This window comes from Megalops cyprinoides, chromosome 23 (assembly GCF_013368585.1).
Source record: "Megalops cyprinoides isolate fMegCyp1 chromosome 23, fMegCyp1.pri, whole genome shotgun sequence".
Lineage (NCBI taxonomy): Eukaryota > Metazoa > Chordata > Actinopteri > Elopiformes > Megalopidae > Megalops > Megalops cyprinoides.
The window spans coordinates 9,213,600-9,357,778 of NC_050605.1; the positions used below are offsets into that span (position 1 = coordinate 9,213,600).

General features: G+C 40.2%; 8 protein-coding genes, 1 long non-coding RNA gene, 1 pseudogene and 3 gene segments (V, D, J or C); 11 read left to right on the plus strand and 2 right to left on the minus strand.

The window, feature by feature from the left end:
* Positions 1-10,856: 10,856 nt before the first annotated feature.
* On the minus strand, positions 10,857-24,552 carry LOC118770664 (sodium- and chloride-dependent betaine transporter-like). The gene is made up of 14 exons (XM_036518425.1): positions 24,435-24,552; positions 23,224-23,358; positions 22,219-22,359; positions 21,402-21,480; positions 19,156-19,294; positions 18,363-18,497; positions 15,755-15,858; positions 15,110-15,234; positions 14,308-14,423; positions 13,363-13,500; positions 12,678-12,780; positions 12,270-12,370; positions 11,691-11,828; positions 10,857-11,059 (listed from the first exon to the last, which is right to left on the minus strand). Exons 1-14 carry the CDS (start codon positions 24,550-24,552, stop codon positions 10,898-10,900), a joined length of 1,734 nt encoding a protein of 577 aa, XP_036374318.1. The 3' UTR covers positions 10,857-10,897.
* Positions 24,553-27,723: 3,171 nt separating this feature from the next.
* Positions 27,724-31,498, plus strand: LOC118770628 (protein mono-ADP-ribosyltransferase PARP11-like). Of its 2 annotated transcripts, none has more exons than XM_036518392.1 (8): positions 27,724-27,823; positions 28,175-28,295; positions 28,592-28,712; positions 29,228-29,303; positions 29,497-29,569; positions 30,033-30,163; positions 30,326-30,474; positions 30,898-31,498. In XM_036518392.1, exons 1-8 carry the CDS (start codon positions 27,750-27,752, stop codon positions 31,167-31,169), a joined length of 1,017 nt encoding a protein of 338 aa, XP_036374285.1. In that variant the 5' UTR covers positions 27,724-27,749; the 3' UTR covers positions 31,170-31,498. The 2 variants fall into 2 exon arrangements, with proteins under 2 accessions (XP_036374285.1, XP_036374286.1); XM_036518393.1 differs by having other exon boundaries at positions 27,780-27,829.
* Positions 31,499-34,444: 2,946 nt separating this feature from the next.
* LOC118770665 (protein mono-ADP-ribosyltransferase PARP11-like) lies at positions 34,445-36,484 on the plus strand. The gene is made up of 6 exons (XM_036518426.1): positions 34,445-34,615; positions 34,801-34,919; positions 35,211-35,331; positions 35,697-35,772; positions 36,077-36,149; positions 36,470-36,484. The coding sequence occupies exons 2-6, from the start codon at positions 34,809-34,811 to the stop codon at positions 36,482-36,484; spliced, it is 396 nt and encodes a 131-aa protein (XP_036374319.1). The 5' UTR covers positions 34,445-34,615; positions 34,801-34,808.
* Positions 36,485-36,893: 409 nt separating this feature from the next.
* LOC118770666 (protein mono-ADP-ribosyltransferase PARP11-like) lies at positions 36,894-37,779 on the plus strand. The gene is made up of 2 exons (XM_036518427.1): positions 36,894-37,111; positions 37,418-37,779. Exons 1-2 carry the CDS (start codon positions 36,922-36,924, stop codon positions 37,687-37,689), a joined length of 462 nt encoding a protein of 153 aa, XP_036374320.1. The 5' UTR covers positions 36,894-36,921; the 3' UTR covers positions 37,690-37,779.
* A 5,144-nt stretch (positions 37,780-42,923) lies between these two features.
* Positions 42,924-45,851, plus strand: LOC118770667 (protein mono-ADP-ribosyltransferase PARP11-like). Its single transcript, XM_036518428.1, has 4 exons — positions 42,924-42,971; positions 44,313-44,443; positions 44,869-45,017; positions 45,580-45,851. The coding sequence occupies exons 1-4, from the start codon at positions 42,924-42,926 to the stop codon at positions 45,849-45,851; spliced, it is 600 nt and encodes a 199-aa protein (XP_036374321.1).
* A 4,062-nt stretch (positions 45,852-49,913) lies between these two features.
* On the plus strand, positions 49,914-50,222 carry LOC118770669. The segment is given in 1 exon segment: positions 49,914-50,222. A coding segment is annotated over 1 exon segment (309 nt).
* A 2,004-nt stretch (positions 50,223-52,226) lies between these two features.
* Positions 52,227-56,263, plus strand: LOC118770148. The segment is given in 3 exon segments: positions 52,227-52,354; positions 54,806-54,843; positions 55,947-56,263. Coding segments are annotated over 3 exon segments (423 nt in total).
* Positions 56,264-62,907: 6,644 nt separating this feature from the next.
* On the plus strand, positions 62,908-79,728 carry LOC118770671 (stonustoxin subunit beta). Its single transcript, XM_036518433.1, has 4 exons — positions 62,908-63,007; positions 68,276-69,771; positions 70,393-71,797; positions 79,628-79,728. Exons 1-4 carry the CDS (start codon positions 62,908-62,910, stop codon positions 79,726-79,728), a joined length of 3,102 nt encoding a protein of 1,033 aa, XP_036374326.1.
* Positions 79,729-83,247: 3,519 nt separating this feature from the next.
* On the plus strand, positions 83,248-92,687 carry LOC118770672. The segment is given in 5 exon segments: positions 83,248-83,296; positions 83,487-83,769; positions 87,926-87,947; positions 91,235-91,268; positions 92,371-92,687. Coding segments are annotated over 5 exon segments (705 nt in total).
* A 6,699-nt stretch (positions 92,688-99,386) lies between these two features.
* Positions 99,387-106,514, plus strand: LOC118770673 (stonustoxin subunit alpha-like). Its single transcript, XM_036518434.1, has 3 exons — positions 99,387-99,486; positions 104,753-106,041; positions 106,497-106,514. The coding sequence occupies exons 1-3, from the start codon at positions 99,387-99,389 to the stop codon at positions 106,512-106,514; spliced, it is 1,407 nt and encodes a 468-aa protein (XP_036374327.1).
* Positions 106,515-106,806: 292 nt separating this feature from the next.
* si:ch73-170d6.2 lies at positions 106,807-108,489 on the plus strand. Its single transcript, XM_036518436.1, has one exon. It carries the CDS (start codon positions 106,807-106,809, stop codon positions 108,487-108,489), a length of 1,683 nt encoding a protein of 560 aa, XP_036374329.1.
* Positions 108,490-117,905: 9,416 nt separating this feature from the next.
* Positions 117,906-121,461, minus strand: LOC118770676 (annotated as a pseudogene).
* A 6,171-nt stretch (positions 121,462-127,632) lies between these two features.
* Positions 127,633-135,699, plus strand: LOC118770169. Its single transcript, XR_005004547.1, has 3 exons — positions 127,633-127,701; positions 127,802-127,923; positions 135,556-135,699. It is a non-coding gene; the product is annotated as an uncharacterized LOC118770169 (long non-coding RNA).
* The last annotated feature ends 8,480 nt before the right edge of the window (positions 135,700-144,179 follow it).

Genomic DNA, 144,179 nt, shown 5'->3' on the forward strand with positions numbered 1-144,179 from the left:
CCCTCATATTTGACCGTTCGCTGTAAGAAGCTCACACTCGCTGTACAGAACAACAATTTCTTTCCCCTCTGAAATCCCTTGTCGTACAGGAGATGTTTCACACTGTCTGAAAGAAAGTATAGAAGTATACGGTTAACAAGTGAGAAGTTGGGGGAAAAAAAAGAAATAAAGTACTTTTTCCAACAGTGGGACTCCAGTGCGGTGTGTTTGTGCTGATGTGATTTCTTCTTACTGGAAGTAAAGGCCATGATGAGTCATATCACATATAAGGTCTGACACTGTCAGCACTGCTCAGAGAGGGAAGGATGACAAACCGATGAGCGCTCAGCATTCACCAACAGGACATATAGATGCTAAGAAAGATCTGATGTGAAGTTGCAGGCTGTTCAGCGTCACAAGGTCTGGGGAAACTGAAACGTAAGGCAGAAAACTAGGCCTAGCAAGAAGAATGTACAAGACATTATTGGCATTTAGCAGATGCTCTTATCCAGAACAACATAATTCACAATCACAATTTTTTCACGGTGGAAATCCACAATCCATTTGGACTGGAAGCGAATGCATTTCCCTCTGAATAGCATTGACTCCAACCCACCTTTGACCTCACTGGACCCACATTGGACTTCCTGCATAGCTATTAGTTAGGCTAGTTAGGCTATCGCTTGAATGTTAAATTGCAACAAGTATTATTATCTAAACAATGTTCATTTGGAATTTCACACTCACCCATGCTAATCAGTTTTGAAGTGGAAAGTCTGTTCCTACAGCCCTGGAAGCAGGCCATATAAGGACAGTAACCACTTACATAAGTGAAATGGCTCAACATAAATGGCATTGTCCATGAGTCCAACCTTGGGTCTTCGTATGACCGTCAATCTTCAATTAAATGCCGCACATGGCATTGATATAATTTAGGGAAACCAGAGGGACACTGAAAGGAGATGCACACGTGGTGCTCATGAGGCTGAAGTTTTTAGCTCCCAGCCTGCTCCTTTGTAATTTGTTGCTTTAACCCTAACAGCAGCTTCAGCTGATGTGCAGGAAGGGGCATAGGTCGATATTGGTTTCTGTTTTTTCATTCATGTAGACACCGCCACCTAGTGGATGCTATGAGAGGCTCCCCATAATTATTTGAAGCAAGGGTCACCCTATGTAACCAATGCCATAATGTGGAATTAAACCGTCCAGATAAGACCCTCGACACCAGATAATTAAAGTAATTGCTCAATTTAGGCAGGATACAGAAAGTTTCTATATCAAATAACTGACTTTGAGTTTTCTCTACTTTTGGCCAAAGCGAAGTGTGATAATATATTAACATTACTGATCTACAGTTTGCCCTTAAATGGGACAATTAAAATCAAGCAATTGTTAAGCAAAACTGCGTAGTTTATTACAACAAAGTTGCATTCGTGAAATCGGGATGTCAATCTTAATGACAAAACATGGACAAAACTGTCAAAATACCAATTAACAAAAACAAAGCACAAATGGCTTGTTTGATATTCAGGGTGCTGACAGAACTGCAGACCACACTGGTATATACTTCATGTTCAGTGCAGTATCCTAATCCTCATGGTAAAATGAAAAACATTAGTACAGGGGAACTTTGTTTTTTTTTGTCTTAACACAGATCATAAGTAGGAAGTAAACAGGTAATACAGGGTTCATTTTGGTCAAATTCCACGGTCAAAAGGTATGTGAAGGGTAAACAGTAATGTGATTTGAGAAGTATGCAGCATTTCCCCAAGATAAAGAACAATTGAAAAGTAATTTTTTCACTTTTTGCTACCTGCTTCCCCTATATTGAATGCGATACTGAAACAAATAGGTTTTAATATATCTATTCATAAGCCTTTGAAATAAATTCTGACGGAAAGAAGACCATGGACATAGGTGGCAGGTTAAGGATGCCCTCCTTTAATAAGCTGTGAGCAATGAGGGTATAATGGGTCCTCATTTGCACTAAGAATTATTGGAAGCAGAGTTGTGATTTTCATTATTTGGCTTGGCAAATATCTCAGAAAAATCTGATCTATTTAAATATGTACACTTCACTTCAGAAAATGAGAGGGTCACTGGCTGGCCAAAGCATCATCCATGAATCCAACAGAAACCCAGGAGGCTGAACTGCAGCCAACAACTAGTTAACTGCAGGCTCACACACACCTGTATTTAAACGCATACAATTCAATTAGACAGGTGTCTCTCATTAGCCTTTTACCCACACACATTCCTCACATGCACACAATGCCAAGAACAAAATTGGAGATGAAGCTAGTGGAATAAAAAACTGTTATTTATTAAGGTAGTAAATGGAAGTGAAGGATTTTCAGAGTATAATTTAAAACATTACTCACACTCACTCAAAGTGAGATACAATTAGTACATGTCAATGACAGTTGTAAACGTTTGCAAAGTCATTACCCAGTGAGGTGAAAGCTCTTCCTTTACAGGTATGTTTAGTCACACACCTGTGGCTAGTATTTTGCATACCCTCCTCCAGTGTGGATCGCACTGCCAAGACGCTTTCCAGCAGAACTCAGTGTTCTGGATTTCGTTTGGTATTCATTTGCAAACTGCTCTCTTGAATTAAACTGAAGGCTACAGACTGAGATGGCCATTCATAAAATGGAACATTTATTGTGTGCTCAGTTAGACACGCATACATATGTGCATATACATGCATAAATATGTGTATATGCCTGAAATATTCCATCTCTAATATTTTGATAATGTCCTATTGTTAACTACCTTGAGCCTTTTGAGCTCTCTGGACACTTGGTGTATGACTAATACAGGCCATCTTCATTGCCTGTATTTTGTATACCCTTACTTAAACATCCTCCTTGGTTTTAAATTGAAAATGTTTAACATTTTTTTAATATAGGGAGCTTTTCTGAAGAGTTTTAGTTCTCTTGTTTTTACATTGTTTCGACATTTTCTCATGTTGCACTAAGGAATTCAGTGGAAGACAAAGATGTAATGAATATTTATGCTGCTCATAATTTTATTGCAAAGCAATGAAACAACTGGGAAGCTTGCCAAAGAAACAAACTTGCATGTTGATTTGAGGGGAACGGCAAAATCAAACCATCAGTAGAAATGCTTGAACATAATGTGCTTGCAAATCAGTGCAATGTCCGCTTACACCTGGGGGGAGGGGAGGCGCTATAGTCAATGGAAAATTCTACAGAACAGGTTAATTCATTGTCCTTAAATTTGTGTGACACAAATCACATGCAGTGATACCCATTTGCTCCTTTTATCAGCTTCCTATTGTCTCTAGAGTTTGCTTGAGCACCCTTTTATTGCCTCCTGCCATGGCGACTGACCCTTTCTTTAATCTTGAAGTACCGATTTCTTCCAGCACTCCAACTTGCCCCCTGTGACCAGATTTTACAGTTGGAATCTCATCCATATTTCATCCACTCCATATGCACTCCTTCGGCAAAAATGGAGTTTATTCAACTGACAACAGCTGACAACCTTTTCCAAATGGTTATGCAGATGCCCTGCTAATCTCCTTGGTTGATGTGAGATATTTAAGCATCTTAGCATGGATCAGGTGGGTAGAGCCTTAGCATATGAATATTCATAATACGGAACAGAGATAATGCATTTTAACCTTCTCACTATGGTTCAAGACTGCTATCAAAATCTGCAAAGCAGAGATTATAAGAATGCCAAGGTGGTTCAAATGGTTAGATTTGCACATCCTAACAAACATGTTATTCAATCAAATACGCAGACAATTTTTTGACCCAGCATTTGACTGGCAGTCTCAGTGTCTTACAACAGGAAGTCAGACTTGCCCATCGTGATGCCTTGCTCATGGATGACCTCCTTGACTCCTGCAAGAGGTGCAAAGGTTAAGGACCTCAAACTGGTCAGCCACCATGTTCTGTCCAGCCTTCCCCATGGGAGCACAGAACCCAACAGAACCAACTCAGCACTCTCTCTGATTGGGCCCTCTGGTCTTCTGGTCCAAATTTTTGGCTGCAGACCCACTGAGAGAAAGCTGCCAGCCGCTCTAAAAGAAGGAAACATCTAAACACTCATGACCAGCATATAGAACCAGTGGCACTTCACTCCAGATTCATTCCAGATTCACACAATCCATTGTGACAACCTTTGTTATATTTTTGAGGCATCAGTAGTGAATGTAAATTCATACTGTGCAAGGCTTTATGCAAGTATAATTTGCCTTGCCATTGCCATTGTGGAACATATTGAAAAAAAGGATATTATTTCCTCAAAAGAGGCAAAACTTCACTGTGGAGATGCTTTCTTCCTTGAAGGTAATTTTGTTAGAAATGATTGGTCTTTTCAGATGGCAAAAAAAACCTTTCAGGATAAATAATCGATTTCATTGGGCAGACGTATTTTCAATGTCATAATTACGCCCCGATTTTTATTAACAATGCACTGTAGTGAGTTGCAGCATCATTTCAGAACAATGCTGTTCTGCTCGCTTGTTTGTTTGCAGACAAATATCAGGCTGGTCAAAGCTGTCTGCATCGGCTGGAACATTTGTCAAATGATTTGGTGATGAAAAAAAACATTCTGCCATGAATAAAAAACACCATTACCCCTTTCCATATCGTACTGCTGACAGGTATGTCTAGTTCTACTGAACTAGCTAATCTACTGAGAGTTACCTAAATGCAGGCGTTCAAACTCTCTTTAATTTTGCAAGGTATACAAAAGGCAATTATTTAATTTAATCATTTGATTATTTAATAATAATTATTTGCTTTAATAATAATTACTGTGCATGACATTTGCCTACATCATAAACACACACACATATATGTTTAAACACACACACACACACACACACACACAAATATGTATACACATACATACACTCAATCATGAGGAGGTGTTTCGAAAGATTGTGATGTCTGTATTTCATAACTGTATGATGATGCATTTCATAACTGCATTCCTGTAAAAATTAACAATTTGAAATGTACATCAATTGATACCATTCCTATTACCAAAGCAGCTAATCTAAACATTAATTTATGAGAGATAAATAGCCTTTTTGGTGCATGACTGTGGAACACTCAAGACAAGCTTGGGTGCCCACCAGCAGTGGATAAGATACAGGAAGTGCATCAGGCGGGTTATATTTGAGGATTTAACAGTGCACCCCTGGCTGAGCCCTCTGTTTAAAGAACAGAAAAAAACAGTCACATGTCTAAATGGGGGAATTTTTACTGGATAGAGTGAACAGCTGAGTCAGCCTTCTGTCTGTGCAGCAAGATGAGAACTGCTGTCCAGGAGGTTAGTGAAAGAATCTCTGTCAAAATCTCTGCCACAAAGTTACCTTTTTTCCTATGCTGGAAAGAAGGGTGATATGCTGGGGTGATACTGAGTGACTGAAAATAAACTTTGAGTTGTTCTCTGTTCAGACCTCATTTGAGTGTTTGGGGAAGGGGAGGGGGTGGCAAAATGGAGATTTTATTGGCTGGTCAGGGCAGAGTGACGACACAAGGATTTATTATCTGGAGCAATGCACTGGGTCCCCACCACAGGGAGAGAAATGGAGACAAAACCAGAAAATTATCCCTCTGCACTTGCGCTTTGAATGCTTGCTGCCAGCAACCAGCTGGGGTATGACAAAAGATTCATTGATTTGTGAAGAGCCTTTGCTATTGGAATCCCCAACAGAGAATGACGTCCAGTGTTTTTAAGGCCACCGAGGTTTTGAAGAGAAGAGAAACATTGTTTGCATTTGAGGAAGACACTAAGTGGCAAACCAACAGCATTGTCGTGCAATCATGAGAAGTCACATTTGAACATATCAGACTGTTCCCCCACTCACATTGATGGTGGCAGAATTGGAAAAAGTATCTGGAAAGTGAAATGCAGACTTCTTAAAAAAGCCAGCTGAATGATCACGACAGATGTGATGATTGTTTGCAATATCGAGTCAGGATCATTGATTTGTACTACCAAATGCAACAAACACACAATATGTAATGTAAACAAGAGTGTGGATGGACACAGTGTGAATTGAAGAATAGGGACAGGCGTTTCCCGGAAACTACTAAATGAAATGCAACAAAAATCCAGTGACAAGACTGTGCAAATACTACAAACAAGGCCACAGTGAGATTTAACTGCCAAATAAAAGAGTTTGTGACGTTACATATTTGAAGGAGCTTGAGATGCCAATGAGCACAGAGGAATCTGGGCAAAAGGGATCAAGGCCTCCCCGCAATGGGAAAGCAGACTCAGAGCTGCTCCAACTGCCTAACTAAAGCTACAACACATCAAACAAAACATGGCAACTTACTGCCACACCGATGAGCTAAAAAAGACAGCAAACTTTTAAATTGTGTGAAACATGGGCTGTGTGGAATGTGGTGAGAAGCAGAGGGGAGAGTCTCTCCGTGACTCTGTCTGGCTGTCTTCCACTCTTTTTAGGCAGAACCCCAGTACACAGATACCCCTGCTGAACATCTGACCAGAAGAAGGAAACACCTCTTCCCCAAAAGGGCAGGTCATCAGGCACCAGTACAAGCACATAAGTGGAATAGGAAATGTTGCCTGCCATGAATATGCTAAACTGAGAATGGTGAATCAGCAAATAGTAATATGACCCCAAGTGCTATACACTTTAATCAAAAGGCTGCAAAAAGCAGGCACTATATTTTAACTGCTGGGGGAAAAAATCCCATCAGAAATTTACCGCTGCACAGGGGAGTGTGTAATTGGTGCTAATTTGTAAAATGACTTTTGATTTACAGCCTCCACATCCTCGCATCTGGAAAAAAAGTGCAAATGACGCAATAAAGTTTCCTAAAGTATCAATTCATTGTAATTAGTGCCGATACTTGCCCTGATCATCCTTTCAGCAAAACACATTGGAACACATTTTAATCATTTGAAATGACTATTGACTTTTGGGGTATGAGCTCTAGGAATCAGTTCATTCATGGATTGGTAGAAAGTAGTTAGTATTTGTGGCTCAAAATTGATTATCGATCAGGACTGTTCAGTAACCCCAAAATATTACAAAATAGTTTAAGCGGGCAATACAGCATGTCGACATACATTGGAATCTGTTTTTCCAAAATTTTTTTAAGTCCAATCTTGTATGTCAGGAGTGTAAAACCCTAAGACAGAAACAAGTGATTTTTGGTTAATCCAGCGAGTGCATGAATCCATCTCTCATTGTACTCCTGTTGACATGATGGACAAGAAATAGCAAAGCTTCAGAAATTGATTCTGGCTCCTGGCTGATTGGCATGAACTGATAGCAGCTAATATGGCTCAATGTTCAGTCTGTTTAGGCCAAGACGCAGGCATGAATTTGCCATTGTAATGGATGTAGCTGCCAGGATGCTTAAACAGAGCTGGGACAGGGCTCACAGTGATATATGGATCACTTGGGATTTTAGGCAACAGGCCACTTTAGCAATATCCCTTGGGAGACATTGTCAGGACTCCACCAGTGGAATATCAATGGCCTCTCTTCTAAAACAGACGTAATATACCAAGTTGTGGTTTTGCCTTTTCAGCTGTATTTCCTCCCAGACCGCGCTCTGTAAAACATAATCAATGTATTGTCTTTTTTTGGCACGTGGACCATGAAGGGTCAGAATGAACAGCAGATGTAAAACGGCATCCAAATCACCCGCATCCTGCCGTTTCTGGAGGATTTGCCTGCATCTGTCGTGATGTTTCCTTTTTCTGTTTCCTAGGTGTATTTCTAATAGAAACAGAAAGGCAAATGAGAATGCCTCCATCAGGCTTGAGAGGTTTAATCCAACCCCTCTGTACTGTTTCTATGAATTTGAGTAACTAATTGAAGAAGGTGTTCATCCTCAATACTTAAACAATGATCATCGCTAATAAAGTGTTGGAAAAAAAGCCATTTAACAGCTCGTTTTTTGTCACTCAGAGTGAAAGACAAAGCCCAACGCAGTCAGACTGAAAAGAGGCCTCAGACAATGTGTACTGAATCCTCCAGCCATATCTCACCAGCCATATGCGACCTCTACTGTCAATCACCGGGTCCCGTCCCGTAGTCCCTTACCTCAAGCTCTCCCCCCTGTAATTGCTTTGCTCTCAGAGTAATGGGCACCTGAGGCGATCTGTCAGTGTTTGACTCGCGATGAGCGAAGAGCCAGGGCTCACCTCCGCGCTGAGAGCAACGCGCTCGTCACGAGTGCCGGCGAATCAGCCTGGGGCCTCGGAGCCGATGCTCAGCTGTGGCACATCACATGCGCGTGAGCTGACATTCGCTGCGGGACGGCCGGCAGAGGATATTATCAACCTGAAATCTGATCCCCTGTTACTTTGCAGTCACTGTGGCCTTCACCTCTCAGCTTATAGCGCATAACTTGCAGGTGCCCACTGAATGTACATTACACTGTTGGCATTTAGCAGATGCTCTCATCCAGAGCGACTTACATAGGTTACATTTTTTTTACCTCTTGCCCATTTATACAACGGGATATTTACTGAGGTTAAGTACCTTGCCCCAGGGTACAAGAGCAATGCCCCAGCGGGGCATCCAACCTGCTCCTTACCACTATGCATACTGCTGCCTCAGCAATATGTAGAGGCAATAGTTTTACTGTACAGAACTAAATACATTTAAACAGTCTGAAGTGCTTTGAATCAGTATCATCAATGCCACGATGACACAGGATGGCAGTGTATAACATTTAACAGCTTATAAGATGCTTATAACATGATAACAACATATAAGCAGTACATTAGGTCACTGAAAATGGCAGTACAGCTTTGTGGTCTGAAAGCTTTCATTTTGATTTATTACAATCCTGTGGGAGACACAAAGAAGATTGCCTGGGACATTATGTTTACCAGAGTTTTCCATTGTGGTAAGTTTGAAAAAGTCTGTGTGCTGCACAATAGCATTTTCAGTGATGCTTCACAGCTGGAAAATGTCTGTTTTTATCTAAAAAAAGAATATGGCAATAAGATGGGACTCAGAGAGAAACAGGCTTAACAAATCTAAGCCACTGCTTGTGTGTTCAAGGCAAGAGAATATGTTTTGCAGGAAAATCCAGGCACCCTACATCAAAAACTGTCCCCCCAAAAAACTGAGCGTATGCACTAAATCAGTTGGTAAAGATCCCACAACAAAAGATCACCATATCCAACGCTGAAAACTAAAGCTGTAGATTTCCCTCTTATTGTTCTTTGCAAAAGGGGAGCACTGGGCCTAGCAATCTTCCATTAGTGGCTCGGAGGCTAGGGAGAACACAGCCTCCACAGCATCACAACCTCAGAGGCTTGGCCTGCCTGTCAGAGTGTGAGTAAACTGATAGCCACAGCCTGGTTTCATGAAGGGGTCAAAGAATGAAAATACAGCACAATTTGTGCATGGTATAAAACATGCTTTTAATTACAAGGAAAATATTACTTGCATTCAAACACTTTTAATACTGAGTAGTACTCCCTGTCATCAGTTCAAAAATGCTTTTGTTATCAAACAGTTAAAAACCCACTACAATGCAGGATGCCCCAGTGCTGCTGTCTGTACCATTCTCAGTAGGGCACCCACCAGTTACCATTTAAATGTTTGGCTGACGGGACCTGCAAATTAATTTTAAGACTTTTAAGATTTATTTATTTAGATTAATGACTTGAAATGGGTTTAGCTGTGTGTATCAAGCACAGACTGAATTAACTGCAACTGCAAGCAGGTTTACACAAGAGTGGTATGACCAACCAATCACTAACATCTATTTTCTCACAGGACCATCCCTGGTGCTCAGAGGCAATGCACCTAGTCATACCATTAGACAGCACTTTGAGGACAGCTGGCTGGGTGCTATATTTGCCCCAAGACATGCAGAATACTTCAGGCACTCAGTTGTAATATGCAGAGGAAAATCAAACTATAAGATATCATATCTGAATCTTTTGATCCTGTTGATAAATATTTATCATGCAGAGGCTGTTGAAAAAATGTGTTTACATTTCATGTGAAATTCACTGCAAGTAATGAATGGTTATTTTCAAGTATAATAACAATAATTTGAACATTTTAGGAGTTAACTCTTCTGGTCATAGGATGGTTACAAAATGTTAATAGGACTTAAGGCAGTCTGATATATGCATGAAGTAATGACAATAGAAAAGTACAGTACATAGACGGCGCAAATTTGTACAATGTAACTTCATTGATAACTCATGGCCAGTGTGGATCATCTCCCATACAGCACATGGACGTATATTTGTGTAAATTTTATACTGATGTACAAATATAATAATGACTTGCAACAACTTTACTCTCAAAGTAAATCTATTTAGTACTGCAAAAAGATATGCTGTACACACACAGCGAATTTTTCCTGTTAAATAACAGAGGGTCTGTAGAATGTGTATGTGAAGTTTTGACATCTATAAATTGAATCTCAAAGGCTTCTGTTGAATGAGTTTTCATTAGCACACCGGGTGGCTTTTGTTCCACTGGCTTACATTCATGACAAACTGAGACTTAATTTCATGTATGTGACAGCAGGCTCTCACATAAACAGAGGAATTGGTTGACAAGGTGAATGTCAACTCTGTTACTGTAGCAGATTTATCTTCCTTTCATTAAAGCTCCTTGTTTAGTCTTGAGCAGATGGTACAGACATCACTCAATTGTGTTGAAGAACATTAGGCTGCTAAAATATAAGGATGTAAGGTTCAACGATAAACTGAGATCTTTGGTGTAGCTTCAGTGATGCATTGATGAATATAACAATAAAGCGCTGGTCACCCAGACACCACTGTCATTGATAATCACTGTCTTTCTTCGGTCAGCTCACGTCAGCGTTGTGTTAGTGGCAGAGAAGACGACCGTCAGCCATGGGCTGGCATGCTGAGGGTTGAGGATCTATGACATCATCAAAAGTTCCCTTCAGACAGCGCCGGCAGGCTCCATGGCAAGTTTCTCCTCCTTCGCCTTGCCGTGGGCTGGCTTTTGTCCCGCAATGATGACACGCCCACAGAGAGCGAGTCGAGGTCTGGACGGACAGGCCTGTCGCAGGTCTCTGGAGGGTGTTATGATACCGTCTGGTTTCTGAGACATACAGACAGCAAGGTGCCCAGAACAGACAAAGCAGACATAAACTACTGACCAAATAACCATTTCCTTTACATATCATTTACATCCATACATACACAAACTAATGACAGAATTCAATAATTAGGGCTTTAAATCCAGACAATACCCAACTGGTTATTCCATAATATTTATTTCTGAGAAATCAACATAGCTGGACACTGTAAGGTGATATTCATTAATGAATATTTGACCAACATCACACTGACATTTCTGAAGTTCTAAGATACATGTGTCATCTTATTCTGGTTCTATGGCTAATCCATTATTAGTCTCCATACCACTCAGCTCATTATTGGCAAATAACTGTAAATATTAGCCTAATTATCATTAACTACCCAGGTGACAGGTCTTAGAAGGTACTGTTATACAACTGTTACCGTTCAAAGTTGGTATTATTTACTGAAGGAAAAGATTGTTCACTTCGTTAAACGATGACACCAACAAAAAAGGTTTCTTTGCATGTTAAGACGAAACAGCTTGGCCCATGCAACCCAAACAATGTCAAATGAGCACCTGTGCCACTCGGCAGGAGAGGCTGCGCAGATCGAAACTGTGCACCAACAGAAAGGCAGATGCAGCAACCTACCTCGCAAAGGGCAACCAAGGCAAACACGATGATGCACACTACAGGCCCCAGTGCCAGCAGGCCGGCGAAAGCGTGGCCCAACAGCGTGAACAAGCCCATGTACATCCAAATGTCAACCAGGCCATATGCCAAAATGAGCTGGGAAAACAGGGGTCAGGGAGGACAAACTACATTGTAACACTTTTATGACAACCCCCCAATATCACCTTGAATCATAGCACCCGAGGTCAAGACATGTCAATCTTTGTGAGCAGCTGTAATGTGTTGGCCACATACAGTACCAGTGAAAAAATTTGGACTCATCTGATTAAGACAATGGGAACCATGCACTCAAAGACAAAATACCCTGATTTTTATTAACCCTTATCTCCCTATATGTGAATGGCAAGATCCTTGACAAATAATGTGACACAATAACTATTTTGCAGCCGTGATCAACACATTGCTGACAGTAGGAAAGTGCTGGACCAATAAGTCAAGCATTATTTTGACCTTCACTGTTTTGTCAGAAAGCCTCTGATCAAATGCTCAGACAGAGAAAGAGAAACAGAGAGGGGGAGAAAGAGAGTGAGCACTCACAGCGCAAATAATGGGAGTTAGGAACAGCCAGCAGTACTTTATCACAGGGAATGGCCGGTATCCAATCATGTCCTCAATGTTGTCATAGAAACGGTCCGCACCTGCAAAGCCAAAACATTTTCTTTTGTCGATCAGTCAAAAAGTGATTCTCATTTTAATGTAAGAATTGTTAAAATGCATTTTCTTTTAGACAGCTGAAACAGTGAATGGGATACAGTGGACAGCATTTGTAGGCAATATCCAATCATCAGCCCAAACTGCAATGCTGGTATTAAAATGTATCTCTCATTACAGCAGTATTAAATGTACTGTATGTTCATATTAAATGTACATTTATAGTTGTGGTAAGCCAAAAATTACTTTTTTATAACCAGTGCCCAAGACAAGAAGAGAAGTGACACCACTCACCATAGACCCACCCAATGATGACAGTTTCTAAACAAGCAATAAACAACAGATTCGTTCCACTTGCACCGAACACTTCAATCAAAAAGAAAATCTCACCTCCTGCCTGAAAGAAACAAGCAGGCAAACACACAATAAATTTGTGCCATAATAATGGCTTCAAATTAACCCCTGAGAGTAGCTCTTGGTTCATCTAAAACACAGAGCTATTTTTTTTGTAAAATAGGAAAATAAGAGGTTTTTCCGTGCCAGTACTGCCAGGCTTTCTCTTATGGAGACTTTGACGAAATTGCGGTCTCTTCTCTGTTGTCATATCTTGCACCATATGTGTGTAAAACATGCTTGATTTGGATTGGATTTGGTTTAGATTTCTCGACCTTTACATTACATTTTCTGAGCTGACAACTGACATGGAAAATAATTTGTACGAGTTAGCCATTCATATAGACAGATATTCATCGAGGCATTTCAGGATAAGTACTCAAGCCCAAGGATACAACAGCAGCTGCCCAAATGGGAATTATACTGGCAACTTTTGGGTTGTCACCTGCTCATGAGCACCACACTGCTGCCCTGAACACACACAAAAAAATGAGTACCGGAGGTATATGGTTGTTATACAGCTTATCTGGTTTGAGCTTTTTCCTCTTCCCACAATCCTCCTTCCCTCTCTGCCTGCTAGGCTCACCTCTGTGACCAGGGGCAGGGCCAACAGGAAGCAGGCCACGCCTGTGATGAGGACTAGGATCTCGTGGCGCCCCCGTCTCCGCAGCATGTGGGGAAACACATCTGTGATGGCAGTGACCAGGCTTTCCATGCAAAGGAACTGATACACACACACACACACACACACACACACACACACACACATACGTGCACACACACACACACGCAGACACACACACATATGCACGCAGACACAGACACACATATAATCACACACGCACGCACACACACACACACACACACACACACACACACACACACACACATGCAGACATACACACATATGCACGCAGACACAGACACACATATAATCACACACGCACGCAGACACACGCACATACACACGCACCCACACACCAGTGGAGGTTCATCAGTTTGACATAGGGGAGACTAAACATTAAAAAGTGTTACTTTTTGTTACATTTACAACCTTGCATTTCATGTGAAAATTTTAATTACAACAAAATGTAGCACAACCTCTTTTATGTCAATAGTTAATATAAAATATTAACATTGACAACGGGACCACACAAACTCCCTGTCTGTATTGTACATGTACCCATGCTGATTATAAAGATGATATACTATTTACACATGTTGCTCATAGTATCTGGACAACAAATTTATTCCAAAGAATGGCCACTAAGCCTTGGTCCTGGAGGGCTGCCGTGTCTGCAAGTTTTCATCCCACCCAGACGAGACCACCCAATTCAACAAATCACTGTCACTGTCTCACTGAATTCCTTAAATTCTGAGGGTGCCAGTATTTTGACAGAGGGCAGAAAAACCTGCAAGACACAGGACACCCTAAGACCAGATGTCAGTAGCCTTACTGGTGAAGTCACAAAATACCACATGGTTTCCCCTAGGTCCTGCACTGTCCTCAGTTTTAGCAGATCCAACATACCTGGGTGCCAAGACCTAAGAAAAACATCATGATTAAGAAGAGTAGAGTCCAGAAGCGAGCTCCAGGCAGCAGGGAAACTGCTCTCAGGTAAATGACGAAGGCCTGACCAGTCCAACCTGGTAGAGAATAATGCCCATCAGCCATCACAGACTCACATATGACCTCAATGGGATTCCAAAAATGACTGTTTAGAGCAGTTCACAAAGAACATGTAATTACATATGTAGACATAAGGAAACTCCGCACATGTCAACGTGTGGTCAGACAGAGGTCGGAGAGATGTGTAGATTCCCAGTTCACACGTTCAATTCTTATGATTGTGCTACAGTGAAGTAGCACTGTAGCAGTGTGATGTTAAACTGCATTTTCTGTGATTATATGAAGACTGCAGAATTCCATTGGCTTCCTTCCAGACAGCATAGTTTGGGCTGTTTTGCCCTCTTGTGGTAGGAAGTTGTTATATAGATTTTGAAATGGTACAGTTTTGACAAATACCTGGAAGAATAAAATGTATATGCTAAAAAAAGAAAATTTTTTGCACCAACATGTTTGATTATAATTTGGGAATCGTTTACAACTTACTGTACATTTTACGAGAAACCATGATTTTGGACATTTACAAACTCGTATATTTGCATATATTTGGTTAGATGTCCTCTGATGTTCTCAATCTGGGTGTCTGGGTGATTGATGTGTCATCAATCTGGCTTGATGGCTCTTATATGGCTAACAGTATTCTGAGATATAAAGTGAAGTACAATGGACTGAATGATCTGATGACACCTGAGTGCTTGCAACTCACCGGACACGGAGATCTCGTCAACCGGCATGTTCTGCTCATGGGCGAGAAACCCCAGCACTGAGAACACAACGAAACCGGCAAATACGCAGGTCACTGCATTCAGAATGCACAGCAACAGGCAGTCTCTGCAAGAAGAACCACGGCCGGTTAACAACTGGATTTCACTGCTGGATCCCATATCAGTTTATCAATCAGACTGGCTCAAAGCCAAAGCCAGTGATTGCTTTGGCTGGAACTGCTGAAATAAGTACTGATTTTCAACACCTTATCTCCTTAAATCACAAAGCAACGGCAGAAGTGTTTAACTGAAAAAACGACATGAAAAGGCCCAACTTTAACATAAAAATGACCCTTTGAAAGTATAGTTGCTCATAAATAAATTAGGGCCTTTTTTACTATTAGGCGTAATAGGGCCATTCACATAACAATGGTTCATTGTCAAAAAAATATTGGCTTTTTTCTCTCAGACATCTTAAAATCACTTTCAATCTCGACATAAACATATATGTTACATTTGTTACATATTTGTTCACTGATCATTCAGCCCTGGTGTCCTTTGAAAGCAAGTAAAACTAAGCTGCTACATTGCTATCACTATTCTGTATTTGTCAGTAACACTGGAGAAAATTCAGGCGAGCCACTGACTTGTAGCAGTTGTTGCTGTATCGGTTGTAGCTCCCGATGGCAGTGAGTACTCCTCGACACAAGCCGTGGGAGAACAAGACCTGAGTTGCAGCGTCAAACCACACCTTGAAAGAGGACAAGTTCTTTATTCAAAGAGCCACACACCGTAAAAGGACTATCCTTTTTTTATAAGCAAAATACAACACACACATGATGAAACTCTTATTTGTTACACTCTTAACTACTTTACAAACAAGTTAACTACTTGTTTGCTTCTGCAGTTTTTCTTAATTACATTTTACCAATCATTTTAATGGAATCAGACCTGAAATCCTTTATTTAACAAAAACCTACCCAACTGGAAATTCATCTGGACATCGGTTTCACCATCATGTAGATATACTCCCAGTGGCTATAATTCCTAGAGCGTGATTCATCACTTTCCAGCAAAAAAAAATCACATTCAGTCACATAGGGCTTTTTATCACATTCGGCCCTAAAACTACAGGTGTCACATTTGGCTGCGATCTTTACAAATGTGACTGTGATACAATCGTTCCAGCAATTTATGATGAGCACTATTTGCATGTTAACGCGATAAATTTGTGCATGACAAGGAGACCCCGCCAAAGGGCTTTAACAACAGCATATGGTTGATATTACCAGGGCCATCCCTGTTGCAATCGTGAGCCTTCGCAAGTAGTATCCAAGTCTGATTGCTTTCCTCTGTGTAAACATGGGCGACTGCCAAAAGCTCAGGCTCCCTCCCAGGAACCTTTGTGCCGCAGCTCTGCACGCTACACTCCCATTTCGCCATCCTCTCCCCGAGCTCTGTGCGTGTTAGAGGGCTTCTTTTTGGTGCGGTTTCTCCGTCTCTGTTTATTTTCCAGTTCTCACAGCTTCTTAACATTATACAGCTCCTTAACAGGCATGAGAAACACTGCCACCCAGGACTCAAGCCTGCAATCCCCTCGTCTGAGATCCAGTTTCTTAATGGCTGCGCTGCCAATCAAACTTGCTCAACAGAGAAGAAACAAGTCCAGTGGGCTTAAAGTAAGGATTCCCACATTAGCAGAGCGTAAATGGTCATTATCTTATTCACTCTGATTCCCTGGCTGTTCTGAGCCCTTGAAAACGCATGGGCAGTTTTCCTGCTTCTCACAAGATAACAGCCTTCCTCATGATCTCGTGACAGAGGGTTGAGTCACGCAGCTCATCATAAATCGTGTGTGAAGTGCATTGAACTTACTCATATAAGCAAGTATGTTTTGACGAATGAACAGGACCTGTAGACAATAACTTTGTGGCTGTGGTACAGCCTAATCAATTCACTGTGAGCACTGAGACTCTGCAAAGCCCTGCTTATCCACTTTATATACTACTGGATGGCTGGCGAGCTTTGTGCCCATCAAGGAGAACAGAAATGAGAAGCTCTTTTGATTCTGTGCTTTTACCATTGTTATATTTCCATGCAGGTTTCCCATAAGAATGTGGAGGATTACAGAAATGCGGCGCTGAAATTAAAATCTCCTTCTGCATATCAGTGGAGTTTCCGACATGTCTGCTGTGCTCCGGGTCGAAACATAAAAAAACAAACACTTCACCAAAGCATGGAATGTTGTTTGTGTGCACAAGGGGGCCTGACCAACAGAATCACTCATATGTTAATTTTCAATTCGTCCCATCATGGAATTAACAGCTATTTTTGGCACAGTTCGGAACAGCAGTAAATCCTGTGAAAACAGCATTCAGAGACAGAAAGGGGACAGTGCACAGAGAGTGGGTTTGATCTCTTGTCGGGCAGCGCCCTTTTACCCCTGCAACCAGGAAGAGGAGTTATGATTAGGTTAAAGTTCACGTTCACTCAAGCAGTGTTTTTGTTAGTCACAAAGGCAGTGGCCTGGACTTAACTGCGCATTTCTACTTCGTCTGTGAAATGTTCGACTCCTCTCTCTGTACTGTCTCTGGGGAGCTCTCTGTTAAAAGAAGGATGTTTTTGTTCACACAGGCTGTGCTAAGACCAGGTCGAGAGGCCCTGAGGGGGCCATAGATAAACTCCTGACACTGCATCCATCTGTCACCGGGCACTCTGCTCCCTGTGGGAGAGCCAGAGAGGGGAATGGTGGATGACAGGGGGACCAATGAGCAATACCTGATCAATGCAACCAAGGGATCACAAAACACGTCTCCGAACTACATCTCAAAGCACAGAACCCTTCTCTCTTGCGCACAGAAATCAAAATATGCCAGGGTGTCAGTCTCTGACGGACATATTACCTCCTTGTTATAGCCAGAGCCAGTGTGAGATTCAACAAAACTGCAAGCTCATCCAAAGTAGTTTAAGCAACTTGCAAAGTAATTCCAACCACACAGTCTCTGTTCTATACAACAGGCTTCTCCCACTCCTGCAAGCATTTGATCACTTCTGTTCATTAGTAGACTGATAAAAGTCACTATGTCTACTCGATATTCAGCACTCATACTGCACAGAGCCACAGATGAGAGGACACTGCCTACATCCTCTTACCCTTAGACAGTTATGGACATAACTAAATAGCCACAGATTGGCAATGGGTCCTCTAAGCATTCTTGGCAAGTGCCATTACTCCACAAAATCACATAGCCTTACGTGAAGGTAGGCAATTTTGGAGAAGTCCGGATAGAGGTAGTACTTGACCCCCTCCCAGGCACCAGGCAGCGACAGTCCTCGGACGAAGAGGATGAAGAGGAGGAGGAAGGGGAAAGTCGTAGTGAAGTAGACCACCTGGGACACACAGACACTTGTTACAGTTACACATTTGGTTACTGCCCCCAATATATTTAGATGCTAACTTCTGTACCTAACATGACATCATTTGTGGAGTCTAGGCATTGTAGTCATCCTATTTCTATGTACAGCCAGAATACAGAAAACAGTGACTCTATACTAACAAAGCCATCCCATGTTCAGGCAAATAAAAAAAGCAAACTGTCTCCAGCATCACACTGAAAAAGCTGCATTACTATTCTTTTTTATGTTCCCTTCAAAAATACTCATACTTTGAGCAGTTAGATAAATAGTATATTATATAAATATCTATGTTGTTCATTTGCCAGAGACTGTCCAGCTACATAGTGTTTGATCCTGATGATGTGAATGCCGATGAGTGCTATTACATTTTTCTGCCTCTGACATTCTGCAGGAATGATTTTCTTGCCAAAGAACAATCCACCCCCTGACCCCCGCACCCCCCAAATCATTCTGGTGCTGTGCCCACTCTTAGAAAAGGGTGCATACTCCAAACTAACCTCATCTTCATAGTGGGCCCCCTGTAGATTTGCCCCCCAGCCCTTCCCACTCCCTTTGGCCATGGATTTTACCCTTCCTCCCCTCTCCACTCACTTTCGCTATAGCTTTGATCCCTCTCCCCCCATTCACTAACCTTGCCTATATATTTGACCCCTTTCCAGACGCAGAAGTAGCAGACCACCCCGGCCAGCAGCAGACACATGGCCAGTTCCCACTGCATGTTGCCCAGGTACAAGGACACATCTTTGCCCGACCATATCAACACCCGGTTGCTAGGGGATAGTGAAGACATCCACTCATACATAATGTACATGTTAACACAGGCACTTGCAGGTCGATGTGCACAAACCCAGAAACATACAAGGACATGCTCAAGAGCCTGTGTAGATTCTTGTAATTTGCATGCACATAATAATAATAATGGATTACATTTATATAGGTTCACAAAGTGCTCTACAGTGAAGGGGGGTGACCCACCTCAACAGCACAGCAGCCATTTTGCGCCAGAATATTCACCACACATCAGGTGAGGTGGAAACAAAGGGAGTTATTTAGCCAATTACATTATGGGATTTTTAGATACGCCAGAGTATTGCCACATCAAAAGAACCAGGAATCTTGGATGACCAGAGAGAGACCTCAGGCCCCTACTGGCCCACCAGCACTACTAACAGCAGCAACCTAGTTTTCCCCAGATGGTCTCCTATCCAAGTATTAACTAAGCCCAGCCCCACTTAGCTTCAGTTACTGTATCAGGCAGAAGACAGTTGAAGGGTGGTACGGCTACTCGCATGCACATACATGCACATACATATGCAGGAGACATACGCAGCAGAGTGGACTTTGCACACTTGGGAGATTATCATGTTCTCTTTCAAAGATACTATGAAGAATTTAGAAGTGTGGCCTAAATTTGCCAGGCTGAAAATTTTCCATTGGAGTTTATTTTCAAACATGCATTTACTTTTTTCAAGAAAACTGAAAACTGATATCAAGAACGAATCAAGGCATACAATTTAAATTATAATTAAGAAGTAAGATAATAAAACACATGCAGAGAAAAGCCATTTTAACGCTCCACAATGCGCTGTGTGTGTGAGGTGGACTGTGGAAACACCAACTGTTGCTGAACCCTTATGACAGCAGTCACATGCAGATACGTAAATGAGCAGGCAGAAAGACTCTGCTTGAAACTTACTTCCAAAACTCCTCCTCTGGTGATCTGCTTGACCCGCGCCATGTAAGATTGCTGAAAAACAAACAGAAAAGTTATGGTTTACTGCATTCGAATCTACATTTGCAGCATATATCTGGCTGACTGGAGACTTGGGGGAGACATAGAGAATGAATGTCTATTGAAGTAATCTAGAAAATCTAATGTGATTATTTGTGAATCAGCAGGGTTTTAATGATGCTGTGTTGAAATGTTTTGGGCCTCATCCAGACAGTGGGCTATCTGCGTTTGAGATGCTTTACACAAACTATTATAGGTCTCAATGAGGCACACCTCACATTTGATAATGCCTTATACACTCAGAAGAACCACTGGAGAAGCTGACAGTGTGAAGCCCAGCCAGGAATATGGAGAAAAATGAAAAATGAATGGTGACTACATACCTGAAAAAAGCTGCACCTCCACATCTTTTATCATTTATAATACAACGCACCAACACATACACTCCTCTCCCCCCTGCTCACCATATAAGTTCAGGACGTACATGGAGAACATTTTGTCAGCAATACAATATTTATATATATTTTGACATGGATGATATCTATGGGGGGTGCCAAGGTGAAAAGTGCAACAATGAGGGGATATTGGAGCTGGAATGTTGCTGGAACAAATGGCCCGAAATCAGAGGAGATTAGCTGTATGTTGAAAAATGGTGTGTGAACAGCTACGTTTCTGGAAGACCATCTGGGTGAGGCTGTAAACATTTCGATCCACCCTCATATCAACTGCCAGATCCATGCATCTATAAAAGGAAAAGGCTGGAGAAGAGTCTGGGAATATAGGAATGCTTTCCCATCCTTCCCACACAACTCCATTTCAGCACTGAATACAGCTGGTCATTTAGTTAGCTTAAAGTATTACTCACAAACCAGCCTGAGGAAATCTGAAGATCATCTGCCATATTTCCAGTAAGAGTACTATTTTGGTAGCTACATTGCATGTTACTCATTTACATTACAAGTAGTTATGTACCTGTAAATGCTGTATATCTATGTCATTCTGCCAATAATGTTTGTCTCTTGAACTGGATCGGTGGATATGTATTTGTAGCCTTGGGGTCCCATCTTCAGGCGGTGAACGTATGGAGGACTGGATAGACTGTTTTAAACATGACCGTGGTGGACTGAGTTGAGTTTGCACCATACCTGTCCATGTCGTCATAGTCTGTGTTATTGAACAAGAAGGACCAATCAGCACGGCCACTGGTCTGGTTATGACACACATCTGCAGCGGGCCAGAAACAGAAGCTCGCAGTTAATACAGGCCTTCAGGCAAGAACAGCAAGTTCAGAGAAAGAGTACAGTTAATCACAGGCAGACTAGGGCTTCTATTCTGTCTAACTGCAACATGCCTCATTCTTAACTTAAACTAACTAAACTTAACCAGTTTTTTATGCTTGAACCCTTCACACTGCAAGAAATTAAAACAAGTAAAATTTCTAGAATTATCTGCTCAAATTCGAATGACAGGGAGCATTCTTTTTAGACTAAAAAAAGTGCTAAGGCTACACTTACCACACTGCAACATGTAAATTCAGTTGTTGTAAAAAGAGAAATATAGAAAAAACAAGACACGCGCTGAAAAATTGTTATGGCCATGCAGTGTGGTAGGACTGATTACGAATTTTCTCATATATTCAATGTCTCTAGTGTGGAACATTGAAGGAAGCAATAAATTCTGGAATGTGGGTGTCCGGTTTCAGTGGATTATGAAATGGTCAGTTTGACATTAATTCAGGTCAAACTGGAAGGATGGCTGTCACATATTAAAACACTGAGACTCTTCCCAGCATCGTCAAAATTGCCTGCTGTGACAAGTTTAACCCCAAAGACACCATCAACATGAAGCATCTCCCCAAAACAAAAAAAGCGTCCTCCCAAATGCAACACACACGCCTTTCCTATATGTCTCTCAGTTGATAGGGTTGGGGACATATTCTTGAAAATAAGCCAGCAATCATACCTGTGTTCCAGTTGTTGTGGCAGCTGGACCAGGGGAATGGACGTGTGAAGCAGTTCCACAGATAGAAGAGGGGCCATGCTAAGACCACGATGGAGTAGACATTCAGATACACGACTCTAATTTGCCAGGCAACACCGATGCCTACAGAGTGATAAGAAAATGAACTGGATTTAAACACTGGGTAATGTTAACACAATGCCTTTCACCACCAAACACAGCATCCAGCAAGGGGCTGTCAGTCCAGTATGCCTGCACAAGAGACTGCCTAGAGTCTTACTAGCTTACCAGAGAGCTTCCTACTGTCTGCAAAAGAGTGTCTCTGATTTACTTCTAGGAATAGATTGGTGGAATCTAAAACCATGCATTCCTCGTATGGACACGTCAATACAAACTGATTCTTCCAAGCAGTTGATTCTTCATGAGCAATACTTTCAGTGCAAATGTTGATCATTGTGACTCATGTTGTTGTGAAACATTAGGAACATTAAGTCAACCAATCAAAGCCTCCTTAGCTGTTTTTAATTTGTTTCTTGTATTTTTCCCACTGTTTGTTGAACTGCCTGTTCCGCTAATTTTATGATTAATTTATTTTCTGAAATAAACGGCAGTAGCAGTTAGCCTATTAGTGCTAATTCATTTCTAATAAGGCAAACTTCTGAAATGATTTATTAAAAATAAATGCTTTGAAACAGTTGGAGTGTGAGTTAGTTCAATTATTGGGGTAAAAGTAATAATAATTATTGTTATGACTTGCAAGACCTGAGAAAAAAATCACCAATAATATCAAGAACTGTAGTATTTTGGGCCTCAGTATCATGGCACCAAAATTTTGGAGCTGCTACAAGCTTCCTAATCATCCAGTTTCATAAATGTATGTATAGAGTGTGAGCCATGTAAGTCATCCTAAATACAGGCACCGACTAAGCAAATTAACTATGTAAAATGTCCAGCACATTGAAGTATTTTTTGTCTCATTGCAAGAGTGTGTGTTAGGAAGCATTTTACCCTCAAACAGGGGGCAGATCTTCCTCCAGGCAGTGACTCCACCCTCACAGGTGTACTGTCCAAGTGCCATCTCCATAAAAAACAGAGGAATCCCGCAGGAGAAAAGGAACACAAAGTACGGGATGAAGAAGGCACCTGCAGAAAAAAAAAACAGCTGCACCGGTCACCTGCAAACCTACTGCGAGTCATCTGTGGTGATGAAGGATGTGCAGTCTAGATTTACTCATTTATAACCAGAGGATTGTGGGTTAAAACCATTCATAAAGTGCTGTTGTTTTACCCTTGAACAAGAAACATGAATTGGATTGTGGATAATATCTCAAATGTGAGCTATATAAGCCACTCTGGATAATGCTCATCTGCTCCGCAAATAAATAGTGATGGTAATGATAGGACAGGATTCAGCAAGATTAAGATCAGGAGACTACAGGATGAAAAGACTGGAGAAAAAATAAACAATAATCCAAATGATTCTGGAGGAGTATTTTGTTTCCACTGTGGAGCCACTGTAATGCTACACTAGTCAACAGAAATAAAAAACTGAAGGTCTTCCACTGAAGGTCTAACAAAGGCAGTCACAAACATGTTTCTGTGTACTTCTGTTGGTGGGGACTGACACTAATTGCATAAATGAAGCTTGTTGTATTTGGAGATGTGTATGCGGACGCGTGTGCTTTGACACATCAGCTTTACATTTTTCAATTCATTTTTTGTAATTTTGCCAGAGTGATTAGGTATGATACCTTGTATTACTCGAGGTTTCTGCGGGTACTTGTGTGTGCTTGCGTGTGTACATGCTTCAGTGCATGCGCGTGTGTGCATGCGTCTGTGTGTGTGTGTGTGTGCGTGTGTGTGTCTGTGCAGGGGACTAAGTGTGTGAGTATGAATGGGCTCTACTGTCCATTTCTCGGAATTGTGAAAGGACATCCAGCAACCGAGAAAGTTTCGCTTCCAATTAAAGCACCACTTGTGCTGACTGTGAATGACTGGGAGGCAATTTGCACTCTGTTCGGATGACCCCCACTGAATGAATACAATGAGCATAATCATTTATTTCAGCCATGGAAATCTGAATGTCACTGCTTTGTTTTAGTTTATCTTTAAATCTTTAAATGACTTTGGCCCCTCTTTTTTAATGTGGGGCATCTATGACTTTAATTGCCTAAGCCAGCTCTCCTACAGTTTCTGAGCTCTCTCTCTCTCGTGCTCACCTCCACCATTCTTGAAGCAAAGGTTGGGGAAGCCCCATATGTTGCCCATCCCAATCATCTGTCCAGCCATAGCCAGCAGAAACTCGGTCTTATTAGTCCACTTCCCCCTCTCTTTCATCCCGTCGGGGCGCCCTCCAATGGTCCCTGCATGCTCCGGCCCGTTAGGAAAGGGATCCGCCTCTTCTGGGTCCATAGCCTCTTTCTGAATGCTGAGGAGACCGGGGCAGTTCGTGTATGCAACTATGGACACAGAGCGACCTCTTGGATACAGTGAAACCAATTAAAGGGGATTAAAGTCTTTGTTTTGGTTGCACGCCTTGTTCCAAGTTCTGGAGAGCATTACCCTGGAGCTGCATGCTTTTTGGCACAACTGCGAAATTTCGTGCATTATTATTACCGCGGGATAGCTACATTTTCAAACTGACATCTCTCAGTCATCGGTGCAGGGTATGGATTTTAAACCGTTGCAGTATATGCTGGTTATTTTCCCCAAATTCACACAAATCAAAAAGGTTTATTCGTAAAAAGTCAAACAACGTATCTGCGTGTGCAATAAGGGAATTTAATGTGACACGTTGTATTCAGCTATCCCTGTGTATTTGAAACATAAACTTAAGTTACTGGATCATTTTATTTCATTTTATCATAAAAGGAAATGTCAAATGCATGCAAGATTGCAGCAAGTATTACACTCATTCTAATATTTATGCATTTCCATTGTTTCCGCGGAGATTTATCCCAGATTTCTAAAGACAAAGGGTAGTTTTGTGTAAATAAGTAATATCGTATCTATTATTTTTTCTAACGTGACCACATTGCCGAGACCCGAGCGGAATGGTTTCATAACCATCACAGTTTTATTTCCACACGTTAAGTAACTCTTAAGATCAAAAGTGACAACAATCATACAGGTGGTACTCACATAGTTTACCGCGACGAACTCCTCTTACGCACTGCAGGAGGACAGATGTTCAACACTAATCGTCTGGACGGTCTGGGAAACGAATTTTGCAGGAGGGAGGGAGCGGTAGCAACACACGTGACTCCGCTTGGGAATCGATAAACCGTTGGCAAATCAGGGAATATCGGGTGGGACGGGCTGTCCTGGCTCAGCGCAATATCATTTGTTAGCAATCACTGCATTCTAACTTTTGTAACTTTGGAACTTAAAATTTATGTAATCTTCTTATAGGATATGCACAAGAAGTTAAGCACGACCTCTCCGATTATTAAAAGTACAGCAGCGGACACGACTGCGAGTTGCGTACAGTTAAATTAATCTTCTAATGGTTAGGGTATTATTGCAATTGAACAGTAAAAGACAGTATTTAATCTCAAAATAATCTTAGATAGCCTAATTTTAGCCAACTCGATTGATTTCACGGCCAGCAAAGGATTACAACGCATCGAAACAGAATAGAAATACATAATACTTTAAAAGTAATTATTTGACAATTTGATTGAGTCGAGGTAACATTTATCATAAAGGTGGGGCAAATTACGACCGCCATACATGAAGATGTTGGTCACGTGAAAAATCAGAATATGCGATATGAGCTATTATTGCACAAATGGCTTGCTAGAGAGAACAACTGATGCATGTGTAACGACAGAAATGTCTCTAATGTCTATAGGCCTACTTTTGTACCACAGTTCACAAAAGCAGAGAATGCAGAACATATGGGCTTGCTCATGTTCCATGAAGTTTTTCGATGTCCATTGTCCATCCTGCGGACACACCTAAATGTATGTTGTCTGTGTACTGTATATCCGATTTGTTGCATTTCGCAACAAATCGGAACCACGGACAGACACAAATATTGTGTCTTGGTTCTGGATGTGTTAAAAAAAAGTCGGGAGAGGGAGGTGTTCCTGAGGCAACAGAAAGATATGATGGTGTTGCACCAACAGATGTTTTCATTTTGAGCCGCTCCCTCCCTCTGAAAACATTTCCAGCGTTGCAAGGTGCCGGGCTTATAGGAAAGAAGCTTGCGTTGCTTCTTCATTTAAGGATTTATAAATAAATAAAATAAAGACTCGCGTGTCCTCTGATGTACTCTGTGATCCTGCCATTGCATGTACATGCATTAATAAGTAATAATTAATGATAATTTGATGACTATGGTCATGAATGGATCGTAATTATGACTGTGATTACGATTATGATTGAAATCATGAGAATGAATTTTCATTGATTGATGTTAACTGTTGTTGTCATTCTGAGGAAACAGTGGTTGTTGTACACTACTACAACTATTAATATTATTCTTTCCAGTATTAGTAGATTAGTTGTAACTTAGAAATGTCAATATTCAGATTTCAATTGTGTACAAGCAAATTATTAAAACCAGATTTTTGAGTGAAGAAACAAAGGTACGTTGTCAGAAATGTCAATACTGCTCTCTCTGTGACATTCCAAAATCACCATTAAAACAGTCAATGTAGAGGTTCATGTCGCACAGACAGTCTAATGTCTATTCATTATTGGCCTTGATAAAGCTGTTTCCAAAGAGGGTCTGGACGGGGCCAATGATTGGAATTCTGCTGCGTTGCCAAGTTTTGTGTAAATCAAAATTGTATTCATATAAACAAATGTAGGGCCTGTGTTTCTGTATTATATTTCCTTGCTGTTGTTACCTGTTTCTTCATGTGAACATGCAACCTGCATCATCCGTTATACGAAGAGGAATGTGAAGATGAAAGAAATCACAGTCAGGGCCCTGAGATTTTTGACAGAATTTTTTAAAATCCAAATACTGAAATGATGCTCTGTAATATGTATTATGTGATATTATTTTAATTGTAAACGTCGAATTAGTCTGTCACATTCTCTTGTTTGACGGATGTTTTGGGATTTGTGTGCAATCTGATCAGGCCATCCAAATGTGGCTGTCTCCCATACAGCGCCACCGTCTCTCAGATTTCTCAACAGCGCAACTTGAAATATCAGGCCTATAGAAGAGCAATTAAGTGTTTAATGGCGTTAACATACATTCATTCATTGACGTATTTGGCCTTCATATAAGCCATTTCATATAAGCTGACAGTCGTCAAATAAATAGTTATCAAGCTGCATATAAGACATTTACATTTATTTATTTAGCAGACGCTTTTATCCAAAGCGACGTACAAAAGTGCATACAGACACCATAGTGATACCGCTACTTGCAAGCGAGTGTTTATTTCCACATAATACCTGTCACCAAGGAGAGATTCAATTAAAGGAAAGGTATGCATATGACGTACACGGAAGCGAAGAATCGGAACGTCAATGCGGGTAAACTGAAAGTTAAGAATGGGAAGAGGCAGGTTTCTATGAAACTCTTCCTACTGTATTTAAATCTTTCGATACAAAGATGTTTGCAGAAACGGACACCGACACACAGCAGGTAAAGGTAATCTACTGCGGTGACAGAACTCAACTATTTTACTTGGATTTAACGGTTAAATTTCACCTTTTAGGACGTACAGTTAGAGGCTAAGACACAATTAACATGTGTAGTACAAAGATGTTTTTATTCAGCTTGCTCAAACGATTTTAGATTTTAAAATGGAAAAAGTTTGAGCATTGCAGTTTATTGTGTAACCAGGCAATTGACTGCGGTTTTATTAGGTAAATTGCAGTCTTACCTCTGTAGATACTAACTAAAATGTCTGTGGTTCAGTCGTTCAAATAAATAAACGCATACTTGGGCATATGTGCTTTTTAAACCCTCCAACTCCGTATCTGATCTGGACAGGTTCACATTTGTCGCGTGGACGGCGCAGGGCACCTTTTACAACCCAAAAGACACGGACATGTCGCAGGCACGTTGGCGTTGGTTTTACCTGGCTGAGTGCGGAATGTGGCATATGTTTCAGGTAACTGTTGTTTGTGTCTGTGTCCCTCTGACCGTCCGACAGTGTTTCTCATCGTATTTTTCTTTTGTCTTATCTCTAAAGGAATGCTTCATCACAAAACAAAGAGTAATTGAAAATGCATAGATACGTGAAAAGGCGTTTCTTTAATAATAATAATAATAATAATAATAATAATAGTAACAGTGATGATAATAATAATAATAATAATAATCTGTTCTGTTATTCTGTGTATATGTGTATTTTCTATTTGTTTATATGTACATTTACTGTATCATCCCATTTCTGGACTATTGTAGGTCAATCCAAGTAAAGAGTGCTCTCTGACCAGTGATTGCATTGAACGGAAGTATGTTCGTAATCAGCAGGGTATTGCGGAATACTCCATTGCAGGATACATATACCTATTTGATTTCTTAGGTAATTAACAACTCTGTTTCTTCTATTCCATATAAATAGCTATAGTACACTGAGGCTCAGGTTCAAATTATAGTTGGAACACAACTGCTGTCACTGACTCCTAGTGTAAACTGAATTGAATCTGTGCTGCTGGTTATTATATAAATTATCAATACCGTGTGCAACATATCAGTGAAGCAAATCTTTATATACGTTGAAAGTAATAACATGATATTTAGAGATTCTCAACTTCAAATTTCTGAGCAAGGTATGTTATACATAAATGCACATTGCATATAAATTGTATAGTGGGTTTACTAATATTGTTTTTGATGGACTTGCTTGCAATAACCTACAAACCAGCAGTGATTTTTGGGGCACACCTCATTTTCATACTGGATTGGATTAAAGCATTGGATTTCTAATGTTTTTATTATTTCATTTCTACAATCTATATTGTATATATGAATGTATTGCCCGGCTCCAATTTGTCTTGTGTTTGTTGGCTTATGTTTTGCCTGCTTGGCCACACCCAGATATGAAACAGATCAACATGACAACAGGAAAAGACCGACCAATCAAACGGGTCCTACATTCAGACACTGGCTTCAGGTGAGCCTGATCTTCTGTAAGACTGATTGTGTGTGTTTCAATGAATGAATGAATTCAATGTAATAATGAATGTAACCAAACACCAGAATGGTGTAACTCCGCCTTACTTACTTTTACTTAGTTTTTTTATATTATAAACTTAATTCATGCATCATAATATTGTAGTTTTTTATTGTGTTATTGTCTTTTATAGATGCATCTGCAATACCATCGCCCTGCCTAGCCCTGCACATCAGGAAAAAATTACTCCAGATGAACCTTACCAGGTAAACAGAACAAGAGATGTTTAAGGTGAAAAGGTGCTGCTTCATTCAAAAATTATGTCAGTTACTGCCCCGGAGTTTCCCCCCTCTTTCTCTCTGTATATTGAAATGAAAAACGACTTGCACTCTTTCAGGGGTCAGCCCTGTACTGTGTATCTGTGTAGTCTTTCAAGGCATTCCAGTGTCTCATGGCTCATGCAGTAATCATATGCAACACGTGGTCTTATCGTTGCTCTCAGGGGGCTGCTGTTCACATGGTTCACTGTGAATAGCTGAGTCTGAAGCTCATGGCTACCCCCCTCCCACTTACTCCATTTTAAACTTGATCTGTCAGCTTGTTGACTTGATTTTCTGTAGTTTCAGTGGATTTACTGCTTCCTCACAGAATCAGTCAAACCATATAACTGAGACAAACAGTGTGGGTTTATATTTTTATTGATCTGCATTTGTATTCCTTTCTTTCCAGATCATCCCTCTTGACAGAGATACAAGGGAATTTAAAAGCGTGAAGAAACTTTTTGCGGAGACAATGCCTGATGCAGACATATATTCAATTCAGAGAATACAGAACTCACACCTCTGGGAATGCTTTCGCAGGTAGGCAGTGTTTTACGTGTGACACAGTATATATTAATCATGCTGACCAATTATTAATTTATTTTAAACAAGATATGATTATAACCTCAGTGATCATTATATGTTTAGTGTACGTGCGTATAATGATGTATTTACCTTGTTTTTTATTCATGTCTTCAAAAGGAAGAGAGAACAGCTGAGCACGACAAAGAAAACAACCCTTGATGAGAAGAAGTTGTTTCACGGCACAGATCGTAGAAACATTAAATCCATATGTGCTTATAATTTTGACTTGAGATTTTCAGGAAGCAATGGTAATCTCTTAGGCAATGGTAAGTTGTTGTCATGATCTGGAGTTACATAACTATTCAGTTAACGCTAGATAGTGTTTCTCTTTTCTGCAGTAAATTGCAAATTGTGTTCAGCGATAATTGAAGTCAACAGCTTTGTATTATTTTATAAACAATAACACAGATTAAATTTGTTGCTTGACATTAATGGGGTCTTTGCAGACTGGAGACTCACCTGTTCAGACTGTATCCTGGTACACCTCTCTGAACATAACTCACCTTCCCCTTAAATGTGTATTAGGGGCTGATGCAACTTCATTAGATTAATTTTGTTATCTTTCTTTGCAAGTCACTCTGAATAAGAGCATTTGATAAATGACAAAATGTAAATGTAAATTAATACAGGAATATGCATTATTGTGAATGACAGTTTGTAATTGAGGAAAATATTCTTTTTTCTCTCAGGAGTTTATTTTGCAAAACATGCCAGTTATGCGAATCATTTCTGTCGAAATGAGAAGCATAATGGCACACCAAGCCTGAAGGCCATGATTTTGGCCAGAGTGCTGGTTGGGGAGTTCACGCTGGGTGAAAAAGGGATCTGTCGGGTCCCCACCAAAAACTGGACCAAGAGAGAATTCTATGACAGCTGCGTAGATGAATTTGCCCACCCAAAAGTCTTTGTGGTCTTTGACAGCAATCAGGTATACCCGGAATATGTGATTGAGTTCTATTAGTAATCATTCAGCTGGATATTGTCCTCTGTTCAAATGAGCATCAAGCAGTGTAATGTGTCCTTAACCTTGAATAATGAATGTAAGAAAAATAAGACATCCCACTTCTTTAAATCTGTTACTCAATAATCACACTATCTAACATCTGTGACTCAAGAGTTAAGGACAAAGCATGTTTTTTTTATTTCAAGAAAGCATCCTCTCTGTCCAGAAGAAGTTTAGAATGTTAGACTAAGTGAAAGATTAGTGAAAGAAACACTAGATGGAATAGGCAGGGATGAGGGCAAGAGTAGTGGGCACAGCTTTTCTTTGTTTGATTTAGTCCTGACATTTCCAAGTGCCTAGGAAAATAGGAAAGTGAAAATACTAATTTAAGCAAAAAAAGGTGCACATTTCAATAAGAGGAACCTTCGTTATTTCCCTGATCTATCACCTTTTGTGTATACACCATATTGACTTTTGATGTATTTAATGCTTCCTTTTTTTTTTTTTTTACTTGAAAGAGGCCCGTGTCATTATGACCGAAATCAATGGCAGTCTCTACTTTAGAGTTTACATTAGGTAAGTGCGTTCAAGATATATTTAACTGGTATCAAATCACTTAAAGTTGAAGTCTGAGTCATTTCATGCTTTAATTAGGGTTAGGGTAAGAGTTTTTACTGATTCTGCAGCTAACTTTCTAATGTCTGTGTCAGACTCTTGTACATGTTACTCCTAATTACATTGATGCTGGATGTGTCTCTTGATTGTCAATTGTAGTCTTTTGTTTTAATCTCTTGGTGTCTATGTATGATTTTTTTTTTTTTTTACTTTGTTTTAAACTTTGTTGTTCTGGACCTGTTGGCCAGACTGTTATTGTAAATGAAATTGGTTAAATAAGAGAAAAAGTATTTGTTACGATAGAGGAATACATGAGTTTACATCTCCAGAACTGCTGACACTGGAGTGACTAGTTTAAAAACAACAGTAAGTGTCTCTAGCCATGTTGTGCCCCATTGTCATGCTAGAGTGCTCATCTGAATTTGACTTGATTTGCAAAGAAGAAGGGGCTTTGCATACCTGCCCTGTCTCACTGTGACACATGAAGTAGAGAGCTTGGCTGCACTGGGACTCCTCCTCTGGATGCCGGCACTCTATGTTTACAGTGAGGGTCTCTGTCCATTTCATCACTGGATTCACTTTCCATTCACAGAATATCCATATTTTGCTCCTTATTGATTTGTGTTCCTGTTGAGTGATTTGCACCCTAACCCTGACTGTTCTTCTTATAGTTTCTGTCAGGGTTGATGGGTTGATGTTGTATGTTTCAATCCCAGGCTCCAACGCTAACATCAACATGCGCACAGACAATTACAAGGACAAACAGGTACACACTTTATTAGCAATTAACAGACTTGGATGCAATCGATGAAATGTGATCCACTATTGGTAGGTTTGAATTGGATTGGAGACAAAGGGCCCTTGAATATTTATCATTTAAACAATTAACACAGACTAAAAATTAACAACATTCACAGTTCATTCCTTCACGGTAGACAAATACATTTACGTAACATGTAAATGCTATTTCAGATGATTTCCACACTGCACTTTTCAAATGTACTGTGGAAAACATGGTGGATGCCAAATCACAGAGAAAGCAGTCTGTTAGGAAATTAATTATGTTGTATTGATTTTCCTTTTATAATATGTTAACAATATTATGGTTACAAAGAGAAGATGTAAACTGTCTGATGTAAAGTCTGCTGGTTGTAATTCACTGCCGCTGTGAATATAAAAAAAAAATCTGGTATTTCTGGGGGTGGCATTATATTGGCTAAACTCTTGAACTCTGCAGAGTACTTCCATTCAATCCTCTTCATCATCAGAGCACCACAAATATACATATAGTCAACCACACAGTGAGATCTCCATTACAGTATTTCAATATCAGTGTTACGGCACATTCCTTTCTCACATATCTACACCAATCAAAAAAAAAAAAAAAAAGAATACAGAACCTATCACACCCATGGTCATATCTAATGATTATGACAGTGTTGTTAAAAATTGGGATACCTATACCTACCTTTACCTATACAGCACTGAGTTAGGCCCTTATTGGGGTTTCCTACAGAAATAACCATAATAACCCTGAGATTTAACTCGTTACAAGCATGTACAGCTAACCTCTTTCAAAGACACAGAATTAGGATGCAATATCGTACAGCCACAAAATAAATGCCCAGACTTGAAGTATTTGCTCTGTCTTCCAAATATTCCTCCACTTCTCCATAACTGGTGTCTGTATCACATTATTGCCAATGCTACTGCACTCCCAATCATTATTCTCACAACTGGTCTCTCCTCATATTGCACCAGTAGCAACATTGGTTCATTGTATCCCAATGCAAATCACTTCCTTGTCTTGGCAGAAATTACTATCAATGACAACCATTTTGGTTGTGCACGAAAGCTAGTTAGCCAGGTAACTTATTACCTGATTGATTTTGAGTGATTTTTAAATTTTATTTTAGTGTCATGATGCCTAGTCCTTAAGGGCTTCTAAGACAGTATTAAACAGGAGAACATTCAGTAGGACTTTACAATTGGTAAATGTATATGTATATTGTGATACCAGACATTACATAATACCCTTGTTGACTTGAAAATGATAAGGAAGGCATAATATTGTACTAGCCTAATGATAGCAGACATTATATTGCAGTACTATTATATACATATACTGCACTGCACTGCAATATAATAATATAATATCATTATTATGCCTTCCTTATCATTTTCAGGCCAACAAGGGTATTATGTAATTAAATATAAGTAGCAATTGGTTAATAGTGGTAATGTTAATTCATTCCTTGCTGCAATTAGTCATAGTCATTATTAGTGTAGCTAATTCTTTCTGCTCAAAGTAGTTATTGCATGCATGATATAGGCTACTAATATGTTCTATTAACAACAAATCGGTGTTGCAAGTGGAGTTTACAAATCTACGTAACGCTGGTTACCTGGATAGAATTCAAAATAAAGGCGTGTATTTGACGTACGCTGAAACAAACAATCACTACGTCAGTGAGGAGAAACTGAAACTGATGAGGGTCCGATGAAACTGTACTTCTTAATACGTGAACGTCGTTCCCGAGCAAACATGCACTCAGAAGACAACACAGTGGGACAGCTGGCTGTTTTACAAAATATAAAGCGGAATAAGCTGTCGCTAAGACTTGACAGGTTAGCCGGATAGCTGATTTAACGGGTATTCTGCTGCTAGCGATCTTCACCACAACGGTTTAATTTAGGCTAGATGTATACTTTTATTTTGCTGTGCACGTAGTGATTGGGATGACGTTAAAATGAGTGCTACAAGGTAACGAGTGCTAACGAATTTCGTCACGGAACGCTGCTGAAAAATTCCGAAAAGTTTGATGATTTAAATACTGTCACAGATATAGGTGAGTGATGCTTATCGTTACACCGAGGATCTGACTGAGATGATCTTGGATCCAATTGTTTCTTGTCTGCTAGTATGTACACCGTGGCCCTGTAAGGAAATAACAAACGCATGCTTAAATACACATCGAAATCGATGTAATTTCGCCCTTCTCTCTGTAACACACCTGCTCTGTATCTAATATAGACAGGACCATGTTTGGCGCCTGGGCAGCGGAGGACTCCTCTGACGAAGTGGAGGACATGGACACGTCAGAGTGGTGTTGGTTATATTTGTCCAACTGCGGAGATTGGCACATCTTTAAGGTAACGACTTAACATATTACGTCTGTCTTTCTGATCACCCGACGGTGTATAGTATACCTCTTACTCTACTTTATTTATGTTTTCGAGGAGTCAAGGAGGTCAAATTAGAAGTGTGGTTAATTGAAAAGAATGGAGTAAAAACCTCAACTGCATATAAACTAATGGAATGTAAGAATTTAGTGCATATTATTTTAAATGTCTGTCTGTCTGACTACAAACCTGTCTAAATGAACTAATACTAAAATATTTCATGTTTGTATGTGTACCCATTCCATTTCAATGTTTCTGCAGTTCAGTCCGAACGATGTGTGCTCCCTGACCAGTGACGAAATTGATCAGAATTACAATAGGAATAGGACTGGAAATATGGAATACCAAATAGCAGGATGCACCTACCGATTTGATTTTTCGGGTATTGAACAAATCATCATTTCTATGATTCTTCTATGAATTATGGTTGCTTTTAAGCAATCCCAGACAATGGCATGTGCTAAGCAAGTAAATGAATGGAATGACAGTTATAACTGAAAGACTCAACTTCACCTTCACCTTCACTTTTTGAAGACAAATGTAGTTTGCTTTGCTTTGGGTTTTCATATATCCTGCAAAATAAAAAAAAATAATAGACTCATGCTATCTTATGTGTGAACTTGGGCTGTCAGGTTGATAAGTAGTGAGACAACTCATTTTAATTTTTTTTGTCTGTCTCAGTTATGTAACTCTTTTCTTCCCTGCTCAAATTTCTCTCCTGCTTTTCACTCTTCCGGCCACACACAGAGATGAAACAGATCAACATCAGGACTGGAGAGGAGAGACCAATCAAACGGGCCCTACGTACAGAGACTAGCTCTAGGTGAGCCTGAGCCACTCAGTTATTGAGATTGTGACTGGTGTGTTTCGGTGCACTCAGTGTTACTAAAAACCAAAACAGGTAATTCTGCCCCAGCCCTGCAGGCATTATGTGGCTTTAGTGTCTTTCATACAGTTTCGGTACAGTTCCACTTTCACTTCTAGTTAAAACATCTTTCCTTATGAAAGCACCTAGCTCCATTATGTAAGGACTACAAACACTTCTACTGACCTTTTCGTATTATAAACTTTATCATGCATCATAAAAGTTTCTTTGGGTGTATTATTGTTGTTATTGTCTGTTATAGGTGTATCTGCGATAATTTTCCCCTGCGTGCTCCCTCACACTGGGAAATGTTTACTCCAGATGAACCTTACCAGGTAAACAGAATAAGACATTTTCAGGGTCAAAGGGAGCTGTGTCATTCAAGACTTGTCATTTGTGACTATCTCTGTAGGCTTTATATGTAATACACTACTTGAACCCTTTCATAGATCAGCCTTGGGTATCCTTCCAAGGAATTCTAGAGTATTTGCTGTCCACGTGATACACAGTAAATAGAGGAGTTTCTGGAGGAAGCTTAAGTTTGGGGAAAGATTAAGTGATACCCAGAAAAATATAATCAAGCTTATGGTTACCGTCCTCCCACTTACCGCATTTTAAACTTGTTCTGTCAGCTTGTCAAATTGATTTTCTGTAGCTCCAGTGGATTTAGAGAATACAGTTCAGAGAATACAGAACTTACACCTCTGGCAATTCTATTGTTGGTAGGAAGCGTTTTATGAATGACACTGTGTAGATAATAATCACAATGACAAATGTCATCCGCTCCTTTTTATCATTAAATAAATATTACTTCACTGATTGTTATGGATTTACTTAATGTTTACAGCTTAATGCTTGGCTCAGATTTTGAGTAGAACTGGGTATAGAAGTCCAAGAAACTGTTGGAAAAATGTTATACATATAATTGAAAGTAAGTTTTGCTTAAAAGCATCACTCAGACTTGAATGTATTGCATTTAAATGGAATGATGTTATTACACCGAAATTAGTGTAGTATTGCATTCTTTAATCCTGTCACTTTAGGTTCACTCTTCAAAACTACAAAATGTGGTGCTTTTATATTTACTGCAGCTGTGCACAATGAAAGATGTATTTACCTTGTGTTTTATTCCTCTATGTCTTCAAAAGGAAGAGAGCACACCTGAGCGTCACAAAAAAAAAGATCCTTGATGAGCGAATGTTGTTTCACGGCACAGATCGTAGAAACATTAAATCGATATGTTCCTATAATTTTGATTTGAGATTAGCGGGAAGGAATGGTGGTTCCTATGGCAAAGGTGAGTCATCATGATAAGGAGATTCGTAACAGGTCTCTATTCAGATTATGCTAATAATGTTTCTTCTTTTCTGCACTAAATTGTATGAGTTCATTGGTGATTGAAATCAACAAATGTATATTATTTGATACAGTAAATAATGCCCTTATTTGTCTTATTGTAGGGTATCTTGTATTGCTGGATTACACTTGGATAAGAGCGTCTGTTAAATGACAAAATGCAACTGCAAATGAAAATGGGCATATGCATTGTTGTAGAGTATATCAGAGAATGACACTGTCTGATTGAAGAATTTTTTTTTCTCAGGGATTTATTTTGCAAAACATGCAAGTTTTGCAAATTTATACTGTCCAGTGGAGATACATAATGGCACAATTACCCTCAAGACCATGATTCTGGCCAGAGTGCTGGTTGCGGAGTTCACACAGGGTGACCCATGGATGTATCGGGTCCCCTCTAAAGAACAGACCACGACAGAATTCTATGACAGCTGTGTAAACATGGTAACATACCCAAACATCTTTGTGGTCTTTGACAGCAGCCAGATATACCCAGAATACTTGATTGAGTTCCATTAGCGGTCACTCAGTTGCATGTTGGCCTCTGTTCAGCCCAGTAACAAATAGCGGAATTTGTCTTTAATGTAGAATAAGGAATTTATGAAAAAGCAAACATCACACTTGCTTAAATATTTTACTCAAATTTAAGGACAAACTTTTTTTTTTATTTCAAGAGAAATCCCCCTCAGGAATTGACTTCTGCTCTACAGGAGGTGTTTTGAATATTAGAAGAAGTGAAAGAAACACCAGGGCTGGTAAATATCAAGCATTAGTTACCCTTGTGAATGTGACTGACATCTCATTGAAATCAAGGTTAGCCTCTGCTTCTGAGTTTGCTTTAGGGACTTGGCCTTTATCTGATCACATCCCATGATAGCCTAAAATGGTTGTTGTATCATTATACTTATCACTTTCCTTTTTTACAATGGCACTGCTAATTTTCAGTTATTTCAAGATTACAGCAAGGCATCTACTAAATATAAATTTATGCAGGGAATTCATTTTTAGGTCTTAATTTAGATTACAGTTGCTGTTTACATATCATATTTCAGTTATCAAGGATGAGCATAAAGCTGCTTATACACTGTCAGAGAACAGCCCTGGGCACCACTCCAACAAGTCTGAAAAAAATAACTTGAATTAAGTAATTGTTTCAATGAACTATGCAGGCATTAGTAATTGTTCTGATGACCAACCAGTGGGTGTATATATTTTTTTCCAGAGTAATACCCTCATCACTCTTTAAATAAAATCTTGTGACAACACCATGTTCAGTTATTTACATGGTAACAGGGTGTGAATAATGTTTTTGACTTCTTGATGGAGAAAATCCTTAAATTATGTCCATTAACAGTAAATTAGATATATTGAAATTATTTTTTGTAATTTGTCAGATTTTTGTAGTCATGATTGCAAAGGTTTGAGAAAAAAATGTTTCTTTTTAAAAGAATGGTTTAAAAAATAAACAATATTATCAAATAAAGCACATGATCCTCTTTAATATACAGAAATGCACAGTAATACAAAACATCAAAAGTATGATCAAACTTCCCAGTGTGTGAATGTAGTGAGTTTTTTCATGTGGTAGGTGGTAGTTCAGAGGAGGGCAGAACACTGCAAGAAAAGCTTTCCAGACAGCAGAGACTGTGCCTGCAGTTCTCCTGTTCAAAAAGTAAAGGTAAACTCATTTCCAGAGGAAGACATCTTGTACTGTAGCTGGACTAATGTAAACCCTGCGAGAAAAGGAAAATTCATGCTAGTTGTAAATTAAATTCATGGGAAAAACGTAATTCTGTTTGTGTATGCACACAGATGCGATCATTTTGGCAATTTGAGTATTTAAACAGGTCCTTCAAAAATTTAACTGTATTGCCATTTTTGGTTGCATCAGTCAGCTGCAAAAAAAATGTTGGATCAGCCAGCTACAGAGTCTGTTGATGTACTCTCCTATAAGACTTACAGTCACTGAAACTCAACACAGGGCAGTTCTGTGGTACAGTGGTTAAAGAGCAGGTGAATTTCAGCTTTTTAAATTTAAACATAAATGTAAACTGTTTTAGATGATCTGGATAAAGGCATCTGCTAAGAAAAAAATGAATGTAAAATAATCCATTTAGAGCCATATTACACCCTTATTACACAAATAAAATCAGGATCTCTATAAATACCTGTATGTACTTACAATCATTACCCATCATCTGAATAGTTTGGTTCAAATATCAAACAGCTGTGAAGATGACAGACATTTTCAAAATCTTGAATATGCAATGCTGTTAGCTGGCAAAAAGGTGATATGCCAAATGAAGTGGAAAACATATTTCAATATTACACAGTGTTGGTATGGATTGTTGAAGTGACAGGTAGGTTTTGTTTGGTAGTGAGAGATTTTTGCATTTGTTTCAGTTGATAGTCTTCAACTGGTGGCATCAGGTACAGTGTTTTCTGAAGCGGCACATCATTTTAACTCAGTAATTTGACTTTATCAGGTCAAATGAAAAATGCGGGGGTTAAATTCCCCTGTGTTCATTACTATATACATGACAGAAGAAAGAAGGTGTGTTTGTTCACAAAGAGGAATAAATGTGTGTAATCTCCAGCATTTAAGTCACTGGTTTGAAAACAGTAGGGCGTAGTAAGTGTTTCTAGCCACATTGTGCCATCTTTACCAACAATGTAGCCTGGTATCTGAAGATACCTGAAGAAACTCATGAACTGTGGTTCACCTATGTGGATAGCCAAGGGCACTGGTGGGAATTTTGGGCCCCCTGAAAGGTTAATGCACTGGGCCCCTATATATATATGTAACAAAAATATATAAAATATATGGTAGAACCTTTGAGGGCCCCTGTCTGCTTGGGGACCTTAGAATCATCCCAGCCCCCCCCTTACGGCGCCTCTGAGGATAGCGGACTGAAAATCAGTGGGGTACAGGTAGAAGTGCTATGAGCGTCCACTTAGACAGTAATACTCTGGATTTTCATATATACAGTATAAAGCACTGACAGTTAGGCCCTTTTTGTGGTTTCCTACAGAACATCCATAATAATCCTAATAGTTGACTCATTACAAATATTTATCTCTGAGCCTTGACTCTTTATAAACATGAACATGTCAAACATGTACATTCAAAGCCTGTGCTTTGAATTTTAATGCAGAATTTTAATGCAGTATCAGACAACCACACAACAACTGCCCAGACGTGGACCATTTGTTGTCTTTCTTATCTACTTCTGTTTCTCCATATCCGTTTTCTTGCATTACATCACCACAGTATTCCTAATCACACTTCTCACAGCTGGTCTCTACTCATATTCGGCCAATGGCCACATTTCTTCATTCAATCACGTTCAAAATACCTCTTTCCCTTAGCAGACAATATACCACCATCCTATACAGACCATCATCTTTGGTTGTGTATGAAATCTGCTTAGCTAGGTAATTAAGTTTATAACCAAAAGGCAGAGTAGTAATATGGGCCTACTGTCCGCTATTAACAGGCTGCTAACATCTTTTAGATGCCTTCCCTATCATTTCCACTTTAACAACATCATTATATTTGTCATTTATTATTCGTCAGTAATCGTTTGTTTGCGCAGGCTCGGCGCCAGGAGAAAATACAGAGGGATACAATTGCAATCCAAGAGGGTGCACAAAAAGTCATAAATACTATGAAGGTATCGGGATATAAGAAGATAACTGGGAGTGCACAGAGGTCCATCTGGGGGTGCACCCCTAAGTGTAGCCGGGTCAATTTGTACTCTGCGATGTGTTTTAAAGACGGAGACCCATGATGACGTAGCTGCATTCGTATTTATTGCCAGTCTTCTGCATAAGAGTGCATGTAAAAGAAAAGAAGATGATTAGCTTGTAGCTTGTCAATCATTTAGCATGTCATGTCGGTATACGGTCGAATGTAATACAAATAATAAGTAAAAAGCGAAATTTACATTCAATAGATGATAAAAACATACAGAACCTATGTGAGACAGAGGATTATACATGTTGATTGTGGATGGATGTTATCAACTTTTATAATGAAGTTGTACATGGAGCACATGTCACACTGACCTCGATCATCAGACCGTACAGTATAGGCGGAGAAAATACGGATGCGTAGGAGACTTAACCCTTTGTTAGCCACACCCCCTTTTTAAGTGACTTCCCATGAATCACTAAAATCCCAAAATGCCTCAACACAGGAAGAACATCGAAACAATTCAACAAAATAAAAGCAGATAGGCGACCACAGAGAAATGAATAACTGAAAAATAGCTAATCCCAGCAACATGGATATGAAATACTAGTGAAATAATAATGTCAATATTAATCCTGCTACATAAGCACCCCCATAGCGCCGGGCCTTTGCAGTAATGTTAATTCATTGGTTCGTACATTTAACCATCGTCATTATAACTGTAGCCAGCTTTCACAATAAAGGCATATGTGTTTGAAGTACACGGAAGCAAACAATCAGGACGTCAATGTGGAGAAACTGAAACTTGAAAATCGTAGAGTCAGATGACACTCCTGGATATATTTACGTCTCTCCTGGCCGAACATGCACTTAGAGTATAAGACAGTGGGACAGCTGGCCGTTTCACAAAATGTAACGCGGAGTAAACTATCGCTTACACTTGACAGGTTAGCCGGATAGCGGGTTTAACAGGAATTCTGCTGCTAGCGGCGTGTAGCCTACATGCAGTAGGACACAGTTAAACGTGCGCTGCAAGGTGACGTTTAATGAATTTCGTCACGGAATGCTGTGTTTGGAAAGTTCCATTAAATTTGAATATTCTTACACATACTAATGAGTGATTTTTTTTTCCTGTGACAAGGATCTAAGATTTTGTGAGATCCAGTCGTCTCGTGTCTGTTAATAAGTGCATAACTGACCAGTCCTTGGCTCTTCAAGAAACAACCAAACATGCTTAAATACAGTACACATCGAAACGGATGTAATTTCGAATTCTAATCCCCGCCTCTGTATGGAACGGTAACAGGATTATGTCTGGCGCCTGGGCAGCACTCTTCTGACCACATGGAGGAAATGGACACGTCAGAGGCGCACTGGTGTTGGTTGTACTTTGCTGACTGCGGGGAATGGCATATGTTTAAGGTAGCTATATAACATTTTATGTCTGTTTGACCTCCAGACGATGTGCCTAGTATCCTTCTTATGTTTTCCTTTATTTTTCCAATCTGTCAAGGAGGTTAAATTAGTAATAACTATTAAATAATGGGGTAAATAAAAGCATCATTTGTAAGAAGCGCGTAGAATATAACAATTTAGTGCATATCATTTAAAATATCTAACTAATAAACCTCAATAAATGAATTAATACTAACGTGTTTCATATTTGTTCTGTATCAATCTATTTAAATGATTTTACAGGTGAATCCAAGTGATGTTTGTTGCCTGACCAATGATGAAATTGAGCGGAATTACAATAGGAATAGGACTGGCATTATGGAATACCATATAGCAGGGTACACCTACAGATTTGATTTTTCAGGTACCGAACAAGTCATTATTTCTTTGATTCTCCTATGAATAACGGTTGTACTGTGTTCCTTGGTGGAACACAGCTGTTTCACCACTGATTGCTGTTGAAATATCTCTCTCTGTCTGCATAAATTGATAATATGTAAACTGAAACAAGTTTAAGCCATCTCAGATAATGACATGTACTAAGCATTTAAATGAATGGAACTGTTTGTTGGTCTGCTTTTTGCTCCTGTGGCCACACCCAGAGATGAAACAGATCAACATCACGACTGGAAAGCAGCGACCAATCAAACGGGTCCCACATACAAGCACTAGCTGTAGGTAAGTCTGAGCTGCCTAAGTATCGAGCGTGTGATGAGTGTGTTTCAGTGTGCTCAGTGTTTCTGAAAACCGAAACGGGTAACTCCGCCCCGGGGCTGCGTGAGATCTCTCATGGCGCGGCTTTCGTTTCTGTGATACGGTTTCCGTACAGTTTCAGTTTCAGTTCTGATTAATATGTCATTTCTGAATGAAAGGGCTTGTGTTTGTTGTTAGCTTTTACTCTGTAGTATGTGTACTTCACATCTACTTTCAAATATTTTATAATTGTGTTTTTTTTTCTTTTACAGATTTCTGTGTGATGCTTTTGCCATATCTGTTCCTTCACACTGGGAAACAGCCTTACCCTATCAGGTAAAAGGGAAGAGGGCAACATTGGCCCAAAGGGAAAGTGTCTTTCATCAATAATGTCCTTTAATGTGTCAGGACTAGATTTAGTAATGTGATTAGTGTAGCACAAAAATATGTGGGTACATTGCAGTCACAGTCAGAGTAACATTAACAGACAATGCAGCAAGAGTTATGAAAGTAAATTATGCAGAAGTTTGAAGAAACTTGAAGGAAACTGCAACAGCAGTGCCATACTTTTAGGTGGAGCTTTGTTGAGCTTGGGGCTCAATTTGCAGCCATATGCTGTTGCAAAAAAGAGTTGGCATTTTCTATTCAAATGTAGTAATTCATCCATGCAAGTATGAGGTTTACACATAAGGCTAACTTCAGTAGAATACTTAATAGACTGTTTTCAAATTTCCTTCCAATTTTAGTGCATTTATCCTAGTTGTCCATATAAAGAACTGCATATGTATATAAGACCAATGTGCACAGAGTCTTAATTACAAGTAACAGGTCTTAATTGCAAATTTCACTTGTTATGACATTAGCACATCCCATGCATGTTATTTTGCCTGTACCACTCACAAACTGCATGCATTTTTAAGTAAATCTTTTCCCTTTCACAGTCTATCTTTGTCATCTTCTCATTTCTGTCTTCTAAAATGTAATAATTACTGTCAAAGGGTTGTTGTCCTTGCAGATTTTGCTTGCAAAGTGGGTTGCTTGGCTCCCAAAGAAACATTATCAAGCTCAGGGTTGGTCTAGGCCTGTTCACCCCATGGGTCTTTGTTCATAATTGGCTTCTGCATTGAATAGATATGCTGTGACACCATTAGTCAGCTGGTTCCTGAAGGTTTCTGTTGGATTTAGAGAGGAAGAGTCTGGGACAACAACAAAAGTGAAATTAGAAAAAATGACTGAATGTTAGCTACATCACATAACAAATTGTTGTTTGAAAAAAGTGATAATCATTCTTTTGTTCCAGCTCAACCCTCTAAGAAGAGATACCAAAGAGTGTGAAGACATAATGAAACGCTTTATGGAGACAATGCCTGATTTCCCCATCAAGTCAATTCAGAGAATACAGAACTTACACCTCTGGGAGTTATTTTGTAGGTAGGTGGTATTGGGTTGGTATCTGTTAACAGTGGTGGGGAACCCCATTTATTGTAATTAATTTTGATCATGACATGACCATTACTTGAGTGATTATCATGGCTTTAAAGAAATCTTACTTCAGTAAAAATATTCTTAATTATCAGTAATACTATTAAACAGGAGATACGTAAGCTGAATTTTCTTATGCAGTATTGTGAATTTGAAATGAAGCAAAACTGTTTGCAGTGCAATGCAAAAATGTAACAGTTGCTTAGATTTGTTACTCTTATCTACAAAATGCATTTTGGTTAGGGCAGGCCATACAGTTCTTCAGCATGGGTTTTTGGATTTATTCTCCAAAAACACAAAGCTTTGTCATTCGTAATACGTTCCGCGTATTAAAAGATGCTTTTCCCTGTGTTTCGTTGCTCTGTCTTGTAAAGGAGGCGGGAACAACTGGGGAGGCTAAAACAAATGAATCTTGAAGAGAGAATGTTGTTTCACGGCACAGACTTCGGAAATGTTCGGTCCATATGTAGTTCGAATTTTGACTTGAAGTTAGCCGGACGCCACGGTTCTGTCTATGGCAAAGGTGAGTTTTACTCCTTATGTGGAGGTGTGAGTCTTCACTGGGTTTGCTCTAATTTATTAGCTGCTTCTTGTTTGACACACAACATCACAAGTTCACCAGCCACTGAAATAAAAAAAATTCTATGGGTGTGTAACGACCTCACCTCCTCCCACTCTGGCTTCAACCATTCAGCGCTCAGCGTTGCAGATCTCCCTTGCAAAGTCTACTCTTGCGAAAGTGTATGCTACGCCTGGTTCATCAGATTCCTGTTACGAATCCGACCTGTTCTTCAGTTCAGCCTGTTCTTCAGTTTCTGTTTTGGATCCTGTTCGATTCCTGCCTGTCTTCCGTCTGATTGTCTGTTCATGCCCTGTCTGTATCCTACCCCATTCCAAAATAAAGTCTTGTGTTTCCGCACTTGCATCCAGCTCTCTTTGCAGTGTGTGACGGTACAAATCAGAAAAAAATGCACTTACACTTGCTTGAATTTGTTACTCTTAGCTATGTATGTAAAATATATATTACTGGCTATGAGAGGGGAACAATGCACCACTGATTGAGGAAATGTTCTCTTCTTTCACAGGGATTTATTTTGCACGAAATGCCAGTTTTGCACATAAATACTGCAAGTCCACGGACAGCTGGAAAGGCATGCAGCCGCTCAAGGCCATGTTTCTAGCCCGAGTGTTAGTCGGGGAGTTCACACTCGGAGAAGGCAGGTTTTGCAGCCCTCCCTCCAAAGACAAGACCAGGACAAGCTTCTATGACAGCTGTGTTGACGAATTTTTCCACCCAAACATTTTTGTAGTGTTTGACAGCAGCCAGATATACCCAGAGTATTTGATTGAGTTTTAGTAATGGCCACTTAGCTGGAAGTTGGCTTCTGTTCATTTCAACTGCATCAGCCTTATTCTTAACTTGCAGTAATGTATTTATGGAAAAATGCTCAAGTATGTCTGTGACAGAGTGCTGTCTCTACGTTTGAGTATGTGCTCTGACTGCCATACCAATGAGCCAGGCTCTTTGGCGTTGCGGTCAAGCTACAGGTTTAGCACCCTCTAGACCAGGGTTCAAAGCTGGCTGGGGTGACTGCTTTTGCCCTTTGCTACAATATCAATCAAGTCCTTGAAAATCAAATCACAGACAATACAACTTTCCATGAAGTCATTTTTTTCAAGAAATTATCCACTTGGTGATCACCTTCCACTGCTGTCCAAAAGGGATTTTGAATACTGGAGTAAGTGAATGAAACACCAGCTTGAATTGGTTGCGGGTGAAGGTCACAACAGTAGACAACACTCTTCTGTGTTTGATTCAGTCATCACAGTTCAGATTTCAGAAAGTGCCTTTGTCAAAGAAAGAGAACCACCAGGAATGAGAAAATATATGGTGTGGATTTCAGGACAGAAAGTATGCATTTTTGTGAGAACAACCTTTGCACTTGCACTGATTGGTTTTGTATATACAACCTTTACTGTACATTGACAATTTATATTATGTATTTGCTACTTATTTTTTAAGATTCACAGAGAACCTCATAAGTGACTCACTGAATACTGAGTCAGGTGTTTTTACATTGGTTGTATTGCCCTTAGGACTCAATACTAATGCTATGAGTTAGTGCTTTGGGGAAGTGGTTTTCAATTTGTCTTCTGTTATTCAAATAGGGTGCTTCATGAAGACCATTTGCCTTGAACGCGTGAGTGTCAGGGAAGCAAAAGAATCAAATTCATTATCTCCAGCACAAAGGTATTTCATCTTATCTCTTAATTTTGCCCTTCCATGCCTGGAAGCTAAAAGGTATAGTATTGACTTCCAGATGACTAATTTGTGCGCTCAAAATAACTGATTTCTGCTATATGAAGAATAATGGCTCAATAATATAGTTTGCTATCCTGTTGGCATTGCGTGAACCAGCTTCCAGTCAAAATGAATGAAATTCATTGCCTTTTTCTATGGCTTAGGGTTCTCATTGGTTCTCAGTTTTGAAATTGTTTTTTTATTTTATTTTTATTTCCTGTGTCCAGATGTGAGATAATACTTCTCTATTTCCATCTCATTGGTAAATGATAAATACAGAGGAACCATATGAGGTAATGGAAAAACTTTTTTTTAAGAGACAGATAAGTAAACACTTCCTGATTTCTTCCATTGGTGGTTTCTGATTATCATTTGCTTCTTTTGAAGTCCTTCTTTGTGTACCAGGATATTTCCTAGTCCCATTAATTGTCATCATCTTTTCATGACCCATGGGAAGGTGCCTCAGCAGCGATTGATGGAACATGTGTGCACAATAGTCTTAAGTGTTTAGCATATCATTCATTGTTTTGCTCTGGCATTTGTCATATTTCAATTTCAGCTACATCAGCAAGACACCACCTAAAAATGAATATCTGTTGGGAATGCATTATTAATTCTAAATTAAGCTTACAATTGCCATTTACAGTACAGAAAAGACACCTCACAAACGGCATGCACCCATCTTGCAGCAATTAAGGATAATATAGAAATTATCCTTAACATATCATGTTCCTAAAAAAACAAGAATGCATAGCAATATAAAATATTTGAAGTATAATTGAACTGCATAGTCAATAAATGCAGTGATTATTCATGTTAGGCCACAAGAGGGCAGAACACTGCAAGAAAAGTATTTCAGGCAGCACTTGATTTTGTCTGAATTGTAATACTCTGATAAAACGGTGGACTCATTTCCTACTAAGGAAAATTATCCAACATTTTTAAAGCTGTGGTACTGAAGCTGTAGCCCTGCAGGATGTGTAAGCAGATGTTAATAGTGAATTATGGGACAAGAACATGTAATATGGGATAAGAACATGTAATTGTGTTTTTCTATGCACACAGATGCACTTTATGTGTCACACCCTCATGTTTTGGACAAGAAGAGCCTTTAAACAAGTCCCTCAACCAGCCACTGCACTGCATCAGCATGTTTGGTGGCACCAATCAATAAAAGTTGGATCAGCTGGCTACACATTTTGTTGGTGTGATTTATTGTATGTAAAATGAAATTAGAGTTAGAGCCATTTGTATGCAGTTATTGTCTTCACCACACACAAACACACACACACGCACACACGCACACACATACACATACACATAAGTGTATATACAATATGTACTGTTTCAGTTTCTATTGCAAATGATGTATCTGATATCAGAAATGAATGGAGTATAAGACATCCACAGTTAGTATTTAAATATAGCACAGATTGTAGAGTGATTGAGGGTTTTGTTTGGTTTGGTAGCTGTTGTACTGTTGTCAGCTGATGTTGTCAGGTGTAGTGTTACCTGCAAAGGCAGGTGGCAGTGTGGCAAGAGTGGATTAGGTATTTGGCCTAAGACTAGAGGGCTTTAGATGCTAAGGTTACTTTGTGTGTCTGATCAGAGACACAGAGGAGTATTGAATGCACTTTTCCCATTCAGGAGCTCTGAGGTCTGATCTAGCACCAAAGCAGCAGAGAACAGCAGTCATTTATGGTGAAGCCCTACTTCACTCAGTGTTCAGCCAGTTAGTCCAGCACTCACTCCAGATATCACATAAACAGTAGGTACATACACTGACTATGGAGAAGAGTCAGAGCATCACATTTTAAGGTCCTTTCTCTCAAACATGCCATGCTGCCACCATGCCCACATTTGCCCCTTCAGACTGATCCATATGACTGTAGAGCAATGTATGGTGTAACTGGAACAGTAGTTTTCTGTTAATCATATCATCTAAAGTCTAAACCAACTAGTGTTTATGGTAAAACTACTATTTACATCTTTTATGCATTATTATTGATTTCTCACATTTTAAATCCAGTAAGCATGTCTCAGAAACTTTCCAAATGAATAGGTTAACCTCTACTAACCTTTAGTTAGTATGTACACCTCATATATTTGCTTCAATAAGGTCTGTAACAGTACGTTATCAACATTAGTCACGTACAATTCATGTCTGGAATGTGGAAAACAAAGTGATAGTTGCTCACAAACCTGCTCCTCTAATCATTACCCACTAGATGGCAGTCATGAAACATCTAAACCCATTATTTTCAGACAGATAGCCTGGTACCCAACACTGTCTTTCACTTCGCAGAAAAATGGGAAATGGGAAAAAGAAGTAGTTTGGATTTAATATGGTGTCTTCTTAAGGTAAATACTTCCTCCTGCTATGGTCCTTCATATGTCGTTTACTTCCCCTATACATTGTAAATAACATTTTTTTTTCAACAACTCCTGAAAACGTGACATCCCATGAGCTGAAAAGACTGCGAGTTGGTTTTGCGTGCGTTAATACAATTAACTGTACATTAATTAATTTGTATAAGTTCAGTAACTCAGAGTTCCGAAATTGTTTCGTGAGTGGAGCAACTGCAGTTGTAGTCCATCTGCTGGATAGTGATATAAACCCTAAGTCATGGCACTAAAGTTAAGGTTATGAATGTGTTTTTTTTTAAATTGTATTTTTTATTGTATTGTATTATGTAATTCTACGTGTTGATCCAGACATTCGAATAACAAACTACTCACTGCGAAAAAAAAAAAAAAAGAATTTTGGCTCAGACTCAGAACTCTTCTGAGGTTGACCTGATTTGCACAGAGGAAGATTGTTTGCATATCTGCCCTGCTTCACCATTTGACACTTAAGTTATAATAACCACACTGCTCTCTTATTGACTTAAACCTTGAAACAGTTGAGTTGTTTCTCAGGCTCTGATGCATAGAGAACAAATTATGGCTGCACTGGGACTTACACTCTGGATACTAGCACTCTCTGTTCATGGTAAGAGACTCTGGCCACATTATCACTGAGAATCACTTTACCGTCCTTTTATTCTCATTATAGCTGGTGTTGTTGCTGCTGTAAGGGCTGTTGGGCTGATATTGTGTGTTTTATTCCCAGGCTCCATGGCTGACATCATCCTGACTCAGAGTCCTACAGTGGAGTCCGTCTCTGTAGGAGGGAGTGTCACTCTCAACTGCAGGGCCAGCAGCACAAGTGTAGGAGACTCTATAGTCTGGTATCTGAAGAGACCTGGAGAAACTCACAAACTCCTGTTCAGCTATGTGGGTAACAGAGCATCAGGGATTCCAGCTCGATTCACCGATGGCAAAGATGGAGCCAACTACATGCTGAAAATCAGTGGGCTGCAGGCAGAAGATACAGGAGATTATTACTGTCAGCAGCACTACGGGTCTCCATTAACACAACGATAGAGACCCGTACAAAAACCTCCCTCAGCCAAAGGAACTGCTCTGCCTGTTAGAGACTATACTGAGGTATCGACGAGTGAGGTTGTTTACAGAGTCACTTTAATACATACAGAAACATACAGTGTTTCAGAAAGTCTTTGTAAATTTCTGAATTTCAAATTATGCAGAATACTTATTCAGATAAATAAGGGGATCACAACAATCCTTGTACATAAACACGTTTGATTTGAACAAAGTCCAGTTGAAAATGGGCTCCATATGTAAACATTGTTGTAAAATAATGTTCAGACTCAATTTTTATTAAACCTGTTCTCTGACATGTAAAGAGTATTTTAAATGTACTCTGCACTGCTCTTAAAAATGGTTTTTGGAAAATGTGTCAGATAGCTGAATGTGAAACTAATTATGTTGTTTTGATTTTCATTCTGCAATATGTTAACTGTGGTGTGGTGTCATGACTGCGGCGTCTTAGCCGGTTGTTTTCTTTTCCCTGTCCATGTGCTTTTGTTTTCCTTGTGTTCTAGCCCTGCCCTGCTCTCCGCCCTGTCTCCGCCCACCTGATTGTCTCCACCTGCCTGCCAGCACACCTGCTTCCCATCACCTCATTAGCCTAGCCCTATATCTACCTGCTTGTCTCTGTCTTGTTTCCCAGTTTGTCTCAGTTTGCTGTTTTGCTACTCGCCGTCTGTTCTGGTTTGCCTGGTGGTTCCTTTTGCTTTGCCTGTTTATTCTTGACTACGATTTCTGGTCCTGATTTGTGGAATGTTTGCTGTGTTTTTCTGGTTTTGGACTTTGCCTGTTTTTCCTGACGTCGTTCCTCATTCTTGCCTTGTGGTTTTGGTTGCCGTGTCTGCCCGGTTTTTGACTCTGCCTGCCCTGACTTCGTTTTGTGGATTACCCGTTTGGATTATTAAACCTGTTTTTGGCATCCATCTCCTCTGTCTGCGCTTGAGTCCCTGCCTGAGTTCTGACATGTGGTTACAAAGAGAAAATGTCGACTGCACTAAGTTCTGTACATTATTCATTGCTGCTCTGATTTATACCAATTTATACCAAACCTCTTTCAAAGACACAAATTTGGATCCAATATCATACGAACATGCAAAAAGCACCTGAACTTGAACCATTTGCTCTTTCTTCCTCACCTTCTGCCTCTCCACATACACGTCATTGCATTACAACATTGAAAATTCTCCAGCACTTCCAATAATTCCTGTCAATCTCCCCTCCTATTCAGCCAAAAGCCAAACCTGGTAATTGAATCCCATTCTGAATCACTCCTTGCTCTTAGCAGACAATTGATGACAACCATCTTGGTTATGCATGGAAGCTCATATAACTATTGATGATAATATGGCACTAAAATCTTAAACTGCAAAATGATTTCTCAAATGCTAAAAAACAGGATCACATTGTTTTTCAGATCATAACAGATATATATATATCCAAGTGTTGTTCATGCATTTGTGTGGAGGAAGATGTTTTGCATAACTGCCCTGCCTCACTCTTTTGTGTTTCAGTTATAAACACACTGCTGTATTACTGAGGAACATAAAGCTGTAAACAGTTGTGCTGTTTCTCAGTCTCTGACACACAGTAGAGAGCATGGCTGCACTGGGACTCCTCCTCTCCATGCTGGCACTCTGTATCCATGGTAAGAGTCTCTGGCCACTTTATCACTGAAAATCACTCTCACTCCAGAATATCCATATTCTGCTCCTTTTTGATTTGTGTTCCTGTATAGTGATTTACACTCTAATCTTGGCTCTTGTTGTTCCCATTATAGCTGGTGTTGTTGGTGCTGTAAGGGCTGTTGGGCTGATATTGTGTGTTTTATTCCCAGGCTCCAGGGCTGACATCATCCTGACTCAGAGTCCTACAGTGGAGTCCGTCTCTGTAGGAGGGAGTGTCACTCTCAACTGCAGGGCCAGCACAAGCGTAAGCAGTGAACTAGCCTGGTATCTGCAGAAACCTGGAGAAACTCCTAAACTCCTGTTCAGCTCTGTGGGTAGCAGAGTGTCAGGGACTCCAGCTCGATTCACTGATGGCAGGGATGGAACCAACTACATGCTGAAAATCAGTGGGGTGCAGGCAGAAGATGCAGGAGATTATTACTGTCAGCAGCACTACGGGTCTCCATTAACACAACGATAGAGACCCGTACAAAAACCTCCCTCAGCTAAAGAGGAAATACACTGGCTTACTCATGCTATATCGAGGAATGAAACATATGAGTGAGTTTGCTTAATCATTTTAAAACTTTGTTGAGGATATTAATATTAACATATTTCTAAAGTTTACAATTATGTATTGTATTTTACCTCATTTACTGTACATCTGAAAATTCATGGGAAGGCATTTGAACATTTATCCATTAGTTATTTCTTTTCCCAATTCATCTTTAATAAACAGTTCTTTAGCATATGCAAACAAAATAAAATCTAAAGTGTAGATGTCAAAACACATGACAGATAAGAACGCGTGGAAGGTATAAAACATTCAGTAACCCAGTGTCCCTTTCCGTAAAGCAAAATAACATCAATAGGCTGCTACAATATTTTTTAATTCCTTCCCTATCATTTTAAGATTAACAACAGCATTATTATAATAATAATAAGTATTTCAATATTTCAAAGTCATTTTCGAAGGACTGTATTCACACCTACTGTACATGAGAATCCCATTCTTTGTGAAATAAATACATCTGCATTGATGCAGAATTTGAAACTACAAACTCAGATTCTAATAATCATACAACTCATTGAGTATTAACACAATTCTTGATTGACATGATACAGAACAGCTTCATCGACAGCTCTGATAATTGAAGGCTCTGATTGGTGGAAAACAGTTCGCCACAGCGTCTCAGCATTCTCCACTCCCAGTCCTCACAGCTCATCTAATGGTCTCCAGCAGGATTTGTATAGATGTCTTGCCTTGCTGTTGCACAAAGTAATATTTCCAATAATAATAAAGGATTAGGAAGTGATTATATAATGCCACTGATAGACACAGTACTACCATGTCTGGTTCTACCTTTGAATGAGGTACCGGCCAGAAAAGAATATTTAAAATATATTCAAACCCAGGAAACCGTTAGAGGCGATTAGGTGAAGCTGGAGACTGCAGGCATGAAAGCTCCACATATCTCTACTACAGAACCGAGAGACTGACCAAAGTAACTGACTGTTCCTCAGAGATGTGGGGCCAACCTAAGCCAGCCTAAACAAGTCCCTTCCTGTCTTCCACCATTTTTGGGCAAATCTCCCAGACTGAGAATTTTATTGTCGGTAGAATCCTGGATGTAAACCCTTTATCATCGTGAAGCACCAAACTGACTGTTAAACAGGTTTATTACAGCTCCTTATGGAACTGTAAGATGCAATATTTTTGTATTAATTAGTTTTCTACAAAGTGCTTTGGAAATTCCACAGCATGCAAACCCCACTTGCCCACCCTCTCTACAGGCATCACCAATCCTTGTCTTGTGCTTTGTTTTAGTTCTGTCGTAATTTTACCTTTAAACTTATTTTAACCGAATGCAGGTTTGCCTCGTCATTTCATTTTCCACAAATGGTTTGGCTTCAGTGACCTGGTGTTCACACTTTCAGCAGTTCATCACTCCTATGTTTTCAGTGTCTGTGAACAAGTGACAGTTTGTTACTGTTTTTTGGTTGCAATTATAGTTGGAACAAAAACCAGCATACACAGGGGGTTCTCAGCACTGAGTTTGAGAACCTCTGACTTAAGATAAGTATGATTTACATGGTCCCCAGAAAACCATACTGTGCAGGGAGCATTTTTTTTAACAGATATTAGTATATGCACATATTTGGCATCATTATACCTTCAACTAGTTTGCTTTTGAGCTCTTCAGTTGCATGAATAATAATTATCTGTCCATTAGGGACATTGTTTTGAAGATTGAGAAAAAAAATACACAACTGCCCTCGTTCCTCAAATCCTTAATGCAACCCTTTCTAGCTGAGCTTACTATTGCTGTCATGTACACATATTTGTTTCCTAGCTAATATTTATACTGCTATCTCACTAATTATACTAATTACAACCATAACACAGAATTTACACAGCACTTTTCCCGCATTTAAAGTATCGTATTCAGTACAGTATGAATTATACCGTGTATTAATCGGTATCATGTACTCCCTTGGCTAGGATGTTGTATATGTGCATTTAATGTAATTATGTTACAGTGAACTATATACGCATGCAATTGTCGTATCATAGCTGCTGGCATCGCGACACAGAAACAAAATAAAAATTAAACAGAATCAATGTTCAAGGTTTATAAAATGTCTTTTAACGCCACTGGTGAGGTTCTCCGTCGTTTTCATTCTCGGATAACATTTCACGTTAGACCAAATGAATGGATATATCGCACGTTATCCAAAACGCACAAATTTTAATAAATGTCCTTTTGCGCTGTTATTTTTGTGTGACTTCGACGATGAAGCCAGTTCACTAAAGAGCAAATCCATTTATTAGCTGAGAAAGGCTGACGTATTCTCTGTTTGTTGCGCAGGAGAGGTTTTTGTACGGGGACTAATAGGAATTGAATCACTGTGATACACTTTTGGCGGCGGCACCAGACTGGACATTGGAAGTAAGTGTCTTACCTTTTCAAAATCACATCCATGGATTGTAATGATTTACGCATGCATATTGTTTTTTTCCCTTTTCCAAAGCTAATTTCTTTCAATCCATCCGATGATGCTTAAATAGTGTATTTACATGCGTAGCGAGGAATATCGGCGAAGAAAATGTGCAAAATTGTACATTCGGTTTTCCATTCCATTTCCACTGTGTATTCAGACTTGCAAAAAAAAGTGTGTTGAAATGTTAACATATGTTAGATCGGACGCTTTGTCAACGTCGAATTATATGTTACAGGTGTAAACTGATAGACCTGAGTCCGTCCTGCAAGTTATGTGTAGAGGATTCAGCGCTGGTAAACCCGTTTTGGAGAGACTATCCGCAGTAAAACGATTACCCGATGGTATAAGGAGCCGATTGGGTATAGACTTAGAGATAGGTTAGAAATAGGCTAGATTTTTTTCCACTTCTTATGTTTAAATATTGTTGTTGTCCAAAATAATGTACAAGTTTGGAGAAAAAAAGCTAAACGAACCCCGTTGTCACAGAAAAGTTAGAATGTTGCGAAATTCAAAACGGAGCAATTCGCCTTGTCAGTTCTGTTATGTTGTTGTTTTTTCTTTATTTTTCCATAATTTTTATCATGACCTGAACTTCATTATGCAAGTTTTTTTTCCACAGTAATGATGTATTTTGAACACATCATTTTATGAATGCATTTGTCTGCTTTTAGTTCCGGAAGGCTCTCTACAAAAGTGTTTAATAAATAATTTAAAAACTGTGAGTGAAGAGACTCTCTTGCTCTGACCTACAAAAATGTGTACTTTCCTATAGTCATGTAGCCTGTACGTGGAAATACTTATTTTCTGTTTATTTACCACTTACCATTCCATTTGAATATATTCTATAGTCAGATTGTGTTCATTGTGTAATTTATGTATTTCTCTCTTTAATTAATAAGATTGTGTTCATTGTGTAATTTATATATTTGTCTCTTTAGTTAGTAAGTTCAGACCAAGTGAGTCTCTTCATCATGTGCTGTAGTCCTGTGCAGAGAAAGATCCAGTTTTTCTTTACCTCTCCCTGACCCCGAACCTCTGCTGTTTCTCCCAGGCAACACCCGCCCAACGGTCACGGTCCTCCCCCCCTCTAGCGCAGAGCTGTCCACTCATAAGAAGGCCACGCTGATGTGCCTGGCCAACAAGGGCTTCCCCTCAGACTGGAAGCTGCGCTGGAAGGTGGACGGTAGCAGCAAGAGCTCGGAGGAGAGCGGCGGGGTCCTGGAGAAGGACGGCCTGTACAGCTGGAGCAGCACCCTGACTCTCACGGCAGACGAGTGGGCCAGGGCAGGGTCACTGACCTGCGAGGCCACCCAGGGCTCCCAGACAACAGTTACTCAGACGCTGCAGAGATCCGATTGCTCTGGGTAGACCACTTCAGACACTCCTGTGCAGAATGGCTAATTACTGCTTGTACTCAGCTTTTCCCTGTCTTACTGGTTGATTCCTTGCAGACTTTTAAGTGTGCTTTAAATTCAAGTTTTAAAACCATCTCCAGACTGAGGTTTAATTAGTGTAATAATTGGTGTGCTCTGTTTCTGTTCAGTAGATTTTTTTTACCCATTCCTGCTTTAATCCTCGATTGCTCATAATTATAATTTGACAGCAATAAAGATTTTCTTCTTAAATCATTAAAAACTGTTGTTCTTTTCTTTACTGAGACAAATATACCCTGTTAAAGCGGTTTAAACTAAGTGCAATCCTCTTTAATGTCAGTCTCACTGTGGGTTATATGATGATGAAATAAACAGTGTTTTAGTGAAATTACTGTTATATTGAAGTGACATACACCTCACCTCGCCATGACATTCATCATAAACTTTCAGCCTTCACAAGCAGTACATTTTGTATGTATATAACAATTATATGATAATAAAAAGAACAATACTATAAATAAAGTATAAATACATAACATATACTAATATTGTATAATAATCAATACTAATATAAATAAAAAGTCATAATAAAATGTACTATAGTGGTAACAATATAATCCTCACTTGAAAGATTTTTTTTGAAATTCCCCTGAGCATTAGTGCATGGAAACACCTGCTGGTACAACGCACCACTGCACCCCAGCAACTTAGGGCTATGTGATATAAGCCTGGGACTTTTCAGCACAGCTGGACAGTCAGTGCTGCAGCGCTTCATCCCTGTGCAATGTCTGGATGGGGACCCAGGACAGATTTCCAGAGCAGCATCAGCGCTTACTGGATGCTCAGGAGACGGCAATGGCAGCCTCACATGGGCAGGATTACGGTCGGGGTGAGAAGAGGGCAGAGACGAATTCCAGCTATGTGTGGTACTGGGAATTTAGCTGAACACTGAACGGGTATGGAAGACATTCGATTTGACTTAAAACACTGGGGAATAGTTCGTTTGTGTATATGCAGTTTGGACAGACTGTTCATGTTGTTTATGCGTTCTTCATAGTCCTAGTGCCAACTGCGACACATGGACCTAAACTGTAACAGTCTGATTTAAGATACCATGCGTAGGCTGTACAGATCACAAGACTAGACTTGCAAGGAATCATAATTAATGTGGTAAATGGTCAATTTAAGAGGCTTATAGAGATTTGAGCAGTTCAGCCTGGTGCTTCTTGATGCACTCTGTACTGTCAGCTCACACTAACCCCCTGGGGAATGGGGGAACATCTGGTGACAGTGCTGCTCTATTCTGGGAACAGAGGAACTGTGCTGTCCTGCCTATGCAAATATGAGTTTCACCCCCAACAGCACACAGTTTCACTGCATAGAAATCCCCTGGCCTAGGCCAGGTGTGTGGGTGTGGACTGGTTTCACTACTCTAAAGGGGGGAGAGGATTTTTTTATTTGACAAAATTGCAGCTTATTAATTAATTTCTACATGCACACATGTATCTTGAACAGGACTGTGAGTCCAGCTGTCATGCACTCCAGCTTATGCCACCAGGTGCTTCTCCAACCTTCAGATTTGAGTTTTAGCTCAGTAATCCTGTCATAATGTGTCAGAAATTAGCATGAAATTGAAATGTGATGGACGTAGCTTCCTTAAAAATGTGTAAAAAAAAAAAAAACTTCTATATTGACAAGAATGTGCATAAGAGGGAGGTGCTGAATAACTGCTCTGAGGAAACTCATTGTGGAAACTCAATATCCACCAGCTGCTTCATGTTCAAGAGTTAAATTTATTTGTGAAAATGCATAACTCCAGTAAACATTACATACATACAAGTACCAGCAGACAAAATTAATTCTATTAAGTCCTATAATATAACAAATAAATAGAATTACACACTGAAAACTAATTCTGAGGCAGAACCTAAGAGGAAAATGAACCAAAGTACCAAATCTTTGAGACTTAATAAAAACACATGCAGGGAAAACACATCCATATAATCACTTTCAGATTCAATGGAAGCGCATCTGAAGAAGCTCAGTCTTCCCTAAAAGTTGAAGTTAAGTTAAATGCCTGCAGCATTTGAGGAGGAGTGAGGACTGAGGAGTGAATGAACACTACTGCTATACTACTTCTGTAACACTCTTGGGCCTCTTTATAAAACATATCAATAAAGGTCCTGGGAATATCTGTACAAAACACATCCATAACACCAGAAACTATACACGTACATTTGTCAAGAGTCAAGAGTCAAGAGAGATTTTATTGTCAGCCCATCCATATACAAGTATACAGTAGGGTTGAAATAACGTTTCCTTGGGACCCATGGTGCTACATTCAGTCAATGAATAAATACACAAAACAATAAATAGACAAAATAACAAGACAATAAATAGACAAAATAACAAGACATTAAATGGAAAAAGTGTGGGTCTGTTCTTGTACAGGCGCAGGAGGGGAGGAGGGGGCAGCAAGGAGTTGAGGAGCCTGATTGCCTGAGGGAAAAAGCTGCTGCAGTGTCTGGCAGTGACAGTACGGATGCTCCGGTACCTTCTACGAGATAGCAGGGGGGTGAACAGTCCATGGGACGGGTGGGAGGGGTCTGTGGCAATGCAGGTTGCACGCCAGATGAAGTGTTTATTGAAGAGTTCATCCATGGCTGGGAGAGGGACCCCGAAGATCCACTCAGCTGTCCTCACTATCCACTATTTGTGGTTATACAAAGACACACAAGGTGACTTTTATGTCCAATATCATGTTCTTCACATGTTAATCCAGCAGTGAGTGACCTGCTCATGTTGAGGGAGGCTGAGGCTTACTGTCCAGTTCCAAAATTTTAATCACATATACATCCCTTATCACCAATATGTATTGCTTTACACCTTCGGGGGATTCCTTTTAATTACAGAAGTCAGGTCAATCAAGTTCCTGTTTCAGAAGCAGAGCCAGGAAATGAGTCAATGTGTTTCCTTTTACAACTAAAACTGAGATTAATGTCTAGTTTCCATTTGAACCATCAATCATGTGTCTTCCTCACATTATTAACTGCTGTTCTCATTGTAGTTTTTGTGTTTGTTGCAATTGCTGCCATTCTATGATTTTAATGAATATAGTTGGGTCTAATTCTATAAATACTAAGTTTATTTATTTGAATTTATTTTTGCTTTTTTGGTTATAATAATTGTTAAATTTATCAACACAATAAACACTGAAAAATGAACACAACTATGCACATTACAATGATAAATGGAATGTCATTCATGTATTGCCCTTTATGTGTGTATATATATCTACTTATTTATCTGTATATATGTAGTTGTTGTATGTTTAAACAATTTATACAATAGTGAATAAAACTGTTATGATGATGAATGATGATTTGTGTCCTGAATGGAGGAGAAAAATCAAAAGCCTGATCATCCATTTTATTAAGCAGCAATGCAAATCACTATTACGTTATGACCTTTTCCAACATGTGATTACCCTGCTCAAGAACAGGCACATGCAATTGAACAGAAAACATACAAATCCATCTGAACGTAAAGCAAAGCATCTGGCAAAGTCTGACGCATCATGTGCTAACTGCACCTTGTAAGTGACTTTATTTGTGCTTTAAGAGCCTACTGTAAAGTAGATTACTTTTTATAATGATGGCAAATGATAAGAAAATGGAATACTTGTTACAGTAAATGAGTGCATTAGCTGTGGTACAAACTGACATAAATTAAGATGCCTCAACTACCCATGGACTCAAAAGACTTTGTGTGACAAATAAGTAAAACACAGAGCTTAGTTCCTGAAAAATGATTATTAATATATGTAATAATTGTCTGGATCCCATCACCACTACACTTTCTTGGGACATTTTGCATATTTTCCATGCCATTCATCTTTAAAATTAATATAGATTTTTCTCTGAATCATTAGAATTCTTCCCTCAGAAAAAAAAAATGAGAAGACATCCTTTTGGAAGCGACAGAACAGAAAGAAGCTCTGGGTGTATTTGCTTGTCCCAGTATAAAGACCTGTAAATGAAAAGACAGGAGGAACTGACAATGATACAACACAGCAGCTGAACCAAATACAACAACAAATTCAAGAAATTCACGAAAATGTTGAAAAGAAAGAAAAGAATGGTTATTATATTATAACTTCAAAAAGTGTTGATTTGTCACAGTTTAGCTCTCAACTGTGTAAACACCAAAGGGTTCTAAAGTGTTAAAGACACCTTTTAACACCAAGACAAACAAAAAAAAACTCCATTATATTCCAAGATGCTGCCAAAGAAAAACAATTAGTTAGGGACAGGCCCAGGGCATATGCCATATATGCTCTCATTTAGGGCACCGCCCATCACCAGACATGCCATGTGTCAAGTTTTAATAGGTTTTATTTTCATTGTGTTTCTCAATCCTACTCCTGGCGGCCCACTGTCCTGCAGATGTTCTGTCTATCCTTGCTCTACCTACCTGACTGAACTCATCAGTGGCACTTTTGATTAGCTGAGCACACCTGATTTAATCAAGCAGCAAGGACAGATAGAAGATATGCAGGTCAGTGGGAGGTTTGAGAAACGCTGCAGCCTAACCATTGTTCTAGGAATTGGCTCAGAAAACTAAAAGGATGCACACCATAGATGCCCCAGATAACAGGACACGAATAAACAGCGGCACTAATCAATCACCAGGTAATGAAAAAAAACTATCGGAGCCCTTTACATTGCCTCATCTCACGTGCTGATCAACTGTTTGATGTTCGGGTATATAGAGGGGAAAGATGTTGCACTCGGGAGCACCGTCAGCACGGACTCCTGCGCACCAAGCCTACAGCCACGTGACTCCGTATAGGTATGTGTATTTATCGTCATTTGCACTATAGCATACTGCTTGCTGTAATTTTGGAGTTTCTAACTGATTGGGATAATTTTGATTTATAAAAGTATTAGTCTTAATCTCTGTGATTTCTCATTAGTTTAAAGACGCACGTAGCAGGATTTGAGGTTTTTCCGTAGTTCCTGCCTACCGCTCAAACACCGTTGATACTTATGCTCGGTCAGTCTTAAGTTTTGCACTATTCTGACGAGTCTGTAGTCCCTAGATCAGGGGTGTCAAACTCAATTTCATCCCGGGCCACATCAGCATTATGGTTGCCCTCAATGGGCCGGTTGTAGCCGTAAGAATATATAAATGTATCTAGCCTACTCTTTCTCATATTACATAATAGTCTCTGCATTCTATTACTATTAGTTTTAGAAATAACTTCGACCGAATGATGTTTACTTTGTGGTCATTAGGTTAGACCAACTAACATTATATTTCACAATAACGCCACTCTAAATTAATTCAATCAATTTTCTGTGCGACGACCGCAGCCCGTAGAGAGTGTAGCGTTAATTTAGCTGACGTTACCCGTTTCACCATGTTAGGCTAGGCAGCTGCATTAGGTTAGATTAGATTCAAACTTTGTCATTGTGCAATTCTGGGTTATGTCCCTTCCCTTACGGTACACCTGCAGTGCGCCAGTGTGAAATCGAACCTTTCAGTTAGGGGTCCTCCTGCTTAGTACTACGCTACACTGCCGTTCTGTGAACATCGGTTAGTAGGAAATTGAGTGTTTCATAAATCAGAAGAGCACTTTGCCAAGAGCAAAAAAACATCTTGATTGACATTTCTAAATTGAATTACAATATGACTACTAATGAAATGATCAAACCATAAAGAATTATATTTATTCTGCATTTAAACTCGTGTTTTTTTAATTGCTTTGAAAAGAAAGTATCTAAAGTAAATGGACATATGTATAAAATAAATCCATAATCCAACTCTAACCTGCAATACGTTATTGTACGTGAAATTAAGATCAAAAGCATATCTTTAAATTAGTCAGCATTGAAATTTTTTGGCAGGGCAGACTACATAATAGCCTGCAAGCGGCAGGGACCCACAGATCTTCAAAGCAGCTTCCAACATACCCATACCTCCAAGCCAATTGTCTGTACATAAGGTAAAACATAAACCATTCATTCATGTCAGTATTATGTTGAGTCTGGTATGGTGGATACGGTGAAATGTATGGTGTAGTTAATCTTAATCTCAGTAAAATGTGACCATAAGTATGAAATTATAATGATTTGCTGTTCATATTTTGATAATTGGATATAGATCATGTGACATCCTCCTTAAGAAGCAGCATGGTGTTTTCCCCTTCATAAAACATCATCAAATTTTGACACCGTACTAACAGGTGCTTAAAAACAGTATATTCACTAAAACTCATAAAGACATAGCGTACTGAAAACTTTTACAGTAGTAGTCAAAAGTTCAGACACACCTGATTAAGATAATGGGGAACATGCATTCAAAGACATTTTGATCTAAAGACTTAAGCGTAGATGCTTGGAATTTGTTACAAGTTTTGACTGGTACAGCATATGTGTCACAAGTATGTAAAATATAAACTAGCATAAACTATATGGAAGTTATTCAACTGAATAAACAAACATGTATATGAAACTTGGAAAAATGCCTAAATACTCCATAACCCTAGCAAAAATAACAATAAAATAACAAAATTAATGACAATAAATGACAAAAGATTCTCATTGAACACATCTGTATTGCTCAGAAATCCCAATCATGGAACCCGGATCCAAGAACGTACTGCAGGTTGCAGCACTTGGACGACCCTTCCAGCTGGGGATGCTGTATGACTGTCGGAGTGATTGTCTCATTCCAGGTATGTCTGTAATAATTCTGTTCATCACTTAATGACCCTGGTTTTCAGTAAGACTCTGGTTTTCAGTAATGTCATCAGTAAGACTGCATATTGAATGTCACAGATAATAGAAATGTGCAACACGTCTGTGATAATATGCAGGGAACAACAGAGACAGGGCAATAAAAATAGGCTTGATTTTCATTGCTGTGAAGGGTAATGAGGCACCCTGTTGGTTTATAATGAATAGATTAGTCGATGAAATTTACTGTATTTATCTACAAAGGAGCAAGCTTACGGTAAATTGTGCTTAGGGCAAAAATACATTCGGTGCTCGCAAGAAGCAAAGTAACAAGCACTACTGCTGTGTGCAACCTTGCCATTTTTGGCAGGACAAAGTCCATACAGTAATTCTTCTTCTAGAAGTGTGTCAAAACCAATTGCTGATTTTTAATTTTTAAAGTCTGGAGAGCATTTGATTTGACCATACATTGTTACGAACTGACTTCACCCTGTCAGTGTTTTTTTTTTTTTTTTTAAACAAAATTTTTACTAAAGGTTACTAGCCAAAGTATAAAAATTGCAACTGTGGCCAAGTATCTTCAACTCTTTCAAAAAATAGGGTTTTGTATATACAACAAGGTCTGGAAGAGAGGGTGTTCCAAGTTTTTAATGTGTATGTACATCAAAAGTGCACCTTTCTTCATGCAGCTATGAAGAAGGCATCTGCCATAAACTGTCTTTGTTCATAAGTATTTTCACTGAGGTTGCCATAACGTTTTGGTAATATTTTGTGTGATGGAAGATAAGGATGCATCAAACAACAACAAAAACTACATTGTTTAAGATTGATCATCTGGCCCTTCAAAAATGAAAAACTGAACTCCATACCAAAGTTCAGAAAAAGTGAGTAGAAGTGTTTTCTTTTCAGGAATCTTATGAAATGTTTATGTATGTTCATGTATGAGCATATGGCTTGCATTTTCTGGTCTTAACTAATGACAGAAGGAAACAACCATACCAGTTTTACCATACCATTGCTGGGATTCGGGTTTTATACTATTGGACAAGGTACTTCACCCAGAATAGCTTTGGTAAATATCCAGCTGTAAGAACCTTAACCTTAACCTATCTAACCTACAGTAATATATGCTCTGGATAAGTGTCTGCTAAGCAACTAAATGTAGATATTCAGATTTATAGAGATTAAAATGGATATTGAAAAACCTTCTCTCTTACCTCATATTGACTTGACTGAAAGGAAGTTAAAGTTCAACCAATGATGTGCTACCTGGGCACAGCTAGGTCAAAGATGTTCAGTTGGTACTTTTACTTCATATGGGTTCTTGTCTGTGTAGGTTGATTTTTCTCTTTTTTAGTTAGTGATGAGAACATAGGAAATCTTTGATCATGTTAGTAACTGCACACTTTGTGACACTGTACTCTAAAATGTAAAACTTTGTAGTCATTTGTTTGTTAACCAGTTTGGTTAACATTGTTGTTTATATACACTCCCTCCCTGGATAACTGGCTAAGTACAGTTTTTGGCTAGGAAGAACATTATTCCACATTTGACACACTTCATGCTCCCCTCAGAATTTATTTCTCATATTTAATTTAATATGCAAAACTCATGAGCTCTTTTCTTTCTTATACATTTGCTTATATTTTGTTGTAGAACTGCCAGTGAACATTGGAATCACTTTTTTAGATGATAAAAATGCAATAACTATCAGTAAACATCAAAAACTCCCTTGATAATCCATAAAGTGTTTATCATGTGTATATATGTTTCATTTCAATTGGGGATGTCATCGAGGCACATTTCCTACCATCAATTAGCTAATGACAGAAAAACAATTATTCATTAATCGTTGTTATTGGAGAATGAGATATGTTAATGGTAACGAGAGTTTTTCACCTTTTGATAGGATTTTATTGAAAGAAATGTATCAATCACTTAAATAAACACAGATTCTGAGATACAAAAACAAAAAAACAGATATGACTGTAGCCTGTTTGATATATTTTCTGTCAAAACTATCATTTTAGGCATCTTTGTTCGCTTTGCAGGTGCACGTAAATTCTGTCATCATGCTTCATCATAGCAAGCTCCTGTAGAATAAGCCTACATCATTCATGTGGAATAAGCCTAACTGGTCTGAAAAGACTGTTAGGTTCTACTTCGTGGAACAGACGAATCAGATGAATGAAATGAGACTGGTCTTGCAGAGACAAGGTTTATTCCCCAGGAGCCAAAGTTACTCACGCAAACAGCGCCCGAACTTAGACTGCCTAGGCTCAAATGAGCACTTGCATAAATACCCAGGTGTGATTAGGCCACACCTCAACAGTTGTTGATTGCACTTAATCAGACTGGCATGACAGTGAACTACAAGCATTGATATGGTGATGACCCTTTCTTCGCAGACAGTTCCTGTGGACCATTTGGTGTGGTCCACATTGATATGGTAACGGCTCTTTGTTAGAAGACATTTCTTGTAGACAGTGTGATTCTGCATTGACGTGGTGATAACGCTGCTCTAGGACTGTTAATGTGGGCAGCTGGGTGTGATCTAGATAGATCGTCTAGCCCTGATTAAATTTGACATGATTTGGGCGAGTAGATAAATGAGCAATACAATGTAGATCCTAACAAGGCTCACAATAAAACTGTACTTGCATAACAAAATAGGATGTTTATTTTTGCAAATGCATACTAATATTAACATTAGGTTTATACTGGTTATACTCATAGCTGACTTGCTGAACATGATATGAATGCTGGAGAATCAGGTGTTCTGTGAAAAATATAATATTTCTTCACAGCAAACTCAATTAAACGGCAAGCTAGCCAACATTAACTTGGCTACATTTTAGTCAACCAAGCTAGTAGTTTAGCTGTCTCAGTGTGACAGCATAAGAGCCACCAGTGAACTTGTGTAGCTACAATTGCAAGCTAATCTAATATTACTACTGACAGCTAGTTCTTATGCAAAAAAAGTTTAGATTAACTTTAAAGGGACATTATGTTAAACAACCTACCATCACAACAACATATTAAAGTAATTAAATGAAAATGTTTCATATATTATATAGAATTGAATCATATAACAGCAAAGCTTGAATTTGTTTTGGTCAAAGCATTCATACAGTATCTCTGTAATCAAATGCAGTTGCATATGAAATACAGTTCCACACAGTACCCCTGTGCAAGCTAGCTATCTCTTCAAATGAAAAGCTTGTAATGGGAGAGAAAGTCCCACTTCTCCTAAAGTATCATCCAATATCACCTAATAATGGTTAGAGGTCCTCTTTTATTTAAAAGAGTTCAGTTTAAAATAAAATTACATTACAGATTACATTTTACTGTGGGTATGTGCACTCTTTTCTGACAGACAACAGCCGACAGATTGATTACATCCATAATTATGGATAATGCATTATTACCCCATGCTGCTTAATCATAAATTCATTGATAGATTTTTTTTTTTTGCAAAGCCCAAGATAGCCCAGCACTCACCTGTAACTTCCCCCTGCCTGAAGCCATGTGGGGCTCAGAATAGCATTTGGATGGGAGGCATCCAGAAATCAGGCTACTGCCAGAAGTGGTATTTGTAAGCCATTAGGGGACAGTCTTCTCTCTTCACAAACTGAAGTCTAATCTATTACCATAGCAGCCAAAATTTTTATAATTAGCATTTAATAGTGGTTGTGGAAAGTGCTGGTGTGAAATCAATGCTCACACATTGTAATGCCTGTTGGAGAACATATGCACTGTCAATAATCATGTATGTTATGTTCTTCTTACCACTGTAGTAATGCAATGAAAAATGTCATCAATTATGTGCCATTATCAACTAAGGCTTATTAGAGAAGTACATAATCAAGTATCAGGGAATGTCGACATGAATGACACATTCAGGAAAAGTCTGGTAAGATAACATTGCAATATATTTTCCCACAAGTATCTACTGTATCTGTTTTATTCATATATTTAATTATTTTATATAATTTTAGATTTTTATTTGGACCAACGCACCCCTGTACTTTCCCTGGTTCTGTCTCTCCCTGTGGCTCTACCCATCCAGTGAAATTTTAACCCATATCATACCCATGTACTATATTTGTAACTGTGGAACGATAGTTTGTTTAGCTAAGTATGGTAAGCGTCTAATATTGCACACGGAAATACAATTCCAACAAAGACTTATTATTTCTTCAGTGGGAGCTGCTTTTCACTGACTTTTCCTTCAGTTTTGTTTTGTTAAGACACCAAATCATTCAGCATGTTCAGTGATTTCCTACCCTCGTTATGTTAAGTGGTTAAGTGGTTCATCACAGTGCACATATCACTTAAAATTAGTGGACATTCACCCTCAACAGAAGTGAACCGTATTTGATGCATGATAGGTGATATATTTTAGAGACAGGTTGCTGTTTCTTTTTTTCAATCTTTTACAGTCCTGAGTGCTCATTTTTCACTTATCCACATTTTTAACCAAAATGTCGCTGAAGAGTTTGTCTGATAAGGGGCATGAAATTAGCTAGGTGCTGGCTTTCTAGCTATATGTCAAATACCATGTGTTCTATACTGAGCTTTGTCTTCCATATGAAACTAAGCAGCCTGCGCTAGCCTGCATTGGTGTGTACCAGTGACTACTGTACTAGTGCACAGCTGTCTGTGAGGCTGCTCATTAAACATAAACCACATTAGTCACATTAGTCACTAAAATGACAAAACGGCAAGCTAACATTAGCTTCTTTGTGAGCTAGATACATTCTTGGAAATGGGCACTGAGGGATCAGTCAAAAAAATTCCCATGGATGGGCACCAGTTAGCGGACTGGGGGTGGAGAAACGCTGCTATACCTTATTTTTTTTGGGATACTCTAAGTACCATGTATACAGGAATATTAGCAGCGGTCGGTGCTCTGGTTAAATTCCTTATCAGACTCTTTCAATCTGGCCATCTATTAATCCCCTTAAGTAATTGGCTAAATAACTCCCTCCCTGTCCAACTTGGCTCATGCATATTGAGTGTCTTGGTGCAGAATGACTGCTGTTCATCAACCCCGTGGGTATTACACATTATTGGTGGTTGAGGTGATTTCACCACCATCACTACAAAGGGCTTTGAGAACCTTGACAGACTAAAAGGTTCTATATAAATTTAATGCATTATTATTATTAGGATTAAATTGATTCAACAATCTGATGCACTAATGACTGGCAGAATACAATTGTAGAGAGAATGCAGTTAATTGATGGCATTTTTTCTAACTGCAGGCATGACGTTATGGGATCGTGAAGCACTCAAAAAGGACACTGATGAGAAGTCTCAGCGCAACACAGAATTTAAGATCATTGCATCTGATTCCATTGAAGATAAATCTTCTGCTTTGAATGTTGAAGCTTCACTTAAAGCAAGTTTCTTGGGGGGGCTGATTGAGGTGGGAGGGTCTGCAAAATACCTAAAGGACACAAAGGTTTCAAAGAAGCAGGCACGTGTCACACTGCAGTACAAAACTACCACTAAATTCATGCAAATGACCATGAATCAACTTGGACGAGGCAATGTTAAATACCCTTACGTATTTGAGCAGGGAGAAGCCACTCATGTAGTCACAGGTATACTTTATGGCGCACAGGCATTCTTTGTATTTGATCGAGAAGTATCAAAGAATGAAGACCGTCAAGACATTGAGGGAAACTTGCAGGTGATGATCAAGAAGATTCCTATGCTTGCGATTGAGGGACAGGGCTCACTACAAATGACAGATAGTGACAGTGCTAGCGTTGAGAAGTTTTCTTGTAAATTCTATGGAGATTTTGCCCTCGAAAACAGCCCTGTTTCTTTTCAAGATGCCATGAAGGTATACACAATGCTGCCAAAGCTGCTGGGAGAGCAAGGGGAACATGCTGTGCCAATGCAGGTGTGGTTGTACCCCTTACAAAATTTAGACTCAGCTGCTGCCCGCATAGTTCGGCAGATCCGCGTTGGATTAGTTAATCAAGCACAGAGCGTGCTGGAAGATTTTTCTGACCTTGAAATACGATGTAATGACATGAAGAAACACAAAGTCATTACTTACTTTCCAGAGATCGGCAAAAAGATAAAGTCATTCAAAGACATGTGCCAGGAGTACAAATTAGTCTTTCAGAAGTCTTTGGCAGAAATGCTTCCTTCCATCCGAGGAGGAGGAAAAGAGGAAGGTGAGCTTGCAGACCTCTTGAGAGGTAAGAAAGCATCTCCTTTCAACAGGAATTCACTGAAGTCATGGCTCGACTGCAAACGGAGAGAAATCACAGTACTCCAAATGTACACAAACATGCTAAAAGGCACAAAAATTGTGTCTTCAAATGGTGAGCTTGACAAAGAGGTTACCTTGAATACAGAGGTTAAACATGTGGTGTGTTTTGCTTTCACATCAGTGCAGAGTGAGGAGCCATACCTGACAGCTTTATCAGAACAGCTAAGCATTCAGCCCAAGTCCCAGATGGCTCTTACTGCTAATGCTAAAAGACCAGATGTAGAGAGGGGACAGTGGCAATTGTCTGAGGATCTGTCAAACAAAGTAAGAGAAAAACTGAGGCTTTTTCTGGAATTTTCTGAAGCAAACAAAAACAGTGGGAATACCCGTTTCATATCAGCTTCTATACACAATCAGAACCATCCCGGAGCCAGTATTTACCTTTATGAAAGAGGGTTCAAACAGAATGAACAATTTGAACCTCCATCCAAGCCAAAAAAACCAGCAGCCAGAGAGATAACTCACAGCAGTGTGACATTAGAGTTATGTCCTCCCAAGTATGGATCAATGGAAGTCACCCACTACATGGTTGAATTCTTTATCACAGACTCAGATAGATGGCAGTCTATGAAGGCACCCAAAGCACACCATGTAGTTACAGTATCTGACCTACATCCACATACTGAGTACAAGTTCAGGTGCAAAGCAGTATGTCCAGCGGGAGTCAGCCTGGACAGCAACATAAGCTCCTTTAAAACTCTGCCCACAAATCCTCCCAGTGGACTGTTAATGGATGACCGTGACTCCACTGAATTTACAATTACCTGGCAAAAACCAACTGAAATTGGACATGAGGTCAGCATTCAGCACTATGTTGTTGAATATAGAAAGGTCTGTGGAATCAGAGAACATGAAGATGAGTGGACAGAGAAGACTTGTAAAGAAAAAAAATGCCAAATCACTGGGCTGCAGCCAGAGTCACAGTACGAAGTGAGAGTCAGAAGCAATTGTGGTGAAGCTGGGAGAAGCAAAGAAAGTACCATACTCAGCGTTTCAACTCTACCAATTGTAACACGTCTTGCTGAAAAAATGCAACTGAAGAGTGAACGTTTGCATTCTGGATCACCCTCTGTTTACAAAATCCCATTGCAGGAGGTAGATATAGATTTACAAGACTGCAAGAAGTATGTCTTTGGCAAAGACAACAAGAGAGACAATCGAACCATCATGGTCCTTGGGGCAACAGGAGCAGGAAAGTCAACCCTGATTAACGGGATGGTCAACTACATCTTGGGTGTGAAATGGGAAGATGGGTTCCGCTTCAAATTAATTGATGAAGGGAAATCAAAATCCCAGGCAGAGAGCCAGACGTCCCTTGTGACTGCCTACGAGATCAATTATCAAGATGGATTTGAGATCAGCTACTCTGTCACCATCATTGATACCCCAGGTTTTGGTGACACTCGAGGGATAGACAGAGACAGACAGATCACTGACCAGATTCGAACATTTTTTACCTCCTGCAAGGGCATCAGTGAGATTGACGCAGTGTGTTTTGTAACTCAGGCTTCTCTTGCTCGATTAACACATGCACAGAAATATGTGTTTGACGCTGTTCTCTCTATTTTTGGAAAAGATATAGCAGACAACATTCAGATGCTGGTGACATTTGCAGATGGACAGCGTCCCCCTGTCCTTGAAGCGATCAATGTTTCTGGGGTGCCGTGCCCCAAAAAAAATGGAATTCCCGTTCACTTTAAGTTCAACAATTCTGCTCTGTTTGCAGAAAATGACATTTGTGCTAACACCAATGAGGATGAAGCTGATGATGACTGTGATGATAACTTCGATAAAATGTTCTGGCGCATGGGCATGAAGAGCATGAAGCACTTCTTTACTGCCCTAACTAAGATGGACACCAAGAGTTTAATGTTAACAAGAGAAGTGCTCAAAGAGCGCAAACAGCTCGAAACAGCAATTGTAGGCCTGCAGCCACAGGTACGAGCGGGTTTGGCAAAATTGGATGAAATAAAGAGGACTCAGCAAATCATTCAGGAGCATGAAGCGGAGATAAGCACTAATGAGAAGTTTGAGTTTGAGGTTGAGGTGGTGAAGCCAGTTCAGATTTCCATTCAAGGCACAGGAAATTACATAACCAACTGTCAGCAGTGTTTTATTACCTGCCACTATCCCTGTGGCATACCAAATGATAATGGTAAAAGAGGATGTATTGCAATAGGATGGGATGGCCAGTGCAAAGTTTGTTCTGGAAAATGTCACTGGAGTGTGCACTTCAACCAAAAGTACAGATGGGAGTACGAAAAAGTGAAAGAGAAAAGAACATCTGCAGAGCTCAAGGCAAAGTACGAGAAAGCGTATGGCGCCAAATTGTCCGCACAAGAAATAATCGAAAAACAAGGAGAGGAAATTCTGCAGCTTCAGAAAGCAGTACTAGAGCTGTTGGATACCTCCTCTCAATGTTTAGCACGGCTAAAGGAAATTGCCTTAAAGCCCAACCCACTCTCTACACCAGAATACATCAACCTCCTCATTGAAGGTGAAAAAGCAGAAGCCAAAGAGGGGTATTTGCTTCGTATTAAATCTCTAGAAGCTATGAAAGATCAAGCAGTGATTATATCAAAGGTCGCCAAGAAAAAAATACCCTTGCCAGATGACACAGAGGTGTCTAATGAACAAATGGAGGGTGGAACCATGAAATGGAAAAAACCCAAAACTACATTCGAGAAATTTAAATCTTTTTTCTTTGATTAGTCATCAGGGGAACATTTAAAACGTTAAAAGCAATGCCAATGGCTGTATTAAATAGAGCAGGATCAGTACTGTTGAAGACTTGATCATATATGATGACATGAAGTCAACCCAATGCAAGTAGTCAAGCTAATTATCAAAAAGTTTCATCGGGAAATAAATCCAGAAAGTGAATTACATTCCTTAATCAAATGCTGTTGTTTCCTTTTCTTAAATGATATAGCATTTATAGGTAATAAGTAATGTCAGTAATTTTCATTTGTTTATGATTATGATTTGATTGTTATGGAGACGTGTTCTTAATGTTTCAGTCTATAATTTTATTGAGTGACATTTAAATGATATGTGTGACATTTAGATAATATGTACGTAACTGTAGGCTGTCTTAATATTGGTGATATCAAGCCCACACTCAACCACTCCTCTGAAGTTGCAATACATTTTGGTTTTATTTGCTGAAAGAGTGAAGTTTCTATTTACTGACATCATTAACAATTAACGCCATGTACGTATGTCTCATATTGCTCACACTAGAGATTTCAAACTTTTATTTTGAAGAAATTACTTGGTTGTCATAGAAAGTGACTTTGCAATTAGTGATGTGTAAGAGAAATTGAATTTCGATCATAAAGCAGCTTTGTTTCATAGATGGATGGATGGATAAGAAATGCGCTCTGCTCTCACTGCTGATATGATTTAATCATGTTGTTGTCATTTATGTTCTGTCATATTTACTGAGATTAAATTGTGTGTGAATGTGTGGTGCAGCTGTGGAGCATGTGAAGGCTTTTCCCCCACATATCTGAGAGAGGAACTTTGGATGTTTAGGAACATGCTTGTTAAATATATATGGGGCAGGACATTTAGGGTAGATATATGAATAATGGACGAACCACACTGAAAATGCCTAGTGTGTAAAATACCCTTCTGAAGAAGTAATGGCTTTGGATCTTTTAAGTTCAAAATTTCAATGCTCATGTTTCCTTGATTTCATCCATTTTGTATATGTCCTATTATTTTACTTTGAGCAATGTTTAAAGGCTATGTATAAGTTGTACTTTCTATAATCTCTTATCTCTTATACATGGATATGAAGTTGGAACTTTGCAAATGATCTCTGGTGTAAATTTGATGGGAATGCATTGATATAGAATCCAAAAGTGATTGTGCATTTCATTGTTTAAAACACAATAAAAGTCTGGAATTAGTGACTTTGACACTGCTGGCTGAAGTTAATGTCTGTCTAATTGTTTTTGTTTTTAATTACAGGATATAGTACAGTTTTATTTTAAATGTATATGTAAGTAGAGCCTACTGTGATTCCACGAGGTGTAACTGCTATTCCAATGATCAATACCTGCTATACTGTACCTTCATACCACTTTATACTGCTGTCCTACAATACTACTTCATACCTACCCTACTGTGTTTACATACATACCCTGCTATACCTTCCCTCTACCTAATCGCTATCTTACTGTATTTACATATACACCCTGCAATACCTTCCTACTTCTCCATTCCTTTTCTGTTATTTTTATGTATCTCCCCTGTTTTCCCTTCATTCTACTCCATACCTAGCATGTAATGCAATAATGACAGACACCCCTATTAAAAGGTATAGTGGAGTCCAAGAGGGCAAAATAGCAGTAAATGAGAGTGTATTTATGGTAACAGCTTGTTAAGAGCTTCCTATTTACAGTTCAACAAGGACATGGTCTCCCTCTACATGAAAAACAATTTAAAATGTAGTTTGATTTTCTGAGTGTTGCAACTGAAGTGCATTACTGGAATAATTACATAAATATTTTGCAAGTCTTAATATGTTATTCTAACAGTAGCTGTCTGAGGTGCTGGCAATACAAAAAAAACAACAAGCAGAGAGGTTTGATGGCAACATGGGAAATGAGATAAAACTAAATGTTTCAGACTTTCAGATTGTGAAACAGGGCCATTCTGTGAAAGAGACACAGAATGTGCCCCCGCGCTCACGGAGGAGATGAGAGTGGAGAGGAAAGTGAGCCTGAGACAGCAAGAATCACATGCCGCCCTCTGGTGTTAGCATCCAATTACTGCACTTTATTCAGGCAGACTAGCTTACACACAAGGACATGCTGAAGCACATCTGGAGGGCTCACGCTGCACAGATGGAGTGTGTAACAAACTGGAAACAAGGCGGTTAGATTCAGTAGAGTTTCTGTGCTTTTTAATTGTGTCTCAAGAGGAAATATTTACTGTAACACTGTAATTTACTGAAATATATTTACTGTATCTCACTATATGAAGTAACAGGAGATCTGCGCTCACCAATCACCGTGGCATATAAGGTAAATAAGGCGTGGAAGAAGGAATAGGAAGATGCCTATTCTTACTCTTGCAGAACAGCACTGCGTTTTGAGGTGACGCAAGGAAATAGAAATATCGTTTTTGAGGACTGAGCGTGCAAACTGATTGATGACCTGTGATTACAGTCGTAAGATCCTTTCTCCTTCATTCATGTGTACTTCCTCTCATGCACAGAACTAGCAAACCAATGCAATATTTTAATCTCATGAGTGTGCAGATGGACTGCTGAAATAAGCAGTGATAGAAATCTGTGGGTCACTGAGACGCAGCAGGGTGAGGCAGCAGATTCTGTTTGGAACAGTCTTCTTTGGGGGTTTTGCAGATTCGCTTCACTACTGCCTGCCACCTCTCACTCCCTGATAAGAGCAGATGCTGGGCTTAGCTATGAGCCTTTGTGCTCCAGTCTGTATCACTGACAGGACAGAGGCAGATCCTTCGACAGTATTAGTGCATCCCTGGTGTGCTGTGCATGAGAGCTCCACCCTGCTCCTGCCGGTGAAGTCTGACTAGAAGAAAAGGAACAGCATCCAGAAGTGACTGAGGTTCTATACAAAATGTTTCCAGTTTCCAGATGACACACCTCTCTAAAGAGTGCAGTTTTGTCCTACAGTGATTTGATTAGATTTTCTACCTGATGTTCTCTTACACGTTTAAAGGTTTTGCAGCCATTTGGTTCTATGCATTAATATCATGTAGAGATGGAAGAATCATTTCTGCTCTGGGTATGGTAGTTGGCTTGTCCCTTTTCCTTCCCCCACGGTTTCCCCTGTGCAACATGCAGATATTGAGCATAACATGACACATGAATTCAGTGGCAGCTACTGCAGCAGGCAGCTCTCATTTCATGCTTGAAGAACCTTTGTAATTAGCTCCTCAATTAAATTTCAGTTTTTGCAAAGAGTCAATCAGCCTGCATGACACTGCTCCTGTGCTGCTGTGTGTATTTCAGATGTCATGGCTAATTTTACAGGTTGCTGACACAGCATAGGAATATTTTGGATTGCAAGTGAGTGGAGGAATGTTGAAGAAAAACAAGATATCCTTCCATCTCTTCATGAATGTATCCATTAATCCGTCCATACAATCATTGATTCCTCCTTCCATCTTACCATCTGTCCATTGATTCATTCATTCCACCACTTGTGCATGCATTCATCACTGAATGTTGACATTTCAAGGCATTTTGCATGAACATATTTTGATGAATCTATACTGTATTTACAATGTTGGTACTGCCATTAGTCCAGGGCCAGCATTAGTGTATGGAAGATCAGGGCAGAAAGACAGGAATACCCCCACACAGGAGCACCTCTCCCTGTGACTGGCAGAGGGACCACTCCTGTTTTCTGTGGACAGGATGGTATCCCCCTAGTGGATGTTTATATGTTTGCTGCCACCACCCTTCTTATATACAATGTAAGCATGAGTTTCTCAGGGTGCTGTCCATCACACTGTGACTGTTACCACAGCAGCATCACACAGAGGCCTGTCAGGGCTGCCTGTTATACTATGTCTATAGCTACTGTATGTTTAACTCACGCTGTTTATGAGACAATGGTGAGGGCATAGTCCCCACATGAGTCCTGCTCTGGTATTTATCTGTTTATCATTTCTCACCCCTGGTGTTTCAGCAGGCTGCCTTGTCTTTATTCTCTCCATTATGTAATGATGAAAGATCGAGACTGGAAAGTGTTTGAAATCATGGTGGATTTGTCCCATACCCACATGCTACATTGCTTATGTAACATCTCCCTTTACCCTGTAGTACATTTTTTTAAAAAACGGGACATTATATACAGTAACATGTTTGCTTTAGAATCAAGATATCATATAACAGTGACACACCGTACACATATATTGCTGTACACCTAAAGATGGAATGCTACAACAGCCAATCCCTCTGTGTTCTAACCTACTGCAATTCCTCTATGACAAAGCTGTTGTGAATGAAGCCATTACATCCTGGCAGACTCCAATACTTATGTGCCACATAATCCAATGTAATACATGCAGTGCCTGCCTAATAATGTAGCTTCTAAGAGGATTTAACACATCATAGATATCAGTGTGTTTATTTAGGTATGGCTGTTTGAAGAAAAGAAACAATACATTTTTGTCATGTAGCCACATCGGTGGGACTTCTACACACACAAACCTATCATACACATCCATGTCCAAATTATATAGCCAGGAGATATATCCAAAATAATTTCGGTAATACCTTTTATCCCAAAGCATGAGATCTGAACACAGAAATGCAAGTAAAACCGATTGCTTTTTTACCCTGCCTATGAAAGTGTAACAAAAAAACATATCTTCTGGAAAGAGTGAAACATGCCTTTGAATGTAAAGAATCTCTCACTCCTGGAACAGGTACATTATATCTGTAGAGTCAACTTATTGAGTAATCAGACAACACATTTAATCAACATAGATAACAATTATTAGCATGACATCTACAAAATATAATGTAAGCTGTACTTTGGTGTCAAGTGTTAAAGATAAAGAGAAGGATTTACAGACATTGAGAATCTTTCAGATTGAACTGTTGTACTCAGCCTTTGTTAGGCTACCTCCTTGGCTGGGCACAGCTGGTAGTTGTGAGGCTTGCCTTTCTTTGTGTGCTGAGTAGAGCTGGTTTGCTGGCTTGTGTCTTGTGTGGACCAGAGCAGGACATAGCTGGAGCTCTTGCTCTTTGTCCACCTTTAAAAGGGAGTCTGGGTTCTACTATAATAGATGTTTGTTCTCCTTCTTGGTTAGACTCAGAGGCAGAGCTCTGGGTTTGGATAAGCCTTTTCTCTCGAGGTTCCTTAAAAGTCTCTCTAACTTAGTTTCTCACCAAAGCCAGAATGCTGGACAGAGTTTAGCAGGATTGTTTTTTTTAGTGTTAATGCTCATCATCCTGTCTCCCCAGACAGTCACGCCCCACAGTAACAGAATATGCCAATGAATTGTGCTACCCTGGAAGGCCGAATGGCTAAATTGCCTTAGAAGATGACATGATGATGCCAAGGACCATGGGAAATCTATGGAAGTCATAGAGAGTGGGAGAAAAGCCTTTCGTGCAGTCATGAAGAGAAATTTATGGACCCATGGAGCCATAATGTCAGTACGGCGGCTTCTTTGCCGGCTTTGTTTTCGCTCTCCATGTGCTCTTGTTTACTGTTCTCCCCTGTGTTCCAGCCCTGCCCTGTTCTCCGCCCTGTCTCCGCCCACCCGTGCCTGATCACTTGCCTGCCTGCACACCTGCATCTCATCCCCTCATCAGACTCACCATATATATGCCCTGTTTGTTGTGTGATCTTTGCTAGTTCGTCTCAGTCCTCCTGTTTTGCTACCAGCTGTTCTTTGTTCTGTTTAGCCTGCCTATTTTGCGACCCTGCTTGTTCTTGTTTACCTCGATTTTTGTATTCTGTTTTCGGATTTGTTCTCTGTGATTTCCCTGGTTTTTGACTGTGCCTGTTCTGACCTCGTTTTTGGATTTCGATTTGGATTCAGTAAACACGTTTTTCATCGTGCTTTCTTGTCTGCGCCTGAGTCCTTGCTTGAGCTCCGTGACACATAATGAGGAGGAATGGGTATGAGCCATGTGTGGCAAACTCCTTCTTTAACGTTCTTGCCAAAGTTAACATTCGCCATGTGTTGAGGGCTGAGTCTCCTGGTAGACCCAAGATCAGGAGTAGTAGTGTTCACAAAAACCTTTCCAATCTCCAGAAAGGTTGTAAAATAAGTTCACCACAGATCCAATGCCAACCAATCACCAGGTCCTTCTTTAATGTTCTTGCTCAATCTTATTTTCTCACTCAATCCAGAGCACAGGCAAATGATCAGTTAAAACAGGATGACCTTTCTGATCTTTATGTTGTGCTTATATTTTTTCTCATTTGCTCTCCATTATAGTTAATCTCATTCATTGCTGATTACCCTCAACCAGAGGTTTTGGCATTTGCCTGGGTACATCTTGCGTCTTCATGTTAAGGGGTTGGGTTGTAGTAACACTGTTCTACCACAGGACGCTGATGATGAATCCATGGGAACCACAATCAACTCTTAAGCTTTTAAAAATGTGGATTCAGAGAAATTTTGCATAACTCTGTAGAAACAAAAATTACATTTACCCTCCCCGCTATCCTCCATGAAGTAAAAATGAAATTGATATGGCAGTGCCCTTTCTGGTTATGTTTAACAAGTGTAGAAGCATGCGAGCTGGTGGGTGGCACTTTGCCCGCCTACGTTTTGTGGTTAACGCATACTGCTGAAAAGTCAAATTGAGCATATCCACAAAGTACATGCATGTACATGATGTTGCTTTCATCTGTGACTATTTTGTAGGTCTTCGCAGCACACAAGTCTTTCGATGACCTTATTTGGTTCGGGAGACATGTAGGCCTACGCTGTCAGAGGAAGAGCTCAATGCCCCCCCCCCCCAATGCCAATGTAGCACTGTAGTATTGTTTTGTTGCGCAGTTAAACTTTACTGACCCCACAGAATCTTTTAGAAATCACACATCAATGGGTCATTAGGATACAATGGCATTATACTAACACCCTTTGGGTTAGGAACGGTACACTTTACCACTACACCACCAGAGTATTTACTGTTTAGAATTGGTGCAAGCCCCCGTCAATTTTGCAATGTATACAATGACTTAATTTAATTTAGATAACTTTAATTCGTCTAAATTGCGAACGTGTTCTAAATGTTTTCAGGTTCCTTGGTTCGCTCAGTGTGAACAATGATGGCAGCTCACGGAAAAGTCATTACCAAAGGGCCCAGTAAAAATACCATCACAGGAAGAAGGTCACCAGCTTCACCTGAAATGAGACAAATTAAATTGGTGCATCATAAGTATGTAGTTTAAATCATTTAGGCAACCAAAAAGAATGTTTGTATTCAATCTACCACCTTAACGGAGCATTGATCGCTGCTGTTGATCATCGCGCTCAGTTGGGAACAAGGTAGGTCTGACGGGGTCTTGTGTGGAAGAAAAACATACCATGTTCTGACGATGTTCTGCTGTTTCAGAATGTGTACAGACCATATCTGCACCCGTTATTCTGGCTATGTGGTTTGTTTCTTTGTCACTGACGTAGGTACTCTTAAGGTGTCCGGTCTGTCAGAAGCGAAACTGAAAGGGAAGTGTTCCACATTCTACAAGTGCAGGTTTGTGAAAAATATCAATGCTAGTGTATGCTAATATATATTTTATATATGTAAAGAAATTATTGCAGTGTTATATTATATAATGCCACAACTGCACCCCCTTTTTAGGCACTCCTGCTTACAACCGAAAGCTATTCGACAAACATCAGTGCCGCAAGCTGTCTAATCCATTTTTCAACAGAAGGTGCGAGAGGAACCAGAGCCTCTAACGGTCACATCCGGAGTCTGACATTCTACAAGTGCAGGTTTGTGAAAAATCTCAATGCTTTAGTGTATATTAATATATACTTTAAGGAAATTGTTGCAATGTCCACAGGGTATTGTCTACAAATGCTTCAGCTGATTCGCTTTCCTTGACGTAAATCAATCCAACACATGGGCATTTGGAAAATCAGCCATTGCACAGAAAAGATCATCATCATTACATGACACGATAATCAATAAAATGTTTGCGAACAAACACATAATCGTGACAATAGACAATGAGGGCTGTTAAAACTCGAGACAGGACCGTGAACGTCAACTTTAATTAACAACAAAAAGAATTTTACTAGTGAAGACTGCCACCTGTAAGAAAGCAAACGTCACTAGTGAAAACTGAATTGCCACTACGACCACAGTAAGAGATGAAGTAGTTTTACTAGTTCCAGTGGAAGGATTAAATGTTAAAACGTCTTCACATATACTGTACACTTAAAAACTTACTAATTTGAGCCATGTCATGGAACGGTTCTACTTTTGATTGTTGTAGGACAGCGCTAATCGCAATCGGCCGAGTCCTCTGATTTATTTATTTGTTTGTTTGTTTGTTCATTTAGTAATGAGGATAATTGCTAGCCAGTTGGCACGGGCCGTCTATTCTCACAAATAAGGTATTGCCTACTGCCGTCTGGCTAGATGGCCAAAAATGTAATTGTCATATGGCTCTTGCTCGTTATGTTGAAGAATTGTGTAAAAGTGTAATTTTGTGTTTAAATCTCCCCACATGCCACCGAAAATTCAAAACATGCACATGCACAAAGTACGCTTTTTTTTTTTTTTTGCTTTTCATCTGTGAGTGGTTTGCAGGTCTGTACACTGTTAGACCAATATGTAAAATAAATGTTAAGTTCATATAAGTAAAATTTTTACAGTTCATTCCTTGTATTATAATTTTGGGCCCTATGAAAGTATAATATTGGGCCCCCCAAACCTAGACCAGTGGCGCCAGCAGCCGTAATCCTGTACGCACCATGCATACTTTTTTAAAATGATTTTGTTCATTTTTTAACATTCTATCTTGAAAATAAATTTGTGACAACAGCATATGTCTTTGGATTCTTTTATAGATGCATTTTTTGGCTGCGTCCACCTTGTCCACTGACAACGTTATGATGCAAATACATTTGAAGGCTTATGATAAAGCAATATCACACGAGAGGGAGTGCTGTTATACTGAATATCAGCACGGCTGTGATTCGGTCGTAGGTACGAGGCCGCAGGAAGAGTACTGAAGGTAATCATAGCCATGCTGATATTCAGTATAACAGCATGACATCGAGTGTGATATTGCTTTTATACAACAGTTCTACAAACAATGCTATTTATCAAGTCACAATAATTTGAGACAACAAATTGTTTTTTTTCGTGGTTTATTCGGCTCCGCCGACAAAAATAGTTCCTTCAGATTACATTTACACGTGTTGCCAAGCAATACATAGTTTCTTGACTGCAGGTTAGTTAGCTACTAGCTGCTTTTTATCATACACGAAAAGGCTAGCTAGTTACTTACTAGTCAGCAATACTATGAGTTTCCACTCACACAGTGATAGAGACCCGTACAAAAACCTCCCTCACCTAAAGAGGAACTACACTAGTTTATGAACACAATAATAAGGTATGAAATGTATGACGTGGGTTTCTGAAAACAACAAACAGAATTCAGATTGAATTTTTTTCTGCAAAAGTCTTTCTTTAATATTTTAGGATTTTAGATTGTTTGAGCAGTTTGAGCAATTTTTCCTTTTGTAGTTTTTCTTTAGTACATCTTTAGTAATTTTAACAAATGAAAAGTCATTCAGCTCGCACATTCAAAACAATCTAGAGTTCACTAAGAGATATTTAAAGATAAGACTGCTTTGCATGTGTTTTGTACAATGAATATAAATTACTGAAATTTAAATCACACACAGTCATTTTTCAATAAAATGAATCCCACAGATCTTTTTATATACACACTATGGAATGGGTGGTACATGTACTAACTGTGTAGCCAGATACTAACAGACACCTGGGAAAGCTCCCCAACTCCTGAACTACAAAGTATTAAAGATCTACTCTAAGACTCCAGCACAATTCCTCAGGCTGAAGATGTGGCATAATAAAACTAAGTTTAAACGGGGGTCATGTGCCCATAGACTTTATCAGTGGGACCAGATCGGAGGTCATCAATAAGTGCAGAAACAATTCATTTGATTCCATATTTTCATAATAAAACTTCATTTTCATGCAGCATTTCAGTTCTGTAAGAGCCTGTGGCAGAGTGTCCACCATAGCAAAGAAAACCTCCATTCATCATCCAGCCTTTTATTTTCCCCACTCTGGGATTACAGAAAATAACAGAAACAACAGTTGTTCCCCCCACCATACTTTTCTGGGCTTGACATCATATTGGCTAAACTCAAGACTTCTGTCGCCCTGACAATTATGCCATCCAGTAAATGATGGGTTAGTGAGGCATACCCAGTATATATAAAGCATTGCGAGTGAGACCCCATTTTCTTAAAGAAATAGCAGTAATGACCCTGAGATCTGATTCATTATCATCTTTAACCTCTCTTCACATCTGTTCATCTTGTCCTATTGCAAATAACTTTCTGCTCTTTGCAGAAAATGCTGTAGATGACGGTCATCATGGTTGCACATGAAAGCTAGTTAACCAGGTAACTGTGGTTATTGAATGGAACCATAAGAACCAAAAGTCACAACAGTAAAAACATACAAGCAGCTCATATTAATATATGTATGAGAAGTCATTGATGGCGACTTATCAGTTAAGATGTTATCCCTGTCTTTAGTATGAATGGCGGAACTCTGATGCCCTTCTCTCTCTCTATTCCTGATTGCAATTAAGAAGCCTAATGAAAAGCAGGATGTTGGTGCAGTTAGTGCACAACTTCACTCCAGAGTGACTGTATTTAAGACCCCTGGTGTCTGTTAGGAGATAACTGTTACTGAGCTCAAAACCAAATGATTGATAACAATGACAGGATGGCAACACAACATCAACAGGCTGCTAAAATATTTTTAAATGCCTTGCCTATTATTTTCAGTGTAATGACAGCATCACATTGTATGTCACCTCAGAACAGATAGGGAAGATAAGGTATGCCTGAAAGGTAGACATGAAAAAAATATAAATTCATACAAAATATAAAATCGGTAATCATAAAAATGAGTATGTACTCTGGTTTAAGTTCACAGATATATGTGAGCTAAAGTAGATGAATTACTTGTCTGGTTTGAAAACTGAAGATGACAGTTGAAGTGTTTTGGCCTTCTTTAGTCTAACTGTTGTTCATGTTTCAAATCTCATCTGAGTTTGACCTGATTTGTGTAGAGGAAGATGATTTGCATAACTTGCCCTGCCTCGCTGCTCCACACTTCAGTTATAATAAACACACTGCTCTATTACTGAAGGACTTTAGACAGTTGAGCTGTTTCTCGGTCTCTGACACACAGTAGAGAGCATGGCTGCACTGGGACTCCTCCTCTCCATGTTGGCACTCTGTATCCATGGTAAGAGTCTCTGGCCACTTTATTACTGAGAGTCACTTTCATTCCTCAAATATCCATATTCAACTCTTTATTGATTTGTGTTACTGTTCAGTAATTTATACTATAAGCTTAACTCTTGTTGTTCCCATTATAGCTGGTGTTGTTGGTGCTGTAAGGGCTGTTGGGCTGATATTGTGTGTTTTATTCCCAGGCTCCAGGGCTGACATCATCCTGACTCAGAGTCCTACAGTGGAGTCCGTCTCTGTAGGAGGGAGTGTCACTCTCAACTGCAGGGCCAGCAGCTCAAGCGCAAGCAGCTACATTGCCTGGTATCTGCAGAAACCTGGAGAACCTCCTAAACTCCTGTTCTACTCTGTGGGTAGCAGAGTGTCAGGGACTCCAGCTCGATTCACTGATGGCAAGGATGGAACCAACTACATGCTGAAAATCAGTGGGGTGCAGGCAGAAGATGCAGGAGATTATTACTGTCAGCAGTATGCTGAGTATCCACTCACACAGTGATAGAGACCCGTACAAAAACCTCCCTCACCTAAAGAGGAACTACACTAGTTTATGAACACGATAATAAGGTATGAAATGTATGACGTGGGTTTTTGAAAACAACAAACAGAATTCAGATTGAATTTTTTTCTGCAAGTCTTTCTTTTTATTTTAGGATTTTAGATTGTTTGAGCAGTTTGAGCAATTTTTCCTTTTGTAGTTTTTCTTCTCATACTACATCTTTAGTAATTTTAACAAATGAAAAGTCATTCAGCTCGCACATTCAAAACAATCTAGAGTTCACTAAGAGATATTTAAAGATAAGACTGCTTTGCATGTGTTTTGTACAATGAATATAAATTACTGAAATTTAAATCACACAGTCATTTTTCAATAAAATGAATCCCACAGATCTTTTTATATACATACTATGGAATGGGTGGTACATGTACTAACTATGTAGCCAGATAGTAACAGACACCTGGGGAAGCTCCCCAACTCCTGAACTACAAAGTATTAAAGATCTACTCTAAGACTCCAGCACAATTCCTCAGGCTGAAGATGTGGCATAATAAAACTCTCTAAATTTAATGAGGGGTCATGTGACCATAGATTTCATCAGTGGGACTACACTGGAGGTCAAAGCCTGAGACAGGAGTGGCCACCATAGCAGAGAAAACCTCCATTCATCATCCAGCCTTTTTTCCCCCACTCTGGGATTACAGAAAATAACTGAAACAACAAAAAAAGACTATTTTCTATCATGAAGAGCCCGAGCCCCCAACCCCCCCCAATTTTCTGGCCTTGACATTATATTGGCTAAACTCAAGACTTCTGTCGCCTTGACAATTATGCCATCCAGTAAATGATGGGTTACTGAGGCATACCCAATGTATATAAAGGACTGCAAGTTAGACCCTGTCTTCTTAAAGAAATAGCGGTAATGACCCTGAGATCTGATGCATTACCAACTTTAATCTCTCTTCACATCTGTTCATCCTGTCACATTGCAAATCACTTTCTGCTCTTAGCAGAAAATGCTGTAGATGACTGTCATCATGGTTGCACATGAAAGCTAGCTAACCAGGTAATTTTGGTTACGGAATGGAACCATAGCAAAAGTCACATTCTTTAGTCATGTTTGTTCATGTTTCAAATCTCATCTGAGTTCGACCTGATTTGTGTAGAGGAAGATGATTTGCATAACCGCCCTGCCTCGCTGCTCCACACTTCAGTTATAATAAACACACTGCTCTATTACTGAAGGACTTTAGACAGTTGAGCTGTTTCTCAGTCTCTGACACACAGTAGAGAGCATGGCTGCACTGGGACTCCTCCTCTCCATGTTGGCACTCTGTATCCATGGTAAGAGTCTCTGGTCACTTTATTACTGAGAGTCACTTTCATTCCTCAAATATCCATATTTGACTCCTTATTGATTTGTGTTACTGTTCAGTAATTTATACTATAAGCTTAACTCTTTTTGTTCCCATTATAGCTGGTGTTTTTGGTGCTGTAAGGGCTGTTGGGCTGATATTGTGTGTTTTATTCCCAGGCTCCAGGGCTGACATCATCCTGACTCAGAGTCCTACAGTGGAGTCCGTCTCTGTAGGAGGGAGTGTCACTCTCAATTGCAGGTCCAGCAGCTCTGCCTTCTCCAGCAGCTTAGTCTGGTATCTGCAGAAACCTGGAGAACCTCCTAAACTCCTGTTCAGCTCTGTGGGTAGCAGAGTGTCAGGGATTCCAGCTCGATTCACCGATGGCAAAGATGGAACCAACTTCATGCTGAAAATCAGTGGGGTGCAGGCAGAAGATGCAGGAGATTACTACTGTCAGCAATACTATGAGTTTCCACTCACACAGTGATAGAGACCCGTACAAAAACCTCCCTCACCTAAAGAGGAACTACACTAGTTTATGAACACAATAATAAGGTATGAAATGTATGACGTGGGTTTCTGAAAACAACAAACAGAATTCAGGTTGTTTTTTTTTCTGCAAGTCTTTCTTTTTATTTCAGGATTTTAGATTGTTTGAGCAGTTTGAGCAATTTTTCCTTTTGTAGTTTTTCTTCTCATACTTCATCTTTAGTAATTTTAACAAATGAAAAGTCATTCAGCTCGCACATTCAAAACAATCTAGAGTTCACTAAGAGATATTTAAAGATAAGACTGCTTTGCATGTGTTTTGTACAATGAATATAAATTACTGAAATTTAAATCACACAGTCATTTTTCAATAAAATGAATCCCACAGATCTTTTTATATACATACTATGGAATGGGTGGTACATGTACTAACTATGTAGCCAGATAGTAACAGACACCTGGGGAAGCTCCCCAACTCCTGAACTACAAAGTATTAAAGATCTACTCTAAGACTCCAGCACAATTCCTCAGGCTGAAGATGTGGCATAATAAAACTCTCTAAATTTAATGAGGGGTCATGTGACCATAGATTTCATCAGTGGGACTACACTGGAGGTCAAAGCCTGAGACAGGAGTGGCCACCATAGCAGAGAAAACCTCCATTCATCATCCAGCCTTTTTTCCCCCACTCTGGGATTACAGAAAATAACTGAAACAACAAAAAAAGACTATTTTCTATCATGAAGAGCCCGAGCCCCCAACCCCCCCCCCAATTTTCTGGCCTTGACATTATATTGGCTAAACTCAAGACTTCTGTCGCCTTGACAATTATGCCATCCAGTAAATGATGGGTTACTGAGGCATACCCAATGTATATAAAGGACTGCAAGTTAGACCCTGTCTTCTTAAAGAAATAGCGGTAATGACCCTGAGATCTGATGCATTACCAACTTTAACCTCTCTTCACATCTGTTCATCCTGTCACATTGCAAATCACTTTCTGCTCTTAGCAGAAAATGCTGTAGATGAACCATAGCAAAAGTCACATTCTTTAGTCATGTTTGTTCATGTTTCAAATCTCATCTGAGTTCGACCTGATTTGTGTAGAGGAAGATGATTTGCATAACCGCCCTGCCTTGCTGCTCCACACTTCAGTTATAATAAACACACTGCTCTATTACTGAAGGACTTTAGACAGTTGAGCTGTTTCTCAGTCTCTGACACACAGTAGAGAGCATGGCTGCACTGGGACTCCTCCTCTCCATGCTGGCACTCTGTATCCATGGTAAGAGTCTCTGGCCACTTTATCACTGAGAATAATTTTCATTCAAAGAATATCCATATTCTACATCTTACTGATCTGTTTTTCTGTTGATTTACACCCTAAGATTGATTATTGTTGTCCTTATTGTAGCTCAATCTATATGAAATGTAAAGGCTGTTGGGATGATATTGTGTGTTTTATTCCCAGGCTCCAGGGCTGACATCATCCTGACTCAGAGTCCTACAGCGGAGTCCGTCTCTGTAGGAGGGAGTGTCACTCTCAACTGCAGGTCCAGCAGCTCAAGTACAAGCAGCTACATTGCCTGGTATCTGCAGAAACCTGGAGAAACTCCTAAACTCCTGTTCAGCTCTGTGGGTAGCAGAGTGTCAGGGACTCCAGCTCGATTCACTGAAGGCAGGGATGGAACCAACTACATGCTGAAAATCAGTGGGGTGCAGGCAGAAGATGCAGGAGATTATTACTGTCAGCAGTATGCTCAGTGGCCACTCACACAGTGATACAGACCCATACAAAAACCTCCCTCTGTCAAAGAGGAAGTGCTCTGGCTGTTAGAGACTACACTGAGGTATGAATATATGAGTGAGTTTGTTTAGTTATTTTAAAATTATGTTGAGGATTTAAATTATCCATCATACTTTATGAAGTTTACAGTTATGTTCTATATTTTGACTAATTCACTCTACACCTGAAAATTCATGGGAAGGCATTTGAACAGCTATCCATTAGTTATTTCTTTTCCAAATTCATCTTTAATAAACAGTCCTTTAGCATATGCAAACAAAATAAAATCTAAAGTGTGGATGTCAAAACACATGACAGATAAGAACGCGTTTCCTACAATCTTACGAAATCCCTAATCTAAAAACACAACGTTGTTAAATATTAAAAGGAAAGATGAGTTCAGCATCCAAAAACCTTCTGTCCTCTAGGGAAACAGCTATACTGGATCTGCTATTACTGTGTTTGATGACTGAGAGTTATCCTTCATGGCCACAGACCTCACAACAGCAATGACTTTATCACAATCCTGCTTATGGCATTCTCCTTCTGCACTCAGGATATCATGAATTTAAAAAGTTGTCGACAAAATTGTATCAATTTGAATGAATAAAATATGCTGTTCTAATTTTTCAGTCCAAATAGTAAGAAACTGAATTTACAATGAAGACTGTTCACTCATTGATTTCAAAAGATATATGTAGTAGAAAAGTAAAAGTTCCTCACCAGGAGAGATGGTCACTGTCAGCTGTGAAACCTCCTGGCTTCAGTCCTGTGAGGCTGACAGACACCTGGAGAAGCTCTACAGAGTATGAACCCTTTACTCTGAGATTCCTCAGGCTGAATCTGTCAGATGTTTTACAGGCATGTGTATATGTGGGAAATGTAGTTGGGGTGCATGCAGTGTATTTTAGGATTTCATATTTTAGAGGGACCTTTAATGAGCCTGATTGTACATATTGCTACAAAAATGCACAGAAAACGTATCTGATTGTACAGCATGTAATTAATACACTTGTATTTTTCATATTCATATAATACTATTAAACCATGAGGATGTTGTGTAAATGTTGTTCACAAAAGTGTACTAACCCATTATTTTTAAATGATTAGCTAAACACCCGAATAAGCTCATACACTCCTGATCTACACAGTATGAAACCTTCACTCACTAACCTTTTAATGACGGTTCTCTGTACTGAGCTGTAAAGGTACTATGTATCAATGGAAAATGTGCTTGAGACTATTTGGATGCAATCTCTTACAACCGTAGAACAATCTCCCGAAACCAGATTGTTTGCCCTGCCTTCCTTAACTTCTTCTGTTTCTCCATATCAGTTTTCCTGCATTACAACACTATTCCACCATTCCTAATTTATGCTTCACATAGCTGGTCTCCCCTAACATTCAGCCAATGGCCACATATTTTCATTCAATAACATTGCAAATCCCTTATTTCCCTTTGCAGGCAATAATTCCATCACCATGCAATATGGACGATCATCTTGGTTGTACATGAAAGCTCCTATCTGTGAGATTAGTAATAATCACACTATCAGGGGATGAACCTCCACCCTGTGCCCTGTTACTGTATTTTCCCTCTAATTTCAGGTCTAACCACGTAGACCAAGGAGCACACGAGATAAGTAGCTGAGAAAATATAAACTTTATTACAACAATCCATAGAAGGTATAAAACATTCAGTAACCCAGTATCCCTTCCCGTAAAGCAAAATAACATCAATAGGCTGCTACAATATTTTTTAATTCCTTCCCTATCATTTTAAGATTAACAACAGCATTATTATAATAATAATAAGTATTTCAATATTTCAAAATCATTTTCGAAGGACTGTATTCACACCTACTGTACATGAGAATCCCATTCTTTGTGAAATAAATACTTCTGCATTGATGCAAATTTTGAAACTGCAAACTCAGATTCTAATATTCAAACAACTCACAGTATTTACACAATTCTTGATTGACGTGATACAGAACAGCTTCATCTACAGCTCTGATAATTGAAGGCTCTGATTGGTGGAAAACAGTTAGCCACAGCGTCTCAGCATTCTCCACTCCCAGTCCTCACAGCTCATCTAACGGTCTCCAGCAGGATTTGTATAGATGTCTTTCCTTGCTGTTGCACAAAGTAATATTTCCAATACTAATAAAGGATTAGGAAGTGATTATATAATGCCACTGATAGACACAGTACTACCATGTCTGGTTCTACCTTTGAATGAGGTACCGGCCAGAAAAGAATATTTAAAATATATTCAAACCCAGGAAACCGGCGATTAGGTGAAGCTGGAGACTGCAGGCATGAAAGCTCCACATATCTCTACTACAGAACCGAGAGACTGACCAAAGTAACTGACTGTTCCTCAGAGATGTGGGGCCAACCTAAGCCAGCCTAAACAAGTCCCTTCCTGTCTTCCACCATTTTTGGGCAAATCTCCCAGACTGAGAATTCTATTGTCGGTAGAATCCTGGATGTAAACCCTTTGTCATCGTGAAGCACCAAACTGAATGTTAAACAGGTTTATTACAGCTCCTTATGGAACTGTAAGATGCAATATTTTTGTATTAATTAGTTTTCTACAAAGTGTTTTGGAAATTCCACAGCATGCAAACCCCACTTGCCCACCCTCTCTACAGGCATCACCAATCCTTGTCTTGTGCTTTGTTTTAGTTCTGTCGTAATTTTACCTTTAAACTTATTTTAACCGAATGCAGGTTTGCCTCGTCATTTCATTTTCCACAAATGGTTTGGCTTCAGTGACCTGGTGTTCACACTTTCAGCAGTTCATCACTCCTATGTTTTCAGTGTCTGTGAACAAGTGACAGTTTGTTACTGTTTTTTGGTTGCAATTATAGTTTATAGTTTATTATATTACCAGCATACACAGGGGGTTCTCAGCACTGAGTTTGAGAACCTCTGACTTAAGATAAGTATGATTTACATGGTCCCCAGAAAACCATACTGTGCAGGGAGCATTTTTTTAAACAGATATTAGTATATGCACATATTTGGCATCATTATACCTTCAACTAGTTTGCTTTTGAGCTCTTCAGTTGCATGAATAATAATTATCTGTCCATTAGGGACATTGTTTTGAAGATTGAGAAAAAAAATACACAACTGCCCTCGTTCCTCAAATCCTTAATGCAACCCTTTCTAGCTGAGCTTACTATTGCTGTCATGTACACATATTTGTTTCCTAGCTAATATTTATACTGCTATCTCACTAATTATACTAATTACAACCATAACACAGAATTTACACAGCACTTTTCCCGCATTTAAAGTATCGTATTCAGTACAGTATGAATTATACCGTGTATTAATCGGTCTCATGTACTCCCTTGGCTAGGATGTTGTATATGTGCATTTAATGTAATTATGTTACAGTGAACTATATACGCATGCAATTGTATCATAGCTGCTGGCATCGCGACATAGAAACAAAATATAAATTAAACAGAATCAATGTTCAGGGTTTATAAAATGTCTTTTAACGCCACTGGTGAGGTTCTCCGTCGTTTTCATTCTCGGATAACATTTCACGTTAGACCAAATGAATGGATATATCGCCCGTTATCCAAAACGCACAAATTTTAATAAATGTCCTTTTGCGCTGTTATTTTTGTGTGACTTCTTCATGAATGCTATTTTTTCGACGATGAAGCCAGTTCACTAAAGAGCAAATCCATTTATTAGCTGAGAAAGGCTGACGTATTCTCTGTTTGTTGCGCAGGAGAGGTTTTTGTACGGGGACTAATAGGAATTGAATCACTGTGATACACTTTTGGCGGCGGCACCAGACTGGACATTGGAAGTAAGTGTCTTACCTTTTCAAAATCACATCCATGGATTGTAATGATTTACGCATGCATATTGTTTTTTTCCCTTTTCCAAAGCTAATTTCTTTCAATCCATCCGATGATGCTTAAATAGTGTATTTACATGCGTAGCGAGGAATATCGGCGAAGAAAATGTGCAAAACTGTACATTCGGTTTTCCATTCCATTTCCACTGTGTATTCAGACTTGCAAAAAAAGTGTGTTGAAATGTTAACATATGTTAGATCGGACGCTTTGTCAACGTCGAATTATATGTTACAGGCGTAAACGGATAGACCTGAGTCCGTCCTGCAAGTTATGTGTAGAGGATTCAGCGCTGGTAAACCCGTTTTGGAGAGACTATCCGCAGTAAAACGATTACCCGATGGTATAAGGAGCCGATTGGGTATAGACTTAGAGATTGGTTAGAAATAAGCTAGATTTTTTTCCACTTCTTATGTTTAAATATTGTTGTTGTCTAAAATAATGTACAAGTTTGGAGAAAAAAAGCTAAACGAACCCCGTTGTCACAGAAAAGTTAGAATGTTGCGAAATTCAAAACGGAGCAATTCGCCTTGTCAGTTCTGTTATGTTGTTGTTTTTTCTTTATTTTTCCATAATTTTTATCATGACCTGAACTTCATTATGCAAGTTTTTTTTCCACAGTAATGATGTATTTTGAACACATCATTTTATGAATGCATTTGTCTGCTTTTAGTTCCTGAAGGCTTTCTACAAAAGTGTTTAATAAATAATTAAAAAACTGTGAGTGAGGAGACTCTCTTGCTCTGACCTACAAAAATGTGTACTTTCCTATAGTCATGTAGCCTGTACGTGGAAATACTTATTTTCTGTTTATTTACCACTTACCATTCCATTTTAATATATTCTATAGTCAGATTGTGTTCATTGTGTAATTTATGTATTTCTCTCTTTAGTTAGTAAGATTGTGTTCATTGTGTAATTTATATATTTGTCTCTTTAGTTAGTAAGTTCAGACCAAGTGAGTCTCTTCATCATGTCCTGTAGTCCTGTGCAGAGAAAGATCCAGTTTTTCTTTACCTCTCCCTGACCCCGAACCTCTGCTGTTTCTCCCAGGCAACACCCGCCCAACGGTCACGGTCCTCCCCCCCTCTAGCGCAGAGCTGTCCACTCATAAGAAGGCCACGCTGATGTGCCTGGCCAACAAGGGCTTCCCCTCAGACTGGAAGCTGCGCTGGAAGGTGGACGGTAGCAGCAAGAGCTCGGAGGAGAGCGGCGGGGTCCTGGAGAAGGACGGCCTGTACAGCTGGAGCAGCACCCTGACTCTCACGGCAGACGAGTGGGCCAGGGCAGGGTCACTGACCTGCGAGGCCACCCAGGGCTCCCAGACAACAGTTACTCAGACGCTGCAGAGATCCGATTGCTCTGGGTAGACCACTTCAGACACTCCTGTGCAGAATGGCTAATTACTGCTTGTACTCAGCTTTTCCCTGTCTTACTGGTTGATTCCTTGCAGACTTTTAAGTGTGCTTTAAATTCAAGTTTTAAAACCATCTCCAGACTGAGGTTTAATTAGTGTAATAATTGGTGTGCTCTGTTTCTGTTCAGTAGATTTTTTTTACCCATTCCTGCTTTAATCCTCGATTGCTCATAATTATAATTTGACAGCAATAAAGATTTTCTTCTTAAATCATTAAAAACTGTTGTTCTTTTCTTTACTGAGACAAATATACCCTGTTAAAGCGGTTTAAACTAAGTGCAATCCTCTTCAATGTCAGTCTCACTCTGTGGGTTATATGATGATGAAATAAACAGTGTTTTAGTGAAATTACTGTTATATTGAAGTGACATACACCTCACCTCGGCATGACATTCATCATAAACTTTCAGCCTTCACAAGCAGTACATTTTGTATGTATATAACAATTATATGATAATAAAAAGAACAATACTATAAATAAAGTATAAATACATAACATATACTAATATTGTATAATAATCAATAATAATATAAATAAAAAGTCATAATAAAATGTATTATAGTGCTAACAATATAATCCTCACTTGAAAGATTTTTTTTGAAATTCCCCTGAGCATTAGTGCATGGAAACACCTGCTGGTACAACGCACCACTGCACCCCAGCAACTTAGGGCTATGTGATATAAGCCTGGGACTTTTCAGCACAGCTGGACAGTCAGTGCTGCAGCGCTTCATCCCTGTGCAATGTCTGGATGGGGACCCAGGACAGATTTCCAGAGCAGCATCAGCGCTTACTGGATGCTCAGGAGACGGCAATGGCAGCCTCACATGGGCAGGATTACGGTCGGGGTGAGAAGAGGGCAGAGACGAATTCCAGCTATGTGTGGTACTGGGAATTTAGCTGAACACTGAACGGGTATGGAAGACATTCGATTTGACTTAAAAGACTGGGGAATAGTTCGTTTGTGTATATGCAGTTTGGACAGACTGTTTATGTTGTTTATGCGTTCTTCATAGTCCTAGTGCCAACTGCGACACATGGACCTAAACTGTAACAGTCTGATTTAAGATACCATGCGTAGGCTGTACAGATCACAAGACTAGACTTGCAAGGAATCGTAATTAATGTGGTAAATGGTCAATTTAAGAGGCTTATAGAGATTTGAGCAGTTCAGCCTGGTGCTTCTTGATGCACTCTGTACTGTCAGCTCACACTAACCCCCTGGGGAATGGGGGAACATCTGGTGACAGTGCTGCTCTATTCTGGGAACAGAGGAACTGTGCTGTCCTGCCTATGCAAATATGAGTTTCACCCCCAACAGCACACAGTTTCACTGCATAGAAATCCCCTGGCCTAGGCCAGGTGTGTGGGTGTGGACTGGTTTCACTACTCTAAAGGGGGGAGAGGATTTTTTTATTTGACAAAATTGCAGCTTATTAATTAATTTCTACATGCACACATGTATCTTGAACAGGACTGTGAGTCCAGCTGTCATGCACTCCAGCTTATGCCACCAGGTGCTTCTCCAACCTTCAGATTTGAGTTTTAGCTCAGTAATCCTGTCATAATGTGTCAGAAATTAGCATGAAATTGAAATGTGATGGACGTAGTTTCCTTAAAAATGTGTAAAAAAAAAAAAAACTTCTATATTGACAAGAATGTGAATAAGAGGGAGGTGCTGAATAACTGCTCTGAGGAAACTCATTGTGGAAACTCAATATCCACCAGCTGCTTCATGTTCAAGAGTTAAATTTATTTGTGAAAATGCATAACTCCAGTAAACATTACATACATACAAGTACCAGCAGACAAAATTAATTCTATTAAGTCCTATAATATAACAAATAAATAGAATTACACACTGAAAACTAATTCTGAGGCAGAACCTAAGAGGAAAATGAACCAAAGTACCAAATCTTTGAGACTTAATAAAAACACATGCAGGGAAAACACATCCATATAATCACTTTCAGATTCAATGGAAGCGCATCTGAAGAAGCTCAGTCTTCCCTAAAAGTTGAAGTTAAGTTAAATGCCTGCAGCATTTGAGCAGGAGGAGGAGTGAGGACTGAGGAGTGAATGAACACTACTGCTATACTACTTCTGTAACACTCTTGGGCCTCTTTATAAAACATATCAATAAAGGTCCTGGGAATATCTGTACAAAACACATCCATAACACCAGAAACTATACACGTATATTTGTCAAGAGTCAAGAGTCAAGAGAGATTTTATTGCCAGCCCATCCATATACAAGTATACAGTAGGGTTGAAATAACGTTTCCTTGGGACCCATGGTGCTACATTCAGTCAATGAATAAATACACAAAACAATAAATAGACAAAATAACAAGACAATAAATAGACAAAATAACAAGACATTAAATGGAAAAAGTGTGGGTCTGTACTTGTACAGGCGCAGGAGGGGAGGAGGGAGCAGCAAGGAGTTGAGGAGCCTGATTGCCTGAGGGAAAAAGCTGCTGCAAAGTCTGGCAGTGACAGTACGGATGCTCCGGTACCTTCTACCAGATAGCAGGGGGGTGAACAGTCCATGGGACAGGTGGGAGGGGTCTGTGGCAATGCAGGTTGCACGCCAGATGAAGTGTTTATTGAAGAGTTCATCCATGGCTGTGAGAGGGACCCCGAAGATCCACTCAGCTGTCCTCACTATCCACTATTTGTGGTTATACAAAGACACACAAGGTGACTTTTATGTCCAATATCATGTTCTTCACATGTTAATCCAGCAGTGAGTGACCTCCTCATGTTGAGGGAGGCTGAGGCTTACTGTCCAGTTCCAAAATTTAATCACATATACATCCCTTATCACCAATATGTATTGCTTTACACCTTCGGGGGATTCCTTTTAATTACAGAAGTCAGGTCAATCAAGTTCCTTTTTCAGAAGCAGAGCCAGGAAATGAGTCAATGTGTTTCCTTTTACAACTAAAACTGAGATTAATGTCTAGTTTCCATTTGAACCATCAGTCATGTGTCTTCCTCACGTTATTAACTGCTGTTCTCATTGTAGTTTTTGTGTTTGTTGCAATTGCTGCCATTCTGTGATTTTAATGAATATAGTTGGGCCTAATTCTATAAAACACTAAGTTTATTTATTTGAATTTATTTTTGCTTTTTTGGTTATAATAATTGTTAAATTTATCAACACAATAAACACTGAACAATGAACACAACTATGCACATTACAATGATAAATGGAATGTCATTCATGTATTGCCCTTTATGTGTGTATATATATCTACTTATTTATCTGTATATATGTAGTTGTTGTATGTTTAAACAATTTATACAATAGTGAATAAAACTGTTATGATGATGAATGATGATTTGTGTCCTGAATGGAGGAGAAAAATCAAAAGCCTGATCATCCATTTTATTAAGGCAGCAATGCAAATCACTATTACGTTATGACCTTTTCCAACATGTGATTACCCTGCTCAAGAACAGGCACATGCAATTGAACAGAAAACATACAAATCCATCTGAACGTAAAGCAAAGCATCTGGCAAAGTCTGACGCATCATGTGCTAACTGCACCTTGTAAGTGACTTTATTTGTGCTTTAAGAGCCTACTGTAAAGTAGATTACTTTTTATAATGATGGCAAATGATAAGAAAATGGAATACTTGTTACAGTAAATGAGTGCATTAGCTGTGGTACAAACTGACATAAATTAAGATGCCTCAACTACCCATGGACTCAAAAGACTTTGTGTGACAAATAAGTAAAACACAGAGCTTAGTTCCTGAAAAATGATTATTAATATATGTAATAATTGTCTGGATCCCATCACCACTACACTTTCTTGGGACATTTTGCATATTTTCCATGCCATTCATCTTTAAAATTAATATAGATTTTTCTCTGAATCATTAGAATTCTTCCCTCAGAAAAAAAAAATGAGAAGACATCCTTTTGGAAGCGACAGAACAGAAAGAAGCTCTGGGTGTATTTGCTTGTCCCAGTATAAAGACCTGCAAATGAAAAGACAGGAGGAACTGACAATGATACAACACAGCAGCTGAACCAAATACAACAACAAATTCAAGAAATTCACGAAAATGTTGGTTATTATATTATAACTTCAAAAAGTGTTGATTTGTCACAGTTTAGCTCTCAACTGTGTAAACACCAAAGGGTTCTAAAGTGTTAAAGACACCTTTTAACACCAAGACAAACAAAAAAAAACTCCATTATATTCCAAGATGCTGCCAAAGAAAAACAATTAGTTAGGGACAGGCCCAGGGCATATGCCATATATGCTCTCATTTAGGGCACCGCCCATCACCAGACATGCCATGTGTCAAGTTTTAATAGGTTTTATTTTCATTGTGTTTCTCAATCCTACTCCTGGCAGCCCACTGTCCTGCAGATGTTCTGTCTATCCTTGCTCTACCTACCTGACTGAACTCATCAGTGGCACTTTTGATTAGCTGAGCACACCTGATTTAATCAAGCAGCAAGGATAGATAGAAGATATGCAGGTCAGTGGGAGGTTTGAGAAACGCTGCAGCCTAACCATTGTTCTAGGAATTGGCTCAGAAAACTAAAAGGATGCACACCATAGATGCCCCAGATAACAGGACACGAATAAACAGCGGCACTAATCAATCACCAGGCAATGAAAAAACCTATCGGAGCCCTTTACATTGCCTCATCTCACGTGCTGATCAACTGTTTGATGTTCGGGTATATAGAGGGGAAAGATGTTGCACTCGGGAGCACCGTCAGCACGGACTCCTGCGCACCAAGCCTACAGCCACGTGACTCCGTATAGGTATGTGTATTTATCGTCATTTGCACTATAGCATACTGCTTGCTGTAATTTTGGAGTTTCTAACTGATTGGGATAATTTTGATTTATAAAAGTATTAGTCTTAATCTCTGTGATTTCTCATTAGTTTAAAGACGCACGTAGCAGGATTTGAGGTTTTTCCGTAGTTCCTGCCTACCGCTCAAACACCGTTGATACTTATGCTCGGTCAGTCTTAAGTTTTGCACTATTCTGACGAGTCTGTAGTCCCTAGATCAGGGGTGTCAAACTCAATTTCATCCCGGGCCACATCAGCATTATGGTTGCCCTCAATGGGCCGGTTGTAGCCGTAAGAATATATAAATGTATCTAGCCTACTCTTTCTCATATTACATAATAGTCTCTGCATTCTATTACTATTAGTTTTAGAAATAACTTCGACCGAATGATGTTTACTTTGTGGTCATTAGGTTAGACCAACTAACATTATATTTCACAATAACGCCACTCTAAATTAATTCAATCCATTTTCTGTGCGACGACCGCAGCCCGTAGAGAGTGTAGCGTTAACTTAGCTGACGTTACCCGTTTCACCATGTTAGGCTAGGCAGCTGCATTAGGTTAGATTAGATTCAAACTTTGTCATTGTGCAATTCTGGGTTATGTCCCTTCCCTTACGGTACACCTGCAGTGCGCCAGTGTGAAATCGAACCTTTCAGTTAGGGGCCCTCCTGTTTAGTACTACGCTACACTGCCGTTCTGTGAACATCGGTTAGTAGGAAATTGAGTGTTTCATAAATCCAGTGTCGCTTTTTCAGAAGAGCACTTTGCCAAGAGCAAAAAAAAACATCTTGATTGACATTTCTAAATTGAATTACAATATGACTACTAATGAAATGATCAAACCATAAAGAATTATATGGAATTATATATTGGAATTATGGAATTATATGGAATTATATATATAATACATTCTGCATTTAAACTCGTGTTTTTTTAATTGCTTTGAAAAGAAAGTATCTAAAGTAAATGGACATATGTATAAAATAAATCCATAATCCAACTCTAACCTGCAATACGTTATTGTACGTGAAATTAAGATCAAAAGCATATCTTTAAATTAGTCAGCATTGAAATTTTTTGGCAGGGCAGACTACATAATAGCCTGCAAGCGGCAGGGACCCACAGATCTTCAAAGCAGCTTCCAACATACCCATACCTCCAAGCCAACTGTCTGTACATAAGGTAAAACATAAACCATTCATTCATGTCAGTATTATGTTGAGTCTGGTATGGTGGATAAGGTGAAATGTATGGTGTAGTTAATCTTAATCTCAGTAAGATGTGGCCATAAGTATGAAATTATAATGATTTGCTGTTCATATTTTGATAATTGGATATAGATCATGTGACATCCTCCTTAAGAAGCAGCATGGTGTTTTCCCCTTCATAAAACATCATCAAATTTTGACACCGTACTAACAGGTGCTTAAAAACAGTATATTCACTAAAACTCATAAAGACATAGCGTACTGAAAACTTTTACAGTAGTAGTCAAAAGTTCAGACACACCTGATTAAGATAATGGGGAACAAGCATTCAAAGACATTTTGATCTAAAGACTTAAGCGTAGATGCTTGGAATTTGTTACAAGTTTTGACTGGTACAGCATATGTGTCACAAGTATGTAAAATATAAACTAGCATAAACTATATGGAAGTTATTCAACTGAATAAACAAACATGTATATGAAACTTGGAAAAATGCCTAAATACTCCATAACCCTAGCAAAAATAACAATAAAATAACAAAATTAATGACAATAAATGACAAAAGATTCTCATTGAACACATCTGTATTGCTCAGAAATCCCAATCATGGAACCCGGATCCAAGAACGTACTGCAGGTTGCAGCACTTGGACGACCCTTCCAGCTGGGGATGCTGTATGACTGTCGGAGTGATTGTCTCATTCCAGGTATGTCTGTAATAATTCTGTTCATCACTTAATGACCCTGGTTTTCAATAAGACTCTGGTTTTCAGTAATGTCATCAGTAAGACTGCATATTGAATGTCACAGATAATAGAAATGTGCAACACGTCTGTGATAATATGCAGGGAACAACAGAGACAGGGCAATAAAAATAGGCTTGATTTTCATTGCTGTGAAGGGTAATGAGGCACCCTGTTGGTTTATAATGAATAGATTAGTCGATGAAATTTACTGTATTTATCTACAAAGGAGCAAGCTTACGGTAAATTGTGCTTAGGGCAAAAATACATTCGGTGCTCGCAAGAAGCAAAGTAACAAGCACTACTGCTGTGTGCAACCTTGCCATTTTTGGCAGGACAAAGTCCATACAGTAATTCTTCTTCTAGAAGTGTGTCAAAACCAATTGCTGATTTTTAATTTTTAAAGTCTGGAGAGCATTTGATTTGACCATACATTGTTACGAACTGACTTCACCCTGTCAGTGTTTTTTTTTTTTTTTAAACAAAATTTTTACTAAAGGTTACTAGCCAAAGTATAAAAATTGCAACTGTGGCCAAGTATCTTCAACTCTTTCAAAAAATAGGGTTTTGTATATACAACAAGGTCTGGAAGAGAGGGTGTTCCAAGTTTTTAATGTGTATGTACATCAAAAGTGCACCTTTCTTCATGCAGCTATGAAGAAGGCATCTGCCATAAACTGTCTTTGTTCATAAGTATTTTCACTGAGGTTGCCATAACGTTTTGGTAATATTTTGTGTGATGGAAGATAAGGATGCATCAAACAACAACAAAAACTACATTGTTTAAGATTGATCATCTGGCCCTTCAAAAATGAAAAACTGAACTCCATACCAAAGTTCAGAAAAAGTGAGTAGAAGTGTTTTCTTTTCAGGAATCTTATGAAATGTTTATGTATGTTCATGTATGAGCATATGGCTTGCATTTTCTGGTCTTAACTAATGACAGAAGGAAACAACCATACCAGTTTTACCATACCATTGCTGGGATTCGGGTTTTATACTATTGGACAAGGTACTTCACCCAGAATAGCTTTGGTAAATATCCAGCTGTAAGAACCTTAACCTTAACCTATCTAACCTACAGTAATATATGCTCTGGATAAGTGTCTGCTAAGCAACTAAATGTAGATATTCAGATTTATAGAGATTAAAATGGATATTGAAAAACCTTCTCTCTTACCTCATATTGACTTGACTGAAAGGAAGTTAAAGTTCAACCAATGATGTGCTACCTGGGCACAGCTAGGTCAAAGATGTTCAGTTGGTACTTTTACTTCATATGGGTTCTTGTCTGTGTAGGTTGATTTTTCTCTTTTTTAGTTAGTGATGAGAACATAGGAAATCTTTGATCATGTTAGTAACTGCACACTTTGTGACACTGTACTCTAAAATGTAAAACTTTGTAGTCATTTGTTTGTTAACCAGTTTGGTTAACATTGTTGTTTATATACACTCCCTCCCTGGATAACTGGCTAAGTACAGTTTTTGGCTAGGAAGAACATTATTCCACATTTGACACACTTCATGCTCCCCTCAGAATTTATTTCTCATATTTAATTTAATATGCAAAACTCATGAGCTCTTTTCTTTCTTATACATTTGCTTATATTTTGTTGTAGAACTGCCAGTGAACATTGGAATCACTTTTTTAGATGATAAAAATGCAATAACTATCAGTAAACATCAAAAACTCCCTTGATAATCCATAAAGTGTTTATCATGTGTATATATGTTTCATTTCAATTGGGGATGTCATCGAGGCACATTTCCTACCATCAATTAGCTAATGACAGAAAAACAATTATTCATTAATCGTTGTTATTGGAGAATGAGATATGTTAATGGTAACGAGAGTTTTTCACCTTTTGATAGGATTTTATTGAAAGAAATGTATCAATCACTTAAATAAACACAGATTCTGAGATACAAAAACAAAAAAACAGATATGACTGTAGCCTGTTTGATATATTTTCTGTCAAAACTATCATTTTAGGCATCTTTGTTCGCTTTGCAGGTGCACGTAAATTCTGTCATCATGCTTCATCATAGCAAGCTCCTGTAGAATAAGCCTACATCATTCATGTGGAATAAGCCTAACTGGTCTGAAAAGACTGTTAGGTTCTACTTCGTGGAACAGACGAATCAGATGAATGAAATGAGACTGGTCTTGCAGAGACAAGGTTTATTCCCCAGGAGCCAAAGTTACTCACGCAAACAGCGCCCGAACTTAGACTGCCTAGGCTCAAATGAGCACTTGCATAAATACCCAGGTGTGATTAGGCCACACCTCAACAGTTGTTGATTGCACTTAATCAGACTGGCATGACAGTGAACTACAAGCATTGATATGGTGATGACCCTTTCTTCGCAGACAGTTCCTGTGGACCATTTGGTGTGGTCCACATTGATATGGTAACGGCTCTTTGTTAGAAGACATTTCTTGTAGACAGTGTGATTCTGCATTGACGTGGTGATAACGCTGCTCTAGGACTGTTAATGTGGGCAGCTGGGTGTGATCTAGATAGATCGTCTAGCCCTGATTAAATTTGACATGATTTGGGCGAGTAGATAAATGAGCAATACAATGTAGATCCTAACAAGGCTCACAATAAAACTGTACTTGCATAACAAAATAGGATGTTTATTTTTGCAAATGCATACTAATATTAACATTAGGTTTATACTGGTTATACTCATAGCTGACTTGCTGAACATGATATGAATGCTGGAGAATCAGGTGTTCTGTGAAAAATATAATATTTCTTCACAGCAAACTCAATTAAACGGCAAGCTAGCCAACATTAACTTGGCTACATTTTAGTCAACCAAGCTAGTAGTTTAGCTGTCTCAGTGTGACAGCATAAGAGCCACCAGTGAACTTGTGTAGCTACAATTGCAAGCTAATCTAATATTACTACTGACAGCTAGTTCTTATGCAAAAAAAGTTTAGATTAACTTTAAAGGGACATTATGTTAAACAACCTACCATCACAACAACATATTAAAGTAATTAAATGAAAATGTTTCATATATTATATAGAATTGAATCATATAACAGCAAAGCTTGAATTTGTTTTGGTCAAAGCATTCATACAGTATCTCTGTAATCAAATGCAGTTGCATATGAAATACAGTTCCACACAGTACCCCTGTGCAAGCTAGCTATCTCTTCAAATGAAAAGCTTGTAATGGGAGAGAAAGTCCCACTTCTCCTAAAGTATCATCCAATATCACCTAATAATGGTTAGAGGTCCTCTTTTATTTAAAAGAGTTCAGTTTAAAATAAAATTACATTACAGATTACATTTTACTGTGGGTATGTGCACTCTTTTCTGACAGACAACAGCCGACAGATTGATTACATCCATAATTATGGATAATGCATTATTACCCCATGCTGCTTAATCATAAATTCATTGATAGATTTTTTTTTTTTGCAAAGCCCAAGATAGCCCAGCACTCACCTGTAACTTCCCCCTGCCTGAAGCCATGTGGGGCTCAGAATAGCATTTGGATGGGAGGCATCCAGAAATCAGGCTACTGCCAGAAGTGGTATTTGTAAGCCATTAGGGGACAGTCTTCTCTCTTCACAAACTGAAGTCTAATCTATTACCATAGCAGCCAAAATTTTTATAATTAGCATTTAATAGTGGTTGTGGAAAGTGCTGGTGTGAAATCAATGCTCACACATTGTAATGCCTGTTGGAGAACATATGCACTGTCAATAATCATGTATGTTATGTTCTTCTTACCACTGTAGTAATGCAATGAAAAATGTCATCAATTATGTGCCATTATCAACTAAGGCTTATTAGAGAAGTACATAATCAAGTATCAGGGAATGTCGACATGAATGACACATTCAGGAAAAGTCTGGTAAGATAACATTGCAATATATTTTCCCACAAGTATCTACTGTATCTGTTTTATTCATATATTTAATTATTTTATATAATTTTAGATTTTTATTTGGACCAACGCACCCCTGTACTTTCCCTGGTTCTGTCTCTCCCTGTGGCTCTACCCATCCAGTGAAATTTTAACCCATATCATACCCATGTACTATATTTGTAACTGTGGAACGATAGTTTGTTTAGCTAAGTATGGTAAGCGTCTAATATTGCACACGGAAATACAATTCCAACAAAGACTTATTATTTCTTCAGTGGGAGCTGCTTTTCACTGACTTTTCCTTCAGTTTTGTTTTGTTAAGACACCAAATCATTCAGCATGTTCAGTGATTTCCTACCCTCGTTATGTTAAGTGGTTAAGTGGTTCATCACAGTGCACATATCACTTAAAATTAGTGGACATTCACCCTCAACAGAAGTGAACCGTATTTGATGCATGATAGGTGATATATTTTAGAGACAGGTTGCTGTTTCTTTTTTTCAATCTTTTACAGTCCTGAGTGCTCATTTTTCACTTATCCACATTTTTAACCAAAATGTCGCTGAAGAGTTTGTCTGATAAGGGGCATGAAATTAGCTAGGTGCTGGCTTTCTAGCTATATGTCAAATACCATGTGTTCTATACTGAGCTTTGTCTTCCATATGAAACTAAGCAGCCTGCGCTAGCCTGCATTGGTGTGTACCAGTGACTACTGTACTAGTGCACAGCTGTCTGTGAGGCTGCTCATTAAACATAAACCACATTAGTCACATTAGTCACTAAAATGACAAAACGGCAAGCTAACATTAGCTTCTTTGTGAGCTAGATACATTCTTGGAAATGGGCACTGAGGGATCAGTCAAAAAAATTCCCATGGATGGGCACCAGTTAGCGGACTGGGGGTGGAGAAACGCTGCTATACCTTATTTTTTTTGGGATACTCTAAGTACCATGTATACAGGAATATTAGCAGCGGTCGGTGCTCTGGTTAAATTCCTTATCAGACTCTTTCAATCTGGCCATCTATTAATCCCCTTAAATAATTGGCTAAATAACTCCTTCCCTGTCCAACTTGGCTCATGCATATTGAGTGTCTTGGTGCAGAATGACTGCTGTTCATCAACCCCGTGGGTATTACACATTATTGGTGGTTGAGGTGATTTCACCACCATCACTACAAAGGGCTTTGAGAACCTTGACAGACTAAAAGGTTCTATATAAATTTAATGCATTATTATTATTAGGATTAAATTGATTCAACAATCTGATGCACTAATGACTGGCAGAATACAATTGTAGAGAGAATGCAGTTAATTGATGGCATTTTTTCTAACTGCAGGCATGACGTTATGGGATCGTGAAGCACTCAAAAAGGACACTGATGAGAAGTCTCAGCGCAACACAGAATTTAAGATCATTGCATCTGATTCCATTGAAGATAAATCTTCTGCTTTGAATGTTGAAGCTTCACTTAAAGCAAGTTTCTTGGGGGGGCTGATTGAGGTGGGAGGGTCTGCAAAATACCTAAAGGACACAAAGGTTTCAAAGAAGCAGGCACGTGTCACACTGCAGTACAAAACTACCACTAAATTCATGCAAATGACCATGAATCAACTTGGACGAGGCAATGTTAAATACCCTTACGTATTTGAGCAGGGAGAAGCCACTCATGTAGTCACAGGTATACTTTATGGCGCACAGGCATTCTTTGTGTTTGATCGAGAAGTATCAAAGAGTGAAGACCGTCAAGACATTGAGGGAAACTTGCAGGTGATGATCAAGAAGATTCCTATGCTTGCGATTGAGGGACAGGGCTCACTACAAATGACGGATAGTGACAGTGCTAGCGTTGAGAAGTTTTCTTGTAAATTCTATGGAGATTTTGCCCTCGAAAACAGCCCTGTTTCTTTTCAAGATGCCATGAAGGTATACACAATGCTGCCAAAGCTGCTGGGAGAGCAAGGGGAACATGCTGTGCCAATGCAGGTGTGGTTGTACCCCTTACAAAATTTAGACTCAGCTGCTGCCCGCCTAGTTTGGCAGATCAGCGTTGGATTAGTTAATCAAGCACAGAGCGTGCTGGAAGATTTTTCTGACCTTGAAATACGATGTAATGACATGAAGAAACACAAAGTCATTACTTACTTTCCAGAGATCGGCAAAAAGATAAAGTCATTCAAAGACATGTGCCAGGAGTACAAATTAGTCTTTCAGAAGTCTTTGGCAGAAATGCTTCCTTCCATCCGAGGAGGAGGAAAAGAGGAAGGTGAGCTTGCAGACCTCTTGAGAGGTAAGAAAGCATCTCCTTTCAACAGGAATTCACTGAAGTCATGGCTCGACTGCAAACGGAGAGAAATCACAGTACTCCAAATGTACACAAACATGCTAAAAGGCACAAAAATTGTGTCTTCAAATGGTGAGCTTGACAAAGAGGTTACCTTGAATACAGAGGTTAAACATGTGGTGTGTTTTGCTTTCACATCAGTGCAGAGTGAGGAGCCATACCTGACAGCTTTATCAGAACAGCTAAGCATTCAGCCCAAGTCCCAGATGGCTCTTACTGCTAATGCTAAAAGACCAGATGTAGAGAGGGGACAGTGGCAATTGTCTGAGGATCTGTCAAACAAAGTAAGAGAAAAACTGAGGCTTTTTCTGGAATTTTCTGAAGCAAACAAAAACAGTGGGAATACCCGTTTCATATCAGCTTCTATACACAATCAGAACCATCCCGGAGCCAGTATTTACCTTTATGAAAGAGGGTTCAAACAGAATGAACAATTTGAACCTCCATCCAAGCCAAAAAAACCAGCAGCCAGAGAGATAACTCACAGCAGTGTGACATTAGAGTTATGTCCTCCCAAGTATGGATCAATGGAAGTCACCCACTACATGGTTGAATTCTTTATCACAGACTCAGATAGATGGCAGTCTATGAAGGCACCCAAAGCACACCATGTAGTTACAGTATCTGACCTACATCCACATACTGAGTACAAGTTCAGGTGCAAAGCAGTATGTCCAGCGGGAGTCAGCCTGGACAGCAACATAAGCTCCTTTAAAACTCTGCCCACAAATCCTCCCAGTGGACTGTTAATGGATGACCGTGACTCCACTGAATTTACAATTACCTGGCAAAAACCAACTGAAATTGGACATGAGGTCAGCATTCAGCACTATGTTGTTGAATATAGAAAGGTCTGTGGAATCAGAGAACATGAAGATGAGTGGACAGAGAAGACTTGTAAAGAAAAAAAATGCCAAATCACTGGGCTGCAGCCAGAGTCACAGTACGAAGTGAGAGTCAGAAGCAATTGTGGTGAAGCTGGGAGAAGCAAAGAAAGTACCATACTCAGCGTTTCAACTCTACCAATTGTAACACGTCTTGCTGAAAAAATGCAACTGAAGAGTGAACGTTTGCATTCTGGATCACCCTCTGTTTACAAAATCCCATTGCAGGAGGTAGATATAGATTTACAAGACTGCAAGAAGTATGTCTTTGGCAAAGACAACAAGAGAGACAATCGGACCATCATGGTCCTTGGGGCAACAGGAGCAGGAAAGTCAACCCTGATTAACGGGATGATCAACTACATCTTGGGTGTGAAATGGGAAGATGGGTTCCGCTTCAAATTAATTGATGAAGGGAAATCAAAATCCCAGGCAGAGAGCCAGACGTCCCTTGTGACTGCCTACGAGATCAATTATCAAGATGGATTTGAGATCAGCTACTCTGTCACCATCATTGATACCCCAGGTTTTGGTGACACTCGAGGGATAGACAGAGACAGACAGATCACTGACCAGATTCGAACATTTTTTACCTCCTGCAAGGGCATCAGTGAGATTGACGCAGTGTGTTTTGTAACTCAGGCTTCTCTTGCTCGATTAACACATGCACAGAAATATGTGTTTGACGCTGTTCTCTCTATTTTTGGAAAAGATATAGCAGACAACATTCAGATGCTGGTGACATTTGCAGATGGACAGCGTCCCCCTGTCCTTGAAGCGATCAATGTTTCTGGGGTGCCGTGCCCCAAAAAAAATGGAATTCCCGTTCACTTTAAGTTCAACAATTCTGCTCTGTTTGCAGAAAATGACATTTGTGCTAACACCAATGAGGATGAAGCTGATGATGACTGTGATGATAACTTCGATAAAATGTTCTGGCGCATGGGCATGAAGAGCATGAAGCACTTCTTTACTGCCCTAACTAAGATGGACACCAAGAGTTTAATGTTAACAAGAGAAGTGCTCAAAGAGCGCAAACAGCTCGAAACAGCAATTGTAGGCCTGCAGCCACAGGTACGAGCGGGTTTGGCAAAATTGGATGAAATAAAGAGGACTCAGCAAATCATTCAGGAGCATGAAGCGGAGATAAGCACTAATGAGAAGTTTGAGTTTGAGGTTGAGGTGGTGAAGCCAGTTCAGATTTCCATTCAAGGCACAGGAAATTACATAACCAACTGTCAGCAGTGTTTTATTACCTGCCACTATCCCTGTGGCATACCAAATGATAATGGTAAAAGAGGATGTATTGCAATAGGATGGGATGGCCAGTGCAAAGTTTGTTCTGGAAAATGTCACTGGAGTGTGCACTTCAACCAAAAGTACAGATGGGAGTACGAAAAAGTGAAAGAGAAAAGAACATCTGCAGAGCTCAAGGCAAAGTACGAGAAAGCGTATGGCGCCAAATTGTCCGCACAAGAAATAATCGAAAAACAAGGAGAGGAAATTCTGCAGCTTCAGAAAGCAGTACTAGAGCTGTTGGATACCTCCTCTCAATGTTTAGCACGGCTAAAGGAAATTGCCTTAAAGCCCAACCCACTCTCTACACCAGAATACATCAACCTCCTCATTGAAGGTGAAAAAGCAGAAGCCAAAGAGGGGTATTTGCTTCGTATTAAATCTCTGGAAGCTATGAAAGATCAAGCAGTGATTATATCAAAGGTCGCCAAGAAAAAAATACCCTTGCCAGATGACACAGAGGTGTCTAATGAACAAATGGAGGGTGGAACCATGAAATGGAAAAAACCCAAAACTACATTCGAGAAATTTAAATCTTTTTTCTTTGATTAGTCATCAGGGGAACATTTAAAACGTTAAAAGCAATGCCAATGGCTGTATTAAATAGAGCAGGATCAGTACTGTTGAAGACTTGATCATATATGATGACATGAAGTCAACCCAATGCAAGTAGTCAAGCTAATTATCAAAAAGTTTCATCGGGAAATAAATCCAGAAAGTGAATTACATTCCTTAATCAAATGCTGTTGTTTCCTTTTCTTAAATGATATAGCATTTATAGGTAATAAGTAATGTCAGTAATTTTCATTTGTTTATGATTATGATTTGATTGTTATGGAGACGTGTTCTTAATGTTTTAGTCTATAATTTTATTGAGTGACATTTAAATGATATGTGTGACATTTAGATAATATGTACGTAACTGTAGGCTGTCTTAATATTGGTGATATCAAGCCCACACTCAACCACTCCTCTGAAGTTGCAATACATTTTGGTTTTATTTGCTGAAAGAGTGAAGTTTCTATTTACTGACATCATTAACAATTAACGCCATGTACGTATGTCTCATATTGCTCACACTAGAGATTTCAAACTTTTATTTTGAAGAAATTACTTGGTTGTCATAGAAAGTGACTTTGCAATTAGTGATGTGTAAGAGAAATTGAATTTCGATCATAAAGCAGCTTTGTTTCATAGATGGATGGATGGATAAGAAATGCGCTCTGCTCTCACTGCTGATATGATTTAATCATGTTGTTGTCATTTATGTTCTGTCATATTTACTGAGATTAAATTGTGTGTGAATGTGTGGTGCAGCTGTGGAGCATGTGAAGGCTTTTCCCCCACATATCTGAGAGAGGAACTTTGGATGTTTAGGAACATGCTTGTTAAATATATATGGGGCAGGACATTTAGGGTAGATATATGAATAATGGACGAACCACACTGAAAATGCCTAGTGTGTAAAATACCCTTCTGAAGAAGTAATGGCTTTGGATCTTTTAAGTTCAAAATTTCAATGCTCATGTTTCCTTGATTTCATCCATTTTGTATATGTCCTATTATTTTACTTTGAGCAATGTTTAAAGGCTATGTATAAGTTGTACTTTCTATAATCTCTTATCTCTTATACATGGATATGAAGTTGGAACTTTGCAAATGATCTCTGGTGTAAATTTGATGGGAATGCATTGATATAGAATCCAAAAGTGATTGTGCATTTCATTGTTTAAAACACAATAAAAGTCTGGAATTAGTGACTTTGACACTGCTGGCTGAAGTTAATGTCTGTCTAATTGTTTTTGTTTTTAATTACAGGATATAGTACAGTTTTATTTTAAATGTATATGTAAGTAGAGCCTACTGTGATTCCACGAGGTGTAACTGCTATTCCAATGATCAATACCTGCTATACTGTACCTTCATACCACTTTATACTGCTGTCCTACAATACTACTTCATACCTACCCTACTGTGTTTACATACATACCCTGCTATACCTTCCCTCTACCTAATCGCTATCTTACTGTATTTACATATACACCCTGCAATACCTTCCTACTTCTCCATTCCTTTTCTGTTATTTTTATGTATCTCCCCTGTTTTCCCTTCATTCTACTCCATACCTAGCATGTAATGCAATAATGACAGACACCCCTATTAAAAGGTATAGTGGAGTCCAAGAGGGCAAAATAGCAGTAAATGAGAGTGTATTTATGGTAACAGCTTGTTAAGAGCTTCCTATTTACAGTTCAACAAGGACATGGTCTCCCTCTACATGAAAAACAATTTAAAATGTAGTTTGATTTTCTGAGTGTTGCAACTGAAGTGCATTACTGGAATAATTACATAAATATTTTGCAAGTCTTAATATGTTATTCTAACAGTAGCTGTCTGAGGTGCTGGCAATACAAAAAAAACAACAAGCAGAGAGGTTTGATGGCAACATGGGAAATGAGATAAAACTAAATGTTTCAGACTTTCAGATTGTGAAACAGGGCCATTCTGTGAAAGAGACACAGAATGTGCCCCCGCGCTCACGGAGGAGATGAGAGTGGAGAGGAAAGTGAGCCTGAGACAGCAAGAATCACATGCCGCCCTCTGGTGTTAGCATCCAATTACTGCACTTTATTCAGGCAGACTAGCTTACACACAAGGACATGCTGAAGCACATCTGGAGGGCTCACGCTGCACAGATGGAGTGTGTAACAAACTGGAAACAAGGCGGTTAGATTCAGTAGAGTTTCTGTGCTTTTTAATTGTGTCTCAAGAGGAAATATTTACTGTAACACTGTAATTTACTGAAATATATTTACTGTATCTCACTATATGAAGTAACAGGAGATCTGCGCTCACCAATCACCGTGGCATATAAGGTAAATAAGGCGTGGAAGAAGGAATAGGAAGATGCCTATTCTTACTCTTGCAGAACAGCACTGCGTTTTGAGGTGACGCAAGGAAATAGAAATATCGTTTTTGAGGACTGAGCGCGCAAACTGATTGATGACCTGTGATTACAGTCGTAAGATCCTTTCTCCTTCATTCATGTGTACTTCCTCTCATGCACAGAACTAGCAAACCAATGCAATATTTTAATCTCATGAGTGTGCAGATGGACTGCTGAAATAAGCAGTGATAGAAATCTGTGGGTCACTGAGACGCAGCAGGGTGAGGCAGCAGATTCTGTTTGGAACAGTCTTCTTTGGGGGTTTTGCAGATTCGCTTCACTACTGCCTGCCACCTCTCACTCCCTGATAAGAGCAGATGCTGGGCTTAGCTATGAGCCTTTGTGCTCCAGTCTGTATCACTGACAGGACAGAGGCAGATCCTTCGACAGTATTAGTGCATCCCTGGTGTGCTGTGCATGAGAGCTCCACCCTGCTCCTGCCGGTGAAGTCTGACTAGAAGAAAAGGAACAGCATCCAGAAGTGACTGAGGTTCTATACAAAATGTTTCCAGTTTCCAGATGACACACCTCTCTAAAGAGTGCAGTTTTGTCCTACAGTGATTTGATTAGATTTTCTACCTGATGTTCTCTTACACGTTTAAAGGTTTTGCAGCCATTTGGTTCTATGCATTAATATCATGTAGAGATGGAAGAATCATTTCTGCTCTGGGTATGGTAGTTGGCTTGTCCCTTTTCCTTCCCCCACGGTTTCCCCTGTGCAACATGCAGATATTGAGCATAACATGACACATGAATTCAGTGGCAGCTACTGCAGCAGGCAGCTCTCATTTCATGCTTGAAGAACCTTTGTAATTAGCTCCTCAATTAAATTTCAGTTTTTGCAAAGAGTCAATCAGCCTGCATGACACTGCTCCTGTGCTGCTGTGTGTATTTCAGATGTCATGGCTAATTTTACAGGTTGCTGACACAGCATAGGAATATTTTGGATTGCAAGTGAGTGGAGGAATGTTGAAGAAAAACAAGATATCCTTCCATCTCTTCATGAATGTATCCATTAATCCGTCCATACAATCATTGATTCCTCCTTCCATCTTACCATCTGTCCATTGATTCATTCATTCCACCACTTGTGCATGCATTCATCACTGAATGTTGACATTTCAAGGCATTTTGCATGAACATATTTTGATGAATCTATACTGTATTTACAATGTTGGTACTGCCATTAGTCCAGGGCCAGCATTAGTGTATGGAAGATCAGGGCAGAAAGACAGGAATACCCCCACACAGGAGCACCTCTCCCTGTGACTGGCAGAGGGACCACTCCTGTTTTCTGTGGACAGGATGGTATCCCCCTAGTGGATGTTTATATGTTTGCTGCCACCACCCTTCTTATACACAATGTAAGCATGAGTTTCTCAGGGTGCTGTCCATCACACTGTGACTGTTACCACAGCAGCATCACACAGAGGCCTGTCAGGGCTGCCTGTTATACTATGTCTATAGCTACTGTATATTTAACTCACGCTGTTTATGAGACAATGGTGAGGGCATAGTCCCCACATGAGTCCTGCTCTGGTATTTATCTGTTTATCATTTCTCACCCCTGGTGTTTCAGCAGGCTGCCTTGTCTTTATTCTCTCCATTATGTAATGATGAAAGATCGAGACTGGAAAGTGTTTGAAATCATGGTGGATTTGTCCCATACCCACATGCTACATTGCTTATGTAACATCTCCCTTTACCCTGTAGTACATTTTTTTAACAACTGGACATTATATACAGTAACTTGTTTGCTTTAGAATCAAGATGATATCATATAACAGTGACACACCGTACACATATATTGCTGTACACCTAAAGATGGACTGCTACAACAGCCAATCCCTCTGTGTTCTAACCTACTGCAATTCCTCTATGACAAAGCTGTTGTGAATGAAGCCATTACATCCTGGCAGACTCCAATACTTATGTGCCACATAATCCAATGTAATACATGCAGTGCCTGCCTAATAATGTAGCTTCTAAGAGGATTTAACACATCATAGATATCAATGTGTTTATTTAGGTATGGCTGTTTGAAGAAAAGAAACAATACATTTTTGTGGGACTTCTACACACACAAACCTATCATACACATCCATGTCCAAATTATATAGCCAGGAGATATATCCAAAATAATTTCGGTAATACCTTTTATCCCAAAGCATGAGATCTGAACACAGAAATGCAAGTAAAACTGATTGCTTTTTTACCCTGCCTATGAAAGTGTAACAAAAAAACATATCTTCTGGAAAGAGTGAAACATGCCTTTGAATGTAAAGAATCTCTCACTCCTGGAACAGGTTCATATTCACTGCATATTTGGCACATTAGAGAGGATACTATGTTTCTCCATGCTTCAGTGGCAGGGTAAGGCTGGCCCAGGATTACAGGGAGGATTAGGCTCTTGCTGTTCCACCATACTTCACCCCAGCAGAGAATTCTGGGAGACCACAGGATCACTGCCAAGTCCAGATAGAGAGGCCTCAGAATGAGATTCCCCCAGACACACTGACCTGTCTAGACAGAAGGACCATGGGAGTTCCTGGTGACAGGCACTCGCCTACCTCTGTCTGTGCTGATGAGGTTCAGATCAGGAATTCCCTAACTGGCAACGTGAAACAGAAATCAGTCCTGTCCACCGTGCCAAGGGCTGTGTTCTGTGCTGATAGCCAGCAACAATCAACAGGGACCAACAGTCTTGGGATTCCTGAACAGAGAAGAGAGACACATCAGAGAGTGTAAGAGAAATTGTCTTTGACTAGGGAGGATGGGATCATGCTATGTTTTTTAACGTACTTACATGGTCATATGAAAACTTTTGATTGGAAGGCATATGGAAGGTCAAATAATATAACTATTGTCAGTATGACAACACTGGAGCTTGTTCTTCATACAGGACAATAGCTGAATGTAGACTAATATATTTTTGTATCTTGAAAACTATGCTTCCTGATGAAGGAATTACTTGACCCACAGAGTTCTCATACCCCCAATTATAAGTTACATCTAAATGCCTACAGATAAAATGCTAATGCCCTGAGATGTCACGGAAGCTGTATAGACCTGTGCAAGGCTTGGATTCCTGTCCGACATTATGTCTGTTTCACAAATGCTCAGTTTTTGATCACCCAGGTCATTAATGTACATTTTTTGTACACTGAAAATATAAACCTGTTAGAACACATTACCCAGCCTTCAGCAGAAAGCAGGCAATGACAAGGTGGGCAATATCTGTGATGAAATGAATGCCCAAGTCAGCCCTCATTGGGCTGTTCACATGTCAACATCAGTCAATGCAGACCCAGGCCTCATGGAGACTCAGGCAGAAGCCATTACCAACTGGGTCTTTTTTTTACAGGTATAGACCAACACACAAACACATTAAAAATGAATATGGTGAATTGTGAATATGGCTATCTTCACTTGGGGCAACAATTAATAGGGTGAGCATCGTATTCCTCTGCCTTACCTGATTCACCAGCTGCCAGATTCTTGTTCCAGAGCCAAAGTTAACATTCGCCATGTGTTGAGGGCTGAGTCTCCTGGTAGACCCAGGATAAGGAGTAGTGGTGTTCACAAAAACCTTTCCAATCTCCAGAAAGGTTGTAAAATAAGTTCAGCACAGATCCAATGTCAACCAATCACCAATCTTGCTCAATCTTATTTTCTCACTCAATCCAGAGCACAGGCAAATGATCAGTTAAAACAGGATGGCCTTTCTGATCTTTATGTTGTGCTTATATTTTTTCTCATTTGCTCTCCATTATAGTTAATCTCATTCATTGCTGATTTCCCTCAACTACAGGTTATGGCATTTGGTTTGGTACTCCCGCATGTCTTTCCTTGTTAAGGGATTGTAGTAACATTATTTTGCCACAAGAGGTTGATATTGAATCAGTGGGAACCAACATCAGCTCTTTGGTTCAGACTCCATCTGGGTCCTTAAATATATGTGAATTCAGAGGAACTAGCATAACTCTCTTTCAAAACCAAAACAAATCAAAAAGGCTATGAAAGACTTATTACATACATTCTTCTCCTTCTTCATTCTTGACTTTGGAATTTCCAGTTGTACATTAAGCTTGGCTCACCATAACATCCTCGACATTCTTGCAGGAGCCTGCCCCCGCACAGTGACTATTTTTCACACTTCAAGTCCCACAATGCATCTGGAGACCAAACACCGAACAGAGGATAGGAATATCTCCCTGATAACACCTTATTGGCTCCCGCTGAGTTGTGGGGTGCACAGACCCTTGTAATGAGGGATGGCTGACCGTCAAACCCACTCTAGCCCCGCGGAGACAGCTGTTTTTCACCGTTACGGACAGTCATTACCTGCAAAAGGACAGTTCAGACTTGAACCCAGGTTCAACCCAAACCTTAGCTGACTGAGCCTCAGGAGCCCCTTATTACTATTTTTTATATTATTATTATTTTACTTATCGTGTATTGCTAATTCAAATCATTACAGTGTTTCAAACCAAAAGAATCCTGGGGTTGACACATTGCATTAATATGAAGATACATTGTGTTGTAAAGGTGGTGAAGGCCAGTATTTCTGCTTATCAAATGTTTTATTGTCCACATCATGTTGGACCATTGGGTCATTTTTTATGAAGTGTTGCTGGGCTCTTCTCATAATGACAACAAAGGTATATGAAACCAGCCTGCCTCCTACACTCTGATGGCAGACTGTGTTGAATCTGTGTCATTACATGTAGTCTCAGTCAAACAACCAGCACATCCCACAATCTGGAGACAGCCCCCTTTCCAGGGGTCCATAACCTTCCAGTGAGAAGGATTAGACAGAATGGGAAATTACACATGCAGCTCAGGGCCTGGGAGTGTAAATATGAGCTGTCGTGCATCTCTGAGATATAATTGTGTTTATGCAGCGGACACCAGACCCTATGACAAAAGCTGCTTATTGACTGTCAGGCTGTTCATGCGTATGAGCTATGTGTGAGGCATGACAATCACAGGATCACACACGGGCGTACACACAGACACACACACACGTATGCGCGCACACGCACCCACACACACACACACACACACACACATACACACACGTATGTACACACACACACACACACACACACACACAATGTCCTCCAAACCCCTGGCCCATGCTCCATTATAGCTGCCTGTCAGATTTGGTCCAGCACTGCTGAACGGTTGCCTGGCAACAGAGACCCCACTCTGCCATCATTGAATGCAACAGGATTTCTATGTGATAAGCTATTTTTTTTCCACTTGGTTTGATTTTCAGGTTTGGGTGACATTGCTACAAAGGCAACTAGTGCATAAAGCAATATCAATAGTCAATTTGATTGGACAACATTATTTGACCATTTTTATGTCACTTGTTGCTGCAGTTGTCTGTATTCATTTACACTCAATCTATAATTTCTACAACACACTGGAACATTGTCCAGAGTATATAAATGGCCTGTTCTTTACTGTAGGATATACAGTGTAATGCAGCTGTGTATTAATTCCTTGCTTATGGTGTGCAGTGAACATGATTACATAGCATGACAAAGGTCAAATGAATATTATACATATATATACGTTGTGTGAAATAGAAATAAAAGCTTTCATAAATACAATAAAGGTTGTAGTGTGATGATCTACAATTAATAACTCTCATGCAGACAAGATCATGAGGAAAAGCCCATTTGGTGCATCCTAGAGCCTCTGCTTGTGGTGAATTGCTTCATACCATAGGTGCAGGGAAGCAACACACTAGAACTGAAAGTGAAAACGTGTGAAAAAGGTGAGTGAAAATGAACGTTTTCCCCCAATGAGCTCTTCAGATCAGATATATCACATTCCTATCCATTGACATAAGTATGTAAAATTTTCATTCATTGGTACTGACGGTGGTAGGGGAAGGGCTGTGAGGTCTGAGCTGTTTGTAATGGAAACACAGGTCTTTGCAGCCTGTCTTTTAAACATGCCAGTCAAATAGTTCTATTCTGTCAGGTGCTGGGGTCTTGGCTTTTGTCTCTGATGAAAGTTGCTCTCAAGCCCAGATGATGTGTGTAGATGTTTCAGAGGTCTATCTGACCAGATGTGAAGGAGTCTTCAGTGCTTATAGTGCAAGCAGTACTTTTGGTGATACAAAACCCGCTTTTACAAAATTCTCATATATACAAATACACAGTAAAGAAAGACCTCCCGAATACAAACAAATGCCAACGCGCTTTTCTGCTTCAAGATTGGATGGATTGGATTATAAGAAGCTGCCACACTCTACCAGAGAACCACAAGTGTGGCAGTGTGGAAGTGTGTCACAGTGTCCCAGCCTCCCAGGTCAGAGACGGGTCATTCTCTCCTCCAGCGGCTTTGTGCCACGATGGGCAGAGCAGATGATGATGCAGATTTTGGGGGGGGGGGGTCCCACAGGGTGAACCTGACCTGAACTCAGATTCCCACACAGCAGCAAGGCCTCCCTCTCTCCTTCTCTCTGATAGATTGCCTGACAGTGACAGGACAAGAGCTTTCACTGATTAAATGTGTCCCAATACGTACAAGCACAGGACTAGGGCCAAGAACAAGACCACACCTCAGGATGTTGATGATATACACAGTTGCCTTTGTAAGCAGCAACTCCCTCTTAGTCGTGGAAAGGCATCCTAGTTTTGTATCTCTGGAGATTCCGTCATAAATGTGATTACAAATATTAATAAATATGAAGTTAGAAACCACCTTCATATTTGCTGGAAGTGAGAACGTGCATTATACCATGCATATATACATTGATCTTACTGGAACCATGAAACTCTACATGCACAGTGCATAATATTTGAGAATAAGTACAAAAACACACACCTACATTGTTTGTGGCTAAGTCCATGAATTTAGTCAAGTTTGAGTTTTCCAAATGGTGTTTACATACATCTACTGATGCACTTGGACACATCATCAGTGAAGTACCTGGCGTCCTCGGGGGTTTCGGGTCTTTCAACTTCAGACCCCCTCTGCCAGGTGACCCGACTGGGAGTGATCAGCTCCCAGCCTGTGTCCAAGTAGCGTTAGACCACGGCTTGTCCCTCATGATCCACAGTCACCTTGAGGCCTTCTCCGCGGCTTCTGAGGCTCTCCTGATGGCTTTATTTCTGCAGGCACCAGTTATACCCAGGAGAGAGTAGACCTTACACAGAGATATCCCTGCAAAGCCCCTCCCTCCCACTTCTATGGGCATACACCGTGCTTGCCACCTCCTCTTGTGGCATTCCTCCACGAGCTCAGCGTATTTCCCCCTCTTTCTCTCACTGGCCTCCTCCATCCTCTCCTCCCATGGAACCATGAGTTCCAGCAAGACTACTTGCTTTGTTGTTCCTGAGCTCAGGACGATGTCTGGTCTCAACGACATCTCCATGATGTACTCGGGGAATTTAAGTTGCTTCCCAAGATCCACCCTCATCTGCCAGTCCTGAGCTGTACTTAGGAGGCCTGCTTGGACTTTGGGTCGAGGAATGGGAGGGTCACCTGCTCGAATAAACGTGATTACACGTCTTGCTGGTTGAAGCCGTTTGACCTGGTCAATGGTGCTACAGATGTATTCAGCGATTACCCTGAGTACCTGGTCATGACACCACCTATAGCGTCCCTCCGCGAGCGCTTTTGGACAACTGCTGAGGATGTGTTCCAAGCTCCCTTTTCCTGGGCACAGGGGGCATGATGGTGATTCCACCCTGCCCCAGCAGAAGAGGTTAGCTGGGCTGGGCAAAACGTCATAGACAGACTGAATGAGGAATTTCACACGGGAGGACTCTGCCTTCCATAGTTCTGACCAAGAGATCTTACGGTCCATCACCTCTTCCCATCTAGTCCAGGCCCCTTGTTGCCGCAGGCCCACAGACTTGCTCATGCGCAGCTCCTCGACTGTAGCTCTTACTTCTTGCTGGACCAGGTCTCACCTTTCTTTGCCCTTGGCTTTGGCGTAGTTAGGAGTTGGTATCATGCCTAGCCCAGCACGGCCTGTTGCCACGGGCCCCACCACCACTCTGTGCCTTAGTCGCGCTTCCGCTTGGTCCACTGCATGTTCGGCGCTCCACTTCCTTCCGGTTCTCACTTTGATCAATGCCTTCGAGATTTTCGGGTCACTTGACTCCCTGAATAGCAGCACCTCCCTAGCACGAGTCACCACGAACTCAGGCTTTTGAAGGGGACACTCAGCTTGTTCCTGTGGCCATAAAGGGCAATACTACTTAAGCTCCTTGGCAAGCTCCCCCTTCCATCTTTGGAGATGGCTGCTGATCTTTCTCTCCATCCCTTCCACGGTTGACAATGGGAACTCATACACCAGCAGTGGCCAGAGGACCCTAGGCAGGATGCCATGCTGGTATATCCAGGCCTTAAACTTTCCTGGCAAACCTGATTTGTCCACGGCTGTCAACCACCCTTCTAGCTCTTTAATTGCCGTTGAAATGGCAGTGGTGTCTCTCAGGGTGGAGTCAAAATATTTCCCAAGGCTCTTCACAGGTTTTTCTGTGACTGATGGAATGCAGGTACCTCCAAGTGTGAAGCGGAACCAATCTGACACTTTGCCTTTCCTCAACACCAGAGACCTGGACTTTGCTGGTTTAAAATAAAAATAAGTATGTGACCAATCTTTCAATTTATATTATTGTTATATTACACATTAATTCTATGCAGTTGTGTTTGTTCTGTAGATTATGCTATGGCTGAATATGCATGTGGCAACCATTCAGAGGTCTGGCCATCTCTGGCTTTTAACATTTTTAGCTCTGAGCAGAGGTTACATGTTCAGACTGGGCTTAGTTTGGGCTGGCATCCCTGAAGTAGTTCACTCCTCAACTCAGTCTCCTTCAAAGGTGTTCATTCACAAACGTTCTTCAAAAGTAAAACAGTTTAATCTCTGGAGTGCCACGTCTACAAACACACCTACCCCTGGGCAGTGGAAGATGGAGACGCTTTTTTCCCCCCCTTTGCCTGTTCATTTCAGCTGCTTTTACACTTTCAGTTCATAAAGCACTCCCCTCACACTGCAAACATTTCCATGTGTGAAGGCCAGTAAACCATTCAGAGCAAGTATCACAAAAATGACTTTGCAACACAGACTGAATACAGAGCAGCAGCCGCAAGGAGTCATGGATGCTTTGACAGGCTGGCCAATTATTGCAGCGAAAAAAGCATGCCCAAAAGGACGCAACAAGGTGAAATATTCATTATGCTGCCTCTCGGCAATGAGACCCCCAAAGAAAATACCACGAAGGAGAGATGTGTATTAATAGTCTTGATTCTATCCTGCAATGTGCAGTAGTGTAAAGCAATGAACCTAAACACATTGAGCTGTTTGAATGTTCAGCTTTGAATGAATAATTCAGTGTCTTTCAACGTAACACCCATTATGCAGTACTCAGCCATTCCTGGCCATACCATCCCCATGAACTCGGAGAAATACATCACTTTATTAATGACCTCAAATCTACCAGCTCGCTGTACTCCCTGTTTATGGAGTTTGCGGTTCCTGCTGTCAGAAAGGCAGGAAATGTGCTTTAGACCCCATAAAAAGGTCCAACAATGTCACGCCCAGGAATGAGATAAAAAAAATTTATTGGGGTTGAGTCGCTTATAATGTGTCTGCGCCCACCGCAGACTGAAATATCCCCCATCAGTGAAAGTCAATCTCTGTTATCATGACATCAAACAAGTCCCGGTACACAGCATTGTCCCTCAGACAGAGAAACTAAAGATATGGGTTGGTTAAAATAATAAAGTCAGCAGAGTCTGGCAGCTGCATCTTTGCACAGGTTGCTGTCCCTGTGTTCTGATTTGTGTTTGTTAACCTCATTTGTCAAGGTAATGTATTCACACCTTTGTCAGATGCTTCAGAAATGAGCGGCGGAGCACTTCAGAGGCTTTCAAGTGAGTGCCCCTGAATCTTTAGCTAGTTGTTTCCGCAGCTGAGAAGTGTCAAGCTTGACAAATCCATTTTTTTTGCACTTGATGTTTGTCTAAAAAAATGCATCAGGTGAATTCACACACCTTTCCAAAGCAAAATGCATGTTTTGTGCCTATTCTAGAGAGAATAAGAATATGAAAATGTGTAAATCATCAATCAAATGTAAACATGCTCACTTCGTATGTGTGTACTCAGTGTCACTTGGCTTTAAGATGTATGATCCCTCTGCTGTCTATTCTACAGATCATCAATGTTTTAAGAATAAATTGTAAATTAGCATTTTCTGTCTATGACTACACCACTTTGCATGTCCAATGGTAGAGAGGGGGTATGTAATGATGTACGAAGCAGTGATGAATGGGGATGGCTAACAGTCTGTTCAGCGGTGATATCCTCAATGGTAGCACTCCCCAACACAGTGTCCAATAACTCATCCTTAAGCCACGGCATAGTAAAGCCACCAACTCAGAAAAACGCGTCAAAATCCATGCTTGGTTTAAGAAAGCAACATGTTATGACATGACACATGCACGTGACACACACCTTCATCAGTGGGTGACGTCTCCCCATCATTCTGCTTCCGGCAAGAAAGTGTGTTAGGACCAGCTGTGAGTCTTTTGGACTCAGACATTTGGAACCTACTTCATTGTTACATGCTGAGAACAAAGTGCGCTGTGGCTATATTGAATAGCAGCTTAGGTCTCAAAGCCATGCCATGTGTGTCTGTTTTATGTCACGTTTTATGTCACAACATGGAAAAATCGCTATTGGTTAGGAGACGGACATACATGCTCAGTGCGAAATCTCCCTTGCTCACCATTATTTACCATGCATTGTGGCACATGATGAAGGGCACCTGTGCTGCACAATTATGATTTAATTATTCTCTCTAACTGAAGGAATTCATTTGAAGTTTTGTGGATGACATATCAGAAAATGATCAAAATTTAACAGCGCAGGAATGTTCATATGTTGATAATTCAGATTGGGGGGGGGGGGGGCTCTCTTTAACAAATAAAATTGTTGAATTCCCAGTCTCCGAATTCTGCAACCAATTAGTTCCTCTGGCTCTTATTATACCTTTCAATAACAGCAATACATTTTCACTGTGGAGCAATTTGCATATACAGAGACATCCCAAGGTGCCTTCCAAGTAACACAAAGAGCATAAAAGCAAACAAACAAAAAAAAAAAACAAACGAATGAGGCGAGCAGGTAGTAGGAGCAGGTGCACAGCGGTTACAGGCACATCCTGTAAAAAGAGTACAGGACAGCAGTGCAGTGCAGCATGGAGAGATCAAACCATCACAGCAATGCAATAAAAGCACATGGAGCAGGCACACAGAAGCAATCATGTGGGCAGCAAACGCATAGTATCAGCCTAGGTCATAAAAACTGTATAGACTGGTGATACATAGTAGCAGCAGTGGGAGGGGGGAGTGATTGACAGGAGTGCAGCAGCATATAATGACAATGAGGAATGGCAGCAGTGAAGTTATACAATAAACACGGACAGAGGAGGTACCCAAGAGCCATCACAGCAACACAGGAAGGTGATGTAACAGCAGGAGCAGCGGAGAGGTAGCAGCAATAAACAGGTTACATAAAATCAGAGGGATCAGTGTGTGTGTTTTAAGTTTTGATTTCTGAAGACACAATTGAGGCTGATGAGCTTCAGAGAATCAGGAAGCTCATATAGACAGAGTGCCATGGAGCAAATGGCATCTTCTGTCAGTACTTCAGCCCCCTAGCTGTTGTTTTGGTGTTTCTCCCTGTCTGTCAGTGTCGTCCATGTGCTTTTGTTTACAGTGTCCATGTTTTCTGGCCCTGCCCCTGTCTCCACCCTGTCCCCGCCCACCTGATTACCTGATCGCCTCCATCTGCCTGCCTGCCCACCTGCATCCCATCTCCTCGTCAGCCCCAGCCCTTTATATTCCCTGCCTGTCTCTGTCTTGGTGCCAGTTCGTCTCAGTTCTCATCAGGTTGTACAGAGGCTCAGTTTTCTTGTCTTGAAAATGAAAGAGATGGCATCTGATGTAATAGTCTCCCTGCCATTGTCTCTCTCCCACATCATCTTCCTGATTTTCACTATTTAGAAAGCTGTCATATAATCTCAGCTTGAGAAACGGTCATTTCCCTTATTTATATTTATTTAACTGTTTGCAGCATGTAATACTCATTGAACCCGTATTCTTCCAGGAGGCATCAGCAGGTAACTGACGCTGGCTGAACCCCACGTCAGCACCATGGACAGCACACTCTGGATCAGCCACAGGACACAGATTCTGTCCTCCCAAGCTCTGCCCTAGGTCAGTTTTTTTTACATTATGGCTGCGGTTAGGGTTAGAATAGGATAAGATTGTCCTGAATCATTTGTTCTTGTAAAAAGAACCCAGAAAAAAAGATCTCTGGCTGAACAGTTCAACTATATCTTTACTGCTGAAGAAGTAATAGTAATCTTTATTTTTACATGCTTGAGGGGCTATGTATTAAAAGCCTTATAATTTGCAGTGTTAGCATTTTGTTCCAACACGTTCCGACGTACAAAAAAATACAGCTTGCTAAGTCAACAGATTAGTTGAGTCTGTACATCTGATAACAGATAAGAATATGTGTGCTGAGTGTTTTATGGTCTGTGATTTCTCCATTCACCACAGTTCAGCTGGGTATCGTTATCTAAGACCAAAGCTATGGGCATAAAACACCACTAGGCTCTGCGAGAGAGCCTTATCACTTGACACCGTATTTACACTGGGCTTGTTCCAGTGTCAAGACCACATGTGCGTAAACCTGTCTTAACCTAATATACATTTATGACCTGCTGCCAGACTCTCTACCGAGATATTGAGCTCTGCCTGAATATGAAGTCTCACTCATGTAATACCTCAGCTCACGCAGGTTCCAACCAGACATGGTTTATGTAATAACTTAATAGGTATGAAATGGAGACTGGAGTAACAGGTAAAAAAATGTTTACTGTTAGATTTCTTTCAGGGAACACTATGGAATACACAGTGCATGCCTATTGGGGGGGGGGGGGGGGTAAGAGTTGTAAATAGAGCTGCCATATAGTAACATCATAACCAATATTACAGCAACAGGGTTTTGCTAGCATTGTGAATATGCTGCAGTTTGTAGAAGAGAATGAAGGATGATCATGGTAATGTATGACTAGGGAGGCCAAATGGCAAAAATGTTACAGAGTGTGTTTTATCAAGCCCAACCCTGACGGTCCTCCCATGACACATATGAAATCACTCTCACTCTCCTGCCAGGCTTGGTCATTGTATGTGACCCAAAATCCCTGCAGAGTGTGAAATGAGCCTTTATAAGACACCATGCCCCACTGTCTGTTACCTAGCTACACTTGCAAAAAAACCCTGAGGGAGGGTCAGCAAATTACACAGTCAGCATTCTCATCTGTTCCAGTCTATTTCAAGTTGCAGCATGGATTCCGTCGTAAACTACACATCGCATCACTGGCCCCGGCGGGGCGGGGTAGGGTGTGCTTTCATTGGTCAGGGTTCTTCCGGTCATTGCTATACATGCAGGGTTCGTCTGGTCCGTGTGACTGTCTGTGGAGGGGGGTGAATATAATTGTTTTAAAGGCATTTCAACACCCATCTCAGGTCCTCTCAGGACCCACAGTCCAGAAACCACCGCGCTGAAAAAATGGTATCCAGACCCCACATGCATCCATAATACCCAAGCAATGTCAAAGCAGCCCTGGGAATAAATAACAGAGGTAAAATGTACCCTCAGGAGCTCTGTGTCAGCATGTTAGCTTCTGATTTCCCTGTGTTGATTGTGCTTTGTATTGGTCAACACAACAACACATGAATAAAAGTGCCACAAACTGACAAGACAGGTTCAATAAACTGACTTTCAAGTGTGTGATTACAGTGTGTGTGATTACAGCTCCTTCACAAAGTGTGAACTTTTGTTTTATTTCTATCCATATAAAAATATAACAAACCAAAAGATACTTACCTTCAGCACTTGGTCAACAGATTTTCATGGAAGGATGATTTTGGAATGATGCTATTGTCTTTAGTGTCATGCCACAAAGAACTTAACACATTTGTCAAGGTGTACAAGCAACTATGTAAAATAACATTCTAATTTGTCAGTCAATTCAATCCCAGGACCAATTGTAATCCTGTTTCTGGCAGGAATAACCATGTGACTTAATACAAATATCTGTAGCAGCAGAGAAATGTGCCAACACTACATGTTGTAGTATAAAATATTGGCTTCATTATGCCACAAAATTAATGACCACTTATTTCAGCTGCATTGTTTACAGTGTACTTTATGTTTTGCATTAGCGTATGATGTATTTCCAAGGCAGGTGTAATGAGGAAGTATTTGCTCAGTGCTATTTGTTCATTTATGCAAACACTATTATTGTTTATTATTGAGTATTGTTTGAGGAAATGAGTAGGCACTAATTGAAGTACTATTGTAATTGCAAATGTGCTTTTTCCTTAACGATTTACAGATCTCAGATTGAGAAGATGAAGGGATATAAAATTGCATAATGCCTGAAGAGAGATCTCACTGCCTGTCTCTCGTTAATGCCTCCCCCTTCACCCCCCACCCCCAATCCCATGGGCCTCAGCTGCAAGAAATCGCCGCTTCAGCCGCGACTCAGGGAGAGCGTTCCTTTAGCAGGTGACTTGGCAGAGCAACAGATACTTTGACGAGGGAGGCCGCACTGAGGGAACGGCTATGGCTATGACACTTTGCAGGGAGCCATAAAGACGCACAGAGATTAACGGGGCGTAACTAAGTGCCCCGAGCGAGCATAATCACAAATCAGATCACATGCAGGTCACAGAGACGCCAATAATGGAGACCTAGATTGTATAAATATCCCTTGAGTCTAGTGAACCAAGTCGATGTATTAGTAATGAAGGATCTGGAATGTGTGTGTGTGTGTGTGTGTGTGTGTGTGTGTGTGTGTTGGGGCACTGTGAAAGGAAGGGCATGGATAACATGATGATGACGAGGATGATGAAGATGTAAAAGGTGATCTTCTATCATCAAGGGAGAGATGGCATTTTATCTTCTTTCTGAAGGAGCTGTGAATGCATCAGAATTTTCATAACAGGGATGACATTTCTGGATTGAGTCATTCATTTATTCATACTGTGGTCACAGGTGAATAGAGAAGGCCAATATTTAGTGATCAACAGTTGATCACTAAAAACCAATGCATTTTTATTAATAACCATCCCTGCAGCACTTTGATTGAACAGGATTGTTAATTTGATGAACGCACAGTGTCATCATGGTGTTTTATGGTCAATTTGTGTCTTTACATGTTTTAGGTCCATGACAGCATAGCTTGCAATGGAGGGGAAAGCAGGCTTTGAAAAGCTAAGGCATTGGGGGAGGAGTGGGGGGCATTTATTGCACCAAATGCTGGCACTGTCTGTAAACAAGAGTTCTATCCTTGTCATATAGAGACATGGATATGTATCATAACTGAGGAGAATATTTTGAAATCACAATTTCATAACTATGTTATTAAAAAAAATCTATCTGGTTATTCTTTTAAACAAATTTAAGATAACAAATGTTTAAATAAAACTTTAATAAATGAAAGCATTTTATTAGCTACTTCCTGCTAATGGCCTGTTTATTTCATAGTTTAACATTATGACCATCAAGCTCATTCATTTAATTTGACAGAACCCCAACAATAAATCCACTCACAGCAATGGAGCTCCTAGGCTGCACACACACGCAATTACTGCCCTACACATTTGAAGCAGCTGTGACGAAAAAGGGGCACTCAGCCTCTATCCGTGGCCATGCAAACGGTACTATTCACACATACAAACTAGCCAATTTTAACATTTGTCATATCAGTGACAACAGCCGCATCTTCTTGCTTATTTGATGCTTGACGGGCGGCACTTTAAATCATTGCATGTACGAATGTTGACATCTACGAATGAAACAAAGGAGATAAAAATCGCCTTCTGGCTTTTGTCCCAAGGTACGTTGCACTGGACCCCTTTGGCCTCCATCTCCAGCGTCCTTGTCTTGTGCCACGACGATTCTGACAGTACAATTGATCAACAGCTGACGCTACTGATGAACACGTGCTCCGATGTAATGGAAACGGAATGTTCTCCATAAGAGCTCTTTTCTACAGAGCAAATATTTTACAGGATAGGAGACGGTGTTGCCCTATAGTTAAGGCAAACGTCTGGGGGAGATGTGAACGTACATGCGAGAGCACACTCGATTACTTCAGAATGTATTTAAAGCCCGGCGGAAACCACTGGAGCGACGGGGGAGAACACTATAGACGAGACCCTTCGGAAAAGAATTCAGTGAATGCTCGGTCCTGGTGGCACAAGCCTACATATGCATTTCTACAACGCGTAATAATTTAAATTCAAAATAAAACATTCTGATAACGTAATGTTTAAACGAGATTTTAATGTAATCTTAAATAGTTATCAACACCGCAAGTGTCAATTGGATGCTGATGACGATAGTAGTTTCACTCAAAACAAAATTCGTTTCCAGCAAGTAAAAAATGTAACATAAATAATGGTGTAGCAATACCGTTTGCAAGCTAATACTTTGACGTTGTAACGATACAATACGTATAATGCACAAAATGGTATCATTTTCTCAATATACTGCACCGGAGCAATTGGCTTAGCTTCATGCTTTTAAAATTGTTGCAGTTGTACAATTTTGAATTGTACAGCTGCAACTTTAAGATTCGCCTCCCCTCCTTCAGCGCTAACAATGGTCTTTACCGGGCTCTGCTCCCAAAGCAGAAATTGTAACATGCCATGCCATTTTTTTTTACCAATGGGTATTTTTGGACAACGAAATGTCACCGGTAATCTAGGCCATTTTAAGTTAGCGAAAATGCCGGCTGTGGATTTTACTGCGGTGTGCATGCTCGAAATCGCATATTTCTCATCGTTGCTGTTTTCAAGGGAGGCTTCCTCGTAGGATTGGATGCAAATGGTCCTGAAGTGGGCAGTTGTGTGTTCCCATTAGCTCGCGGGAGACTGCGGTTGTCATTGATCTTTTGAAGCGGCGGAAACGGGAGTAAACCGTAAGTATCGCCACACAGTGAGGGCAAAAGTCGACGAAAATGTTGCTGTTCCTAACCCAACGCGTGTGACAATCACGACCTGTTACAGCGCACCAGCCTGCAAGGTGAGGTGCACAGATCACTCGACACAGTGGCAAAGGAAACTTCTCACAGATGCGCGAGGTGCCGGTTTACAAAGGTCAACGTGAATGAATAACCCTGTCATTTTCATTGCCTTATTTACTGTCATATGTGGCAGGGTAATGCAAAAGACGCAAATGTACTACTTTGAGTTAAATTGAAAGAGACGGAGTTAAAGGGGTGGGAGAAGTATGATGTAATGCACACTAGACAATAGCCAAGGCTTTTCTCCTGATAGCGGAGAGAAGATGGCACTCAGTAAAAAAGATAAGAGATAGTAAGGATGCATCGTGGGAAAGTGCCCTGTAATCAGAAATATCTTTATGAAATGAGAAGTGCACCTCCTAATCCTGACAGTCCATGTACACGTATAATAGTATGTTTCAGCTCACACGTGTGAGAATATTGAACACACAGATTGACTGTACAATACAACACACCAGCAATCATATTAATCAGTGTCTGTGTATTGCTGATAGTGTACTGCACCAATATCAGCTTTTAGAGAAAATTTACTGGAAATGATTCTCATGCTGTTTCATTGATACAGAGGCAGTCTATACAGAGATGACTTTCCAGGCTGCAGATCATGTGCATGGGTAGGGGGAATATGCTTAGTCAATGTAGCTATCCATTTCTCTCTCTCTTTCATATATATATAATGTGTGTGTGTGTGTACACGCGGGCAATATGTGTGTTGTACATGTGTAAAGATGATGTATTGGAAACATTGTTTAAAAGGGTTTGCATCTAATATTATCAAGTTGACTCTGCTGGCTCACCACAGATCAGAAATGGGCTGGTTGTAATGGCCTTCGTCCTTCCTTTATCTCTGGTTCATTACATCTTCATTAACTGATGGCGTGTGTGACCTTGCTTGCTTAGTTTATATGGCCAGGAAGGTGATGTGAGGGCAATGTTGCCACTGCATCTGCTTTCAGATCCCCCCTTCTCATACCCCAGACATTGCCATGATGAACCCCAATCTAATGAACCCCCACCCTCTCCTAAAAAAAATGACCCCCCACAGTTCCCACAGTTCCACACCCACCCTGGCCCAGACGCCACAGGGAGTCTGTTCCGTAAAAAAAGGGGATCAGTTTTCTTACCTGAACCCCTTACCTGACTTGGCGAGCATTTGGAAATACAGGTGCATTCTGGAACATAAACCCTAAATATCTGTTACTGGACTTGTAGGTCTGTTTTATAAAGAGTAATAGGTCATTATATAGCCTTATATGTTGCCAACAACAGCATAAGTGTGTGCTAATTTCTAGGTTGGTGTCGCCTCACGACCTTATAGAAACGGCACAAAGGCACGGGAGGCTTCTTGGAGTGTTCTTTTTGACGCAAACATCAAACAATGAAAACGGTTTGAACACCCTATCTCTTTTCATCTCACACTGCTTGTTAGACATTACAGCTGCAGGGAACGTTTGGTATAACAGATAACAATCTGAAGCACTCTGAAGAATAAGCTCTCAACAAAAGAGCGAAATCGGTACCCGTCAATTAGGGCGCCTTGCGATTCTCAAACGAGGAACGGTGGAGAATGAGGTGATGAGATGCTGCTTACCCCTAGCCATTTCGAGTGAGCAGTGTTGCTGTGGATTTTCAGGGCTCTGTGGTTATTTGGTGGAAGGTGAACTCCAATTTTAACACTGGCTCCTAAAACATCAGGTGATATATGATCTATATAAATATGTTCAGGGTTAAATATACTGGTGTGGGGGATAGGTGCCTTTTGTTTCTTCTCTTGTTTATTAATAATAATCATAATATTTTAGCTTACTAGATCTTGTTAACCAACGTGACTTACTGTACATGTCTTATGTTTCACACATTATCCTAGATTATCCTACTGTATCCACATTATCCTGAAGCAGTTCAGGTCAAGTAGCGTATTTAGGGGTGTAACAGAAGTGTCACACGTGGAACAGACCCCACAGTCTCCTGGTTATAAGGCCAGTTCCTTAACCATTTCGCCACACTGGTGCTTGGATGAGACATGACGTGTTGGTAACACAGCAAAGAACCACTAGGTACTCTCATAGAATATGAATGGGAATCTGCCACAGTGAGTATACTGTGGCTTTTAACCCAGTTATTATGCAGCAAGATTGCTGTGTCATACCATTCTGTGGATCTGTTCCACTCAGGCAGCAGAGTGCAAATGAATGGTGGTCTCTTCATCTTACCCAGTAATAGACTATAATGACTTGCCTGTATCCAAAGGATACATGTATAGTATGATTTGATAAAAGGATCAAGCAGTCAATAATACGTGTATTATTTCCTGCAGATTTGTACATCTTGTACTTGTGTGCCCTTAGTGTCAAGCAAATAATCACCCTGCCAAATACTGTAAGTTACTCTTTGAAGATGTTAGCCTTGGGCGATATCTGACCTTCATCTTCTTACCTGCTCGTCCTTCACACGGTAAATAACACTTTCCATTGTCAAATTCAATTCCTATATTATTACTATACCTACCATTCCAGGGGTTTTCACTGGGTAGCCATGCAAAACATTAATTAAGTAATGTCTCTGCAGGACCACCTGATTAGCTGCATCACTGTGCAGAATTGTACTGGTGATGTGGGATCACGGTCTAGGTTGATCCTTGTCCACCCATAAGCACTTGGTTCAATCTCTCACTTCAGTTGCTCTAGTTTAATCACTGCCTGACTTTTTGAGATATGTCATCTAAAGGGATTTGGAAAACTCATGGAACTGTGACCCTCCTGGAGTAGACACCTCTGATCTTTACCAATGGGCTGGAGATTTTATTCACAATACTACACTGCATGACCTCTGTTCCATACTGTAGTGTACAGAGCTTCATGTTCCTATGGAACTGCTCCTGTCATGGAGATTGACCTCAGATATTAAGCATATGAGACAAGTTTGCAGACTTGCTGTTGCCAAAACACAGTGGTCTGTGCGAAGCCTCGTAAAAGACCTCCTTTACAAAGCTGATAAAAAAAGCTCTCACCCCGTCACAGTCAGTTGTGCATGACGCCATCCACTCATCTTTAAATAATGAATTGAATCCCTTCCAAGTGGGTGATCGATGTCTTGTGCAGTTGGAATGTGCACTTTTATGAATGGACTTGTTGGAAATCGTGATCATGGCCAACGTTTCTCTATCTCCTTGCACATTCATTTGTGTAAACATTTTTTTTAAGAACTTTGTCTGTGGCCTGTGGTTTTGTAACCCATTTGAATTTTGCTTTTATTGGTAGACCTACAAAATAACATTTGAAGTGAATTGCTGTTGTATGTTTTTGTGGTTATTTCTGTAGGAAACCCCAAAAAGGGGCCTAAGTCTTTAGGTTTTTATGTATCGGGCATGCCCCACCAACCCCATAAATTGGCTGACGAAATACCGGCTGTACTAGTTCCTTTTGTTAAGAGTTGTATAGTGAAAAATTAAGGCCCAGATTCAATCTAATCTTAATGCATTTTGCCTATTAACATTTCATGAAAAGAAAGCCCTTCTTATTTGTCTCCTTATACAACACTGTGAGTTAGGGAGTCACTGAATTGAGCTAAGAACTGCAAGGATCAAAATAAATGTAGGCCTAATGGTTGCTGAAATTCTTCACAAGTTAGGGACAAAGTGCACTATAGTTAACCTTAAATGACTCAAGTCTGAGATTACACAGGTTTGGGATGTCACAGTCTTGCTTGAATGAAAAACAGGTAGGTCTCAAGAAGAAGAATACAAGTGCAACAAGAAGAATACAGTGCAAAATAATTCTGTCACAGACGAGTGTATTAGTCTTCATTAATTTGCTCCTAAGTAGGTGAGTATGAAAATGGACCACATGTCTGAGTCTTGAAACTGCATTTCCATTATTCAGCAGAGGATTGTTACAAGTGCTGAGCCGAAGTCAATCGTTTACATTTAAGGTGTGTATGTGACAGTTTTACTGTATTGTCTTCAGAACGTGCTGTGTTCCCTCACCCATAAGGAGAACTTGCACTTGCTGCATGCTGCAGTTGATCCACCAATCAAGCCTTCAGGTCAGTTATATCTGTACAGCTGTCTGCAGTTTGGAATGCATCACAGGTACTGTGTGATGTTGTGAGCATTTGAGAGGAAGCACCCTGACAGATCCAGGACCATTTCTCCAGATCTCTGCACAACACTGGTGGAGAGACGGGGACTGAACATGCAGAAATTGCCATTGTGTTATGCGCGGTGGCGTGATTTGACTTGGCCTGGTCAGAGTTAATTGATGTGGTTGGGGCTGTGGCCAGCTGTGAGGTGTGAGTCTCTTTTGGAACGATGCTATTTCTGGTAGCATCATCCCCAGGAGGTCATTATCTTTGAGACGCCTCTCCCTTTCTGCTATGGGACACAGGGCTGGTGATTGGGTAGAAATAATTACTGGGGTATGGGAAAGGGATAAAGCAAAAATCTTCGAAGACAGAAAAGCTTGGGGAGGTGGGGAGGAAAGTGTGACCACAATGAAATGCATGACAGAAAAGGGGCATGTCCGCAGACACACTCACACATTCGGCTACTTTATCTGTTTTAGCAGCTAACTTTATTGCTGATTGTTGGATTTGATTGCACAGGGTATCCTCTAAAATGTTATAGCCTGCAATTATGATCATTGGCCATTTAATTGTAACATTTCTCTGTTCTCACTCTCTTTTTTTTCACAATGATGCGACAGGCGATCTTGCAGTATTTTTTGCCGCTCATATCAAATTTACATGTGTGATTACATTCTAATATATGTGGCTGCTGAGCGGCAGTCTGTTGGGCATGTGCTCGTTAGCAGACAAGGGGAATTCCTGTGTGGGCTGTTGGGTTTATTTTTTTTATTGATTACACATCAAGCTTTCGTCGTGGTCGCGGGCTAATGAACGGACTGCCCTGTTCATTTATTTTTATCATTTGACCACGGTAAAGAAGTTTGTTAAAGATGTGTCTTGAAACGTTGGTACAAAATACCATACTGTTTCCTCTGGAGGTCAGAAGATGGTATCATACAGCATGTTGTCTGTTTGCCGTGTCCCATGTCCAACAACAAAAATATATATCGCTAACAGCGAGTACCCAGGTAAGGCAGCTGTTTCCATCAGCCATATTCTTTGTCTCAGGCATCAACTGACTGCAGTATTTGTCTCTGTTGTATGTGCTCCATTCTTTTAAGTGGCCATGAGGGAGTCCATTAGCCGGCAACAGCCGTGCAAAGCTCTCACACAAATTTAAACATTAATGCCAGCCTGGTACATAATAGAAGCAACAGTGTGTGTGACATAATATTATTTATTTGGTTAGCTGATATCTTTATCTGAGGCAGTTTAGATTATATTTTAAACAGTATACAATTATGTGGTGGGGTATTCACTGAGGCAAGTCTGTGTACCTTGCGTACAAGCATACAGCAGCTGTGCCTAACCTAGGTCTCAAACCTGAAAATTGTTGATAATGATACAAGTCTCTACCCACTACACCATACTTACTGAAAAGAAGCGACCTCACGAGGATAACAAGTACTGCCGCTCTGGGAGATCTGATTTGTTTAAGGCATCGAAGAAATTGTTTTAAACAGAGAGAAATTTAAGGATCCAGCATTTTGGTTTCAAAGCTTTTGCTTTGGAGGCCCTGGGACTCGGTGTTCTTTTATTTACTTGTACACATAGGAAATGCACAGAAATGAATTTCAGACATCACCCTCAGAGATCCCTTGAGCTTTTGTGCATGTGCCCGGCTTTCAGAAATATTACCCATGCATGAGGGTGTTTGAGTCATTTTGATGTTGACTGTTCAGATCTTCTGCTACTGCTGTGCCCAGCCCAAATGTGTTTTTCTATCCTCCTGCCTTCTTTTCATGAGGAAATCATAAACCTTGGCTTTATTGTATTATTTCATGTATTCCCTCATTTTTTTATGACAGTGTTATTACAGTGTTGCTTAGAATGTTAAAGCTCTGGGGGAAGTGGGAATTGGAATTGACCATCTCTATGAAAGGGAGTGCCCTAGTGTGGCCATAGAGTCTGTGGCTGGAAAGAGACAGCGGAGAAGCAGTGGCGGCCCACCATGGCAAGAGTGGCACCTCCTGCTAGAGCAATCGCTGTGAGACAGATCAGCTACTCAGCAGTTATATGCTGACGTATGATTTGGTTTGCTTGTTTTCATAATCCAACTCAAAAACCACACGTCCTTCTATCGTGTGATAGTTTGATGCCTTAAAGGGCATCTGGCCTTTCTCTGTTAGAATGTAAAACCCAGGGAGAGTGCCTGATTGGATGCACCAGTCTTTATGACCTGGCCTTGTAGAGGGTCATCGATGGTGACTTTGCATGGTACATCAGACTTTTTCCAGAGGGCTGATTGTCAAATATATATATTTTTGGTTTTACAGAACAGGTGAAATTCATTTTAAGTTACATTTACATGTACATGAACATGTAAAATGAAAATTAAACTATTTTATGCTATGTATTATTTTGGCAGCATTTCAGAATCCAACATCAGTACGTTAATGGGTTAAAAGCCATTTTATTTCTCACGATGTCTACTCCATAGAAGTCAAGTCAACAAGGCAAAAATGCCATGACATTGGCATAGGTACCAATGAGGATAAGGGCATTTAACGACTCCCAAAAGGTCAGCAAATTTCAGCCCTTTCCCTACTGCAGACAGGTCTCAGAAGTGCATTATGGGATCCTCTTGATTGCGTAAAAAGTCGAATAGAAGACACAGGCTGACCCACAAAACAGCACAAGCATGAAATCCAGAGCAGAGTGTCCAGCCTCTGAGACTTAGTGCAGGGAGGGGTGTGTGACTTCAAGTCCCAAGTGAGTCAGTCACTGTTGCCCGCTGCCCTTGCCAGGAGAAGCTACACCTCGGTCTAAATCATGTCACATTACCTCCTGAGGGGCTGGCCGGAAACAGTTTTTATTTTGTTTTGTTTTGTTTTTCTTTTTTTTTCCAGACCCGAGAGGTGAGTCCTTACTCAAGTTTGGCCACAGTTTTGAGTGGACCTGAGCAAACCAGCAGTTGCTTTGCAGCGATTCTCAGTCACAGCCATTTTCTGAACTTCACTCTTGCTTTGGCCCATGTGTGAATGAGTTTTATGTGTGGATAAGATGTTTTGTGGACAGTATTTTAAGGAACAAGTAAGCTCACCAAGGTGGTATTCTGCTAAATCTCTGTGACACCTTAAAAGGTACCAAAGCTGGCTAAATTTACGAAACCCTTTAAATCAGCCTTGTGAAAGCCATTGACATGACATGGCCAACTAAGCACTATCTCTGGGTTTTTTTGAATGCTTTTACACAGTAGCCAGAGCAGCTTGAATACTCTCATCCGAATACACTAAGTAGAGATTCTGTGAGCTAAGAGTTCTGACCCTGAAGTTGTCCAAAGGCTGTTGTCCATAAACTTTGCTTGTTTTACAGAAATACAGACAATTACTTTGATTTTAAAACCTAGATCCTGTTTGACCTTTGACCCTCGGCGCTGTCTGTGCCTTTGCTCCGACCCAGGGGGGAGATGATGTGCGAGGTGATGCCCACCATCAGCGAGGACACGGCGCTGAGCCAGCGCGGCTCCCAGAGCAGCGCCTCGGACCCGGACTCGCACTTCGAGCAGCTGATGGTCAACATGCTGGACGAGCGCGACCGGCTGCTCGACACCCTGCGCGAGACGCAGGAGAGCCTGGGCCTGGCCCAGCAGCACCTAGAGGACGTCATCTACGACCGCGACTCACTGCAGAGGCAGCTCAGCTCCGCTCTGCCGCAGGTAGGCTCCCCCCGCCACCACACAAGCCCCAACCCCCCCCCCGGTCTATGCTGATTCGAAGTTGGGCACAAATGGATGTTGGTGCTGGTTCGGTGAGCTGTACGTGTTCCGTGGCTCGTGAGCCAGTGATCAGAAGGTCAGGGGACTTTTTCTTTAGCAGTTCTTTAGGCATAGGGCCTTATTGATTGCACTGAGATTATTTATTTTGATCCTATAGGCTATCCAGCAATGGAGTTCAAAAGACTGACACTGTATTACCTAACTGGTTCTGTGTTCGTGCAGTTGGGTCAAAGCTGAATGATACCAAACCACGAAAGATATTAAAACAAGGCAAACTGAATAACAAGTTCAACATACACTCAGTCCTTCCCCATCTTTTTAGGAATGCCTTGCTGATTTCATCTTTGAGGTGATGATTTGATCTTTGAGGTGTGAGGGACCATCCATTGCAGTGTCTTAGTGCTGTTTTGCTGTGTGTGTTTGTGTGTGTGTGTTTGTGAGTGTTTACATGCCCAAGTGAGTGTTTCTTTGGCTGCCTTTTATTGTAATGCTTTTGTATTCATACAGCATGTTCATATCCACAAGTGTCAGAGTGTGAAAAAAGTGCAATTACACAATTGCAATTCAAACAACTAGTCGCAGAGGTAAGCCGATTTGGCTGCGACAAGAGTGCGCTTGTGAAGGAGTGCTGTCGAAATAAAGGAGACCTATTTGCTGGCGCTTGTCCCAAAAATCTTTCAGAGCATGCCAAATAAAATGATTTCTTAATATAATATTCTTTTTTTTTTCTTGGAGTGCACCCCTCTTTCTTCTATAAGTCATAATATTATCATATTATTAGAGCAAATGACTTTCAGCATAACCAGACATTTTTATGTACAGGAAACCCAATGAGAAAGGATGTGTGGGTTTCCGCTGTGTCATGCCAATGTGTTGATGACATCCTAATGTTACCAAATCCTTGTAAATAAGATGTCATTTCACCATCTGGAACCCCTCTGTCGGCGTTATTCACACACAAATGATTCCATGAATTAACTTGACAGTGTTAATTAGCCCAAGTGATATTTCTGCTACACTGATTGATTCTGAAGCTCCGTATTGGGCCGTGATAATAGCAGGCAGGTATCTATGAGGAAGACACGCTTCTCTTGATTTCTGTGCTGTTCGTATTAGCTGAGCACTATTGTGCCGTCAGTACGCTTGGACAAGTAACAAAAAAAGATGGATGAATCTAATCCTCTTCTGTTCTAATTAAATGTGTAACACCCCAATTACATGGTGTAATTGCTGAGAAGATGCCCTTATACAGGGGGGCTTGCAGTGCTCAAGCTTTCGTGTTTAACACATCTTTTCTCATTCTGTTACCTGTTGGTAAGGCCGAATGCTAATTTTTTCTGGAGAGAAAAGCAGGGTCCTTCCACGGAGCGATTACTACCAGTTCTTCTCAGTGTCATTTGAACATCAGATCTTCACTGGGGACATCTGAGAGGCATCAACTGGTAGCTGACCCCCCTCCCCCCCCCTCCCAGCCTGTTCACACAGTCACAGCTGGTAACGCGGAGATTGCGGCGGAGATGTATGGACGCGCGCCTTCACAAGCGGGAGCGTTGTAATTTGACTGCTAAGCAGCAGGTAGGCGTGTGCACTGTTGACGCACGTCTGCTGTGGGGGGAGGGCTCTGGAGGAAGCCTGTCAAAGCAGTGGTCTTTAGGTCGCCCCGGGCCCCCTATCTCTACAAGATGGCTTGTCTTTTCCTGTGACCCTGCAGGCAGCTTTTTTTTCTCATCCTGCAGTTTTATTTAAATCAAGTGCTGGAAGTATGAGAGGGGAGAGTGGTTGTTGTGGCTTTCCAGCATTGGCCAATCATCTATGGTAGTGTACACCTCCTACCAGTGCATTTTTATATATTTTTTTGTCATACTGGTCATTATACTTCAGCTATGATTCCACTCAGTCTCTGCGCCATAGTCTGCAGTAATCTCACCCATCTCACTGCATATGGGATATCCCATCCTGAATGGAGTTTGTCTGGGAATCCCTCTCTTGCCAAGACCCCCTGACTGAGGGTGACAGGGCATTCTGCTTTAGCCAGAGGGGTGGTGGAGTCCCTAACACACCAGTCTGGCACCAAAAACTCCTGCATTCTGCATTCTGCCCTCCTGATTTTCAGGGCACAGACAGGAAGTGAGGAGTGAGAGACAGAGAGAGAGAGAGAGAGAGAGAGAGAGAGAGAGAGAGAGAGCGAGCTAGAGTGTTTATATGAGGGTGTGTGTGTGTGTGTGTGTGTATGGGGGGGGGGAGGTGGCTGTACCATGTCATATGACCCCGCCACTTCCCTCCAAAGAGCTGGGCTCATATCAGGCACTCAGCTGCAGTAGTGAAACAGCCCGGGGGCAGACACTGAAAGAGGAAGAAGCCAGCAATAATTCCCCCTCTTTATTCTCTATGCTAGAGCTAGTGTGTCCAGCTAAACATTTTATTCCTCAATTTCAATGTGAATTTTGAATCCGTAGTGGTTTTTTTTCCTGGAAAATTGATTTTAATTTGAAGCTCATCATTTTACATTAATTTTACATGCACATAATAGACACTGTGTAGTAAACTACTGGTCTTCATCCCGATAACACCTCTCAGTATTATTTCACCCTCTTCGTCTTTTTCTCAGTATTCCCTCAGTTCTCATCATGGCTTTGATTCTATCCTTCTCCCTTTTTTTCTTGAATTGAGAAGGCTGGGACATAAGTTGCCTCCCTGCTTGTAGAGCATCCGTGATGGCTCTGGCAGTACGTCTTGATCGATACCTTTTAAAGGTTATGTCTGATCCAGGGGAGTTTTCTCATTCTCCCAGGATGCATCATTGATTCAGCACCACAGGACAGTTCTGTCAAACACTGGCTCTCAGAAACGGGATAATAGAGGACACAGCTCCCTTGTCCTGATAGGTCCAATTATCTCTCTGTTGACAGAGGCCAATGTATTTTCAGTTTTGCCATGGCATGAGAGTGCACTGGGAGAATACAGCTTGATAGTAGGCGAACTACTCTCCTGAGTAGCAGCGGTGTCTTCAGATTCTTGTTTTACTCCTTCATTGCCCTTTAATGCTCGCTTGCATGAATTACAAGGCTTAATTAGTGAAACTAAGCACTGACTCTGTCACTTTGTCTCATTAGATTCCAAATCTATGACCTCCTTTGGTCTGAAGCAGACATCCCCTGCTGGGAAGTAAGGCAGACTCTACTCAAGGTGAATACAGCACTATAGCATTACGGCTGGCGCAATGTGATCATCCATGTCTCTGATGAAGCACTGGGTGATGCCTCCACCCCGACCCATTCGCCTCCCTCCACAGCCAAAAATAAGGCCGTGTAAAATCTTGGAAGTCAGTGCTGAATTCTTCACAGTGAGCTTGTGAAGACATTAGCGCATCCCCCAACAGCCATCACGGTTGAAATGAGATCATGAGATGAGATCATGCCCATTGATATTTATAAATACACCATGCAGTGGCAACCTGTAAGGACGAAGCTACCATATCGTACCAACAAGTAATTTTACTGCTTTACTGCTAGCTTGTTCAGAAGCATTAATACCTGGGTTCCACTTTGCTTAACGAGCTTGTTTTTTAAATGATCAAACTTATGCTTTATGACTTTTATTACTGTTAGAGGTGGGGTTCTAGACTACATACTAAGATCACTGTCTATGTAGACCATATAGTTAGATCACAACCTAAGAAAGTTATTGAATTCAATATGGCATTATTTTAAAATACACTTGGACAGACAAGGCATGTATTTTGAAAATAATGTAAAAATGTTAAAGATTTATTGTCCATTGTATTGCTGTGTCCAAGTGTTGTTCTTAATGAATCTTTTAAGCATCCTGTAATTTTGAGAAGTCAGTTTGATTGGTTGCCTGTAAAATTAAGCCAACAAAAGAGAGACCAACACCTGAATAGGAATACATTACCTATCAGAAGTGTTTGTATTTTGAGCTCCTGACAACTCCTCAATAAAACAGTAGCTACCTTTAAAATGCTTTTGAATGCCGTGTATGGGCTATAGATAGACTGTGATGTCACTTCCTCTTTTGCGTTGGTTCACGCAAGGACTGAAGGGAAAGTCATATTCAGCTCAGAGCTCCCGGGCTTTAGCACTTGAATGCTACATTGTGTAATGAACATAGTCAGCTTTTAGACTGTAAAACCGCAGAGATGGTGTCGGTCTCAGAAAGTCTCAGCAGCCAAGAAACAGTTCTGTAAAGAGTGTAAATATTTCAGCAGCCGTAGCTGTAGCTCTTCTCTGTTTAGTGACAGTGTTTACTTTGGCCTACATGTGTCAGAGAGAGAAAACTACAGATTATGAGCTGTGATTCACAGATGACCTAAACCCCCCCGGCCATTCGCTACAGCTGCCTGTGCACTCTCCCCTCTGTACATTAGCCGAACAGCAGAGCTTTTTATAGCAGCTTGAAACGCTTCATTAGAAGTGTAGTCTGTAACATGCGGAATAGATATGTAAATGTACGTTTTTCAAAGCATGGATGAAGGGATTCCCCAGCGGTAAATTTCCTGTTAATTTGCAGTTGCCTGCTACATCTTTTCCCATTTAAATGCCGCTTTGGTGTCCTTCTGGGATTTTCTGTGTGTGTGTGTGTTGTGTGTGTGTGTGTGTGTGTGTGTGTGTCTGTCTGTCTGTGTGTTGGGTGGAGGGAAATCTTTCTCAGAGAGAGGTTAGAATCCTTCTGTCTTAACCCTCAAATGGAGTCAGCCGAGCATATGCCTGATGACAGTACCCACAATATAACTCATTCCGTCTGTGGTTACACAAAAGGCGTAGCTGCTAAAAGCACTAATTTGCATTGTGCTTGTACATCCCTGAGATTCATTGATTTATAGTGTTTCCTCCTTGCCCTGTCAGCCTCACTGGTTCCTTTGTAAAAGACCAATCACATTGGCTGACTGGGCCCAATAGAGGATGGATTGCGTTCAAAGCTTGCCCCCTTCTCTCAAATCCAAGTGTGACCCCCCCACCCCCATCCACCACCATCCACCACCACCCCCCTCCCCAGGAGGCCACTGCAATTCCCTTTGATGTGACCCTTCTCCTGGCCTCCCCTGCCTTGACTACGCTTCCCTCCGAGAGAGCTTATCACAGAGGCACACATTTTGAAGCCAGCCCTAATGACACACATGCAATTTGAGGAGTTAGGCAGTCAGTATTCAGAGGTCCCCTCGCTGCCCACCTTGAATTTCTGAAACTCATCTGCTGCACACACACACTCCATGCATGCTTTATGCAAGGTGGCCAGGGCACAGAGTTTCACTAAGACACAGTGATGGCATGTGACCTTTCAACAATGTGACCAGGGGACATTTTAACGAAGTTCACCAACACTCTGCGGATGTGAGGACTGTATACTACAGCATAGCATATACTATATGTAGATTTTGAGTCCTTGACCACAACCATGGTCCTCAGGTAAGACGGCAATGGTATTGATACACGACTGACTTTCAGCACAGTGACCGCTTGAAGTCAACTTGTAGCTCAGTGTACAGAACTTGGAATCAGGGAATTTAGCAGGTTAAAAGTCACACAGCATCTGTGCATTAATTCAGTTTCCTGGAGGTGCTAGTGGGAAATGAAGTCCAGAGCAAGTGAAAATGTAATCGGCAACACCTCCCTATGGACTTTGCCCCCCATCAGGCTTTGTTACCAAACATCCCTCTTTTTTGAATGTAGTCTGTGTGTATGAGTATACAAAGAGACAGCTTTTTTGAGTCTACAATGAAGTAGGTGCAGCACAGCCTTGCTTTTATTCAACCAAAATTGATTATTAAACCAAACCCCTGTCCCATGCTGCCGATCACAACTGAAAAACAAACCAATAATAGCCGCTCATGGGGGGGTGTTGGGAGAGTGCGAAATCAGCACGCGCTTTGTAATTTGTGACCAGTGGGGCTGCGTTCAATCTAAACAGCTACCTTCAGTGTGTTTGTCAACACGTATCGTCAGCAGTGATTTTTAATTATTCAAGCGCGGTTGCTGTCTGTTTTGATGGTAGGGCGACTTCTGTAGCCCCTTAATCTCTACCACGACTCACCCATAGCACTGTAGCAGGCATGCCGCTCTTTGAGAGAGGTTGGGACTGCGTGTGTCACATCTGTGAATCATTCAAGTTGAAGTGGTATGTAAGGGGGTTTTATGGAAAAAAAAGACAGAGATAGTGTTTGGTTGGGCTTAACAAGCATTAATAATGTAGCCTCACATATTCAGTGGAGTTACTTTCTGCTTAGTGATTACATTTCATAATTTCTTACACATTTGTCCTGAAAAATGAAATCAAGTTGCAATCATATGGACACACACACACACACACACACACACACACACACTTTAGATATTTATTTAAATATTTACATCACCCTTTACATATTCCATACATACATACATTATTTGCTTGCACTGGTGGTACGAGAGAATAGTCTGGTGTAGTCAGAGTGAGCAGCAGCGAGCGCAGTAATTCAACGGCAAAGGTTAGCCGAGCACTTTCCCCAGCATCAGCTCCTCACGCCCAAGGTCGTGATAATTACAGGGTGGCTGTTTCCAAAGAGGTGTCACAGCCACCCACGGACCCTGCGTCTGCTCGTTTTCTACCTGGAGCCAGCCGTGACCGCAGCCTTGGCCACCCGCCTCTGCATCCAAGCTCGGAGTTTTAGCCCGTGAAAGATCTATAAGGTGACTCAGTGCAACTTTCCTTAATTCAAAATCTGCTCTGGCCGTTTGCCCATTTATTCTTTCTTCTGTTTTTTTTCCATTAGATTTTCCTGTCTTGTGTTTCAGAATTCACCCATTCAATTTGATTCGCAGTAGCTGTCATATCTGCCATATAACGCAAAGGGAGAGCATGGGTTTACATTTAATTGCTGTATGTTATATTGTGTTCTTGCTTTACATAAAAACCTTCTAGTTTTGGTGTCTTGTCAAGCAGATTTGATTTTGGTTTCTCTTTCAGTGATTGCTTTCCAGTTGAGGGGAATGTTTAATTTTTATTCAAATTGTAATAAACGCCCAGCTAAAAGTGGATGTTCTCTTACATATTAATTAGTTGTTCCTTCAGTCAAGATGAGGTTTGACCACATGTCATTTACTTGCCTTAACTTTGCTCCACGGTAATAGTGGTTCATTTCAGTGATTGATCTGAAGGAAAAGTACTGTTTTCGCCAGGATAAGTATAGCAGTGAGCCAGCTGTATGCCGGGAGAGATAAGAGTCACTCTGGACTTGCGTCATTTTGCCAGGCCAGATGCAGCTCCTGAAAGAACCCCCTGTCAGGAGCCGTCTTTTACCCAGTAAGCCATAAGCAGACATACCCAAAGCACCACATCAAAAATCAGCAGAAATTACAGGAACAGTGGCTCCTAATTTTTCTCTGCAAGAGGGTCACTTGGCAAAAGATACATGAAATGTATCTCAGTTAGGAATCTAAAGCCGATGTATTCCCTTTGTCATGGGAGCTGGTTGTGTAGGTGTTTGTATTTGATGACTAATGGCACTAAGATTCAGTGCTTTGCTCAAGTGCACAACAACAGCCTAGGATTTGAACTTACAGCGTCAGTCCTGTTCCTTACCCATAATACCCTGTAATATCAGTGTCGTACAATGTGTGATGAGGGACTGTTTTGACTTGGCTTGGCTTTCTAGCCGCTTTCCCTCTGTCAAAAGAGGGAAATTCACTTGAAGCCCCACTCTCAGTAGACGTGATATCTAACGCATGTGTGCTGTCCAGATATCAGACTTATTAGGATACATACTGGTGTCAAATGGATATAGTTTTTCTCATTTCAGTCATTCTGCCACATGAATGTATTTTTATGGTTGAACATATCCGGATCTGAACAAGTTAGACCTATACTTGAGTTGGTTGTCCTTCAAATCTAATTCCTATTTTTAATTGTGTCTTAGATATTTTGCCAAGAAATAAATACATGTGTGGATCAGTCACAGTTGGTCAGGAACAAGCACTGGATTGACAGTACATTCTTAAATTTCAAAGCGTTGTGAAGCTTTGTAGAAGGGAGCTATGTGGTAAATTAGATTGGCTTTGATCGCCTCTGTCTCTGACATCATACGTTTGTAAATCGGTGACTGAATTGTGAAAAACATCCCAGTTCTCCCCGGGGAATAGATTTTCAACATTGTGAAGCACTTTATCACATTAAACCAGTGTCTGGCTTTTCTCATCTTACTGTACTATAACCTGAAATATTGGAAACAACAGTGTAAAATCTAAACAATATGTAGCTCAAAGGTATAGAATATTTGCATACTACAAATGTAGCATAAACTATAAACAGCATGACA

What these genes read in the sequence shown, in the direction of transcription:
- LOC118770671 (XM_036518433.1), top strand. Translation starts at nt 62,908, where the DNA reads ATGGAACCCGGATCCAAGAACGTACTGCAGGTTGCAGCACTTGGACGA. An exon ending in GAGTGATTGTCTCATTCCAG is followed by an intron (nt 63,008 to 68,275) that starts GTATGTCTGTAA and finishes TTCTAACTGCAG; the next exon opens with GCATGACGTTATGGGATCGT. An exon ending in CATCAACCTCCTCATTGAAG is followed by an intron (nt 71,798 to 79,627) that starts GTGAAAAAGCAG and finishes CCCCCTTTTTAG; the next exon opens with GCACTCCTGCTTACAACCGA.
- si:ch73-170d6.2 (XM_036518436.1), top strand. Translation starts at nt 106,807, where the DNA reads ATGCAACTGAAGAGTGAACGTTTGCATTCTGGATCACCCTCTGTTTAC.
- LOC118770673 (XM_036518434.1), top strand. Translation starts at nt 99,387, where the DNA reads ATGGAACCCGGATCCAAGAACGTACTGCAGGTTGCAGCACTTGGACGA. An exon ending in GAGTGATTGTCTCATTCCAG is followed by an intron (nt 99,487 to 104,752) that starts GTATGTCTGTAA and finishes TTCTAACTGCAG; the next exon opens with GCATGACGTTATGGGATCGT.
- LOC118770628 (XM_036518392.1), top strand. Translation starts at nt 27,750, where the DNA reads ATGAAACTCTTCCTACTGTATTTAAATCTTTCGATACAAAGATGTTTG. An exon ending in CATTCAGACACTGGCTTCAG is followed by an intron (nt 29,304 to 29,496) that starts GTGAGCCTGATC and finishes TGTCTTTTATAG; the next exon opens with ATGCATCTGCAATACCATCG. An exon ending in CTCTGGGAATGCTTTCGCAG is followed by an intron (nt 30,164 to 30,325) that starts GTAGGCAGTGTT and finishes TGTCTTCAAAAG; the next exon opens with GAAGAGAGAACAGCTGAGCA.
- LOC118770664 (XM_036518425.1), bottom strand. Translation starts at nt 24,552, where the DNA reads ATGAAAGAGAGGGGGAAGTGGACTAATAAGACCGAGTTTCTGCTGGCT. An exon ending in TGACGAGATCTCCGTGTCCG is followed by an intron (nt 14,424 to 15,109) that starts GTGAGTTGCAAG and finishes ATTCTCTACCAG; the next exon opens with GTTGGACTGGTCAGGCCTTC. An exon ending in CCTTGGTTGCCCTTTGCGAG is followed by an intron (nt 11,060 to 11,690) that starts GTAGGTTGCTGC and finishes TGTATGTCTCAG; the next exon opens with AAACCAGACGGTATCATAAC.
- LOC118770666 (XM_036518427.1), top strand. Translation starts at nt 36,922, where the DNA reads ATGTATTTACCTTGTGTTTTATTCCTCTATGTCTTCAAAAGGAAGAGA. An exon ending in TGGTGGTTCCTATGGCAAAG is followed by an intron (nt 37,112 to 37,417) that starts GTGAGTCATCAT and finishes TTTTTTTCTCAG; the next exon opens with GGATTTATTTTGCAAAACAT.
- LOC118770665 (XM_036518426.1), top strand. Translation starts at nt 34,809, where the DNA reads ATGTTTGGCGCCTGGGCAGCGGAGGACTCCTCTGACGAAGTGGAGGAC. An exon ending in GAGATTGGCACATCTTTAAG is followed by an intron (nt 34,920 to 35,210) that starts GTAACGACTTAA and finishes ATGTTTCTGCAG; the next exon opens with TTCAGTCCGAACGATGTGTG. An exon ending in CTACCGATTTGATTTTTCGG is followed by an intron (nt 35,332 to 35,696) that starts GTATTGAACAAA and finishes GGCCACACACAG; the next exon opens with AGATGAAACAGATCAACATC.
- LOC118770667 (XM_036518428.1), top strand. Translation starts at nt 42,924, where the DNA reads ATGAAACAGATCAACATCACGACTGGAAAGCAGCGACCAATCAAACGG. An exon ending in AGCAGCGACCAATCAAACGG is followed by an intron (nt 42,972 to 44,312) that starts GTCCCACATACA and finishes CTTTTGTTCCAG; the next exon opens with CTCAACCCTCTAAGAAGAGA. An exon ending in CGGTTCTGTCTATGGCAAAG is followed by an intron (nt 45,018 to 45,579) that starts GTGAGTTTTACT and finishes CTTCTTTCACAG; the next exon opens with GGATTTATTTTGCACGAAAT.